We start from the raw sequence: 142,622 nt of genomic DNA, 5'->3' as shown, positions 1-142,622 counted from the left end.
TTTGTGTCTGATGTAGATGAAACTTGTAGGGATGGTGGCCTCTGTTGCGAGCATGAAGTCTGCCAAGTTTCAAGAAGATTGGTGCAGGGGTTTGGGGGGAACTGTACCCCAAATTCTTGAAAGCAAAACTCATGTGACGTGTACGTATTACACCACAGGGGGGGTGAAAACTGCAGGGTTGGTAGCCCCTGGTGAGGCCGTGAAGCCTGCCGTGTTTCAAGAAGATTGGTGCAGGGGTTTGGGAGGAACTGCACCTCAAGCTGAGGACAGGCAAAACTCATGACATGGGTGACACTGTGTGTGTTAAGCTGCAGCAGGGTGAAAGCTGCAAGGATGGTAGCCCCTGCTGAGGCCACAAAACCTGCCAGCTATTGAGGAGGTCAGTGGAGGGGGGTTCTGTGGCCTCACCAGGGGCTACCACCCCTGCAGTTTTCACCGCCCTGCATTGTAACACATAGGTGTGACACAAATTTTCTTTCAAGAATTTGGGGTGCAGTTACTCCTGAACCCCTGCACCAATCTTCTCAAAACTTGGCATGCTTCATTGTCTCAGCAGAGGCTACCATCCCTACAAGTTTAATCTAAATCAGACAAAAAACAACAAAGTTATAGATATTTCATTGATTCCCCATTATACTCTATGGCCGGATCTCTGACGGGGCTCCAAAGCTTTTCCGAAACACTTCGGAAAGCCTAATGAAGCCAGTGCTTCAATCCAGACATGCTACTTCAGACGTCAAAGTGTCCGAAGCTTCTCCAGATCCAAAGCATGGTCCGAAGCCTCACACAGCCCTACTAGATACTGTCATCCTAATGTCATACACTGAAGAGATGTGATGGCAAGATCACACAGGCAGAAATGTGCTGCTCATTGCATATACAAAAAGCCTTTTAATCTTCCCTCCATATGCCATGTAAATCCCACTGACATTAATGGGGGCCATTCAGGTAAACAGAGTATTGAAAAGGGGTAGTGAATAAGTATCTGAATGGAATAAGCAGTAATAATTTACCTACATAGGTACTAGAATTTTTTTGTTTGGGGGGGGTGGGGGGGAGAGGTGGGAGGGTGTTAAAGGCTGGCTACTGGTACTTCTGACTTGAGCCTCAGTCAGAATGGACTAGTAGTTTGTATGAACTGCTACGTGCTTAGAAGCTAGTGTAAGAGGAGTCGGCAGCCTCATACAAATTCTAAGTGAACAAATGTTCAAACACAGTGAATTCTACCTCAGGTTATACTTACTGCCATCCTTCTTGGCCACCTTGCTAAGGAGGCCAAGGAAAACACTAATCTGCCATTTCAGGGAGGCTGCAGGGGAGGAACTGGAAAACTGGAAGGGTGTGGTGTGTTGTACCTGTTTTGTAGGAAATCCTACAACTTCAGTCTGGAGGGACATTCATTTAGTGCCTTTTACCAGCAATAAATTCACTACAACACTTACCTGGTCAGGAGTCCATTCTGTTTGCTGACTAAGTGCAGCAACAGTATCAATAGAGTTCAAATCCAACTCTCGTATCTCACTCTCGTTGAGAGCGAGAGCAATGCACCCAAGGGAAATAATATGATAATTCTTCCAATCTGACAACATGCCCCAAACCTTTAAAATAAAATCATCAACACACAATATCTATTAGTTTATGATGAAGACTCACAGACATGCTCCATTCTCTGATCTGAAAAAAATAATGACCAAAGAGAAACGTTATGGGTCAGACTCTCTGGTCTGCTTATGCTGCTCTGTCTGGCACAAGCAGAGCTTGGATGTTACCAAAAAAATCGAGCACTTCCAGTTCTAGAGGAAGCTGGTTACTATACTGTATTTTGTTACCTTACCTTGTAACTAGGGGTGCCCTGATAAAGATAATTTTGGCTAATTATTAACCAACCATATTGGCCAATGCTGATCCAATAACCAATGTTTAGTAATAATGCAAGGTATTCTAAATTACTGACATAAACAAACCTTTTTTGCTTGTTTTACATTTATAACACACACACATGCATATGAAGGAGCACTGCTATTTCTAAGCGTGGGGACATTTATACAGGAGATGCAGTGGCACTTTAATTAGAGTGGCTCTCAGAGCTGCTCTAATTAAACTGCTGCCCCCCAATTCCCGGAGCACATGTAAAAGTTCCCAAGCCAGTTGCAGCAGGAGGGGCTAAGCCTAGCAGTTCCTGCGACTGGCTGCGTGGAGCCCTTCAGCCCCTGCTCTTCTGCATGATGCCTTTGAACCCCAGGCCAGGGACAGTAAGGCTGAGGGGGAAGATGTGAGCCTTCCTGGCTGCCCAGGATTGGCTGGTCTCTGGGCCAGGCTCCCCACTCTCCTCACTCTGCCCAGGGCAGGGCCATGAGACCATTTTAGGCCTGAAGAAACTGGGCCACTCCTTCCCCACAACTAGGCCCCAGGTCCTGGGAGCTGGACTTCAGCTGGGGAAGGGCTTCTTCTTCTCCTGGTGCTCCCACTGCCAGGGCAGGGCAAGCCCCCATACCCTGTGGGGGAGACTAAATGGACCCAGCCCTAGAAAGGGAAGGACCTGCCTGCACTGAGGGGCTGTGGGAAGGACTCTGCTGCACACTGCAGAGGGGAGTGGCTGCTTCAGCCCCTGCCAGGCTCAGCCCCTGGCCCCTGGGGTGTGCAGCCCTGGGCACTGTGGACAGAGTCATGTCGGGCCAGGGCAGGCAGCTCCACCTGGCCCAGTCATGTCTTTGCAGCATCCAGCGCCTTTTACAGCACCTGCCCCTGCCCCTGCCCCAGCCCTGGCCCCAGCCCAGTCTGTGCCACACCACTGTATGGGACACTGCAGTAGCTGCTGTGTTCCAGTCCAGCCCAGCCTGACCCGACAGTGAGAGGATGGGGGTATATCCGGGGTCACCCCAGCTCATGGGAGGGAACTCAGCCATGTAGGGACCCCAGCCAGAAGGCATAATTATCAGAAAGTATTATCAGCTACAATGGCCAAAAAAAAAAAAAAAAAGCAGATAGCTGATAATGTCATTTCCCTTTTATCAGTGCTGATTCGATAGGCACCTCTACTTGCAACTTACCTTGTAACACATGATGGTTTCTGTGCTCATCTTACTGATGAATTCTGTCTACAGTGCAGTCAGCTGACACATGCTTCCTTCAAACAAAGTAGTTCATGTACTACTTGCAGGGCAGTAACGAAGATTTTGGTTTAGGCTTCAAAATCTACCCTAGAGAGTGGGTTAATACTTGGCACCTAGGCTATATACCATGCCACTATGGTACAATGCTACCAGTTTCCAAGCTAGTAAGGTTAAAGCTAGCTTGGGATGGATCTACCCAAGCTGCCGCTACTTCAGAGTAGACATCTTTTGACTGTTTGTTTGAATAATCAGCAATTGTGTCCACCCAAACAATAAATACACTCATCTCAAAAGAAAAAAAAAGAAAAAAAATCAGACAAGCCTATGTTCTCCACCACGGCCTCTGGAATAGCAGCAACCTCTCATGTCAGTTCCTCCATAATGTGATGTTCAAAAATGAGCCTGGTGCTAATGCTGTGTAGAGAAATAGATCTAGAAGCCCAGCCATGGTCTGAACAAACACCTCATACCATTCTGACACAGGGGAGTTATTTTTCTTGAAGTTCACCTTTGGTTGAAAAAGTGAAAAAGAGGTACATACTGAAGATGAACTCCAGTTCCAATTTCAGATCCCCTGAAGATGACACTACACAAACTAAAGAGAAATAAACTGAAAAAGGACCAAATCACTGGGAACAGGATTTCTGACACCCAGGACAGCTTGGGACCATGCACAAAAATAGTTGTTTTATTACATCCTTGGAAAGTTTTTCTAATATTCAAATGAAACTTGGGGCAGTCTCAGAGCTTTTCTAAATTGCATTGGACGATAGTGGCTTCATGGAGACATTATTACAGTCAAGTATTTGTGGAGCAGAGGTAAGCCAGGTGTAACCCTTTTCTTCAAATATGTCCCCTATAAAAGGGTCTGGGGAGGCAGTTTTGCTTGCTCTGCATCAGTGGTGGGCAATCTCTTTGGCAGGTATACCACAAAATTAGCTGTACACTCTCCCAAAGTGCAACTCTGATCCCCTTTGGATCCCCTTTGGAGCAGCCTAATCTGCTGCTCTGCTTTCTGCTCCCTGTCCTGTGCCCCCTACCTGATCTGCTGCTCTACTTTCTCCTCCCAACCCTCTGCTCTCTGCCTGATCTGCTGCTCTGCTTTTCACTTCCTTCCCTATGCTCCCTGCCCAATTTGCTGTTTTCTGCTTCCTTTTTCCTTCTTGATCTTTTGTGTGCCACATACAGAGGCTTTCTGTACCACTTGTGGCATCTGTGGCACAGGTTGGCTAGCCCTGCTCTACATTAAACACTGATCTTCCTTAGCCTGAGAGCATCTATCTGACCAGTTATGCCTGCATAAAGCAACTATAATGTACAGAGTATAGAACCCAAGACCTTTTAATCTTCTGCAAAGATGATTAAACATGGTAATATGTATAAACCCCAGTATTAAAGATCTTGATTTGCTAGATAAAGAAGTACATGAACCACACATAATTAGATATTTTTTTTGCATTTGTTTAAAACTGTTTGTATCTGATGCAGTTGTGAAATAAAGAGAATTCTGAACTGGTTTATAATTAATGTTCTCAGGCAGTATGGATTCAACAGTGCAGGAGAGGATACATGAAACATTACCCATGCAGATCTGAACATAAGGTAGAATGAAAACTGAAATGGATCTTACCCCATTCAACAAGAGACAAAAAACTCATCTATACATATATCAAAGCACAGAGATTTGGAGATTTCCCAATTACAAGTGGGTTAAGCTTATTTTCATTAGCCCACAATCAGTTAACTGTGAATTCCTTGCATTATTTTGGAAACACAGAATTACAGACTCTTTCTGAGAATTCATTTAGGGGAAATAAAGCCAGTTTCTTCAAGCCTTTCATCAAAGGTGCCCTGTGATTAACAATATACTGTACAGCATCTCATGCATATGATTTCAATCAACTCTAGCAGCCTGGCTTATACTTGTTCATTCCTCATATTTTGTATTCAGTACAACCCTGTAGTATTTCTGACAAATTAGTATACAGAAAGTTCATTGCTTCCTGCCAAACTGCAGTCTTTCTTACAAATGCCTGTGCTGACTGAAAGATTTTTATTCGGTGCATTACAGGCCTACGTACTTTTAACTGAATACAGCTAGGGAATAGGAATATTAATTTCATTGGCAATTTCTCTACCACTCTGCAAGGAAGCCATTCAACTGCACTGTGGTAACATCTTTGTAAATTTCCAAGCTACTCAGATAAATAATGCTCTTTTTTTCCTGAGATATGTTCATTCTTCTTCCTGGTCATGTATCTTCATTTTGGAAGAGGCAGTATCTCCAGAAGGTATTTTTATTATACAACATGTTGACCCATTCTGCCAAATTAGCAGACATGGAATTTTCCATTCTAGGAGGCACCATAAAATTTGGAAATCTAAGTTGAACCATTTCCCACCCCCTAACGCATCATCAGTTTGAAAAGTTAGGCTTGACTGATGATGCTTGAACTTGCACTTTTTGGCCTTATCTTTGTCTTGACTGATGTGAAGTTAGGTCTTTTATAGTGAGATACCAACCAGCAGCAGTTCTCCTGCTGTGCAATACTAAGTGGAAACAAAGCACTTTTAGTATCCACCATGAGGGAGATAGATACATGCCATACTTCTAATCCGTCCATAACTGATGTGGTAGAAAAATTAAGCTGCTTCATCACTTCTCTGCTTTTACAGTTAGGTAACTAATACACATAAGTTATCCCAGGGTAAAAAAAACTGCCAGTGAAGATTCAGCCTACGGGTGCCTATACACAAGCAGTGAGGCTGCTCTGATGCACTGTCTGCTGGAGAGTGGTAATTACTGCACTCCAGAAGCTTCCAGTGTCTTGTGCATCAGTGAACCTGCATTTAAAAAGGGCAGTGGGGGTGCTTTATCTAAAGCGTGTTTGATGAGCTTTAGTTAAAGTGCCCCAGTGACATTTTTAAGTGCGGGGACGCCAATACACAAGATGCTCCAGACATTTTAATTAGAGCAGCGCTCAGAGCCGCTCTAATTAAAGCATCCCCCACCACTCCCAGAGCACGTGTATACACACTCTAAGTGTTTGGGCTTTTTTCCACCTAAAATTTCCCTCACTTGCTGTTGTCATTGCAGTTCCAAAAGAGATAGTGATGGTGAGAATACTAGCCTTGTCCTGAATAGAAAAAGACTTTTCAATCGGGTTAGTTTAACATGTTGTTGAAAACACCAAGATATACCAACACTCTGAACTTGCTTCTCAGCAGGCTGAGTAATAGCCTTTGATGTTGGCTTATGATTTTTCAGTTTTGAAAGAACAGGAATAAGGTAGCTAAAAAAGGGATTCAAAAGCAAAGCATTTAACTCATTCAGCGACCAGCAGCTCAGTCCAATTTAGCCTGTTGACTCTAAACTAATACAAATTTTCCTTTAAGATATCTGATATCATTTGAGATTATTTCTCCAAAAAACTGTAGGTATTACTGAAGCAACAATAATGCTGAAGCAACAGTTACTTTAGAAATGTACACTTCAGCAATAAAATATGGATGTATTTTTCTGTGGAGATGTAATAGTTACCTGCTTAGCTTTCTCCTTCAAAGCAATAAGCTGGGATTTGTTGAAACCTGTCACAGTCCCAAGGAGTTCCACATTTTTGATAAAAGTGTCTGTGCCCATGCACTGCAGTTCTTGAACTGACCAAAAGGCATTTGCTTCTCCTAACTTAATAATCTCATCTGAAGAGGGAGCTCTGATTCCTATGCAACCTGGAAAGAAAACAAAACACAGGTTGAAGAGCTTTCTTCAAGGGAACTGATTTAAGAATTCTGATGCAAAAATCAAAGCAATGAAGCCTTATGCTGTCTTGTTATGATGGTAAAATATCATGATATAACTCTGGCCAGGACTATTTTGATAAGTTAAGCATCCAATATTCTCACAATGAAATAAAAAAAATATATTTTAAAGACTCATATGCAATTGATATTCTTTGTCTAAAACTAGCATTTACCTAATTAGTATGTGCTTTGTTCCTTGAAGACAAAGGAAAGGAGGAGCAGATTAACCAGTGACTATATAAAACATCTTACTAAAACAAAACTTGCTTGCAACATCTAGAATATCAGCTTAAGAGTTTTCAGATGTGTCATTCTAAATTCCTCAGGGCCAGATTTGGAGGTGAAACCTTCTGCTGACTTCAGTGGAATAAAAAGTCAAATTAAGCTCTTGAATCTGACCACGGAAGTTTCCATGTACCTGTATTGTATAATTTATTTACATGAAAATACTGCAGCTGAATAAACTGAACCTGCTTATTCTTGTTCAAACAAGACTTATTAAATCCAACTCACCAGCTAGCCTAACAGCAGGTATGACTGATCTTTCCTCTTTGAAACATTATGCATGTCTGGAAAGATGTCGGGTATTTAAACAAGGCACTGGCCTAGATAATTAAGCATGCCAGAAAATTCCCCTGGCTTATTTTTTGTCAAGCACAAAATGCCAGGAATTAGAAAACCTGAGAGAGATGCTTATTTACAGCACAACTACCAAGCAGCTAAACTATATGATCAAAAATCTGATGCAAGGACAGATTCTGGGTCTCCAAGAACACTGTTGTCACTGTGTGTTTTGACAAATCTGCTTCTTTTTAGGCTTTTTCTGTCTCTTATGTATAGGAGAGCCTAGCATCCTAACATGATCTCTTCCTAGCCCCTCTCCTGTTTCTAGTTTAGGAAACTTGTTCAGCAATTATCAAAAACAAACAATATCTGAATGTTTTCAGATTTGGCCATCACCAGGGAAAAACAAAACTCCATAGATGCTCCTCTGAGCTGAGTTTCCCTACCTAAGCAGACTAAAGCAAGGATATATAAAATAGATTTATTTTTTGAAAGGAAGCAGGGGAAGGAAATCAAAGAAAGCTGGAGCAGTCAGTAAAACATTCAAAAGACCAAATCTGTTGAGCAAATGAAAAAACTGTTTAGCTTCTACTGTACCAGCTGACTTCTCTACTTGCTTTTTAGACAGGTCTCATATAAAGCAGGACTGTTTCACTTTCCTCCCCGGCAAAAGGTCAACTTTTTTTTTTATGTAAATGCTGCCAATGCAGACACAATAGACTTCCATGTCCAAGACACAAAACCTAGTATTTTTTATCCTTGGAAAAACCTTTGATTTCATTACTTGGAACACACCAGATCTGCTGGCAAGAAATGCTCACTACAACTCTGATTGTGTGTCCTGTATCTGATGCTGTTTCATACTTATTGTTGATGTAATCAAATCTACTTTAACCTAGTGTGAATGGGAAAGATTAGTTTAAGTGTTTCCGTTTTAACATATATAATAGCATCTCAGGACTGCTTTCTATTTCTAGCACTGCTGCTGCTTTGCTGTTGGCCTTGGGTAAATCACTTACTACGTGTGCCTTAGATTTCCCATCTATAAAAAAATGGGCTTAAAACAACACACACTTTCAGGGTTTTTATTTTTTAATCATCTGGAAATAGAGATGTAAACTCAGCTCTTAGTGCTATATGATACTGTTGCTGCCAAATTATGAAGATTATTATTAGATCAGCTGTGATCCTAAAAGCATTTCCTGTTTTGGGGAGGTTTTAGAAATAAAAAAAAGTCCCAGATTTTTCCACTCTCAGCTTCCTCACTGGTCAAACTAATCCATACTGGGGAAAACAGTTATGTGCTCCATACCACTCCACAGCCCTTGGTGAGGAGAGGAACTGCATGAGGGGGTCAGTATTGGTTATCTACTGCAGACAGGGGCTCCTTACACCAGCCCTGAATGCAGAGGGGCCCTGGGTGAAGCAAAATAAGGGAAGGCTTCTGGATCTATACCAGTAAGTCTCAGCAAACATGCTGTGGCACCCTGGGGTATCTTGAGATCGTTTCAAAGGTGCTGCAGGGTGCCAAACAAGTTTTAGCATTGTTAGGTGTATAAACACAGTTTGCAAGATAAACCCAGAGTTTTCAAATAGGAATCTATAGTATTGCGATCTTTCTGAGTTATCTGGAACAGAAAAAATCCTCTATTATTCTTCTGTAGTTAAACATTTTCTGAGGGGTGCCTCAAGTTTTTTTTAGACGTGCCTCAAGTCTAAAAAGGTTGAGAATCACTGATCTATGATATTGTGATTACATCCTAAAACACATCCTAAAGGATGCAGAAGGCAAGCTGAAATAGGTGGGTTGAGGTCCTCAGACTTTTGGCACACTCCAGAGTGGAATTAAGCTTGATTTATGATTCCTGAATTTATAGTTTCCCGGTGCAAGAAGGGGTGGATTTCATCCATCCTCCACAGAAACGCTGAAATCACCTAAAGGCACAATTATCCTCTTTGGGTTAGATTCTGCTTTTCTACATCAGCATATATCTGGAATAATACCACGGCTCATTATTTTGTTGAACAGAGGCAAAAACATAGCAGTTTAATTATACAGCCACATTGCATCCTTTTGTACATGAATGCCTCATGATTAGGGCTAAATTCATTCTCCAACTACCATAGCAAATCTGGCATTTCTCCTCTGGGTTTAAGTGGGGCTCTATACAAACTCATCCTTGCACATACATGGATGAGATACTGGGGCAAGAAGACTGCTATGGCATCTGAAGCCTATAGAAATTATAGTTACAGAAACACTAATGTAAAATTGAAGTACATAAGACATACAGAAGATAGACTCCATTTGGCACAAGATCTCCTGTGCAATGAACACTTGAATGTAGTCACTACAGATTAACATACATTTTGGATTACATTTACTCCATGTAGACAGCTAGAATATAGCACCACCTGTCACATTCAGAATAGCTGAGTCAACATATTCTGACATCTGACAAAAGATTAAATGGGTGCAATCTTTTGGCTCAATATCTTGCCCATCTCCGGTATCTGTCTATTCATGGAAGTTTCATTTCTACCAGCAAACCAAACAAAACTAAAATTAACAAAAAATCATTCATCTTTTTCCTCCAAGCACCCCCCACACCTTTCAGTAGATATTTAGCTGCATATTTTTAATGGAACAAAGTGTTTCATTAGCTGGGCAATAATACAAACCAACTGACTGTTCTGAAAGACTGAACCTCTCAAATGCTTGAGGTTGTGCTTTCAGTTGCCATTTCTCAAGGTGGATTTCATGACAAAGTAAACCCAAAAGACCATTCAGACTGCAGAAGCACAACCAAAAATATCAACATTATCAACTTGTCCTTCTGACACAACAAAAATACTCACCAGTCCCATGGTTAGATGCTGCAGTGAGGACGGTAGAGTTGTGAACAGTTTCAAATACAGTAGATAGGAACTCTTCAGGTAGAGGAGCTGCCCCAGCCATCTTTGCTATTTGCAGAACGGTATCTGGAAACTGCAAGATGAGAGATGAAAGAGACATTTTCAGAATTCCCTCCTTTTTGAAACAAAGAAGTGATTAGGATGTGACAAAGGGCAGGACAATGACATGAGTCTCTGTAACCAAGGGGTTAGTTGCAGCTCAGTTCTCCAGTCCTCTCTAGATGTTTTTGGGGGGGGAGGACTGTAAAATGGCTGTTTGGATGACAAGAGGAAGGGAAGAAAGATTATGGGGAGGTGAAGCCCTAACCCCAGGGTCAGAAGGCTGGAATGAGGCCCGCCACCACTTTTTTTTTTGCTGATCTGTAACTCAGTTTGATTTCCAGTTATAAACATGATCTCTTGAGGAAAACACCTTGCTGACGGGAACAATGCTTTATTGCTGTAGTGTGGATTCACAAGTTTACATTGATACACAAAGATCACAAGATTATAAAGAATGATAGGAAAAAGAAAACACAGCCCAACTCTCTGGGAGGGCAAGATATAGTCTTATGACTGAGGATATTAGATGACTGAGGATGTTCATACCAAACTAGCTCTTAAGCAAAACAGTAAATGTACAAGTGATCATCTGACCCTCTCTCTCTCATCGTGTGTTCCCATAGTTAATAATGACAAAAGACACAGTTTTAATTCAACCAAGGTAAGTCTACACGTTGGGTTGACAGGATTGAGAAAGCAGGGAACACTGCTGCATGTAAAGCTTAAAAAATGTGTAGGCCCATCAACTATATTATCCTATGCAACAACATACAACTAACGAAAGCAGTTACATAAATAACTGATTACATTACCATGAGTTCCCAGATTAAACCACGCAAGTTTTGATTGACAAGGGATAAAGGACTGGACAAAAATATATACAAGGTTCCTTTCAAGGGGAATTCAATACACAGTATCCATACTAAGATGATCCATTTTAAATTGAACGATAACATTTGCCATTGCAAAGTTTTAATATTATCTTCTACATTCTAAAAAAATGTAAATGAAAGGATACCTTTTCAGCAAGGACACTTAATTCATCTTTTCTCAAAACAGCTATGAATGGTCCAATATCCAGTGTTGTTTCGGCTGTCCAGTTCCTTGGGGAGCTAAGAAAATGTTTAGGAAAACTATATTAAAAATAAATAATTTCTGCAACATCACAGCTGCCTTATGCTAGTGTTGAAATGCCACATTTTTATACCCTATCCTCTCAGAAAGATCAAGGTCTCTGTGCTAAACTACTATTTTAGATTTGTTAACGTCAGGTCATATTTTTCTTCAACTCCCTTATTTATGGTCCACCTGTAAAGCCAGAGAGAGCTTTCAAATACCCTCTTAGTGCATCCCTCTATTTCAGCACCTATAACAGCTCATTGCCATCATATCTACAGAATAACAAGATTGCCCCATTTTAAATTTCTCTCGTCTTTTCCATGAAAGGGACAATTATTACAATCAGTTAGGAACTTCAACAAAAATAGATTCCATCCCCGCTGTAAAATGCTATATCCAAAGCCTAATCTTGTAGATACTTGTAACTTTGCTCTCATGCTTAAATATTTGCAGGATAAAGGTCAAAGGCCTAGTTTAACCAGTCACATATTCATGTTCCCCAACGGCTGGCCTGTTGCTTAGTTACCAGCCCACCTGGGGAGACTGGTACATCTTGGAGTATAATCAATTCTTCTCCCCTTCCATGAAGCTCCATGCAGGCTTCTGCATGATCACAGCAGCAAAGTCCTATTGGATTTCCAGGATTTTCCCTATTATCACGATGTCTGAGGTAGATGAACATGTTACTAAATGCAGCACAACTTAGCTCCACAGGATGCAATATCTTAGCTTTTATCTGTGTTAAGCTGTGTCAAGTGAGCAGATAGGAAAAAAATACAGTTTAAAAGCTAAAACACAGTTTTCAGTAGAGCTGCTGTTATCCAACTTCTTGGTGTGAAGAGAAAGTTGATTTTTAACCCTTTCTTTAATGTATTCAGTTCTGAGCACTTGGTTACCAGATAAATGCTGACAATTTGGAGGCGATTCAAAGAGAGCAACAAACGATGGGCAGCGTTTAGTGACTGGCTGTGGAGAGAGTGCGTGTACCACAGCTTATTTTAGGATGAGTAGGGGGTAGCAGTTCTGTACTGAGTATCTCAAATTTAAGAGTTTCCCAAAAGGAACAAAAGAGAGGGAAATTGTGCATTCTTCTAATCTGGGGAGCTGGGATCATTTTCTTTGTATAAGCGATACGTGAGTAAGGCTCCGATAGGGCTTTTATCCCGACAGTTGTGAATTAAACCCAGAGGGTTGTATGTTTAATTGTTTCTCTAGGTAAGTGGATTGCATACGCCAGGGGCTCCCCACAACCTCCACAAGCTCCCTGTATGTTACCCTTCCCTGCCTCTGTTTTAGGGACTCACTGAAAATGCCCCAGCTTCTCATGCCAGGAGATCTGTGTGCCCTTCAATCTCTGCCACTAATAGTTCTTTTCTTTCTCCCAGAGCTGTCAGTCAGGGTGTCAGGATGTTTAACTCTATTGAGAGCATGGGCAGTGATAAATTAGGCTCATTACATTACATGAAAACAGAAAATGCCATCAAGATGAATGTGGGCCTTACAGGCTCAGACAATTACAGAGGTTGATTTGATTCGTTTTTACTGCAGTTCTGTCTGGACAAAGCAAATGGTTAGTATTTGTATGGATTAACCCCAACCAAAGCAGTACTGTACATCCAAGATCTTACCCATACAGCTCAATAAGTCTGGATTTGATTTCTGTCTTCTGCTCATGGCTGAGCTGGTGGCAGAATTTGAACCGGTGAAGGGCTACTGCCATTGCCTGCAGGGACATTCCACCACGGATAGCTGCTGGAGGTAACTGGCAGATGAGATTGCCAAGCACATCAACATCATACTCATCATCAATGGAGCCATTCTGAAACAAAGAGGTCCATGCTAATGTGTTTGCCTCATTGGCAAAGCTAGTATCAGTACTATACACTTCAATGGAAATTTGGTAAAGTTAAAGGTGGGGTTATTGCATCTTTAAATGTAAATTTGTACTTTCAATGGTAAAGCAACAAGTACAGCTGTTACTACAGCAAAACCCTTCCCACTTTTACATATCCACCCAACTTGCAAACGAGCAGCTACTATCTCCTGAGATCATGGAGCATAGATTTCTTGAACAGATGTTCCAATGGAGGGTCTGCGGTCTCTGCAGAGTCTTTTTCTGCTTCCCAGTGCACTGGGCTGTGTGGTGCTCAGTAGCAGTGGATGAGAGGAAAGAGCATCTGTAGCTACATGGATCAACCAATCAATTCCCCCTGGGTAGCAGGGATTCAACATCAGCAGGGACCGTTACAGTCTCAAGGTTTACAGCAGCAAAAACAGAACAGCACCAGTAAAAGTGACCACTACGGCAGTTTTCCTAGTCACTGGCGATAACCGCTTTTCTGGCATGGAGTAGTACCCATGGAAGTAATGTATAGTTAACCTCCCATTTGTTGCTTGAGTGGGAAGATCTTAGCTTAATGCCCACTTCATGGAAATGGGAGACTCCTCCCTAGCTTGCTTCTGCAGCCATGTGGCTGAGGGCAAGCAAAACTCAGGGGCATCCAAACCCTAAGACTCTGGGCCTGCATGTAGATCCCTGCCAAATGATTTGGAAACATCTGAAGCCCCAGGTGGGGCTGGATGATGTTTGCCGGTAGTAGGGCCACTTATGGTTCTTGACTGACTCACTGATTTGGAATTTATTTGGCTGATTTGACTTAAAACATGAAAAATTGTCATAAAACAAACAAACAGACAAACAAAAAAACAACTCTGCAGCCTGAGAGGAAATATCTTCCACTTGCCTGCTCTGTGGAGCTTCCTGTGCCAGCTGCTCAGGATCAGCAAAGGCTGGGAGAACAAGATACAGTTTCAAGACAAACACGTCAAGCCTGGGCTGTGGTCACCGCCTGTGTGTGTGTGGCAGTGACTTCTCAGGAGAGTGCTTTGAGCCACAGAAGGAAGTGAATAAGGCTTTAAAGAAATGTTTACTGCTTAGAGTGCAACCAATAAAACTTAATGGGGGACACAGAGAACATATGTAAGAAGTGGAGATGAGAGACCAATATCCTTGTAATGCAGCGCTACAATGCATACAAGGGGACTGTAAGGGAATGAGTGGCAAATACAGGCTTATTGTGCTTTAAATGAGAACAAAGGGATGTTGTGTGCCGAGCTAGATGGCTTTCCTTCAGAAAACAGCCAAAGCAATAATCCCTGTAAGCCATTCCAAAAACAACTCTGCATGACCAGAAGAAAAGTTTGGCCCTTTGCAGCTGTCCAACCTTTGTCCTGAAAAAACTGGCAGGCTGCTCAGCCAGAAAATGTGCTGTGACTTGTATGCACCAGCACACACTTTTACATCTGGTGGGAGCAGAGCTGAAGAGATATGTAAATATAAATATATTTAAATCTGTCTACCTAACACTAACTGTCTTCAGGAACACAGCCCCTCAGTCTCCGATTATGCTTTTCTGGTCCAGAATTTCATGGCTACTTTACAGTATTGTGTGTTGGAGCTTAGAGTGGAGCCCTACATTTTGGTGCCACTGGAATTTCAACCAAAGAATTTAGCTTATTTCTTAAATGTTATTACCTACAAGTGTTTTTTTAAAAAGGCAGTGGACCCAATTCCACGATCCTTACTCAGGTAAGTCAGGAAGACCCCAACTAGCCAATAAAAAACTTCCCCTGTCCCTGTTTAGATACACTGATGCAACAGCTGTTGATAAGCCATGTTAAAATATCTTAGGCTTGCACATGGGGCTGACAAAACAGTATTCTTGTTAATATTTGTAAATGGTGTTACATGTAGAAGCCCCATCATTGATCAGGGTGCCAATATCCTAGAAATTGCACAAACACAACAAAAAGATGGGTCCTACCCCAAACAGCTTATACTCCAAGTAAAAGAAAAGAGACAACAGGGGGATGTAGAGAAACAAATGTGAGGGGATAAGGAAGCACTGAATCTCTGTTATAAACAGTGTACAGAAACCCTGATAGATCACAGAATCATAGGACCAGAAGGGACGTGGAAGACCACCACACCCAGCCCCCTGCCATAGGCAAGAGGTTACTGAGCTCAAACTAGCTCAATGAGGTGCTTGCTTATCCAGCCTTGTCTTGAACACCTCCAGGGATGGTGACTGCACCACCTGTGCCAGGAGTGTGCTCCAGGTTCTAGTTACCCTTATGGAGAAGAAGTTCTTCCTTATATCTAGCCTAAAGCTTCCCTCTATTAGTTTCTGCCCATTGGTCCTTGTCCTTCCAAGGGGTGCCTTCCTGAGGAGTTGCTCCTCCAGAACTTGGTGCTCCCCCGTGACATACTTGTAGGTGGCTATTAGGTCCCCTCTCAGTCTCTTCTTACTCAGGCTGAACAAGCCTAGTTCTCAGTCTCCTCACCTATCCTCCAGGCCCCTGATCATCCGGGTGGCCCTTCTCTGCACCCTCTCGAGCTTATCCACATCCTTCTTGAAGGGCGGTGCCCAAAACTGGGCACAATACTCCAGCTGCAGCCTCACCAACACTGAATAGAGAGGGAGGAGCACCTCTCTGGATTTACTAAGCAACATGTCGGCTGATGCCTGCCACAGTTCCATTTGCCCTGCTGGCAGCTTCATCCTACTCATTTTCTGATCGATTGTCACCTCCAGGTGTTGCGCCAGCAGCGGGCTACCACCTATCCTATAGTTATGGCGAAGGTTCTTTCTACCCAGATGAAGGGCCTGGCACTTGTCCCTGTTGAACCTCATCTGATTCTGATTCACCCATAGAACCAGTCTGTCTAGGTCGTCCTGGATCCTTGCCCTATCCTCTCATGTGCTTGCATTTCCCCACAGTTCCGTGTCATTGCCAAACTTAACCACAAAGCATTCCACCCCCTCATCCAAATCATTAATAAATATGTTAAAAAGCAGGGGTCCAAGCACCAATCCCTGTGGGACACCATTGGAGACATCCCTGGGACCGACCTCTAAGCCAACTATCCATCCATCTCACCATAGATTGGTCCAGGCCTGTACAGTTTAACTGAGATAATTTCATGGAAGACGGAGTCAAAAGCCTTTCTGAAATCAAAGCAGATGATGTCTACCTCATGTTCCTTGTCCAGCTGGTTACTTACCTGGTGGTAAAAGGACACCAGGTTTGTTAAGCATGATCTACCCTTCACAAAGCTGTGATGGCTGTTTCTTAACATCCTGTCTGTTACAAGTTCGTGACTGATGGCCTCCTTAATAATTCTCTCAAAAGTTTTTCCTCAGACTGAAGTCAGACTCACTGGTCTATAGTCTGCAGGGTCATCCCTCCTCCCTTTCTTAAAGTTGGGTGCAATGTTGGCCCTCTTCCAGTTGTCTGGGATCACTCCTGAGTTCCATGACTTTTCAAATATCTTTGCCAAAGGCCCTGCTATGAGTTCAGTCAGTTCTTTTACAACTCTTGGATGTAGGTCGTCTGGCCAAGCACACTTGAAAAAGTCCAGTTGTTCTAAGAGGACCCTCACCTGGTTGGGGCTGATTTCATGTAGTCTGTTGACCTCCCCATATTCCCTGGGCCTCCAGACAGGTGCACAGCTCCTGTTAGCTTTCTGGAATACTGTTGTGAAGTAACGACTTAGGAGCTCAAGTTTTTCATGGGGATCTACTGTGGGCTGCCCCTCCAGATTTAGCAGGGAACCCACAGTCGAACTCGATTTTTTCTTGCTCCCTATGTACCTGTAGAAGGACTTTTTGTTGTCCTTAATTTTGGATGCTAGCTTGATTTCTATGCCTGCTTTAGCTTTCTGTATCTCATACCTGTACACCCTGGTTATATTAGTGAACTCTTCTCTGGTTGCTGATCCTTTTTTCCATTGCTTGTATGTGTCCTTTTGCTTTCTCAAGAGTTCTCTAATAACCCTGTTGGGCCAAGCAGGTCTCTTGGCTCCTTTCCTGCTTTTTTATATCATGGGAATGGCTTCTTTTTGAGCAGAGAGGATTGCTCCCTTGAGGAGGTACCATCGCTCCTGAACTCCCAAATCCTCCAGTTGCTGGTCACAGATGGCCTTTCTAACTAGTCTCCTGAGTTTGTTAAAGTTCATCCTTCTGAAATCTAGGACCTCTGTTCTGCTAACTGAAATTCTAGCTTTCTGGTTAATGGTTAACTTAATCAGTTTGTGGTCACTGTCACACAGAGTACCACCAATCCTCAGGTTGCCTACCATGTCCTCTCCTTTGGTAAACACTAAATCCAGAGTGGCTTCTCCCTGGTTGATCCTTCTACAACCTGTGACAGGAACAGGTCATCAAAAGTTGCCAAGCAATTGGCTGACCTGCTGGAGCTGGCCGAATGGTCCCCACAACAGATGTCAGGGTAGTTGAAGTCACCCATGACAATCAGGTCTTTGGTGCTAGCTGCCTCTGCCAGGTCCCTGGAGAATGCCTGATCATTCTCCTCTTCTTGGGAGGGAGGTCTGTAGTAGACTCCCACCATCATGTCTCTCTCTCTTGAACCCCCCTGTATCTTGACTCAGAGGGTCTTGAGGGAGGTCTCCCTGCTATCAAACCTGACCTGCAGGGAGGGGTACCTCTCTTTCACATAGAGGGCGACTCCTCCTCTCTTCTCCCCAAAGCAAACCTTCCTGTAGAGACTACAGCTGTCAGTATCCATTACCTGATCATACATGTCATCCCACCAGGTCTCCGTCACCTTAATGAGGTCAAAGTCTTTGTCTATCAGAAGGAGAGCCAGTTCCTCCTGTTTGTTGCCCATGCTTCCGGCATTCCCATAAAGGCACCCAAGTTCCCCTCTGGTTAACTCAGGTGTTCTGTCACTGTGCAAGTGTCTCAGGATGGTGGTGCTCATCTGGGTGTCCACTACTTCAATGACCTCTCTCAGGTTATCATGGAAAGAGGATTCATGTAGTGGCTTCATATACAACAATGGAGGCTCCCCCGTCACCCCCAATTGTGCCTAGTTTAAAGCTCTCCTCAGCGAGTCACCAATTCTCATAGAGAAGAGCTTTCTTCCTCTGCCTGTGAGGTGAATACCATCCCTTGTATGTAGCCCACTGGTTTTGAATGGTCTACCTAGGTTGAGGAATCCAAAGCCAATGCAGTGACACCATCTCCGAAGCCTTCAGTTTACCTCCTTAATGCACTCCTCCCTTCATCGGCCTCGGCCCCTGACTGGGAGGATTGAGAAGAACACTTGTGCCCCAAGGGTCCTTGAGCCTCGCCCCCATGGTCTTGTACTCACCCATGATTGTCTCAGGGCTGTTTCTTGCCGTGTCATTGGTGCCCACATGGACAAGAAGCATGGGGTAGTGGTCCATAGGGTGGACCAGCCTAGGGATCCTTTCTGTGACATCTTGGATCCTGGCTCCTTGAAGGCAGCAGACCTCTACCGCAAAGGGGTCTGGACAACAAATGGCTCCTTTTGTGCCTTGTAGCAAGAAGCCTCCCACAACAATTACCCTTCGTTGTCTCCTTGGTGGGGGGTGGCTATTCCTGTCCTGTTTGCAGAGCAGTGGACACAGATGCCCCTCCATGTCAATGATGCGAGGGCTGCAAAGCTGTTGTGCAGGGCTATTGGTGGAACTACTGACTCACCTCATGACTTGGGCCTGATGTGACCAACTTCCTCCCACCATCGGTAGAGGCATCTCGCTCAAGCTTGTTATTTTGCTTGGTTTCCATGGAGTCCTTCCCTGGGTGCAGAGACCGGCAGTACACATCTCTCTGCCTCGTGTTCCCTCATGACTCGTAACCTGCTCACCTCCTCCTGGAGCTCCCTCACCAGGCCCTTCACCAGGGAGCACATCCCATAAGTGGAGGTGCCAGTGGCCCTACTCTTAGTCTCCATCAAATGTGCCAGGCAGTCCTTGCAGCCTGGAATCAAGGGCTCTGTCTGCGTGGAGGCTGGGACCATTGACTCTGTCTGGGTAAAGACCTCTGTAGCACCAAGGGTGGGTTCTCCATCCAGACGTGGAAGCCTAGGGGTATGGCATGTACCCACCACCATGTCTGTGGGGTGGACCCCAGTGACACAGCCTCCTAGGTGCTTATTTAAGTTGAAGACCAGGTGGTGTGATTACCAGGGATCCGGGTTTTCTGTTTCCCATGGAAAAACGTAGAAAACCACAGGTTCCCAGTTTCTAATGGGAGAAAATGCAGATTTCTCTTTTTAGCAGAGAAATCCATGGATTCTCCACTTTTGCAAAGTGCTCTTGTAGGCTGGTGCAGCTCCAGCTTGCCAGAGCCGATTTACAAAAAGGGCAGGAAACCCCCAGCCCTGGCCAGAGGGGCAGGGAGTGGGGGAGAGCAGGGTCTGAGCCTCTGAGGCAGCCAAGGCCGGCTCAGGCTTGCCCTTTGCTCCTGGAGCATGGAGGTAAATGGGGCTTGGGACAGGGCTGGGGAAGATGGTTGGGGACTGAGGGCGTGGGAGGTACTGCCAGCCCTAGGCAGCATGTCGTAGCAGGGAGCAGGGCTGGGGGTGAGGGCAGGGGTGCCCGCCATGTGCGGGCTGCACACGTGCTGCCCGGCCGCCTGTCCAGGGGAGGGGGAAGAGGGAGGCTGGCACGTGGTTGGGGCACGGCTCCATGGCCTGCTCTCCAGCCATGGCAAGGGATGGGGGGGTGCGGCTTGGGCTAGCACGCAGCAACCGCTGCCATTTACTTGGAGGGCCGTGATGGCAGTGACAGCCACTGCCTCCACAACCTCCTGCTGCTGCCAGAGCTGTGCTTGGAGCTGTGCAGCTGGCTGCCAGGCGCCAGCATGGTGGTGGTGGGGCAGCACGCAGCCATCCTCACCACCACCCCGCACTGAGCCGCTGCTGCCAGTCGCACAGCACATGGCAGGCACCACCACACTGCCCCCCATATCACTTGCCTGCAAAGCCCCCTGCAGAGGGGCACCCCTGCCCCTGCCCCCTGCTCCTAGCTGTGGTGTGCCATCTGGGGCCGGCAGCACCCCCTGCTCCCTCAGCTCCCAACCATCTTTCCCAGCCCTGCCCCACTGTCTCCAAGCCCCAATTACCCGTTGCCCCTGGATCCTAGAGGTATGGCTCCATGGTGGCAGCACTTGCCTGCAAAGTCCCCCCAACCTTACATGCAGCCACCACACACCACTGCGGAGCCGTGCAGCCAGTTGCGGGGCATGCTGCTGCGTGCAAGCCCCCCATTCCACCCCCCAGCCGGGGGGCACATATGTGGCCCGCACATGGCGGTTGCCACCGCACTGCTGCTGCTGCGCCCTGCACCACTTGCCCACAAAGCCATTCAGGTGGCCGTGAGATGGAGGCACAGGGCACAGTGGCAATTGCGGTGGTGGCCTCCATGTGCAAACCTCCTGTCAGGCTGGCTGTCATGTGCATTGCCCACATGATGGCACCCCTGCCCTCACCCCCCAGCCCTGCTCCTGTGAGTAGGCACAGGGGCACGCTCTCCACTTTTTGATCTACCCGTCAGTACCTTCCCTTTCCCCTGCCCTGACCCAACCGATCCCCCCAGACACACTTCACCTGCTGGGGTGGGTATCAGTGTCTGTGGGTCTGGTCTGGGGGGCTTTTGTGAGGGGCATCAGGAGGGCTGTTGAGACTGTGGGAGCAAGTGCAGGGCACCAGCAGCACTGGGAAGGGTTGTGGGGGGCCTTTAATTTTTATCACGGATTTTGGGTTTTTAAACGAGAGAGAATTTGCAATTTTTAAAATCACAGAAAACCAGGATCCCTGGTGATTACTCACATGTGGACCCCACTAGCTGCTGTTGTTGCTGCTTAGCAGACAGACTCAAGTGGCTGTCTGCAGTGGGATCCCCTGGCCCTTCAGGCTCCTGAATGGTTGGGGCTTCCCTGGGGATAAAATTTGTTTCTCCGACATGGTAATAACACACATTTTCTACCCACTTAGCATCTAACACTGAGAATTTTCAGAAAAAAAATCACACACCACTGTTCAGGTATAGTAATGGAAGCTCTTGCAGAGCTTCAGTTTTCACCATTGTGCTGTCTAACTTTAAGGCAGAGTTAGAGAGAACTTAATTTACACTAGTTTTACCCCCCATTGCAACCACTGTGAGCACTGGACTTCCTGTAAAGTACAGATAAAGCCACAGAAAAGAAGAAGCCACGTTATAACATGGTTTAAATACTCCATGTTTCCCAGTCGTATCTTAATGTTAACTCAATGCACAGGGGTTATTAAATCAAACACAAATTGATAAATCATAACATATATTTGAAGTGACTGTATTACAGCAAAAGCTACAGACTTAACAAAGCTGTAATGCAAAACTTCCAAAGCAATGTTAAACCAGCACTTCTTTTAGCTGGATGAAACAAAAGTCATTCCAAATTAGCATTCTCCTTCACCCCGCCATTTACTGCATGAAAAAAAGATTTGCTTACCAAACACTCCTGTACTTTTTGTAGGACTGCACTCTTTTTGTGGGAGTCTAGAACTAGAAGATCCAGTTCAGTCTTCCCCAGACTTATCAGGAAAGGTACACACAGAGAGCCTGAAACTGATTCCAAATACTGAGCCCTGGAGAAAGAATAAAAGTGCTTCTGGGTCTGCAAAGATGGACCTCAGTTCTCCATAATACCACAAGTCAAGTGTATGGTGATAGATTCTTCTCTGAGTTTAGCCTAAAGGGGATTGGAAGGATGTAACGTTTGAAGTGCTCCATGTACCTTTAAAATGCTCTAGAAAAATGAGTGTACTGGTGATGCGCAACACTGGAGCACCACAAATTGTCTTATATCATATAAAAAATGACCTTGGATGAAAAAGAAACAACTCTGAAGTGCTTCACTGTGACATGCTAAGAGACGACAGAAAGCATAGCCAGGTAGGTGAAGACATTCTGCTGTGAGCTGGTGAGTGGAATCAGTACCTCATGGTGCCTCTGCAAGAGAGATGAGGGCAAGGAGACGGTATCTGGCTACAGTATTTTCCAGTCCTGATGGGAAGACAAGCCTTCCTGAAGTGAAACTGAACAATCCTACTATGAATAGAAACAGCAAGCAAGAGCCTAGGGGTTAAATACTCACAAGACTCTGCTGCTGTTGTCCTAACTTTAGGTTGGGGATCCAGCTCTGTCCCTAATACTAGGCCACCAATACTATTAACTCCAACCCTAGCCCTTCTGGCTTCAACCCCTGCCCTAGATGGGGCTGAAGGGATGGGAGGTGGCTATTGCCCAGGCCTCCAAACCTACTCCAGGTCTTTCTATAAGCCACAACTTTAGGCCAAGGTTGGAGAACCCTAGCAGACAAAAACCTAACCTGAGCACAGATAGCTCTACGGAGCAGGACTCTACTCTTTTGTTGGGGACCCCATCAACTGAAGTCTTAAGTCTAGATATGGGAGTTCTACCAGCAGGCATTCGACCCCTCTCTTGGGAGGTCTTACCGTTTCTCAACCCTAATTCTAGCCTGGAGGACTCTACTGGCACAACCCTAACCCCAAGCTGGGGGGGGGTCCCACCAGCCCCAGCCCAAACAGTAGCCCAGAGACATCTACCATTCCCAGAGGGAATAAAGCAGTAGGGAAAGACTCCCTGCACCTTCCCCAGACTGGGGTCACTTTGGCCTAGGGAAGTGTGGAGAGCACTGCCCTGCTGCTCCCTTCACTCCCAGAGAGCAGTGACCAAATATAAACTTCCAGGGGACATGAATTTTAACTTAGCATTAGTGACCTACTTGTAAAAACTATCATTTGCTTGAGTTATCAACTCCCCTATTAGTACCTAGTTAAATTAAAGCAAAAACAGATGAAAAAACCCTGAATGTATTGCTTGTATGCAACAAGAGTGACTTACGGAAGAACTGATAAGAGGAAGGGGGGGATAGATGTGTTGGAGTCCATCCAAAATTTCCAAGCCAAACAATTAACCTAAAAAAAGAGAAATATTTACAAATTAGACACTTGTGAATCCTGAGGAAAAATGCACATACGTTTTATCTATTACATCAAATGAATTAACATATACAGGCATACCTCGTTTTATTGCGCTTTGCTTTATTGCGCATCGCAGATATTGCGTTTTTCACAAATTGAGGGTTTGTGGCAACCCCGCATCGAGCAAGTCTATCGGCACCATTTTTCCATGATGGTTAGCATTTTTTAGCAATAAAGTATTTTTTAATTAAAGTATGTACTTTTTTTTTTTCAGACATAATGCTATTGCATACTTAACAGACTACAGTATAGTGTAAACATAACTTTTATATGCACTGGGAAACCAAAAAATTCATGCAACTCGCTTTATTGCGATATTCGCTTTATTGCGGTGGTCTGGGACAGAACCCGCAATATCTCCGAGGTATGCCTGTATAGATTTGTGTGTACTATCTTTGTAGATTGTTTTAATGTACATAGCTCCTACAAAAATGTTTGCAGTTGTCTTTTCTTAGGTACCAGAGATGAAAAGTCCCATGTTGGGAAGCATGTAAGTGTTTGTGTTATACAACAAATTATTCTTGAATTAGCTGCAGTTCAAGAATGAGCTGTAGAAAGTTTTCTGCAACTTACTCTTGAACAACAAATGTTATACAGAAAGACACACACATAAAGCTTGAATTTTATTCATGAATTCATCTGGCTCTGATTTACCTACTATATTACATAATCTGATCCACCACTGGTATATAATCTAATTTATCAGTGGTATATCAGATTATATACTGGGGTTACCAAATTTCCTAATCCTTTTAACCACAAACCTACATCTCACTGGGATGAGAACCACAAGATACAACACTTGAGATGCATGTGCTCTAGAGTCAACTATCAGCAGATAGTGCCCCAACTTCTCATTTATCAGAAGCCATATTTAAACTGTCCAGAAGTTGTGTGTGGCTTCTGAACTGTGGTATGCAAGAAAGTTAAATACATATATTAACCTGTGTTAGACACATACTATAATATTTCCAGTTTTACCTGATATGGAGAAAGCAACTCAAGATGCTTTTCAAAGAGCCAGAAGTGATTTAAAAAAGAGTCTGTGCTCATCCTCTCAATCTGTTGGCAGGTTACTCCTTTCACCAGCTGCCCTGTACTGATAGAAAAAAAACCTCAACAAATTTGGATCTTTGGATTAAGAAAAACTCTCACTAGGAGGGTAATAAAACACTGGATCAAGTTACCCAGACAGGTTGTTGAATCTCCATCCTTGGAGGTTTTTAAGACCCAGCTAGACAAAACCTTAGGTGGGATGATTTGGTTGGGTTTGGACTAGATGGCCTCCTGAGGTCCCTTTGAACCCTCATTTTCTCTGATTTTATAGATTTCATAGACATTAGGGCTGGAAGGGACCTCCGAAGATCATCAAGTCCAGCCCCCCACCTGAAGGGCAGGAAATCAGCTGGGGTCATAGAATCCCAGCAAGAAAAGCATCCAATTTACTCTTGAAGGTATTCAACGTGGGTGCTTGAACCACCTCTGATGGTGGGCTATTCCAGACACTGGGGGCTTGGACAGTAAAGAAATTCTTCCTTATGTCCAGCCTGAAACAGTCTTGCAGTAGTTTATAACTATGCGACTTCATCATCCCTTGGGGTGCTCCTGTGAACAATTGTTCCCCCAGATACTGGCAGTCACCTCTGATAAACTATGATCTCAAGAACACGTTAGTGTATCTAACAGAGACTCTTCAACTTTTCTCATTCCACAGATCAGCTTTCCAGAAAGAACCTCCTCTGGATACCTCTTCATCCCAGCTCCTTCCTTGTGCCATTCTTTGAGAATCCTTTAGGCAGTGGAAAGCAGAGTTAAGCCTACATTTGCAATATTTTGCTTATGAACTCTGAACTACCCAAAGCTTTTTGGGATGTTCTGATCTAGGCACTGGATTTAGGGGCCCCTACAATGAAATGCTTGGGGCCTCAGGGGATGAAAGGTATCATATGAGTGTAGAATCTTATGAGACTAACAGAAGATATTTCACTTTGCTGCAAGAATGATGGCAAACAAGGTGTAAACCATGTTTCACTGGCAATGTAGAGTAGACTAATATCCATACCTTAAAAGGTCAGCAGGAGCTGTTTTCTTAGACAATAATTCGTACAGATACAAGGCCTGAAATTAAAAACACATGAAAGTGGCTCTTGGGTAATAAGTTTGATAGCTGAAGGAACTGCTGAATGTTTCTGGCATATTCATCTTTTTATGAACATTGAATACACTGATGACATCCACTCACTGCACCCTAGAACCCTTATTGGCAGGGGTAAATTTTATCAGTGAGTTAAGGAATGGTGTACTGTGTAGATAGTAGACTTTGTTACATCTGGAATCATGACTAGTCAGACACACAAATGTCAAATATGCAGTATGGGAGGGAGAAGAAATGTGTGACAGAATCATGATGATTTTTGTGCTTGGCCCATTCAAGTTTATCCTTACATAAAGATTGCTTTATAATGCTGCTCAGCTCCAAGGCACACTGGATTGCATTAGTCAAAACATATTTAGACCGATTCCTTCCTTTCACGACATATTCTTTACATGTATGCTTTTCATCCTTACACTCCTATTCATTCTCCAGGGGGCACTGGACATGCATCTGAGAATAAAGACTGGGAAGATAATCTTCAAGGTTTTGTCACTTTTCTTCACTGGTGAAACATGGCCTGTCACTGTAGGCAGTGGAGTGTTCTTAAAGCAAAACGACTAGACTAAGTGTTTCATTGGGTCTCTGAAGAAATCCCCACTGAGTACCACTGGAACTACTCATTACCTGGCTCTTCCTCAATTCTTTTTCTTTCATCATTGAAGAGTTAAAATCTGTTTCCTTCCATAAAGCTGAAAGAGATACTTCTTTAAAAAAAGCTCCTTGTATATCTGTGACTGATGAAGGAAAATCTCTAGGTGCAATCATCTAATAAAAAGGCAAAGAAATTATAGTTCTCAGAGTTTATATCTGAACAAGATGATTTTTTTCACTACAGTGTTGCATTATCTTAAAAGGTTTCAAGGAAAGGCGCATTTCATTATTCAAAGATTTTGAATAATCAAATTAAAGTGAGTTAACAGGAACAGTTAAGAGGGGACAGGGACTGTCTCCCCCTGCTATTAACCTACAGTAAGAAAACAGTGAATCAGGGAAAATATAGCTCTGTTTCATCTAGGGATAAGCTGCTCTGATCTCACTTACCAGTTCAGAGCAGACAAATGGGCTAACAGAGACTCACTGAACATCTGCTGTTCTGCAGTAAGATCCTGACTCCTGTTAACTCATTTTAATTTGATTGTTGATTCATACTCCAAAACTAAATCACGTTATAGCATGATAGAAGGAAGAGTTTATAACCTTTGAAACTTAACTGATGCTTAAGAGAAAACAGAATAGAAATAATGTTCTTACATCAGTTCAGAATATAACCCAAATCCACATGCGAGTGCCAGTTTACATCTTTTTGTGCATGTGTGGTCCTTCCTTGCACATTAGGGCTGGTGGGGATTGGGTCTGAACACACAAGAGATCATAGTTACCTTACTAAGGATGCCATGTTGTTGAGCAGGTGATAAATCAGATGCATACTGAGATAAAGTGCCTCTAATCACCTGAGAGAGTTCCTTTGGGTTCATGCTGTAGAATGACTGGGTGCTAATTCCAGTCACCAAAGCACCCATCTGACTTATGTTATGGAATGATAAAACCTACATGGAGAGCAGAACAAACAAAATGGGAAGTTTTCTTATCCACAAACTGTAAAAGTCCCTAATGTAAAATTACTTTTAATGCTATGAAATACATTTCTAGTTTAAGATGCAGTTTTCAACTTCCTACTCTTTGCAATGTGTAACCTGCAGTAATAATTCTCAAAGTGCAATGTACATGGAAGAATGAGCAAAATAATGGACTGAAAATGTGCCCCAATGCTGCATCAGGTTAAATTTTAGGGGTTATATTTTTTTAACCTAATTTAAACAACATTTTCTAACCATCTCGGTCACAGCATTACCAAAACATTTGGCTATGAATGAACTAGAAAGCAAAACATTTTGTGGCTCCTAACCTGTTTCAAATCAGCAGCTGTGTTTGAGCAATGGCTGTTGCACTTTGGTTGCTTTCATCAAATATGATTGACATCAGAGAAATCCCAAACGTACCTTTTCGTGAGTGAGGTATTTGCTGGATAAAACCATAATTTGGTCTTTAGCCCATCCAGAGACTTGGTTTAATGTTGAAATAGCATTATGCACAGCTGCAGGTGACAAGGATTCCAGCTGACCTGAAGTCAGCCCAACCACTGCATCTGACAGAGACCCAAGGGTATCATTCAAAGTCTGGTTTTGCATGGCAATGTCCAGCAGTTGAGCTTTGAGCTAAAACAAGAAAAGGTAGAGGCAGAGCAGGGAGATTTGCCAAGATCCTGTTTCCACCATCACCCCAAATGCTCAGAGGGCCTTTGGAATAGGCATCAGCACTAGAAGCACACTCTCAGTAAGAACCCATTTTGCGGAAGGACTGTAGTAGAACCACATTTTCCATAAGAATATGAGAAATGAGAAAACAGGCTTAAAAAAAAAAAGATGATCTGGGAAAAGCATCAATGAGCTTCTATCCTCTGCATTACACCATCAAGTATTTGTTCTCGCATTTCCTAGAGGTGAGTGACATTTCACTTTGTTTCTTCTAGAATCCAATCTCCCTGCCTCTTTCCAGGATCAGATTATCCATTAGAGTTTACGGGAGAATAAACAGCATACACACCTTGTGAACCTCGGCCTGGAAGCCTCTCAGGTGATTGCATTTGATCATCTGGTGAAGTAAAACCCGAGCCACAGTGGCTTCCATCTCTCCCGTATCATCATAAAAGCAAACCAACAAGCCTAGCCTGTATAAAAGACCAGCCAAATGTGAGGTAACGCCTGGGGCAGTGAAATACAGCATGAACATCTCTCCTGTGCTCAAACCTTTCCAATCATATCTGCTCATCACCAATATCTTTAATTATAATCTTTAAAATTCTGAAAGTTCTGAGACTTGGTTATGAGAGAGGTACTTATCTTACTACACTGCTCTGAACTCCACTAAGTTGGGAAGTGCTCATTGTGAGAACTTAAATTTAAAAGACCCAGTATGTCATGGGAAGATCCTCTCTGCATAAAGACTCCACTTCTGGAATCTGTTCCCTTTGCAGGATTTTGAGCATAATTCTTAATTTTAAAAGGATGAAGGACAGGGGTGTAGGTGGTTAGACTGATTCTGAACAACTGCCTGGAATGATTTTTGGGTCGCAGCTGAGATTTCAACACATTCTATGAGTAAGTGAAGTATTGGAGCAGGTGCTTAAAGCACCTGTACTTCACTTCAGACCACAGCCAGAGGTTGTTCTACTGGATGTAAACACGTTCACCACCAGCTGTAGGAACATCCAGCTGATCTCCCACAAAACCACAACAGCATGGTTTCTTAGGCTGTGTCTACTCCCCTCCCCAACATAGCTCTTTTCACTGGAAGGGGGAACAATGTTCAACAGACTACATCAAACATGCCTCTATGTCCTGGTGTGAGAAGCATACACAGCTGTGCAGGTACAGCTGGGAATAAATCATCAACTACTCTTCTAGCTTTGTTTGCATTGCGGCCAACCTCCTATATCAGAAGCACAAAAGAATTCAAATACAGTTATTGCGAGTGAGGGTTGCAATATGTTTTCCCTAATTAAAAATAGAGAAGGACTTTTTTTATTAATTGTTGTATAGGGGTCAGCAATCTATGGCCCAGTAGAGGCAGGGGGCTGTGGTGGTATTCAGTGGCAGGGGGCTTTGTCCATGCTGCTTTGCACCACAGCAAATTTCACTCATACCACACCATGATCAGGTAGTGGGGAAGAGTGGCAGCGGCTGGGTCCTAGCATCAGTTGCACCTGAGTTGGGTCATTCTGGCCCATTTCCAGAAAATGTTGCCAGCTTCTGGTATAGAGTGTTGAATTTGGTATCACGTAGGGTTAAGTCTACTGGGGAGTTTCATTAATATAGAAAAAAAACCCTATCCAGTGTTCAGGAACATCATGTTATGAAACAGCCATCTCCAGGCACTTGTTGATTGTATGACTTCAGCTGTATGGTGGACAGGACGTTCTTACGCATGTGCACTGCCCACAGGGGTATATTTGACTTAATGGTTCTATCACAATGGCAAAATATCAGCAACCTGTCTGTGAAGCATTTTCTACCTCTCTCCTTTACTGTCTCAGCACTTGGTCATCAAAAAAATAAAAGCTGATGGCAATACCCTGAGGGATACCCAGCATGGGTTTGTTGCAGGTAGGTTTTGCTTGACCAATCTCATTTCCTTTTACAACCAGGTGATCTATCACCTGGACAAGGGGGAAGAGATTGATGTCATATATCTTGACTTCAAAAAAGCCTTCAATCTGGTATCCCATGATCACCTCTTGGCAAACTGGCTAACTGCAGCCTCGACCTTGCTGGCTGGGGAATTGGCTCCGCGGTAGGACCCAGAGGTTGGTGGCTGATGGAAGTCAATCATCGTGGTGTGCAGTCACCAGTGGGGTCCCTCAAAGCTCTGTCCTAGGGCCTATATTGCTTAACATCTTCATCAATGATGTGGACATTGGTGTCAGAAGCGGACTGGCCAAGTTTGCTGATGACACCAAACTCTGTGGTAAAGCATCTACACCTGAGGACAGGAGGGTGATCCAGGCAGATCTTGACAGGCTCATGAAATGGGCGGATGAGAACCTGATGGTGTTCAACACTGAAAAATGCAAGGTTCTCCACCTTGGGAGGAAAACCCTGCAGCATCCTTATAGGCTTGGCAGTGCTACACTGGTTAGCACTACAGATGAAAGGGACTTGGGGTCACGATTGACCACAAGATGAACATGAGCCTGCAATGTGATGTTGCAGCTAGTAAAGCGAGCAAAACACTGGCTTGCATCCATAGATGCTTCTCAAGCAAATCCTGGGACGTCATTCTCCCCTTGTACTCAGTCTTGGTGAGGCCGCAGCTGCAGTACTGCATCCAGTTTTGGGCTCCACAAATCAAAAAGGATGTGGAGAGGCTTGAGAAAGTACAGAGGAGAGCCATTTACATGATCAGAGGTCAGGAAAACAGACCTTATGATGAAAGGCTGAGAGCCATGGGACTCTTCAGCCTGGAAAAGCACAGGCTCAGGGGTGATCTGATAGCCGCCTATAAGTTTATCAGGGGTGCTCATCAGGATCTGGGGGAACATCTGTTCACCAGAGTGCCCCAAGGGATGACAAGATCAAATGGTCATAAACTCTGCCTCGACTGATTCAGTCTGGACACAAGGAAGAACTTCTTTTCTGTCTGAGCCACCAAGGTTTGGAATAGACTGCCGCCTCAGGCAGTTCAAGCACCCAATCTGAACGCCTTCAAGACACATTTGGATGCTTATCTTGCTGGGATCCTATGATCCCTGCTGACTTCCTGCCCATGGGGCAGGGGGCTGGACTCGATGATCCTCCAGGGTCCCTTCCAGCCCAAATGTCAATGAAATCTATGAAAAGCGAACAACACAAGTGGCCATGATAGCCACTCTCATAGGATGGAAACCATGGAGTGTAACTGTGACATATGGACAGATATATAGCACAGCTGAGTCACAAGCCCGTTAAAAATGTGCATTCCAGATCAGATGAAATAGTCTGCACGTCACTTAACAACAATCTGTGCAGCAGCATAACAAAGTACTGTGTGAGCACCCCACTGGCATTCATAGGACACCATCATATCTGCATACAAATTGGAGAAATATCTACAACCTCACTTTTATAACAAGTAGTTACCATCTACCTGATGCATTACTGCACAGCCACCACAAGCTCCACATCCCCTCTGGGATTGGTAGCACTGTATAACATTACTTCTGAAAAGTAAAAGTGCATTTTAAATTGTCAGTATGGTTAAAATGAGTAAAATAAAATAAGTCTGTTGTAAGAATGGAATATGTTAAGGATAACGGAGCATGACATTCCTCCAGTTTGGATGAAATTGGCCTCTCTTATGAGCAGTAAACCATATGAGCATTTCACCCATCATTTTTGACACAGAAATACAAATTCTCCTTTTGTTTAAACGTATGTACATCACTAATAGCTCCACTGAAATCAGTGAGTTATAGCACTGTAATCAGAGGAGAACTGAAGCCATAAAGAGTATTGTTTATCAATTTGAAAACCCCAAGAAATTCCCCAAAGAGCTGCAACTAACTTCAGATAGTGGTGTCTGGGGAATAAATAGGACCATTTATATGACAAAATGTAATGTAAACGGAAAGGAACAGCATTTTCTTGCAGGTGGTTCATGCTAACCAAGCATTTATGAGGAAGAAAAGTTTATGTTCTCTCTCACTCTTTATTTTATTATTGTTAAAGTGAGTTTAGTGCCAGTTTGACATCCCTGAAGATGGATGTCCTCTGCATACAGAACTGCTGCAGGAAAGGAAACAACAGATCCAAATGCAACTCAACGCATCCAAATGTACTCATAAGGCTCCCTCCTCTAGCAGGGAAGGGAGATCATTTTTTCTGCCTATTCATTCTTTAGTCTCTCTGGTGAGGATGGTAACATGGGTGACAAGTGATGTTCCTGGTTGTGAGGAGATTGAAGGGAAAGTTCCTCCTGAAAGTCTTCTTGTCAAGTAGTCCCCTTGGTAGCACCACTTGCAGTGGTTAGGCAAGTGATGTGACTTACTTTCTGCTAAGCTGCTTTATTTTACTGAGGATCAGTCTCCCAGCTCTTCAACACCATGTTTATCTGTCTTGTCCAACATCTAGATTGCAGCTGTTCGAGAGCAGGGGTGTTGTTGGTTGTTTGTCTGCACAATGACTGGGGTTCCTAGAAATTGCTGTGATGCCACCAATAATCCAGATACCCGTCTACTAGGTAGCTGGAGTGATATCAGTACAACCAGCTCCAAAGTCCATGAGATTCCAATGACTTTCAGTTATTATTAGCCAAAGCTGGATTTTAACCACAAACCCAGGAGTAAAAGACTCTATAGCTTTAGCTGTCTCAGGAGTAATGCAGTCCCCCATTCCCCTCACCAGTTCTTTAACTTCCCTTAAAGACCATTTTCAAAGACAACCAAAAAATAAGTCTTGCCTGTAGATAGTTGAGGTGTTTCTCATATCAAATCCTGATGAGTTTATTCTTTCTAGAAAAGCCTGCGCAAGTTCTGGTGTGATATCATATACTGTATCCAGCTGTTTTGTTGCATTGTCATAGCTAATGAATTGTTTCATCTAATTTGTTCAAACAAAAATATGCATCAGTAATGCAAAGGAATCAAGTGCATTAACATACAAGTTTAATATTATAAATGACCTGCCTCCATGCACATTATGAAGTTAGGGCAAAGAACAATCCAGATAATAAACAGTTTGGGAAGACAATGATGAGCAGTTCTTGCTTGCTCATACATATTTTAATTTAGTGCCCCTCAATCCTAAATAATTTAGTGTCTGCTTAATATGGGGCCTCACCCTGTAATCCTTAATATATGGAACTCCTGGTGTAGTACATTGACATTTGAAAACAGAAAGATCACAAGAAAAAGGCAATGGCAGAGGTACACAAAGAAGTAAGCACCTATGGTGGTATACATTTCTGAATTCTAGGAGAAGGAAGGGGTTGTTTGGTTGACAGCTGATCTGGAATGGCTTTGAATTTACCCAATTTAAGTTATATACACTCATCTTCATTTTTTTGGCTTGCACTGTAATCATTTTCGCTGCAAATTGCATCACTGGAAAACTTATACATTCAAAACTCATTCTGCTACTTACTTCAGTAAGACTAATTTTCATAATTTCTTCTAATGGGAGATGTACCATATATCTTCCCAAAATCCATAGGTTTTCTGCACTGACCCAAGAGGCTGACTCATTTAACTCTGTTTTGTACAAATAAATGCTCATTAAAATATAAATAACACATTTTTAATTTTTGTTATTCGTTATATTCAGTTCTTTCTGTTGTGTAGTCAAAGGAACTCTAAGATCAGAAAACACTACTATAGTTTCCTCTCTAAGAGTAGATACTGTCCATCTGTAATTTCGTTTTTTTATAAAAACAATTTTATAAGCCCTAGTGGAAAAGCACTTGTAAATGTTTTAATTTTCAATATATTATCTTTGTGTGCACCTAGCCGTGCTAGTACCTGAAAACTTAAAGAGTGAAATTGACTGTTTTTATCTTCTAAACCAAACAAAATGCCAACATAAATGAAGAGTGTAATACAATATTTATGACATTCAGTTTTCATAAGCCAATGTGTTATTTGGTAACAGATGTAAAGCAAGAAATATTATACTACATATTTCTCTTTCTCAGCTTATCTTGCTGGGATCCTATGACCCCAGCTGACTTCCTGCCCTTTGGGCAGGGGGCTGGACTCGATGATCTCCCGAGGTCCCTTCCAGCCCTGATGTCTATGAAATTTATGAAATCTATGAAATCTATACACACACATATACACACACACACACCACTAACCTGAAAGTATCCCTTCAAAGGTACAGACTATATTCTAGGAATATATAGAACATTGTCATTGTTTACTGAACTCATATGAATTGTAGGATCATAGGAAAGTAGAGCTGGAAGGGATCTCACAAGGACATCTAGTTCAGCCCCCTGCTCAAGGCAGAGAAAGTACTAGAGAAAGTACAAAATATTTAATACAGAGAAAAATTATAAAGATTCAAAGAACACTTCTCCAGTATACCACTACTAAGTGCAGTTAGACAGAAAATGAAGTCAAGATGTCTAAGTGCTTCACAAACTCAGGCTTCAGAACACTAGGGAGATGGTTATGCCCATTTACTAAGTGGGGAGGACTGAGGCCTGGAAAGTAAGGCCTAAATCATCCCAAAATATCCACTCATTTGGGGTGCCAATGTTCGTATGCTCAACTTGTGGCTGAAAAGCATCTCAGCAACAACTCTACCTGACTTCAATAAATGTCATAAATACATTTAATTTTTCAGTATCTTGAATGAATTAAACTGTAGCTGTCTCAAAACCAAAACAGACAGCATTAATGGAGACTTTTGGAAAAGTAAGTCTAAGTGATTTGCAGTAAGATGCACACCAAGATAATTATAGAGATCAGAATAGATCCAAAGAGTCCTGGTTCCCAGTCCTTTACACTCCATGGAACTACACCCCCTCCTTGTCACCACGCAGAGCAAGAGACAGGCGGAGGGAAGAGATGGAAGAGGAAAAACAGGAGAATTCCTAATGTAATAGCCTGACTGCAGCATTTAACAGAAGCTCAAACTTGCAGTGAGCAGCAGTGGAGACTGTGATCCTTCACATCTCTCTTTGTTCTTTACAAATCAGGTAGAACATGCAAACCGCATAATCACCAGTTTCTGTAGCAACTGCCAGGATGCCTCATTTTTTAATAGCTTGGTATTTGTAACAGGAAACCCATGAGAATAGGTTGAGTTACATAAAGGCACTTCTCTCAAGGTATTATTCTGAGACGCTAAGGCAACCTGTCAACTCATGCTAATCCTGTGACCCCGCTACAGCTGTATGGGTCTGTTTGACACAGCAGGAAAGTATGAAACAGGCCTCTGTAGTTCAACATCAAAAAGGTACAGGTGGGGTAATCTCCGTCACCCAAAGTAGCAAAAATATGGCAAGGCAGCCTTATTAATAACACACATGCATGGTGCATTTCAAGACCCTTGCACTGTGGAGTTACAGAGGAAGGATGTATTAAGTCTCCCTCCTCGCCCATGTTTGTCTTCACAGTGCTGCCAATCTGCAGTGGTCACGAGTGGGCAAGAGACTCTGACAGTCAACTTTTAAGACACACGCGTGTCCTCACTGTGCCAGTATTTGCCACGTCTATTGGACAGGCTTTGTAGCGTGCACTGTGCTCCATGCTGCTATTGCTAGGTTACTACCAGTTACTGAGATAGCAAGTTTAAAACTAGTCTGGATATAGCTGTACTATGCTGCAGCCCTGACAGTGCTTTGCAGTATAAACATACCCTTATTAGATGGGGCACCGTATACCTCAGTTACCCTGATTTTTCTCAGGTGATAATAAGAGTATTATTTAAGGAAGCATTTGTGCTAAAGGTACAAACCCATGTTTCAGGAAATCTGGACTCTTTACCAGTCTCCCACAGACGTGCTCTGTGACCTTAGGCAAGGAACATGCCTCATTGTTGAATGGTGATAATGGCAGTGTTTTAAGGGTCATTTACTAGTGCTTAGGTCAGAAGATGTCACTGGAGCTGCATCTTGCTTCACTGGACATTTTTCTATTGGTTTCAGTGGGAAGAGAATCAAGTCCTAAAAGAACATGATATTACTGGTATACTCCTGGCAGGCAGGGAGTTCACCGATACCTTCCTCCTGCTGCTGTGGAGACCTCTGGTGGAACGTGTGTTACACTGTCCCAGACGCTGGAACAGCTGCTGCCTTTGAGAGACAGAACCTTAATAGCTGTGAAAAAAAACGTGTAAGACTCGAAGCGATGCCTATTTATTTTCCTTTGCTGCTTTTCTGACTGAGCCAGTGCCCCACAGTCAGAACTTGCACAGCCTCCTGTTTTGTTTTGGTTTTTTGGTATGCATTTGGCTAATGCATTTTCAAAGATAACCTATTTTTGTAAACAGGGCTTTGGAGGGAACATCACACCTGTGCAGACATCTTACACAAGGACTATGCACCATGTTAAGTCCTATTTAAGACTTGCAAAAGGACTAAAATGGTGCATAATCCTTGTGCCTAGCCTCATGCAGAAGGGTTGGAGACTACCAGTAGAGAATAAGCACATTGGAGAAGTATACCAGCAGTAGAGAAAGAAATGTTGCTATAAATTGTGGTGATGAAACAGTTGGTCAAAGGGATACCTTTAACCCAACTCTTATCGTAACAGGCAAAAAACGTCATTAATGCAATAGTAACCCTTTTGCTGGCCATTTTTTTTCTGAGAAATAGGGAAAAAAAGATAAGTTTTACTTAGATTCAACATACCACTGGCACTGTACGATTTTTGTAAAATCTGTTTCATCCAGTCATACAGCGCTCTTCGTGCATTTGCTGTTGTTTTGTCATAGAGGTCCTTGAACACGACAGACCTAAATGATACAATGATGTGTGCACATTATTTGATGAATGGAATCTTTTTTAATGGTACAGATATGCAAGAGTACTTTCAAAGCAGCAAAAATGAAAGAAAACTAAACACCTGGAAACCACAACCACTATATTAAACTCATTTAGGAAAAATATATTCATCAGACACCAAAATTAATTATTAATTGTTTTCATCGAGAAATAAATGGCTTACAAGTTTCTGAAAGCATCTTCCTGAAGATCTTTTGGGAGGTTGCCAATGACAGCAGGTTGAAGATAGCTCACTGAAGATACCCGCAAAATCTGGCTTAGTATATCCACACATTCCATAGCACTCAAAGCCACAAAGCATTTTTCCAGTGTAATAAAGAACAATGTCCTGTTTATTCCTGGGCTTTGAAAAACTCTCTCTCTAATCCCATCCAAATCCAGAACAACACTTCCCAATTCCTGCAGGTATCAAAGGGTTAAGAGAATATATTTCTTCTGATAATCAGCTTAATTTAGTATTCATTTCTGAGGCATGACAAGAAGCGCTATAGAAATAACAAGCTACTGTTCTGAAATAGTGTAGCTGTAAAACACTGAGTCGGATTCCATTATTTGAGATTATTCTTTTCTACTATGGACTGAAGGTCTGATTGAGCCTCTCAGCAAAATGAAAAGCAGCATGAAGCACACATGAAAATGTATGTACTTGAGAAATTGTGAAAGTCTTTGGCAACTGTCCTTTTACCCATGTCCTGTCTCAAGAAGCCATTACCAAACAATCTCTCTCCAGAACTGAGTAAAACACAAAGAAGTATGCTGCAGGAACAATCTTATTGCAGCAGAATGATGGTCTAATAGGCCATTTCCCCTCTCAAGAAGTCTATGGTTCTGAGACAGCATGTGAAGGACCAATATTTCAGGGTCAGTTCTAGGGATCGTGACTTTACACCGCAGCAATATCAATCCTGGTAGTCACTTGTCAATATAATGGGAGAAAATGACACTTGCACCTCACCAACAGAGACCTCTTGCTGACTGGTATTAGTTACAGAGCTTCCATGTAGAGTGTGCACAGACTCATGTGCTCTGACAGTATGATCAGAATCACATAGGCCTGAGAGATAAGCAGACTCTTCAGTTATATTTATGCTGGCCACTCATCCAATGGGGAACACCTGTCTTTACTCCAAGTTTGGCCTTCATCCCCAAAGGGAGGAGTGTGTTGTTAGCCTCTCTACCAAATGAGAAAGGCTCTTTTTTTCATATCCAGGTGATGGTCCTGGTCTTGCAATGTGATTTCAAAATTCACATGGAGCCCCACTGACTTTGTTGGGACTTCATGCGGGTGTGAAAAGCCAGAGTATAGATTATACTGCAGTATCAGGCCCTATGTTGGAAGAGATTGCTGTCTCATACTCAGCTACTTGGACACTGTTTCCATCTTTCCACACACTACCAACAAGATATGCAAGACACCAAATGTTAGAGTGTGGGACATTCACTGTGACCCCTAGCTTGGCCTTTTTCCATTTAGCCAAGGCAGCTCTTACTTTTCACATGCGCTCTGTGTAAAGTGACTTACCAAATGATGCTTTTTGCTGCTGAAGAGAAATTTCATTGCAGTTTGAAATTGTTGATGATCAGTCTGTTGAAAATCTGACAGCAGTTGTTTGGGCTGGTATAAAAGATTCTCCAAGTTGTTTTTTATAGAAACCTACAACACAGAGAAACACACACACACACTTATATATCTCGCTCATGGTGTTATTACTAGCTTAATCTTTTACCCCCTGAAAACTTCGTGTAAATAGAAGTAGGGACATATTTCAGCACATCACCTGCAGGGTACAGGACCAGGGTTCATAGTACTTACCAGGTTGTAAGGCATAATTTCTTACATCATTTTGAAAATAAAGAATATGAAGGACTTTGCCTACAAAGGCTAAATTGAAAAAAATACACAACTGGGTATGGGGAAAAGTGTGCGCCAAGGTATTAGGCTAAAAGCCACTTTCTCCCCTTATACTCTGTTTCCAGTTAAAAATCTCAGACCTGTTCTGAAACTCTGAGAAGAAACAGAAAGCATCACAGGACTGATGAGCGCTAGCACTTTGCCTTCACTTTTCACTGGGCTGAAGTAAGAATTTATGCTAATTTTTAACTGAACTCTTTGACAATTAGCTTGAAGTTCAGGTTGTAACTATTTTGTTGTTTTTGTACAGAAAGATATCCATTGCATGCAGGGCACATTTAGTTTTCTTACAGCTCTAAATATCTTCCACTCCAGGAAGACAAGACTGACTAATGCTGCTTTAAAACACTAACAAAACTAATCTGAATAAGCAAATGTTAAAAATCATTAGAAGCAGGGAAGTATATTGCCTTTTTCTTAATGAACATGGCAATATGGGTAGCCTGACTTTTTTGGGTGCACAAGTAGTTCTATCATTTACCAATGATATAGTATGACTATGTATTACTGAAACCATTATTAATGTATGACCTATTGCTGGAATACAACTGGCTCAGAGGGGAGTATAAATCCTTAAACTGCTTTATCCTTATACAAATTGTTTCACGGAATTAAACAACTAGTTATGTTTTCTAATTTATGCTGTAATCTAATAACTAGTAATAAACTGAAGGCTTCACTTTAGGTAAAATTCTAACCAGAACCTCAGCTCCACTGACTTCAAAAGAGCTCTATCATTTTCCATCTGATTAGGATCTGGCCCTTCAGGCTGCCTCCCCTACATCAGTGATTACCTTGTACACTAAATTGTCCCGTGAATTTTATTTCCAAATTCAGGTTATAACCCTTCATTTCTACTTCAGATCAACAAGCCCTATGTACTCAACTATTCACCACAGTCATCAATAAGTACTTTAAGCTCATAACAGAGCTCTTGTGAAAAACCCAAAAATTTAAATTAAAAACAAGACCTTAATATAAGCAACCCTTCAGATTTGGAAAAGCACTGGAACCCTAGGAAACTCTGAACTGCATGGGCACAGGCTTTGCAAGATGGAATTAGACCCCACACTGCACATCACAGATTATTCTTATTTGGGGGAGCAAATTCAGCTCTAGTTTAGGAGGCTGCAACCCTACCAATGCCAATAAAGTTACACCCAATCAAAATTTGGCCACCCACCAATTGTAATGATTGATGGGCGAAAGGTGAAAGTGTCTTCTGTAAGGTACTCTAACGCGTCACATTCCCTCAGAAGCAAGGCAGAGCACAGCTACCTGGGAGGGGAAGTCTTTCATTTTTGGGAAGAAACAGTGTAGCAGCGTTGCTAAGCCATAAATATAGCAGAAAACAGTACATTAAAGCCTTCAGTGCTTTCCTGTATTATTGGTGTCTTAAGGCTTTACAAATTGCTGATGACCACAAAACACAAGTAGTCTATATTGCCCAGCTGTCTCATATAGACTTATTGGCCATCTCTAAGATTCAGTTGCTGAATTTGGACTAAAGATACTAGTTGTTTAATGTGTTTTTCCCTTTTCTTTAATAAGAATGTTTCGGTACATTAAAAAGTACAAACCTGGAGGCTGCCAACTGTAAATATAACTTCCTGATCATGGAAATAGCCCATCATTTTTTTAAGCATATCTGGTGTCCATGCATTAGTGCTGCAATGAAAAAAGGATATAAACTAAACTATATAAAACTACATGAGTTTGTAAGAGAATATAAATAGACAACAGAAAAGCACCATTATGACTTACGCCCATATTAATGGGCCTCTGTTCAACTTTGACACAACAGATTTACAAAAACTGCAACCTGCTGAATGCAGTGAAAAAAAGTTACCTATCAAAAAGCTGTTGAAATAAGGTAGCATTTATTTACAGCCTCATTCTTGTTTAGGCATAAGAAGCGGTAGTATGCCTATTCAAAAGATATAAAACCATTGTCACTGTGGCTCTAAAATCATAATAACTTGATGTACCCATCCCATTCTAACCATAATGTTGTAATTCATATGTAAATTTAATATAGCTTATATTTACAGTGCAGGATGATATTTATATCTGAGTTATTAATTACCTTTGAAAATGGAGTATATCAAGGAAAGCTAAACCAGAAAAAAACAAATATAATGGATTATTATACTGTACTATACTTGAAAATGTTTTAAAAATATAAAAAGGGAAAATTTTGCACATTACCATTAAGATATTTTCCAGCTATTACTTCCTCCTAACAAGCAAAAATGAGAAATATATATATGTAACAATACCAGCATTTTTAGGTTACAGAGTTTTGGTAGATATATTCAATAAAAATACGTACCACAGCCTTGTGTAATAATGGAGGCAAATCTGTAAGAAAGTACTGACATTATACAGCTTTTAATTTTTTTTTAATTAGACAAACATATGTCTATGATAAAGTCAATTGATTTAAATTAATGCAGCTTTGGTCAAATATATTTTCCAAGGTCCCTTTCCAGCCCCAATGTCTATGAAATCTACAAAGAAACAGTACTAATAAAAATAGAGTTGGGGGTTTCCTCAAATAAAAGTCAATACTTCTAAATAAAATATTACGTACAACAAAGTGGGCAAAATCTTGGCTGTCGTAACTCCAGGAAGTTATAACAGAAGGGCTTTGATTCCATTTTGCCAATTGTAGTGTGTCAATTTTACTATATGACTTTTTTCAAAACCCACCAACTATTTCCCCAAACAAGATTTCTGATCTTACCTTCAGAGTTCTGACTAGTTGTCATTTCCACATGATTCATTACTAATAAGAACCATATCCATTGATTTTTGGACATTTCTCCTACTGTTATTAGACCCAGAAGATGTTTGGAGTGCAAAAGAAAATTTAAAAAAATTAAAGTGAAAAGACAATATTTATACAAAACTTTCAGTTCTAAATTAAAGATAACACTGACCTACTAAGTTTAGAGATCAGAATTGCTCTAAGAAGCAAGAGTGGTTTGGATTTCAGATCTCAGCTTAGGCCCTTCTCCATTACATTAAGGGGAAAAGGGTAAATGCATGTTCAGTCTTAGTCATATCATAGTCAGTCCTACCTACCTTGTATTAGGTCGGTCTTTAATTTTACTTTCTATAGAATTTAAGTCATATTCTAGCTAAAGGATGAACCCACTTTAATAAAAAGGAAATATACATCTTTGAAATTGCATATCACTCTGTATAGCTGTGACAAAGCAAAGAGCCAGGGGCCCAACGGATTCTCAAATGAGTAAGAGAACAAATCCTGACCAATCTGAAAAGAAAAACAAAAAGTTTGAAAGCATGTGACAGATAAACCATTCCTGATGATTACTAGAGTATCTCATGCACACATGACCCTTGAGAAACCCCTGTATGAAAGCCCCCACCATATCTGTTGACCTCATACGATTGGGACATACTTCCTGCAGGGCAAGCAATGGAGTAAGAACTTGTGAGAGAGCGCCGCAGGGAAGTATCCAAAAGAAGGGTTCAGCCAGACCCGCACCTGAAGTTTTACACACAGCCGGATTTCAGTCAATGCCTGTCACTCTCAGAATGAAAACCGATCGAGTAAGGAGGCAGAGGCCCATGCACCCTGGACCATGTATGTGCCCCCAGATTTCGAGATCGCAGCATGGCATCCTACCTTCTCACAGAGCAACGCTTTCTTTGCACGCACCTTTAACTATCCCGCCGTCCTTCTGGTGACAGAGCTTGGACCCTTTCTCTCCCCCTGGCAGCTCAGATGCTCCCTCCCAAACAAGAGCTGCTCTTTGTTCCTAAGCTGCCTTCATTTTACATGCCAATTCCCTGCCACCGGGGTCATCGCTCCACTTTTTGCTGACCTTAAACCTTTCCCGTCTGCCCTGGCCAGCAAATGAAAGACAGAGCCAAGCTCCTGCAGGAGAAACCGGCGGCCTCACAGGTCCCAAATCCACCCTGCGCTGCCTGAAAAGCTCAGGGCTCTTCTCTTTCAGCGGCTCCCCCGGGAGGGCTCCAGTACATCCGTCCCATTCAGCCGGATCCAGTTTCCCACACAATGCACTTTCTTGTGTCTGCCTCCCCCGTCCCGCGCCGCTCTGCGCGGGGCTGGCCCGAGGGCTTCCACCCCGGCGCTGAGGGCCGGGGCCGGGGCCGGGGCCGGGGCCGGGCGGGCTCTGGGGCCCGCGCCGCGGGGGCCGCTGGGGCCCGGGAGGGGGCACTGGCCCCCTGGTGGTGGCGGCGGCGGCGGCGGCTCTTCGCGGGCTCCAGGTGCGCGCCAGCATCCAGCCGCCCGGACCCGCCCAACGCGGGGCACCGCACGTGCTGTGTGCATTTGGGCGGGCGTATTTAAAATGAAGCCCGGTGCAGCTATTTTAAAGGAGCTAGCCCAAGTCCCACGGCGTCGTTAGCTCATGGGTTTAGTTAAACTTCACATGACCTTTAGCGTGGTCAACTATTTTAAGAATGGCTTAGCCACATCGGTCAAGACAATCATGTGTCTTGCACTTCTTGTGTTTCCTCTTTTGACACTGCCAGACTAACCCCTAGCGTTTGGGCGTGTGCGGTCACGGCGTCTGTGGCACATCCGCACGTGCCCAGCTGCAGGACGATATGCTGTAGCCAGCCAGCTATAAAAGGATGCTGAACTTCCTGCATTTGAACGGTTGCAACTTCACAACACACTCACTGAGAATAGACTATGGGATGCAATTAAAGGTAGGTCTTTCCCCCTCCAACAGAGCCATTAAAGAAGTCAGTTGACTTTTACACAGGACCAACCTACAATCACAGGGAAGAGATGATCCTGCCACATTGGCCACCTGTTAAGGACACCAGGAGAGGTTACCTGCTCTAATGTGGTAACAGGCTCAGCCCATACAGGGAAAGGCCAAAGCGGCTGCGTGACCTCCAGTTCTGGGGAGGGGCAAGCATTCCCTCCGAAGAGCACTGTGGGAAGTTGAAGTTTCCAGGCCTCTAGGTTTACTTTGGGAGCTGGGAAGCTCTGTGGCAAACCACCAATGAAGCCTTAGAGCCAGGACATGACCCACAAGGTGAACTGGCTGGAAACCATGCAGAGCCCGTGTCTGCACGGCAGTGGAAGTTGGTCAAAACCAACAGTGAACCATTAGGGAAACTGAACACAAAATTCCCCTGCAACCACCTACTCTCTTCTTTCTCACATCCCTCAAAAATGAGGAAAGTTGGATTTTGAACTCCTAAAACCAGGCACGTACAGTCCAATATTTTGGCTCTGCACATCTCAGAATTTGAATCAAACTGTAATTAAAATCTAGCTTTTTAATAATAGCATCTTCTTTTAAATCTGTGAAGTTTCCATTTAACTAAAAATGTTGGCAGAAAGCAGAGTAGCACCTTAAAGATTCTTAACCAGGTTGCTGAAACACCCTTGGCTGCCCTAAGATTTTGTTACTGGTGCTGTTGCATGCCACACAATATTAGCTCTGTTAAGTGTGCAAGCACCTACATCCAATTCAGAAGATAATTCTTATTTGAAATTTTTGGGCTTAAGTGTCAAAGCATTCGGACCTTGTGTGGTCTTTCTGAATTTGTCATAGTAAAAAAGCAAGTGTAAGTTAAAAGTTAGCATTTTCCCAGGGGTGCCTGGAGCCTAAAAAAAAATTGAGAACCACTCCATTAGAGACTAACTGGTTCAAAGAGGCATACAGTTTTGTAGGCAACAGCTTACTTTGTTAGAGCATCTGACAAAGTGGGCTGTCACTTACGAAAGCTTATGCTTCTCTGAATCAGTTAGTTTCTAAGAGTCCTGGCAGACACGTATTGCACAATTAACATGATAATCATGCAATAAACCATAACAAGCCACAGGTCAGCCAATTTATGAAACCATACAATGGCAAGCCACTCACAAAGGTGTTCCATATTCAATGTGAAACATCTTTGTGGCTGGTTTGTAATTGAATGGCTTTAATGGAAATGTATGGCATAGAGCCCAGCCTCAGGCTGCACAGCCTGGCTTTAAATGTCCCCATATGGGAGCTGATGGCCTCTCCCTGTGTGGGAACATTTAAAACCACCCTGTGCAGCCAATACCAGATTTATGGCATAGGCAGCTAGGGACCCAGGAGCTCCCAAATTCCTAGTTGCATGCACTGCAGTGCAGAAGCAGCATATGTGCTGCCAGGAACTGGGAGCTCCTCATCCATAGCTCCTCATAGCTGAGTGTACCCTTACAGCCAGCTGCATACCACAGCATATGAGCAATAGGATGGGAGGAGTTCTGCCCCCCACCCTGTTTCTAACGATCACGTATCCTGCCATGCCAGACCTTGAATGTCAGTCTTGGCAGGATATGGGATTGTTGAGATCTGGGGAAAAAAAATCCTTCGGATCCCATCGCACCATTAATGTCCACCAGAGGCCTAAGGTGATACCCTGCTCTGCCTTCTGCCTGACTTGAGACTAACTCTCTCGCACTAACAATATTTGTCTTTACATGTATTGATACAAAATTTTAATCGGCAGCCTTGGGCAAAAGTATCTTTGGTAAAGTGGCTTTTTTTTTTTAATGGTAGTACTTTTCATGCTTTTAACCTGGTGTGTCCTCTCTTTGGTTATTCAATTCTCCTGTGGCCTTTTGTGAACTTTACCTGAAGTTACACTCCAAAAGTTGCATTTTGTCAATTACACTCATGGAAAATGATATTTTCCCTTAAACTGAACCCGAACACGTGGAGTCAACTTGATCTTTCATATACAACTTACAATTGGAACCATGTGGTTCCAGATAATAGTCACGGATGAGGACAGTAAAAAAAAAAAAAAAAAAAAAGTCTGTAATTATGTAGTAAACTAGTTGAATGATTGGTCTTCTGAATGTATTGTATTGTATTAAAAGGGTAACCAGCACAGGCTCCTAGCAGGTAGATCCTGCTGGACTCATCTTGTTTCTTTTTACAACCAGGTCACAAAATGCTTAGATGCAGGAGTTGAGGTTGATGTCATTTACTTAGATTTTAAAAAAAGCCTTCAATATGGCGTCTCACCCCATTCTCATAAATAAACTAAGTGGCTGTGACATAGATGATTATACGGTTAGGTGGGTGGCGAATTGGCTTAAGGGATGCACCCAGAGAGTGGTTGTGGATGGGGTGGTGTTGACGTGGAAAAAATGTGGGCAGTGGGTTACTGCAGGGTTCAGTCCTCGGACCAGTGCTTGTCAATGTCTTCATCAGTGACGTGGATGAGGGCATGGAGAGCACTTTGTCCAAATTCATGGGCAACACCAAATTATGGGGAAAAGTACACATAGTAGTGGGCAGGGAATGGATTTGAGCAGATTTGGACAGGTTGGAAGTGAGCAGAGCAGAATAGGATGGAGTTTAACAAAGATAAGTGCAAGGTACTACACCTTGGGAGAAGGACTCTCCAATACACTTACAGACTGGGAGATGACTTCCTAAGCAGCACAGCAGCAGAAAGGGATCTCAGAGTCAGTCAACTCCAAGATGAACATGAGTCAATGTAACAAAGGGAACAGTAAAGCTAACCGCACTCTATCGTGCATCACAAACAGATCTAGGGAGGTGATACTTCCCCTCTATGTGGCATTAGTAAGGCCACAGCTGGAGTCTGCATTCAGTTTCAGGTGCCACACTTCACGAGGGATATAGAAAACCTTGAGAAAGTCCAGAGGAAGGCTACTCAGATGGTTAGGGGTCTGCAGGTAAGGTCCTATGAGGAGAGATTGAGGGATCTGGATCTCTTCAGCCTCTGCAAGAGACGGCTGAGAAGGGATCCAATGGCCGTCTGCAAATTCACTGGTGGTGGTGGGGGGAACAGCAAGAAATAGGAGATGCTCTATAGGAGGTGTGTGCAGGGCACCCTTTGGAGTCACTAGAAACAATGGCCACAAACTGACAGAAAGCAGATTTAGATTAAACATCAGGACAAACTTCTTTAAGGTAAGGGTTACCAGAGTCTGGAATGGGCTTCAAAGGGAGGTGGTGCTCTCTCCTACCCTGGAGGTCTTAAAGAGGAGACTGGACAAGCACCCAGACACTAGCACTTTCCTGCTCAGGGCAGGGGGTCGGACTCAGTGATCTACTAAGGTCCCTTCCAACTCTACACATCTAAAATCTATGAAAATTAATAGTAAAAAAGGAACTTAGATGAGACTTGTCAAATAAAGCCAAGATCCCACAAAAGACAGACACACAAAAGGAACTCCATCTACTGCAAGTAGTAGTTAAAAACAATGGGACTATTTACAGTATGTAAAGATGCATTTAAGTCCCCTCAGGGTCAGGCCAAAGTGCAGGCTGGTGTGAGCAGAGGTAAATATAAGAATCTTCTGTTCACATATTTCCTCTTTTGGTTTTCATGATCCAATGTTTTCATTTACTCATTTGAACACAAAGCAAGAAATAAAATGAAAAAGAATAAAGTTTATTTACAGTAGTGTTCCTAGGGATGGGGTATTGGGTGCTAAGGGTAGAGGAGCACCAGAATGGAGGCAGAGGGGTGCCAGAGCGGAGGTAGTGGGGCTTGGGACTCTGGCCAGGAAAAATGAGGTCAAGAGTCTCTGTGTCAGCCTCATACACTCCCCCACACCATGAGAATCATCAGTCATTAATACAACTTGTTTAGCCTTAAACATTACAAATAAAATGGTCAGTCAGTTCTTCCTTACCTGCTAACAACCACATTGAGATTTCTGTTCTCTTTCCCAAGAGCTAGACATGCTGCTTACATTTCAGGTACAGTGAGTCAAACACCTGCCACCTCTCTATTAGGTGTCGGTGATGCTGCTAATTGTTGCTATGAAATGGTAAAAACCCCTAAGTATCTGAATCTGGCTTAATGACCAATTGGCCTTTTTATTTACCTAGTCAGGGCTGTACCAGGTTAGTGAAGTGGCATATTTAATTGCCTACCTGAGATGCCATATTTCTCACAAATGTCAAGATCAAGTTTCTGAGAGTTAGATTCCCTAAACATTTGTAATTACATGCGAATCAGCAACCTTGGATTCAACTGAGCTGTGCAGTACTCCAGTAGTTATTTTAATTGTACACAATATGCTTTAAGTGCTAATTTACTAAGTTGGGACAGAAGAACCAAAACACCGCTCTCCCACAGTCCTCTGCTACATTGCTAACATTTCAAATAAAGACCAGGTAGTTCTCCTCAGAGGAACTATAATGTGACAATTATGTTCTCTAGGTAGCAAACAAGCGCAGCTTGGAAATACAGGCAGATCTGATTATACTGAGGTGTAGCAATCTGAGAGTCAGGAGATGTTCCACATACCTTAAAACAGAAAGTCCTTTCTGAAAGTCATGAATTTTAAGGATAATAATGTGTCAAAATTTATTAGATTAGCTATTTCATGACACAGGCCCAAAATTTCATATGTAAAAGTCTTCCTTTATGTCAGCCAGATTCAAAATGAAAGAGTTGTTAAATAAACAAATGCAATCTATATAATTTATTACACTAATCTTTCCAATGTAACTGCATTAAAGTAGGGATAGACAATTTTTTCCAACAGTGGGCCACTTAACTAGTTTTGGTGAGCTGTTGAGGGTCATGCATGTAAGATATTTCAGAATATATGATTTTGACAAATTATAGGTAAAAAATATATAATGAAAATCAAACATCTACTATAACATTTTAATTTTATTTAAAAAATTTTTTGTCCCAATTTAGGTTTTTTTGAGTAGTATATATGGAGGTGATTGCATAAGAGCTCAAAATAGTTTTACTTTTGTACACTGTGGTATAGGTGTGTGTGTGTGCGCATGGGGAGGGGCTGCCCAGGCGCTAGGGCCTGGGACCCAGCTGGGGGGTGGTGGGAGGGAAGTAGGGAGAGTGGGGTGGGAAGGAGGTGTGTGCAGCAGAGCTTGCCTGGGTGGGGTGCAGGTATAGTTCACCCCCCCCCCCCCGATGCCCTCATGGTGTTCTGCATGGGGCCAAGCCCTGCCCTCACATGGGGCAGCCTGCGCTGTGCTTCCACTCCATGGCTGCCAGTCAGCACTGCCCCAGCCAGTGCGCACAGCTTTCTGGTGGGGCTGCTCCTGGTGCAGCTGTAGCTGCCTGGGTACAGCTCAGCCCCTCCTTCCTTCAGCAGCTCCTCCTTATCTTTCTGCCCCTGCTGCACTGCTCCAGGCAGTGCTCGGAAGCCGTGAGGACGCATTCCAGGCACTACATGCCTAGCCAGGCAGGGTATTGGCTGGGGGAGGGAAGCTGCAGCCAGACAGCCAGCTTGTTCCTGGCTGCCTTCCACCGACTCAGCTGCCCACAGGTGGCTGCTCATTGTGCTGGGCAGGCTGAGTGGGTAGAAGGTGGCTGGGAGCTGGAGTCCTGTGCACTGGGGTAGGAGCCACCTGACTGGGCATCTGCTGCCTGGCATGCATCCCCATAACTTTCCTGTGCTGCCTGAAGTGGTGCAGCAGGGGCAGGAGGAGGAGCTGCTGGAGGCAGGGAGCTGCCACACCAGGAAGGTGTGTACTGGCCGGGGTTAAGGCAAAGCTGTCTGCTGGGCATAGGGCAGGTGTGGGCGGAAGCATGGGATGGGCTGTCCTGGGTGGCAGCAGGTGAGGCTTGGCCCTATGTGGAGCACTGCAGGGACAGCCAGGCCAGATGCAATCAACTGTGGATCTGGCCTGTGGGCAGGCATCCACATCAGTCAGTGGGCCAGATCCAGGCCATGGGCTGTATTTTGCCCACCCCTGCATTAGGGCCATATAACAGTTTTAGGTAGTGAAGGTATTCAGGTAAGACGTCTTTGGAAAAAATGAGGTTCTGCTGCAGATGAGAGATGCAGGCTGTGGCTGTAGGTTGTCTTCAGTCATTTTAAGCTATCTATGGCTGCCACCCTCCAGTTTTAGGCCCAGATGCTCAAAGGTTACTTTGAAGATATGGGCCTTAGTTCTTAAAGCTGTTTTGCTCAACTCCTGGAAATCTCCCATGAATAAATGTTGACATTATTCATCAGAAAAGGCTGTGAAAGCTGATATGCCTTAGCTGGAAGGGAGAAGGATGTAAACAAGTCAAGAAAATGAATGAGATTAAGGACACAGAAGAACATCTTCTTTCTCCCCACAAAGGAGAAATGGTTCCTATTACATCAGTTAATAACAAATTAGTTAAATGCTAATCAAAGAACTAAAGATTGTGCTGCTACTAAGTTCTTACTTGTATATTGAACAATCATGGCTACAGTTACAAAAATGAACACAAAAAATGAAGGCAAAAACATCATCTCAAAAAGTTTATTAGCATGATTAAAAACATGAAGAACGACAGTCAGAGGTCAAGTAACTTCTTAACATGGAAGAATATCCATTCTGACACTTTATAGTCAACAATGTTTTTGAACTGAATGGACAGCCTTATGGCCAGATTTCACTTGATTGCTTTAACAACAATCCACACCTTGTATCAGTTTGCGTATCATCATGACTATTGCTTCTGTCCAATTCTGATTCCTACTGCAATTAATTATAAAAAAATATCTTCCATTACTCTTGGATTGCAGAATGCATTGTTAAGAGTTGGTAAAAAATTCTGAACTGAAGAGTGTTTTAAAAAAACTGTCCTTTCTAACCGTACTACAAAGAAATACATTAGTATTTTGGCCTTTAAAATTCTTACATGGTATTTTTTTAGAATGGCAATCCCAAATTCCTCTCCCTTTAAGTAATCATACATCAAACACCTCTTTCAGAGGCTGCTTCTTGGGTTTGACTCCGAAGATTTACTTCACACATACTTACACTGGCTTGAGGACGAAGACAGCATCATCTAATACATAGTAGTCATTATACATATCACCTTCACATAAGTATGGCAGTCTGGTGAAAGCTTCAATGGCAAAACCAGCTTTCCTGAAAACTTCCGGCAGGCTATTGACCTGTTCTTCCCAAGTGTGCCCCTTGATTTCCAAAACTTCTGAGGGCTTTTCCCACTTGCCACCTACTAAGAGAACAAAGAACTTTATTTAAAAACATTTTTAAAAACCTTTCCTGTCTATGGTATTCTCTTTGCAAAGCTGCTTACTTTCTACTCCAGAGTTTATGACCCATCCCCAGAACACATGGCTGGCAAAGCATCTGTAAAGCTCTACAGAAAGACCATCACACTGAGAGGTTTGGCTGGAGTTCAGAGGCAGGTGCCCCATAAAGCTCATTTTTTGTTAAGTTATTTTCAAAGGGTTTCCAAAGTCCAAGCACAAGTCCACTTAGCCAAGTAATTAACTCCAAATGGAGCGAGGCAGGGATTTGACCTCTGTGGACTGAGAGCATCTAATTAAGGGATTTAACCAAGATCTTATAGTGATCAGGGCCCCAAGTCTCTGTTGTTGAAGTAGGCTCCAGTTCCTTACAACAAATGGCTAACAACCATAAATCGGTCATAAAGTTCTCAATGTGACCACATTTTCCTTAATATCCAGGAAACAAAAACAGAGGCTCACCACAATAATAGGATTTCACATTATTTTATGGAATCTTCAATTTGGGCTTGTGGATCACCATATACAAAGCTTCTATTCATCCAAGGGCCATTTGCCGACAGGTGAGAAGAGGATTGTGTGCTTGTGGCCTTGTTTTTTGTGAAAGAGTAGGTGAAGATTAAATTTATTTATTTATATCTCACCCTTTCCAAAAGGCTTAGAGCAACTTGCAATAATGCCTTTGTTAGGATAAGAAATCACAACATTTTCAATAACCAATGAAGCTATCTGAAACCATATAGCTAGAAGATAGCTGTTTTACAACAGCAGCAATGAATGCCACTGTCAAAGCAAATCTAATCCAATGATTTGGTTTATAATACTGTACCTTTAAGGATGTTACTATCAACCATACTGCGTGCCTCTAAACACATGCAAGCAGGAAGGACCCAAACCACATGATACAGATCACTCTGCAACTCCAAAAGTTTCCTAATGAAAAGTTCCTCTTTCTTTGAGTGGAACAATTTCTGGACAGACGCAGAGAAATGGCATTGTTCAAGTGCAAACTGATTCTAGCAGTGAAATTCACCTGGATTTTACATAATGTTGGTAAGGCATTTTATTTTTTTAAATTTACTGTACTTTTAACCTCCCTTGTATTTATAGCAGATAAATGGCAAGTTTGGCTGTTACAATTCTGAAGAAGTCTGTGAAATGTTGCGTGTCCTTCATACAGGGGAAAGTGCAGCAACAGTGACCAGTGGCTCTGTTGTTCTGTGACACAGAAAAAGGAGGATTCTTTACTCTTTTTCCCATGGAGGCCGATACATTCAAATCTGCCTAGATTTTGCCCACAAGGAATCTGAGTACAACAGTGAAGGACACAAAGTAACCAAACACTTAAGAAGTGATAGTTATGCAGTCACACTTGTACTCTACAGATCTGATTACAATCAATGCATATTCTGCAATAATCCCAGATCTGACCAGTGAAAGGAGTTCATGTTTTCTTGTAATTTTTTTTGGTCCAATACTTTTCTAGAAAAAGTGGGGGCACTTACGTTGGAATGGGGACTTTGCAAACAGATCTCCTAATTCTGTGCATTTAGCCCCTGACTTGAATAAACCAATGTTTGCCTCAGTTATACTACAATTGTAGATTTCAGTAATGTTTTATAACTTATGGAAATGCCCTTTTAATACTAAATTAAAAAACTTTAAAGTTGTTAATGATTCAGTTCCTTAACTGAACTTCTCTGCTCTGCTCACCCTTCTCTTCCTCACTGTACTACTTACATTTTAAAAATGTCAAAATCAACAAGTGAAGCTGCTTGTTCTGCAAAACCCACAGACAAGTGTAACAATCTGGCAAGGCCATTTATGCACAATTTCTGAAGTCTGGTTGATGTTATAAGAACTGCTGCACTGGGAATGTCTCAATGTGCGTGAAAAAAAAAATCACCATTTGCTGTCAAGGCTGTTTCACTCTCTCTCTCAGATCAGAAGTACTAGAGGACAGTTAAACTTTAATGGATATCATGTAAGCCCACAGACAATAGGATGGCTGTCACACAGGAGTAAAAAAGAAGATGAAATCAGCTTTCTCTAACTTCCCTGCAGGTGCTGGGACTTACAACCACAGAATTTTCAGAAGAACAAAGAAACAAAGATGTCTGAGACATTAAGGAGGGGGACCAGAGACACATGAAGGTTAAGCAGAAGGCAGGGGGATACTTTTCTACTGGGGCAGGGGGGGAGGGGACCTTGTTTAATTGTGGAATAAACTAAGGAAGAAGGTAACTGGCTGCACAGGAAAGAGACTATATTTTTTCAGAGAGAATATGTGTAGATGGGAGATCCTGGGTTTCTTGGAGGACACAGGCCAAAGAACATTCAAGACTGGTAAGAAACCTGAGGCAGAAAAATACATATGGTATGTATCACCTAGTCTAGATGGGTATATTGCTGTGCTAGCCAATGTGAATAAGATGCCTGAGAACACTTACAAGGTCTGTGTGCTGGTTCTCTTTTAGTTTGTGGCTACTAGGTTAGAGATCTACAAAGGCTAGGGGTGAGATCTGTTGTAGCAAGGGTAGCTGGACCTCTCAGTCCCACTGCTGGAAAGGGTTAACAAAAGACTGCCCTGCTAGGACATCAGAGGTGTCGAGGCAGAACAGTGTGGTGGCTTACTCAAACCAAAGGAATCTCAAAAGCACATATGAGTCTAACATATTGGGACCCAGATGCTGTAGTCTGGTGAATGTCCAGCTGAGCAAGATCTACTAGGGTGGTAGCATAGTTGATTACACGCCATGCATATTTTGCAATATGTCTATAAATCTTTTGCTGGTACACTCCTTTCAGTGAAGTAGAAGGGCCTACATACAGTCACATAATTAATACCAAACTAAGTTTTTGTTTTTACTCAACAGGTAGTACTATAGATGTCTGCAAAGTTACTGTTACACAACCCTCGTTTAGGGAAGTGAATTATACTCTCAGCACCGTGGACATAACATGCAGTTTCAATGCTTCTGGATGCTCCGGATCCACTCAAGTTCTATGGTTTCGTTTTCTTGCTCTTAAGCATGAGGCTTTATGCACACCTGCGTGCACAAACACTGGCAAATTCAAAGTGACTGGACCATCTGATAATAAAGCTTCACTTCAGATCAGCCATTTGACTGTAAATGACAGTGCTGTTTATTTCTGTGGAGTAGCATTTCCACAATCAGTTTCACCCACCTCTAAGCAAACCGGTGATGGTACGACTCTGGTGGTAAGAGGTCAGTCAACTACTACTTTCTATAGCAATACCTTAAAATCCAAAATATTCTCTTCACTTACGTAAACATTCAGACATGGTCCATGAATTCATTTACTATAAATTAAAAATAATTAAAATCGCAAACAGGGCCATGGTACCACCTAAGCTATTTCAATGAAATATGGTATCAACAAGAGTTCTGTATTTAAAGCCAAGATAGAATATCTCCCTAGTTTTAGTGGTAAGCTAATAATAAGCATTTTTTAACAGTTTACTAACAGGGGACACTCTTACATGTGCTCCAAGTGTGGGCCGCTTTAATTAAAGTGCTACAGTGTCTCATGCATCAGTGTCCTTGCCCTTCAAAATGGTGACAGGAGCACTTGAGTTAAAACTTGTTCAACGAACTTTAGTTTAAGCACCCCCGCCACCATTCTGAAGCGTGGGGGTGCCGATACACTAAACACTGGAGGCCATGAGAGCATGGTAATTACCACTGTAATTACAGCATGTTGGAGGAGCCCCACAGCACATTTACAGGCACCCAGGATACCGTACCCTCATCTAAATGCAAGTGATCCTCAGGAAATATTCTAGGAGTAGACTAGAAGATTTGTGCACTGCATCATACTATTTGTTCAATGTCAAAACTGCACACACCCTGCAACAAACTGCATAAAAGGGCATGGGTTTTGTTTATCAAAAAGGAAGTCATATAACAAGACAGACGCAGACTAAAAAAAGACTTCTGCTGAGAAACAGCCATTCTGGAAAGACTATCTACTGTATCTAGAGAAGGACCCTGGGGCAAGTTCACTATGTGACCAACATTTTCATTTCTGTGCCTCACTTTCCCACTTTTAAAAGAATACTCATGCTTCCAAGTTGTGAACAAAAAGCAAAGCAAAAGCAATCTTCCTCCAAAACCCTACAACACTGCCATCACCAAAAGACCTAATTAAATGGGTCTTGTCCTAAGAGCTATATTTTCTGCGTACACAGATGCTGAGACATACTCCCTGTATTCCAAAATAAAAGTTCAAGTAAACATGGCTTTGTCAGACATTCCTTAATCATATTATAGACCAGAAGGCACAGGGATTCATGGAGGACAAGCTTAAGTTTTGATCAGCTGGGAACTGAAGATGCATCATTAGAAACATTGTAATTTAGATATCAAAAATCAGCACCAGGGGGTATTAATGTATTACTAATGTGTGTACAGCTTTTAGTTCCTCAGATAAATAGGGCTATGGTGCAATGTATTATTTTTACTAAAAATATCATGCAAATAGAAACAGCTATACATCATTCTAACACTTTTTTTTAATGAATAGAAAGGACTGAAAAGGACACTGAAGAATACATCCTCATGATAGTCCTCTCATCCTTACTGTTTCTATACAACACCACAGTATTTGCAGTATTTATAGTCTACTACAAGGTAGGTTTAAATTTGATTTTTCTGATTTTTCTCCCACCTTTTAAATAACTTTCATGTTTTCTATTCAGAAGAGCCAAGGGCAATACTGGTTTGCAGAAGCATTTGCAGATGAGTTTTATATAACATGCAAATGCCCCCAAATCCTCATTATAACGATCCCCGTTATATATGGTTTTTTAAAAAATAAGGAATTAAAAAAAAGGGGGGGGGAACGATAGCATTATTTAGTTTAAACAAAAAAAAATCTAATATAGTTACCACATCAGCCCTATGGACTTATTTCTACTGATAAACTAATAACGGAATTTATATAGACATATGTGCAAGCTGCAGTGAAATAAACACTAATAACAAAATTTAAGATTTCCTTTAAAGCAATTTTTTTTAAGTGCCATCATAATCAGTACTTGGGACTTAAATAACCTCAATAAAAGTTACAGAAGATAATAAATCCTTCAATGTTATCGCAGGGCAATGCATTTAGCATTACTACAGCATTACTTCAGTTCTGAGTTGGAATTTAAAGCTCTGTAAGTAACTATGACATTTTCTTGCAGTCAAAAACTAAATTACTGAAGAAAACTGAGGGAGAAAATGAAAATGGAGAGCAACATGTATGTTAATATTGACTTTACTCATTTGGTGCATCTTCAACTCGTAGATTTGTTTTTTTTCCCTTCTTTCAAATATACATTTTGAATATACATTGAGCATGGATTTAAGTTGGGTGACTGAAGCTTCAAATAAAGGGCAGGGACTCTATAGAGCTAATAAACTCTGTAGGGTTTCATAGATTTCATAGACATTAGGGGTGGAAGGGACCTCAGAAGATCATTGAGTCCAGCCCCCCGCCCAAAGGGCAGGGAGTCAGCTCTAGTCATAGGATTCCAGCACAATACGCATCCAATTTGCTCCTGAAGGTGTTTGATGTGGGAGCTTAAACCACCTCCAACAGCAGGCTATTCCAAACCTTGGGGGCTCGGACACTAAATAAATTCTTTATGTCCAGCCTGAAACAGTCTTGCATCCCTTGGGGCGCTCTGGTGAACAAATGTTCCCCCAGATCCTGATGAGCACCCCTGATAAACTTACAGGTGACCATCAGATCACCCCTGAGCCTGGGCTTTTCCAGGCTAAAGAGCCTCATAGATCTCAGCCTGTCATAAGGTCTGTTTTCCTGACCTCTGATCATGCGTGTGGCTCTTCTCTGGACTCTCTCAAGCTTCTCCGCATCTTTTTTCAATTGTGGGGCTCAAAACTGGATGCAGTACTCCAGCTGCGGCATCACCAAGGCCGAGTACGAGGGGAGAATGATGTCTTGGGATTTGCTTGAGAAGCATCTATGGATGCAAGCAAGCCTTTTGGTCGCTTTACTAGCCGCAGCATCGCATTGCAGGCTCATGTTCATCTTGTGGTCAATGATGACCCCCAAGTCTTTCTTCTGTAGTGCTAGCCAGTGTAGCACTGCCAAGCCTATAAGGATGCTGCAGGTTTTTCCTCCCAAGGTGGAGAACCTTGCATTTTTCAGTGTTAAACACCATCAGGTTCTCGTCTACCCATTTCCTGAGCTTATCCAGGTCAGCCTGGATCGCCCTCCTGTCTTCAGGTGTGGATGCTCTGCCCCAAACTTTGGTGTCATCGGCGAACTTGACCAGTCCACTTCTAACTCCAATGTTCACATCATGAAGATGATGAAGAATATAGGTCCAAGGACAGAGCTTTGGGGGACCCCACTGGTCACAGGACACCATGACGATTGACTTCCGTCAACCACCACCCTCTGGGTCCGACCATGGAGCCAATTTCCAAGCCAGTGGATTGTGGTGGACCCAAGCCCACAACTGGCCAGTTTTGCCAACAGGTGATCATGGGATACCAGATTGAAGGCTTTTTTGAAGTCAAGATATATGACATCAATCTCTTCTCCCTTGCCTAGGTGATAGGTCACCTGGTCATAAAAGGAAATGAGATTGGTCAAGCAAGACCTACCCACAACAAACCTGTGTTGGCTATCCCTCAGGATGTTGGTGTCAGCCAGTCCATTAAGGATGGCCTCTTTAATAAACTTTTCTAAGATCTTCCCCAAGATAGAAGCCAGGCTGATGGGCCTATAGTTTGCTGGATCCACTTTCCTCCCTTTCTTGAAGATAGGCACCACATTGGCCTTCTTCCAGTCTTCAGGCACTGGAGCGCCAGGAATTTTCAAAGATCCGTGCCAGGGGCTGAGCTATGATGCTTGTTAGCTCCTTGAGTACCCCAGGGTGTAGACTGTCAGGCCAGCTGACTTGAAGGTATCCAGCCTCTCAAGGTGTTCCTTCATGAGGTCAGCATTGATGCAGGGCAGGGGATCTCCCTCACCCGGACCTCCCTGTCCCACAGCGGGCATGGGAGTTTTATGGGACTGATGAAAGACCGACGCAAAATACCCATTTAATAGGTTGGCTTTTTCCTGGGCGTCTGTTGTCAGTTGCCCCATCTGGTTCAGCAGGGGTCCGATGTTGCCCTTGCTTTTCCTCCGGCTCCCCACATATCTGAAAAAGGACTTTTTATTGTCCTTGATGCTCGAAGCTAGTTGGAGTTCAGTTGCAGCCTTGGCTTTCCTGGTTTGGTCCCTGCAGGACTGGATTAGTGCAGAATAATCCTCCTTGGAAGTGAATCCCATCCTCCATCCTTTGTAGGCCTTTCTTTTTAGCCTCAGGTGGTCTGCTAGATCCATGGAGAGCCATGGGGCTGCTGTGCCCTCTTTCTGCCTTTCCTCTGAGATGGAATAGAATCAGCTTGTGCATTGAGGATCGCTCCCTTGAAGGGGAACCACTCTTCCTGGACTCCCCTCCCCCTGGGGTCATGGTCCCTTAGGGCCTTACTGACAAGCCTCCTGAGCCAGTCAAGTCAGCTTTTCTGAAGTCAAGGACTTCAGTATTGCTGCTTGACTTGCCAGCTTTATGGCAGATGGTGAAGGTGATCAGCTCACGGTCACTGTCACCCAGCTTCCCATTGATCACTAGATTGCTGATTATGTCATTCCCAGTAGCCAGTACCAGGTCAAGCAGCGCTTTACCTCTTGTTGGCCTGTAGACTTCTTGAGTCAGGTAAAGGTCATCCACGCATGATAGGAAGCTTTGTGACCGCTCAGATGTTGCTGAGTGATTCTCCCATGAAATGTCCGGGTAACTGAAGTTACCCATCACAACCATGGTCCTGGAGCATGTAGCCTCAGCCAGTTCCCAGGAGAACTCCTGGTCAAGCTCTTGACTTTGGGTGGGAGGTCTGTAGTAGACTCCCACTGTTGTATCCCATGCCGTGTTTAGGTACTGATGATTTCTAATCTAAGTTTTGTTTTTTTGTTAAAGTATCTGTTGAATTCAAAGTGTTTTCTGTTCATCTATAGTTTGGGGTAACTCTAGAAAACTAATGCATTTTGCTGTGAGCTCAACACTAAGCATCTCCTCACATGGGCAACTTTCTTTGTTCAGTTTTCAGTAACCTTAATATTACAAGTCAGCAACATGTGAACTACCATTACAAAGCCGATCCCAGCTAGGACACTGATTTTCCCCTCTTTTCCTTTGTCTGGTAGTTTTAGGCTGTATTTAAAAATTGATATATAAAAAAAACAAACTCTTTTTCAGAGTTATCACTTATTGGAAAAATTAATCCCAGTAAGGATTAATCCCCTTTTGACTACAGAATTAGGGTTGCTTGTTTTTTTAGTTTATTTTAAATTATAGTGATGCTCATATTTATACATTTGATAATTTTCAAAAGTCAAGCCACATAAAAATAGATAATTTGGTTGACTTAAATTGGGGAAAAATGCATTTTTCCCCAAATCCTTTCCCAATATTTTAACTTTAACTACACACTTTAATTTACAGAAACATAACAGTAGACGAAGAGTTTTTCAAGCAATTGCACAAGAACTATACAGGAAGAGATATGCCGAAAACCGTCAGACTGTAAGTAACTAGTCCTATAAGAAAGTGTTTACCAAAATCTTCTGTTTATTGCTAGCAAACTGCATAGTAAAAAAACCAGCAACTGAAATGTCAGAATTATTCCCAAAACAGATTTTTCCCCCCAGTTGTTTTGAGTATTCTTCTGAGCAACAGTAAGTGACAGTACAAACAGGCTGCAAACTACAATTACTAGCCTTTTAGATGCTTTTATTTTCATATGAATAAAAGAGTTTACAGCTATATTTCTCCAAGAACATTTATACTAAATGTTTGTGTCCTTGTGTGCATGTACAACCTGCAAATGTAATCTATAATAATAATAGGCTTATTCTGTCTGTCCGCAGCACTCTGATTGGTTGTCTTGGCAGCCAATCACAATACTTACTGAAACAACCAGCATGCACTGAACAGACAGACAGCAGACACTGCCAGGGGGCGGGGGGGAAGGAAAAGCAAAAAAGCAGCAAGGGGCCTTAAGCCCCTCTCTCCTCCCCAGAGTCTGCTTGCCTTTCCCACAGGGTGAGCTACCAGTGGGCCCTGAGCTGTGGGGGGCCCTAGTGCTTCCCTCCACGACAGCGGTGCACCTGGGACCACCCAGGCAAGGTGCCAGAGGATAGGTGTTGCCCGGGGGGCGCCACTGCTGCAGAGGTAAGTACCAGGGTCCCCCACAACTCAGGGCCTGCTAGCAGCTCACTCCCCAGCCACAGAAGATGCGGGCAGGCTCTAGGAAGGAAAAAAGGAGCAGGCCCCTCACCTCCCCCCCAACCCTCAGTGGAGCCTGCTTGCACGAGCTACCACCAGATTGTGGTGCCTGGTGCTTTCCTCTGTGGCAGCAGTGCTCCCTGGTGCCACCAAGGCAGCGTGCTAGCTGCTCAGTGCATCCTCAGCTCGTAGGCAGCATTCACTGGATTCAGTGGTGCATGGGATGCTGGAAGCCCAGCGTGCTCAGGGAAGCTCAGGTTTGGCGAGCCTACAACGCCCCATGCACCGTCCCCGCCGCCTGGGACCAGGCTGGCTGCCCTGGGAAGGCGAGGGGGCAGGAGGGTGGTGGGGATGGTGCCTTCTGAAAGTGGGAAGTTTTGATTCCATTACAGTATCCAGCCAAAGGATATGTGAAAATCCTGTATTTAAAAAGATACTTTTGCAATAAAAATTTAAAATTACAAATGTTTCAGATAGTTTACTATAAAGAGGTTGTAGATGATTATTTTACTGTACGTGCATGTATTTACTACGTGACTACGCAACTTATCGCTTATTTATGACTGCATCCCCTGCCCTGTAATCTCTCCCACCTTGGATTTATTCTAATATGCTGATATCCCAAGCAGAAATATTCATATATGCATATATGAACTCCTAGATAAATGTTTCTTCATCTTCCATGTAGCGTTTTGGGAGAAATTGCTTTCTGTGCATCAGGCAGGAATGAAAGTTTGTGTTCCAGACCAGCATCAGGTGTTCTAAAATCTAACAACATCATGATTTTTGAAGTTTAGTTTTTTTGCATTCCTGAGACACTAGAACTGGCAGCTATATCTTACCTGAGCATTGAGGGTTCTTCTCTTTCCAAAGGTGTATTCATTTCAAATCTTGGAAGACCAGAGACATCAGGCTAGCCATGACATTAATCTTAGCTACTTCTCTGACTCTGAGTATAGCTGGGCCCTTGGTAATGAAAAGCTGTGTGCGTCAAGTGGAGGGATATAAGAAATAGTCCCAATAAAGTTTTGAAAAACTCTAAAAACATTTTTTTTCTTGTAACATATACTTGTAACATTCATGGTACACATGAATGCTTTATGGCACTGCATAAAAGCACTCAAGTTATTTCACACCAATAAAAGCAAAAATGGGCTGTTCCTGTGCCACAAAAGTTACAGAAACACACATGCATATACTTCCAATTGAGAAAAAAAAATCTCCTGAAGTCATAATGCAGAAGCAATAAAACCCCTTTCCTATTCTAACCAAGGATCAAAACATTTAATAGAAAAATACAATGAAACAGCCAAGCAGTGCTGACAGGTCAAATAGTCACCCGTCCCTCCCTCAAAACTGAACTTTATTTGTTTCCAGGCCCTGAACATTTTCTTTTAATAACTGCCTCCCCTTCTCCTTGCCTCCCTCCACCCAGATAAATTGGTGGCTTGTACTTGCTCTGAATGGCAGATACACATAGCTTAAATCAAATATGTACATGTCTCACTATGAGCTCCATGGAGGCTGTATTCATGTCAATCAAAAGTGAATTAAGAAAGGCTGAGAATGCCACAGATGCCATGTACATGAAGACATTTGGATACAAAACACAAAGGGGAAGAAGCACCTTTACAGAGTATCAAAGTTGGGCAGGGGGGACAGCAGGGAAGCTTGCCTCTATGAGGCAGTCTTTTTAAAATGAGCAAAAAACTGTTCCATACAAAACATTGAAGCTTTCTACATTTTTTTTTTCCAGGGGAATCTGGGAACAGATGATGACAACATTTATCAAAACAGATGAGGAAATTTAGCAGGTGTTTGAGATTTCTCAGTCAAAATCCGAGTCTTTCTTTTTTTTAACTTTCCTTCCAAAAAATAGATCCTTACTGAATGATGGTTTTGGGGTTGGATTTGGTTTGTTTGTTTTTCGTAATATTGCTTCTGATTGCGTACTAAGAAAAATAAGCTGATATTATAGTGATAGGAAAGCATGTCTAAGCCTGCTCCTGCAAATGTAAATAAATATATTGCAAAGGGACTTCCATTGAAGAGCTGCTTATATTGCATGGAAATGTTGTGATTCAGAATTTATTTCTGCATATAAAAAACTTTCTGTATTTTTTCATATGAATTTAATGCTAACATTTCAAGAACTTCTAATATAAGAACTGCCAACTCGGACAACACCCAAGGACCATCTAGTCCACTGTCCTGTCCCCAACACAGACCAGCACCAGATATTTCAGAGGAAAGTGGAAACAACTTCCCTTCTCCAAAATCCCCTGTGGACAAAATTAGAGACTAATCCACCAATAAGGCCAAGTTTCTTTTTAATCCCAGGGATTTAAAAACTGGTTTCACTCTTGAAGTATGGCATTTTGTACACCTCTGCAGTCACTCCTATAATAATTATGCAATCCTTTATTTAATTCTAAAAACTATTTGCCTCAAGGTAGTGTAGCTGCAAATTCTACAGGTTAACATTTTTAATTGGATAAACAATTCTTCTATACACACTATACTACACAATACTTAATACAAGCATGGACAAAGTAAAACTTAACTACATAAAAACAAGTTGTGGGCTTTTTTGTAATGCACTATGATTAATTGTTTAGATTCCTTTTTACTTCAAATTTTATGAATTAGCAAGATGCACAAATGTCAAGATAAAATGATGAGATTGTATTGCATGTCTAACATTAAAATAGTGGTGTATTTCTCTCCAAGTGTCTGTGGACATAACTTGTGGAAAAGCACTTTCCAACTCTAGATGTCACTATAATTCCAGAAGTAGCTAGCTAATAAAGCAATGTGAAAAAGGCAATATCAATTTCTTCAGTTTTCTCTGCAGTATAACATTTGTATCAATAGCTGCCGCAACTTTTAATAACAAGGAAACAGAGGCTGTACCAAGTATAGAGCATTATGGTGTTTTTAAAGACTAAATTATTAACAAACACAAATTTATATTTGAATTAAATTCTAATTTCAGGCTAAATCATAAAATACAAATCTATAAGACCTTCTCTAAAGCGGCTCTTAACTTTTTCTAATAATTGGCTAGGAATCATTAAAACATATATTCTTTCTAGATTCCTCTCTATATTTCAAGTCTTTGTTCTAAGTCCTCCTTTGCTCCGTCTTACATATCATCTTACAAAAGAGCGGTGCTCACAGTTTTGGCCCTGTGGGACAGCAGAATGGCATGGGGCTCTCTCTGCACCCCAGTATCAGCCCCTGTACCACCTCCTGAAGCTCCCCACAGGATTCATAGGGAGACCCATGGGCCGGATCATGCAGTTTGAGACCCAGCTAGACAACGCCTTGGCTGGGATGATCTAGTCGGGGATGGTCTTGCTTTGAGCAAGTGGTTGGACTAGATGACCTCCTGAGGTCCCTTCCAACCTTAATTTTCTATGATTCTATGACTGAGTACAACAGGGAGTGTTTTGTCAAAATTAGAATCTCTTTTGTTAGTACTGATCTCCATTGTCTGTAAAATACTGTATCTGGGGCCCCAAGTCTTGTTTATAAAATGAAGTGAAAAGACAACAGACTGAAATGTGGGAAAAGCTACCAACCAGTCTTCCCTAGTGACAACAATGTCTCTAAAACTGAAGTTTTGCACTTCTGAGTGAAGAAAACCGAATAAAGCTTTGCAAAATAAAGTTAATTAAGCAAGTAAGAGTCTTATTCTGTGCCTGAAGTTTTTAACAAATGACATGGCTCATAATACTGATTGAGCTGAAACTGGACAGAGTCTAGATTAATGTTCATGTAAGTATTATAGTTATTTGGCCCTAAATTAGTTAAATTCATATTTAAGTCATAATTGTATTTTATGGACTGTTTTGCAAGAAAAAAACATCAATTTCTCTAGGCTCTAACAGGCGATCTAAGAATCCAAGGTTCCTGCTTTCTTGTCAATTGATAGGCCAAATGGATTAATTTTAAGAAGTTTCTTCTCTCCCCCACCCCTTACATTTATGGGTTTAGGAAAATATCTTTGGGTATTTAACTGTGGGGCATAACTTATTAAAAGTTTCTACCAGATTGGAATAGTTTTTCCCCTCATAAGTTTGCATAATTTAAAGAGTAAATTCCATTTTGGACTTTATGTTCTAAAGCTTAACACAATTGCAATTATGTGCCTTTCACAACAAGATAGGTGCTCTTTACTTAGTGGCTATCTGTTTGCAACTCACCTGTAACATTTCAGAAACGTAAAAACACACAGATCCAGAAACACTCAATTCTTATGTTCACAAAACAGCTTTCTTAAAAAAAAACCAAACGCCCCCCAATATCCAAACGTACATATACATTAAAGGAGAGACCTGACAGGGGACAGAAGGACGTATAAAAATGCTGCTCATGGCCACTTGATGGTGGGTAACAAACTTACTGGAAACCAGGCTGTCTGAAACAAGTATCTATTTTGTCCCAGGTTGCCAGGCCAAACAAAGCTTGTTTCTGACAGCTTTATAGGAATGTTGCTGGGTGTCTGGGGCAAAGCGGAAGCAATGACTTCCAGCTGGTGATTGTACCTGCAAATGCGAACCTGCAGCTGCCAGCAGCAGCCCCTTTTTCTTTGCTTATTCCCCTTCTCCCCCAGTTCCCCCCAACTAGGGGGGAGCAGTTTCCCCTATCAGCCCCCCACTCTCTAGTTATGCCACTGGTTTCTAGTTTACAAGGTGTCAAACAGCAGATTCCTACTTCCAATAAAAATACCTTGAAGTTCTACATTCAGGGAAGAGTTCCACTTCCACTAAATATTAGGGCATGGATGCACAAGGAAGTAAAAATATGCTCTTGCATTTGTCCCTTCTTCAGTATCTCCAGAATTTGCATAAAGTTTTATTGTGCAGTTGCCCAATAGGCTGTAGTCAGAAGAGGCGAATGCAGGAAAGCAGATCCTGGATACCACTGATTGCAAAATACAGAGAAGTTGAATACACATGTACAATTCTAAAAAGGTATATAAACAAACAGAATAATACTCAGTCACTGTTTCAGTCTAGAACATAAGGATACTGGTATAGAGACTGTTCTATGTTTCATTATTCAATGGAATCTTACAGAATTTTTAGGACAGAAAAACAAACCACTTCACCTTAAAGGCCATAAGAAATTGTGTCCAAAACATCAAAATGCATTTAAAATGTTGTATAGGTTTTTACAAGACTAGTTTTGTCCCCTCCCAGAAGAAAGACAACAACAAACAAACAGAAAACAGATTTAAATGTTACTGATTTAAAAAAGGCCACTTTATACACATTACAGGCCTTCATATATTATTTTAATATGCATATGAAACCATGATCTATTTTCAAAACTTCAAGGAAAAGGACATGTAATTAATGTAATAATACTGCAGTCTTGCATTCATTCTTGCATTAAGTCAAAAACCTTTTCTAGTTTTAGTTTTCATACCTTAAACATTACAATGACACCAGAGTATGTTATCCTACAAAAGCAAAAAGGATCTTTTTTGATGCCCTTATGGTCTTCAGGATGCTTGCCACTGACAGCATCTGATCAGAGATGCCTCACAAGTGGCAAAGTAAAAGCAGTGTTCAAACTTACGCACCTGAAAGGATGCCTAAATAGTTTCAGAAGTGCTGAACACCCACAGCCTCTCAGTCAACCCCTGCTGGGTGCCTCACACTGGCACTCAAGAATTGAGACCGAAAACATAAACATAAATAAATAAATAAAAATCTCTAGTCACTTTTGAAAATCTAGGGCACAACATTTACAAACATTGAAAGAAAATCTGGTTACACTTGAAAAAGCTTTCAGTTACTTCTCCAAACTCAAAGATGACTGAAAGGTTACTCTGGACCCCTCTAATATAAAAAAAAGAATAATAATAATTAAAAAAAAAATTCAAACAAACATTAACCACAACTTATACCAGGGGTAGGCAGAAAAGGCCCGCCAAGTGATTCTATCCAGCCTGCAGTGGGGCCCTTGGCCCCATGTGGCACAGGAGCAGGGCAGCCCAGGCCATGGCGCGAGTGGCTGCCCTTGGGCATGGAACACAGCCCACCCAGTGCCTCAGCACAGCTCTCAGGCATACCAGGAACTTGTAATCTGTCGGGCTGGAGCAGTGCAGTGGCTGGACTCGGCTTCCTAGCAGCCCCCGTGGCAGCAGCTCAGTCTTGCCCTCACAGTCTGGCTGCCGCTGCCACTATCTCCGTCATCACTGCCAGACCTGGTCCCACTTCCTGGGAACCCTGGCCCATTCACTGGACAGCACATGTAGGTGGGGTCTTTTTTGACACTGGCCTCGGACCCTCAGCTAGGTGAATGGGATGGGACCACTGGCAAACAGGGAGTAGCATTGTGGCAGGGGGAAGTGCGGAGAGGCATGGCCAGGGCCAGGGCCAGAGCCATGATTAACTCTCTGCATGAACCTGCAATGGATCTGCAGGGAGCAGATCATGGCTCTGCCCTGGGCCCCAGCCTCACACCATCACCGCCCCACAATCTCAGCCCTGGTCGAGTCCCCACCTATCCATCTGGCTCCCAGACACTGTTTCCCACCCTCCCACTGCCACACCCCATCTGCCTGGCTGAGCATGCCCTATCCATAGGGGTTCCAAGCTGGTCTCACTGGGGACCCTACCCACCCATCCACTCTGTCTAGTGTCCTCAGCAGTGGGTGCAGGGCAAACCAGGCTGGATAGAGTCAATTGGCATCTTCCCAGCCTCATCCCACCCAGTAGTGTAAACAGCCGTGATGGGAGGCCAGGTCAGCACACCCCTCCCCACTCAACAATTCACCAAAACTCCTTAAGTGGCCCTCCAGCCCATATAACTGCCCACCAGAATTACAGAAAATGCTAACTGTTTTAGTTGCTGCACACTCTGATGCCAAAATTGCATTACCTTCCTATGCATTTCAAGAAACAAACTCAAAAAACCACTGACACTGACCGATAGCACTTTAAACAGCTTGATTCTAACTGCTCAGAAGTTATTTTCTCACCTTATGTGGTATTGCTCCCTGTGTATGGAGGCTGGGTTCCTAGTATCATGGTCTCAGAAGGAGCACCCTAGAATTGACTACCCTCTTTGTTCTGATTCAGCCTGAGCATGGCAGCCTTCAGGACATGGTGTATGACCCATGTATTTGCTCAAGCTTTGGCTGAGGCTAGTGAATAAGCAGTCAGAAGCTATAGTGATAGATTAATCTTAAGTTGAACACATATTTGTATTTAATATTTTTTTAAATTGTAGCAGCACTTAAGGAACAAAAGACAAGCACATTTAAAAAAATGTAATGCAGAAATGTAAACATAATTATATTAGGAGGCTTTTAATTCAAGACATAACCTGAAAACCCTTCCCCAACCTCCCAAAGTATCTTTGGTCTGTCAACTTACCATTTTCCACATATGGATGAAAGGGCAGAACTAATGCTAGAATGACTCTGCCTCTAGTTGGCTCCAGAACACTTCTAATATCTTTTAAAACAGTCAGTGGCTGATCACAGCGATCGAGTAAATTCAAGCAGCTAATAACATCATACTGGAAACCTGTGTTCTGCCACTCATTTATGCCAAGCACTCTAAAGAGAGAAATACAGAAAGCGTTTTAATAAAAACTGCAAGCTGAACCCATGGTCTCAGAGCTCTTGCTCCCTAGAATGACTGGGAAGAAGAGAATTCCCAACGGATCAGGCTGACCTAGCATGCATCATTGGCATGCTGTCATAAGAGAACATGCAGATAAGAATTTTTTATGCCTTTTAAAAAGACAGTTGAATTTCTCCACAAAAACCATTAGCAGGTCTATACAATCTACAGCACACATTTTAATTTGGATCTTCCTCACAAAGACTGGTTACATCAAATCTGCTTATACTACTGTTTAACAATAGTAGGAACAAAGTAAATGAACAGCGAGTTCTCTCACAAATCTACTTGAATATCTGCCTTATCTAAAGCATAGGTAGTCTTAGCTTGTTCAGATATCCCCACTTTTGGGAACTGGGGTTCAGTCTGTTTCCCCACAGTGCCCTCACATCTCAGAGCTGCCAGTCTTAAATCTGTTTTTATTTCCCTGAGTCTCTTGAACTAAATCAAGCTGGTTTATGCTCGCCATGAAGCTGGAATTATTAAAAATAGGCAAAGTTGTTCTGATATGTGGGGCACGTCAGACTGGAAAGCAAATACACCTTTATGTCCAGGTCAAGCTATTCCCAAACTATCCATTCATATAAGCAAGCTATACAGTGACAGACCAAACAACGTTCTTAAAATACTAGGCAGCTCCCACATTCTTTACACTAAATATTACTAAGTAATATATTTATTATAATACCTGTATTTCTTTTTCTGAAGCTGCCATATCATAGTTTCAGACAACTCAGTGGCATAGATTTCTTCAAAGTGAGGACTCATGACCTTAGTGACCTCTCCATCTCCAGCTCCTAAATCGAGAAGTCTTTGGGATTTCCATTCTGGGTTTATTTTGAGCAGTCTCTGAAACTGTTCTGGTGAAAACACAAACATTGAGCCTCTTCCCAGCAGCCTGAAATGTAAAAGATTGAAGTGTTGGATTTTGCACAAACTTTAAAAGAGAAGACAGATATTGGAATACTTTATGGAGTGCAATAGAAGCATCCAGCATTTAACAATCACATAACAGACAATGATCCCTCCTTGGCAGAATTTACAATTTAATTCAACCTGTCTATTGTACTTGCCTGAAAACTCAAATACATACATACAAGGTGGTATCTGCATACGCTTATGTGGGCTTTAGGGAGGATCTGATGAGGGGAAAGAAGGTTTATGGGAAAGAGGTGCTACTTTAGAAGACTCCACAAGAAAAGAAGGACAAAGCCAAAGATGGGAAGAAAAGATGAAGGACAAATCCAATTTACTGTATTTGAATTAGCAGACCAACTGACCCCAGCATTAAATTAACTCTGTGCCTAAGGTGACCAGAACTTAGCCAAAATGTTCAGATAGGAAAGGAAATAGCAAATGAGAGCAGAACTGTAAACAGGCACAAAGAAGGATGAATATGCTGTGAAAAAGGACTAAAGAGGACTTAAGAGCAAGTAAGGGTGACATTGCTGCAGCAGTAGAAAGACAAAGGGTTCTTTTTTAAAACCATACAAAATAATGATTCAGTTTTGGGGATCCCTGCTAATATCTGATGACTCCCTGTTGGACTGGATAGGGTGTATAATACAAAATGAACAATTCATTAAGGACTTGGCTGCTGGACAGTTGACAGTTGGATTCTTTGTGGTTCATGTCAGTGACCTCCTGCTATTGTTTGCAGGGCATATATTATAAGATTTCAGCTGTTGCAATAGAAGGACTGGGGATGAAAGAGGAGGGAAAACAAGGGAAAAAGAAGAAGAATTAGTCAATAAGAGGTGCAAGGGAGATAAAGAACATTATGCTGGGCTACCTTCAGTCTGAAATACCAAACCTATCTTCTTCAGGTCTGAAGTCAAAATTAAGACAACGATTAGTACAAATAGGCCACAACAGCTATGAAGAGATTTAAAAGAGTGAATAAGGCAAGAATTTATGATCAAGAGTAATGAAGAGAATAAGCAGTGCAGGTGAGAAAGTAGTAATCCAGGGAAATGCCAAATTTTCTGAAAAAAGGATACATACTTAATAAAGTGATACAGAAAAAAAAACCCCATCAGTTAAATTTCTAGCACAGATGCCAAGGGAAGATATTAAATATGGAGTATAGCCCATTTATGTAGAACCCCCTTGCAGCACATTGTGTCAGCCCCACTGCATAATTGGCTTATGGCTATTATTCCTGAAGGCACCAAGAGACATCATTCAAAGCAGTTGAAAGCCTTTGTAAAAAAAAAGACAGATGGAACAGGAAGAAAAAAAGGGGGAAAAGGAGGAACCAAAGTGACCTTTATCTAAAGGTAAAAGTAACTGAAGAACTCGACAGGAAAGCTCAGAGAATCAGCTGGTGGGAAATAAAAAAAAGGCTATTTGCTAGCCATGGTAGCTGGTTACTGTCCTCAAATCAAGGGTGTATATGTGCAAAGGGAAGAGGGGAAAAATATCAAGCATGTAGCTATAATAAATTCATTCTTCACAGACAGTCAGAACTGAGGTGAAGCTGCGCATGTGCCTGAAAGGGATGGATGGGAAGAGAAGAGACTACCTCATTAAAGGAATTGTATATGTTCTGCAAAAGTGAGGGTAGCAAACTACTTCTAGAGTCTGGAATTTGGGTTCACAAGAAGAGCAGTTTTGCATACAGACTAAATTCTGTGCAACTTTAAACCTCCTTGAAGCCCATCCCAACTAATCCAGGAAGAGACCAACAAAATAATCCCACCAATTAAGCCTCAAAGTACCTCAGACAGGAAAAAAAATAGGGTTCCAAAGGGGAAGCAATGGTCTAGGACAACTGGGTAGCACATATTCATTATGCTACACTAAGTCCAACCCATAAATTTTAGGATTCTGTTCAGCTATTCAGAGGCTGCATAAAGATACTCCTGGATATATAACATTTAAAAAAAATCACAAAAGAAAATGAATTTATATGGAAAAGCTGAAGCTCTGGTTTTGCTTTATGTTTTACTAAAAACTGAATGATAAGAAAGCTGCAGGCATATGAAAATAATTATTTGTAAAATAGGTTTTGGAGGCTGACTGTGTGGTAGCTATCCACAATATATTAGATTTGGACCATATTTCTCTATCTACTTTTCTGCATCTAGCAAAACTACAGACACAAGAAACTCAGCCTCCAAAGGACAGTTGCACATAAGGGAATTTTTCAATTGCTCTGAAGCGACCCCCTCCAGCAAATATAAGAGCTACCTGAATGAGCCAGGATGCAGAGATGGTTTTATACAGCCATCTTCAACTAGGAAAACAGTCATCACAGCTCTAACGGAATGGTAAGCAAAGCAAAGGATGAATAAATGGAAGGAGGAGAAATAACTGGTTGAAGAACTAAGAAAGTACCCCCATTCCAATAGGAATTTGAGAAGCAATGGATAATAGCAGTATTTATGTTGGGATAAACTGGGAATCCTATGATCATCTGTTGTTAACTGGTGTATATTTTTCCCCTCTTGAATTTAAAAAGGCATGACAGAATTTCTGATCTGTCAGGCTGTGATAAGAGTAAAAGTGTAAACATTTAAGTGAGGTTAGAAAATCCTGACTGAATGTACAGATCAAATGAGTCGCACAAAAGTGGTTCAGAGGCGATTCAGTTGACAGAATGAAGAAAATCAAGCTAAGCATATCTTGGAAGAAAATCAGCAACTCTGTAGGGCAGGACATCAAAGGACTGAGCACTTGGTGATCTAAACCTGGCGTTTCTGGGCCAATATATGTTTACAAAAAAGGAGACCAAGTACAATCTCTTCACTTACCCATTGATAGAAGTCCTAGACATAAAGAGGCTAAAAATTGAAGACACAAAAGAGTGATAGAGCTGGATAAAGAGCCAGCCTGACTTCTCAATGCTGTTGTTTAAGAAGATCTGTGTTCCTTGGTCAAGGTAACTCTGGACAAAAATAGGCTGAAGGGATTCAGACAACTGCTCTGTGTTGCACACATACCACTAGAAAGAAAGAGAAAGGAACAATTTAAAAGTTGAGCAATACAAAAACGAACAGTAGTTAAAAACAGCTAAATTCATAGAAGACTGATATAAATCTGTTCCGTAACTTTGAACATTTAGATTTCAAGATTAATTTAGGTTTGGGCTGCAATAAAATGCAGGTAGATTAATCCTTAAGAAACAATTATTTTAAACTGTGTTTTAATTATTATTCTTATTAACTTTGAACAGTTATTTACACAAAAGTGTCTTCCATAAAAAAAAATATTGTATCAACAGACTTTTCTATGCAGCTGCCTAGCACTGTAGAAACAACAAGAAACTGAGAAATATTGCTGCCTGTTTACTAATTCTCTCTCTCAACCTTTCATGGAGCCTCCTCTTGGAAGGAGTCCAGGATGTATACCCTCAAGTCTTTCTAGGAAAAGAAAGAATCTAATCAATATAGCCAAGGCAAGCTTCATACACTGAACATCAAAATATGCTGGCTGATCAGGATCAGGCTTAACTTTGAAGACAGCACCTTTGAACCTTCCCAGCCTGATCATTATCCTGGTTACACAAGACTAAGGAGGAATGAGCAGATGGGAGTGAATGAGGAAGGAGACACTGCCAGGGAGAGGAGATTAAATAAAGCAGGAACACCAGGAAGAACAACATACAAACGCTTTGACTCAGATCATTGTCACATCTCAACTTCTTGTCTCAGCCCTTGCCGCACACAATTCCATCCATCAGGAAAAGGAGTAGGGCGAGGGTGTGAAAGTAGTCATACCACTGAAGCACCTGATGGCTCAGAATGGAATGGTGTGTCCAGAAGAAAAATGTTCCAAGATTCTGCATTATACAATCACTCCCATCTGACCAACAGTACAAAGTGAGGCCCCTGCATACTCAGATTTACACCATACCAAAGAGCATCCATGCTGGGCCCAGAGCACCATCAAATCTGCACACTGTATGTACTCCCCTTGTCTAATCCCAAAATGCAGTCCATCCAGTGTATAGCCAAAGAGTCTCATCAAGGACTCAAATTGTTGAGGAACTATTTTTCTCCATGTTTCCCTGAAGGTACTATACAGACACATATGGCACTGCAAGTTATGCTCAAGCTACAAGGCAATCATGTTGTAGAATAATGCTTGCTGTCTGCATGAGGTACAAAACAGCAGCGGTGAATGCCTGTAAAATTAGATACTTTATAAAACTGTTTGTCTGAACTGCACTCAACTGCTATTGCAATAAATAGCCATACAAGAAAAATCTGCCTTGGCTGATTAGATTGTTTTCCTCACAAATGCTGCATGTCCACTACTTTGTCATTGAAGAGTTGTCCTCAGCTGGAGACTAAAACAGTTTTCATGAGTGTCAGTCAGGTCTGACAGTCTCATTAAGAAGCTACTAGTGAATCTGATGAGAACATTTTTTCCAAAAAACTATGCAACTGTGGAAGACAGACAAAATTGTTAACGAGATTCTTTATCACGAATATTCTTGTGAATCTTATTCAATTTTAAAAGGGCTGGATGCAGAGCTGACCTGAATGGCATGCAGGGCCTGGGGCAAATCAGTCCATGCAGGGCCCCGCCTCAGCTCCTATCCCACGGCCCCAACCTAAAGCTGCTGCTGCCACCATCAGCAGCAGTAGTGTGGGGTGGGGGGTAGTAAGCAGCTGGATGCGGAGCCACCACTCTGCCCAGCTCTGCGGGTCCCCACCCCCACAAAACGCAGGGCCCGGGGCGGTCACCCTGATTCACTGCTCCCCCTCCCCCCCAGGACGGCCCTAGCTGGATTAATCTCTCAGCATGTCCTCAAACATAGGAAACTAGTTAAAAATAATACAAGGAAAGACAGTAGAATAATTTAGTGCAACTCCACCCAGGAACCTAGCCAAGCAAATATAGTGATATACCCTAGTGGTGCCCAACTCATCTGGCTCCATAGGCCCGATCCAGTGCATTGAGTCAGTCCGTGGGCTCCAAGGCTCCAGATGGATCCAAATTTGGAAGCAGGATAAGCAGCAGCAGCAGCAGCAGATGATCCCATGCAGATGTTCTGGGAGCAATGGCAACTAATATTGCCACTGCTCCTACACCACCAAAATTCTGGACACATGAGGAGCCCCATGGACCAGATGACATGGCTCTTGTGTGGCCATATCTTTGTCAACCCTGCTATACCCAATAGCCTTGCATTAGTGAGGGAATACAGTTTTTAACTCTCTGGATGCATCCATATGTGCAGGCACGTGTGGTTTGTGACACTGCAAACCTCTCTGTGGTTCCACAAAACACATGCTTGGAATGTTGAAGCATGCTCTGCAAATTTGCAGTGCAGGGGGCAAATCCAGGTAGCAAAAAATTTAAAAAGCGAACAAAAAGCAGCATGGCGCACATGACAGGAGTGTGCGCTGGCAGACACAGAAGCTTGGTCCTTCCGAGAGATGCTCTGGCTGCTGGCTCCACTCCTTCAGTTGTGCCCCAGCTCCTGCAGCATGCTGGAAGCCAGGAGGAGTGAGGAAAGGTCAGTTTGCCAGAAGTGGGGCAATTTACCCCACACCAACGTGCATGTGTACGATAACTTATTTTAAATTTTATTTAAAAAATATTTTTGTCCTGATTTATGTGCCTGTCCCCTCCTTATCTGAGTTTCTGCTCTCAGATGGAAGGAGGGCCAGGGAACAGCCACAGGGTCCCAGGCCAGAAGGCTCTGCTAGGCAGAAGCTTCTGGTTGGAGGGTGGGGGGAGCTGGGGGTGGGGTGGGGCCTGGCAGGTTTTGCTCCTTGCCACTGCTGGGTCCTGCTGCTGGATCCTCCTGTTGCTGGCACCGCGTCAGCTTCAAACAGGCAGCCACCTGCAGGTAATAATTTTATAAAATTTAGAGGGGCCCTGAGGGCCAGACAGAATGGCCTGGTGGGATGGATCCAGCCTGTGGGCCATATTTTGCTCATCCCTGCTCTATCTTCAAATGCTGCAGCAGCAGGAAATATGACTATCTGATAAAATTCTAAAAATTAGCTCATGTGGCTGCCTCCCAGATTTGTTTTAGCAGCTAGATCACATTTTCTGGACCTGAAGACAGTGTTCCCCCCTCGCAAAATGAACTGTTACCTGTATAAGAAAAAAGCCATCTTTCCAGATGCTGGTCCTGACAGGCAAGCTATTTTCCAGGTAACTCTAGAGCAGGGGTGGGCAAAATGCAGCCCATGGGCCAGATGTGGCGCACCAGACCATTGTATCCGGCCCATGGAGCCCCTAAAAAATTTAGAAAATTAATATGCCTCTGCTCCTGGCTGCCTGCCATGCGGCCCTTGATGGCTTGCCAAATCTCAGTAAGCAGCCCTTCGCCCAAAATAACTGTTTGCCCCTGCTCTAGAGCAATTGGATGCACTTTTGCTTCCAACTCTGGAATCAAATGCAGTAAAATTGCCATTATCCTGATGAATAGTTAAAATATATCATAATCAAAATAAATATCTAACATCTATTGTAGCTTATGATAAGCTTCAAGTAAGGAACTTGGGTAAAACAAAGGACTACAGAAAGCCAGTGATGTAGTAAAAAAAAACAACATATGGACTTTTGGTGCAACTGCAGTGGAGGTCTATAAAAATATTTTCTATAGACATAGATCCAAAATGGCAACTCTTGTCCCTCAGCTAGGAGCAATCAATCAGGAATGACAATACTGATTTTATAAACTCCAAAAGTTGCCCTGCTATAGCTGGCAACCTCAATCATAAATCCCATGCAGATGTTATAACAATTTTGCCAAGCTCAAGAATCATGCAATCATCCAGAACACAAGGCCAGTGCTCTCCATTTTTCTGAAAGCTCTATTTCTGTAATTGAGACACCTTGTACCTACAAATTAATACAAAGACATAGTGATAGCCCTGCCTTTAAGAAACTCATACAGCCTACAGTATCTAGTTTGTGATATTAGGCACTGTTGCCTTTAACTAGAACTCTCTTCTGTTAAATCTCCCCTTCAGATGTCCCTATAAATAGTTCAAAGAATAAGCTGTTCATCAGATGAAATTAAGTCACACTGGTCTCCATTTAAAAACAGTTCAAGTCTCTGAAGATAGAGCCACCTTTCTATTAGAGAAGACTTCATACCCGCAGTGAGGCTAATTACTGCTTTACCACTCTCTGTGCATACACCCAAGGAGACAGAGCAAGAATGATCCAGACAGAACCATCCGGCAGCAAAAGCTGGTGATTACACACAAAACAGTAAGTTGCCATGGTGAGCGGCGTCATAAATACTTGTAATTTGAAAACTGAACTTATCACATCTAAGGTAGGAAAAAGTTATAAAATAGGAGCATGTAAACCTGCAGTTTGTCTCAATGGGCAATCCTGACAGGATGCTTCCTGATGTCTCCTGGATTTAGAGTCCAGGCCCCAACACCTGGGATCAAGCCATTAATATAAATGTGCTACATTTATACAGATTGACCTCAAAACTTAGATTTCTTCCTGGTGTTTCCTTTATTTAGAGAAGCACACAGCCTGTCACTCAAAGTTTGAGAGAGACTCACGTATTTTGCACATTTATTTTTTAATTTAAATATTTAAAAAAAACAAGATGTTTTGGCTTTAATGCTATATCAAACTGTATTAAAATAATTTATTTATAGAAAGTATGTCATTGCAGAACCACTGGTCATTATCTTTGAAAACCTGTGGCAATCGGGGGAGGTCCTGGACGATTGGAAAAGGCCAAATATAGTGCCCATCTTTAAGAAAGGGAAGAAAGAATCCAGGGAACTCTAGAGCAGTCTGCCTCACCTCATTCCCTTGAAAAACCACGGAGCAGGTCCTCAAAGAATCCATTCCTAAGCAAATCAGAGGAGAAGGTGATTAGGAAAAGTCAGCATGGATTCAGCAAGGGCAAGTCATGCCTGACCAACCTGATTGCTTTCTACCATGAGATGACTGGCTCAGTGGATGCAGGGAAAGCAATGGACATAATATATTTTGACTTTAGCAAGGCTTTTGATACCATTTCCAACAGCATTTTTGTAAGCAAGCTAAGGAAGTATGGGGTTGGATGAATGGTTTGTAAGGTAGACAGAAAACTAGCTGGATTGTCAGGCTCAACGGGTAGTATTCAATAGCTTAATGTCTAGTTGGCAGCTGATATCAAATGGAGTGCCCCGGGGGCGGTCTTCAATATCTTCATTAACTATCTGGAAGACGGGATGGACTGCAACCTCAGCAAGTTGGTGGATAACACCAAACTGGGGAGTGTAGTAGATATTCTGGAGGGTAGGACTAGGATTCAGAGTGACCCAGGCAAGCTGGAGGATTGGGCCAAAAGAAATCTAATGAGGTTCAGAAATGACAACTGCAAAGTCTTGCACTTAGGATGAAGCAATCCCACGCACTATTACAGCCCGGGGATTCACTGGCTAAGCAACAGCTCTGCAGAAAAGGACCTTGGGGTTATAGCAGAGAAGCTGAATATAAGCCGACTGTGTGCCCTTGTTGCCAAGAAGGCTAATGGCATACTGGGCTGTATTAGCAGGAACATTGCCAGCAGATCGAGGGAACTCATTATTCCCCTTCACTAAGCACTGGTAAGGCCACATCTGGAGTACTGTGTTCATTATTGGGCCCCCCACGACAGAAAGGATGCAGACAAACTGGAGAGAGTCCCAGAGAGCAACAAAGATGGTTCGGGGACTGGGGCACAGCGCGGATGAAGAGAGGCTGAGGGAACTGGGTTTATTTAGTCCGGAGAAGAGAAGACTGAGAGGGGATATGATAGCAGCCTTTAATTGCCTGAAGGGTGGTTCCAAAGAGGATGGAGCTAGACTGTTCTCAAATGGTGATAGAACAAGGAGCAATGTTCTCAAGTTGCAGCAAGGGAAGTCTAGGTTAGATATTAGAAAAAACCTGTCTCACTAGGAAGGTGGTAAAGCACTACAAAGGTTACCCAGAGACATGGTAGAATCTCCATCCTTGAAACTTTTTAAGGCCTGGCTCGACAAAGCCCTAGCTAGGATGATCTAGTTGGGGATGGTCCTACTTTGAGCAGGGGGTTGCACTGGATGACCTCCTAAGGTCCCTTACAACCATAATTTTCTATGATTCTATGAAAAATAAGCTAAAGAACAACAATAAAAATACTCTATTTCAAATTTTTTAAATTGTACACATTAAAAAAAAAATTACAGATTATCATCAACGGTAATCATAAATATGAAGATCCTGATAAAGACCTGGGGAATTACTCAGACATCAGACTGTGAAAACAAGTGTTTTAAGAACCCCCTGGGGTATCAGTCAATTAGCCTTTATAGGCACCTGCCAGGTCCATAGAAGAAAATGCTTCTTAGGTGACTGAAGATATTCAGGATTTTATTTTTATCAGGAAGCTGAATATTTCTGCATTCAGCCTTCTGAGGGTCAGGGTTTGCTTTAATCCCCTGAGTTTGAGGTGATGATAAGAAACACAGTATAACTGTGGGAACTCCCAGAACTAGTTTTGCAAGTTTATACATTATAGACTAAAAGTGATTCAATTGCCTTATTTCTACATCCACCCACTCACTATAAACATGTCTAAATATGTGCAATTTACATAATGAGGAACAAGAATAAGGTGCGTTTTAAGCTTAAAACCTTCCTTACTTCACACATCTCTTTTGTCTTTCTGCATGGAAGCTACCACATCTTAGACTCTACCTGTGCCCAAGTTCAATGGTAACGTAAAAGAGAAGGCAACTACCATTGTAAATACATGCCAATGTAAAGTTCCAATCCTCAAATAAAATCCACATCAGCACAGCAGACACTTGTGTCCACGGAGAACCCCAGTGAAGTCAGTGGGGCTCACTGGAGAAGCTCAAGGGTCCACTAGTACAAGTCTGCTTTCAGGACTAGGACATATGCAAGTCAGAGAACATAAAAATGGCATAAGACATGAAAGTAAATTATACCACTGGAGACTATCTGTGAACCCCTCAGAGCATGGACTCACAGGCACAATATTCTTTACCAAGATCTTTGATAGTGGAGATTGGTGGAAATATGATGGGGAAAGATGCCTTGCAACAACGTATGAATCAGCATAAAATGCAGAGGAAACTCACCAACAGGTAGTAGGCCAGGGCCTATCTGATGGCTTGAAATTAATCCATCCTGTTTTTAGGCTAGTCTACTTCTTTTGAAAGCGACTGAAAGTGGGCCCTCTTACTCAAATTTTTGTGCATTCACATAATTACTTCTTCCTTTAATAACTACACTAAGGTGTGGATACTATGCCTTCTTATGCATCATCCAAAAGAGTTGCTTACTGAGTTCCAGTGTCACATCAGTGCTGTCCCCTGAAGGAAATGATAAAGCACGAAGGTCAGCAAGGGCCTAATTTGAGAACTGTAGAGATAAAGAGGGTAAAGAGGATAACTTGGCACCCAGAAACATTTATTACCGTTGTTAATGCATAAGCAGGAAAGAACTCAGCTTGACTTGTCTGCAGGACTGGTAATTAGAAACACATCTTTTTATTTGTAAATTGAGCACACCCAATACAGAGAACACTGAGAAACCACAAACCATTCTGAGAGACAAAACTACTCTGTGATCACGGGCATGTTAATTCTGTTACACAAGGTTTAGTACAATGGGATGTCTAGGGGTACTACTGTAAAACAAAACAAATAAAAATGGTACAGGATTCTTATTTCAACATCCTGCTGGTTTGCAGTAACAGTGCCAGCGAGCAGAGGGGAGCAGACAGCTGCAGCAAATATTGCAGCTTTTCAAGTAGTCTTCATCAACTACTTACAGCAATGACACATTTTAAGACTTTTTCATACAGGAGCAAATGCCACAAGAGTTAAATCAGTTTTCAGAATGGTTCACAAACTTCTCAAAGAGACTCACAGCTCAAACAAAGCTTTTAGACAGGTTTGTATATAACATGGTTTAATGCTCTACTTCTTGTCCACACTGGACTTTTTCTCCTTAAAATTTCTTCCATCACAGGTGGAATCAACAGTGGAAAGTACAATACAGACAAGCCGCTAGTAACCAACCAACCTTTTTAAAACAGTTGTCACCTAAATTTACCATGAACAGGGTTAGATAACACAAAGGTTAAAACCTCAGTAGCACTAAAGCACTACGACACAATCAGCAGTAATGGAAAAATTGAAAGAACGAAGTCTGGGATAAACAAGTCCAAACTCAATAGCCTCTCCTATGGCAATGTCCATCTCTATTTCCTCAAGGGCATGTGCTTTTACTACTTTCCTCTTTTCTTAAATACTAGATGAACAGTTGGGGATGCTAGGGTCTCATATTAGGACATGGATTGATCCAACACATCACAGACATAAAGCAGAACATTTAACTTTGCAAGGTCCTTCTTATAAGTTTAAAACCTTTTAATATTATTTAAAGAGGTAAGAAGACCATGTGCTATGTGCTTCAATAGAATCCTTAAGTCTCCACTCCACTTGACACCACAAAGGAGCTGACAACTGTGAACAGCTTCAGAGACTATGAACCCAACTATCAGTTAACAAGTGTTTTAATTCTTTTCAAATTTTTGCAAGTAATTTATAAACAACAAAAATAGGGGTTTGTAACAGTATTGTAATGAAACCAGTGAATATCATTACTGAAAAGAAATAGTCTAATCTTTCTACTACTATTATTGCTAAAAGTTTGTTGTCAAATGTTAGCACACAATTCACTTTTTTATTCTGGACGTAAGAACAAAAAAGTCAAACAGCACAACTGAAAAAAACCAGATATTTGGGTCTTATCATGTAGTCTTAATTCATGAGAGTAATCCCATGGAAGTCATTAATCACAGTTTGTTAAGAGATTCTCTAAACACTAGATAAACCATTGCTAGAAGCTCCAGAGACAGATCGCTTTCATCTGTAATTTTTTATCCCTACCCCCCAGTCTCACTGCCTATAATGGAACAATCACCTTTGACGGTACACTTTCTTGATGTAGTTTAGTTTCTTGATGCAGTTTAGTGTTTTAAACATCCCAGACTACAGATCTCCAAGGTTTCCTTTGTTCTACAGTCAGGAAGTTTCCCTTAATATTCAGCCTAAAATTTGCCTCCCTGTCTCCTCACGTACAAGCCAGACCACTGCGCTCCAGTAGAGCCCCAGCGAAGTCCAAGCAGCAACATGCGAGCAGAACCCCCTGCTAGGTAGCTGAGTGTGCAGGGTCATTACTCCCCTTCCTTTGCATCCCTCAGATATTCATAAGTCATGTCTACTTCACTAACCAATTGCCACGTATTTCACATAATTTTTCTCAACTAGTCAAAAGCTCCACAAAAAATTTTTTAAAAAATCCATTAGTGTTTTTCTTCTTCCTGAACTCCCGCCTGGGGTGCGATGCAGGTCTGGTAAGGCAGAGCCCAGGCCTGAGCATACTCTGGATCTAACCACGCCGGCCTGGAGGACACCTAGAAAAGGCACTCCTCCCCAACTCCTCCCTCGCCGGCTGAGGCAGGTGCTTACACAGGCCCCCCCAACCTGCGCGACCCCTCGCCTGTAGATACGTCCCTCCGCACACGCGCGCAGGGCCCGTCCCGCATCACTGGGTCTCTCTACCTTGGTGGGTCTCAGCCTTCCCGGCCCCGAGGCCCCTCCATAACTTTGCAAGCTGGGCAGCACAGGATGGCGAGCACCAGGGCCGCGATGACAGCCGACCGGCCCTGGCAGGGGGGTGGGGGTTTGTCCCAGGCGGGGGCTGCGCCCCCCTTCTCCCGCCCCGCGGTCCCCCGAGGAGACCCGCTACCCTCAGCCGCGTGGCAGCCCCCGGAGCCCTCCCCCGCCCCCCGCCTGTCAGCCGCCGACTCAGGCCTCAGTCCCCCCGCGCTCCCCCCGGGCCGCGGGCGAAGCCGGCCCGCAACAAAGCCCCGGCAGAGCGCCCCCGCACAGTGCGCAGCCCGCCGGCCCGAGCGGGCGGAACCGGCCAGTCCTCCCTTTGTTCCGCCCGCGCCGCCGCCGGCCTGGGCTCCCCCGCGCCCCCGGCCCGGCCCGGCCCGGCCGCTCCCCCGAGGCGAGGCGAGGCGGGGCAGGGCGCTCCCGGGCCGTACCTGGTGAGTCTCCGCAGTGCCCGGGGCCGGCGGGCTGTGGCTGCCCATCATCGTGGCGTGCAGGGACCTGGACAGCGCGCTCCTGAGGGACCTGGCGGGGCCAGCCCGCATCCTCCTCCGCAGTGCCCACAGGAACACGGCGTAGCAGCCCAGCCAGACCAGCCACCGCCTCATCGGGGGGCGGGCCGCGGAGTCATGCCCTCCCGCAGCTCCCGCCTCCCCTCGCCATGGCAGCAGCGGCGGCGGCTCGGCTCGGCCGGCCCCGCTCCGCGCTCCCCGCCGGGGCCCTGCGCACGCACAGGCCGGAACCCGGCAGGGCAAGGCCGCGGGGCCAGCCGGAGCGAATTGCGGGGACACGCCGGGGCCTGGCACGCGCCGGCTCCCTCCCTCTCGCCCGCCAATCACAGAGCGCCCCGGGGCCCTGCGTGCTAGGCCCGCGCCGCGGGGCGCCGCTTTCAAAACGGGCCGGGCGGACAATGGCGGCGCCCACTTCTTTGCTGCCGGAGTGCGGGGGGGGGGGAGAGGGAGGGAGGCGGCCCGGGAGCCCCAGCGCGGGTGGAGCCTGCCTAGCTCCGCCCCTGCGCGTCACGCGCCCGTCGCGGCCCGCCTCTGCCGGGCGGCACGTGCCCTGGTTCGGGGCGTCGGTCCCATCTCCCGCGCCGCGCCCGGGGAAGCGGCTCCTCCCCCGGCAGAGCGGGGACCCCCGCGCTTTCCCAGGCAGCTTCTTGAGAGCTCGGGACAAGGCAGCCCAGGCCTGGGGGCCTGGGAGAGGCAACGATTCTACACCCCCCTCCCCGAAACAGCAAGTTGTTGGGTGCAGAGTGGAAACGGGGAGAAACTTATTTAGAAATCCTCTGTGATTTACCCAGGCAGCCTTCTTCCCTGGGGTACCCTTGCCTCGGGCAGGGAACATCCCAGTGGGGCCACATCCCAAGATGCATCTGTGGAAAACAGCCACCCAAGTTTCCCTTTAAGCTCCTTTTTGCTGCATGATGATGCAACCTTAGATCAGAGAAAAACAACCATAGTAACACAAAGGCAGGCCAGAGTTTTGGGGTAAATCGGATATCTTGTATTAGACCAAATTGTTGGAAAAATTCTTCTTTGCAAGCTTTTGGGTATAAATACACCTTGTCAGGCTGAGGTCGTGTCCGTGGTTGGTGTGTGCTCTTCCTGGGTGGAATGAGTAGTAAGAGAACAGGGGTACAACCCACACCCTGGTAACACAAAGTGATGCTTGAGGCTATGCAAACCTGTAGCACCGTCTCACCCAGCAGATGAGCACATTTGCAGTTCACCAGGACTCCCATCTTGAGTCATAACCCCAGATATTTGGCATATTGATCCCTGATCAGAGAATCTTTAGCTTTGTGCTATAAGGCCCAGCATCCTCACTGGACAGCACAGCAGACAGGCTGCTGTATTTGCTTTTTGCTAAAGCTTCTTTGTTTTAATGATCCTAAGGTGTCACTCAAGACTTGCCCAACAACAGGAGTCAGTGGATCAAAATAGATTAACATCAATGGAGACAAGGAGGTCTTACTGTACTTTACCATCTTGTGTTGCTCTATTCAAGGTCCAGAATTTCAGGACCAAATCATCAACAGTTTCTTCCTGGCTTCAGAAGGAAGCAAGTATTTTGCTTCCACCAAGAACCTTACACTTTACTGCCACCATCCCATCATAGTCTTGCTAGGGGGGTGTTAACAGGGCACTCGCATGGAGTCCTTTGTTCAAATGGCCGGACAGTGGACACAGTCTACGTGTTTGTTAATGTGCAGTGGTTACTGTGCACTTAATATAGTATTTGTACAACCAAGCACTAAATAAATGCATAGTAACCAGAGTTATTGTGTGGTAGTGCTGGTGAACATCTTTTTAGTGATACTACTAGGCAGTAGCCTAATAGTATGCAGTCGTATATTAGCACTGTCTGTGCTGTAATGCACTACGGTGCTGTGTTATTAGCCTACTGCACAGTTAGTGTTTCATGCAGATGCGTCCAGTAGGTCCTCAAGACAGGAACTAATAGTCCAAGGTTAGGGAATGCCCAAGCTACATAGAGGCTTCTCTTTATATCAGTGGGCAAAAAGGCTGCATTGTCAAATAGTTCTTGCATTTGTGCATACCCATCCATTGTAGCAATGAGGGATGTGTCTACAGCTATGGTTCACTACCTTAAAAACTTTCCTCCTTTACTCCACCTTACCTCAGGATAGCAGGGAAGAGTCAACCAGGCAATTTGCATTCAGCAGGAAATCAGAAATGTAGTGATACTTCAGCAGATGGAAATTTACCAACAGACTTTGGTGTGTGAGGCGGAGTGAGGTGTATTACACTCTTAATGCCGGTTTTGTGTTTCTAACATTCAAAAGCATCTGGATGTTAGAGCATCTAAGGTTTCCTCAGACCAAGAGGAAGGAAGGTTATCTGGCATTAGCAGTATTTTAAGAATAAAAAAACTACAGTTATTATTAACAGACCTACAGCCAGAGGATAGCATTTCTAGGATTAAACAATATCTAAATAAAATTTAGATAATCTTATACCCGAAAGTTATTGATGTTCTATCCTTCAGTAGCAGTTCCTTTGGGTGTATTGAGAACTTGACCAGAAGATCAGAGAAAAATATTAATGCATACAAGGCAGCTTATTTGACAAGGAAATTTGCATTAAATTGTCCATAACCCCACAGGAAAGGATGGTTGTGCTTTAAATTCTTTTAAGCTACATATAACCAAAAGTAGGGATGTTAAAGATCTGGGCAGGAGAGCCTCATCATGTGGCCCCCAGTGCTGTCCCTGGATCTGGAGTTGGCCTGCATGCTGCATGCACAGAGCTTGGGACCATCCAGGATGCATACTGCACACTTCTTTCCCTTTCCCTGTTGACTGCTCTGCGGTGGACACCACATGCAGCATATCTCAGACATGCAGTGCACACGTCTTGGAATGGATCTGCCCAGATGCTGTGTGGTGCAGTCCCAAGACTGGGCAGAAATAGTGCCACATGTGCTGGGTGTTTGGACAGAGGTTTGTTCATGGGGCCAGGTGAGTTTGACACCCCCAACCTAAAGGTATGGGATAGAAGACATTGTATTAATTGGGCACTTCCTTGTTTTCTAACATTTGTGCTTTGTTACAGGTATTTTCTGGTTCCAATAGCTGTCAGTTTTCCACTGGTATCCCCTGTGTGCTGGAATGATGGAAGACACTGCCAGGAAACCTTCCATCCCTTTTAATTGTTTTGATCAATAAGCAAACACAAACCTTCAGTCATCTAGGAGGTGACAGAAGGCAAACAAAAGACTACCTTTACCTACCAATATTGTGCTAGATCAAATATTGCTTGTTATAATATTCCAGCCCAGCACAGTGAAGGGTCTGAGCAAGCTTGCTGGAGTTTTTGCGGGGTCAGATCCAGGTTGTAAATGTTTTAGGATGGGGACTGTTTTATGTATTTGGTACAATTAGGCAGAACTATGATGCTGTATACAAATATTACTGGTGACAGTGTAGGCCTGAAAATGAAGAATAATATGAAAACACTTGAAACAGCAAGAACATTTAGGTAGAGCCTGTGCAATTGTTTCAACTAGAATTTGATTGTGGCATCAGGGATAACATCTTCAGTCCTCCAAAAAAGTGCTTGTTAATGACCACAAGCAGTTGGCACCTTTCTTTAAATCACATTTGAAAGCCAGGCTTCCAGCACCTCCTAACTCCATACTAAGAATGACACTCATCAAAGTTAATACACGACTTCATGTGGCATTCTGGGATCCTCCCTGAGGGTATTTTCTCCAAGTACCAATCGAGTCTAACCCTTCTTAGGTTGTGAAATGCTGACAAAACTAGAGCAACAACAAGAATATTGCTAAAGGATCTTTCTGTTAAGTTCACTATCATTTATGTTTAGCTTCCTTAAGGACAGTTTTTGACAGAACAACTTTAGACATTTGCCAGGGGCAGTTTTTTCCAGAGGAAGAATTTTCTCCCTTAGGTAGAAGGGCTAAGATGCCTTTTTTACTCTGTCTGGTTTGAATTAGGAAGCCTTTCTCAGTGTACATTGCTGTTTACAAGTATAGATCAGCCTATTTTCTCAAGGAATGAAATAGCATTACAGTCAAAATGCCAAATGACAAAGCTAAGTTTTCTGCTTTGTAAACAAATGCCTGCTTCCAATGTATAAACTACTAATTAAATGGTTAGTTGCACATAGTTTTAGGTTAGTTGCACATAGCTTTACAGTTTCACAATAGAAGAGATATCAGCTAATTTTTATCATATCTAAACTAGATCATGATCTGCCTATTAATTAAACAAAAAAAGTTACTACATTTAGGTTTTGGGTACATTTCTAATGAGATATTTCAGAGTTTCTATCAAGTGCTATCTAGCCACTAATCATTTATGTGATTAATATTTTGTTGCAAGTATTTGTATGCAAAGCACATTTTCCTCTTCCAAGACTGTAAAATGTGTACTGATCAGGTGAATGGCAAGTAATAATTATGATGCATTCCCAAACTTTTTCCCAAACTCTGATGGAACTATGTCTTGTATCGAATTGCTAGACAACCTAAAAATACTGTATCTTAAAAAAATACACAGTACACATACATATTTAAAAGCAATTAGCTTTAGAGTGATGATTTGTAGATATTCTGGTACAAATTTTTTCTTACTTTCTCTTAATTTTACGGGCTAGCATTTTTCTCTTTCCTCTTTTTCTTTCTGTTGGAAAAAATCATTACAGACTTACCTATTAATTATGGTCCCACAAGAGATCCAAAAATCATCCAAAGGTTTAGATGCTTTGCCCAAAAAGGAGGAATTCCGTTTATTTAACAGTCTGTATTTGTTGTGATTTGCTAATGAGAGTTTTTGTTGCCATTTGTTCAGTCTGCTTTGACTAGACCATTGACCTGTCCTGTATCTCATCATGGCTATATTAGGTTAAGAAAAGATTCTTTAAGATTCTTATCATCCTAGTACCTATCATCCAGTTACATCTAGCATATTAATTTTAAAGTAAGTAACATTAATTTGATACATTAATACATTCTGAGAGTCTATAGAGAGGAGTCTTAAGGAAACTTGTGTAATAGGATTTAGGCTTATAATATTGTTAAACTATTGTAATGTTTCCCAATACTATACTCTATTTTACATATGATGAGCCTAGTTTAGATGTTTTGAAAATAGTAAGATCGATGAGGCATTTTGTCAACCATGTGTCTTCAGGCTCAGGTCCCAGCCTGACAAATAGACAAGTCAGCAGCTGAAACAGATTACACTTTTGCATGATCCACGAATGGCTCATGCCCCCGGTGGCAGTGGGGATAAGTGGTGGAGCTCCCACTGCCGCCGTGGTGGGGCTGCGGGCAACCACTGACCAAGGGTCAGTGATCACCTGCAGCTGCTGCCAGCAGCAGCAGCAGTAGCCAGTAGGGATTGCGGACTGCCCGCAGATGCCGCTGGTGGTGCTGGTGTCGGGGTGGCAAGTGGCTGCCGTCCACAGGTGCCACAGTGTGGGCAATGCTTTTCTGCAGGGGGTGCGCCCGCTACACGTCACCCCTGGCATGGTCATACTGTTAGTCAAAAGGATCTTGTAGGTTCAGCAAAGCATACCAAAAACGTAGCAGATGCTACTTTAGTCTCCATTTCTGTCAAAAAGTCTGGTCCACCTATTGCTAATTTTTGTGATGAGTGACTGCCACTTGAACTTCATCAATTGCCCCAGGTCTCTTTTAATAATGCTTTACATAGCAATAGATGCTTCTGCTCTGTGTTGATGGGAGAGAGAAAAAGGATGAACAAAAAGAAAGCTAAGGAGCCCTGTCCCTCCCTCTTTTAATTTCATAGATTCCATAGACATTTGGGCTGGAAGGGACTTTGGAGGATCATCCAGTCCAGCCCCCAGCCCCAGGGGCAAGAAGTCAGCAGGGATCATAGGGTCCCAGCAAGGTAAACATCCAAGCGTGTCTTGAAGGCGTTCAAAGTGGGTGCTTGAACCACCTCTGGTGACAGTCTATTCCAAATGTTGGGGGCTTGGACACTGAACAAGTTCTTCCTTATGTCCAGCCTGAATTGGTCGCGGAGCAGTTTATGACCGTTCGATCTTGTCATCCCTTGGGGCGTTCTGGTGAACAATCGTTCCCTCAGATCCTGGTGAACATCCCTGATGAATTTATAGGTGGCCATCAGATCACCCTTGAGCCTGTGCTTTTCCAGGCTGAAGAGTCCCATGGCTCTCAGCCTCTCATAGTTTCATAATAGTAGTTTCATGGTAGCTAGGGTCAGGAGGGACCTGAACAGATCATCTAGCCTGACCCCCTGTCACAGGCAGGAATGAATGCTGGGTTCACAAGACCCCAGACAGATGATCATCCAACCTCCTCTTGAATTTGCCCAGGGTAGGGGTGAGGACCACTTCCTTAGGAAGTTGGTTCCAGATTTTGGCCACCCTAACTGTAAAAAAATTGCCTTTTGATCTCTAACGTAAACCTATTTTCCATCAGTTTTTTACCATTGTTCCTTGTCACCCCAGGTGGTGCTGAGGAGATAAGAGCTCTACCTATTTGCTGTTGATCTCCCCGATGAATTTGTAGGCAGCTACCAAGTCCCACCTCAGCCTCCTCTTGCTGAGGCTGAACAGGTTCAGGTCCCTCAGTCTCTCCTCGTAGGACCTGTCCTCCTGCCCTCTCACCAAGTGGGTGGCCCTCCTCTGAACCCTCTCCAGCCTGGCCACATCCATTTTGAAGTGCGGCGCCCAGTACTGGATGCAGTACTCCAACTGCGGCCTAACCGAAGTCAAATCGGGGGGAGGATCACCTCTCTGGACTGGCTTGAGATGCATATTTGAATGCATGACAAGGTATGGCTGGCCTTGCTGGCTGTGGTCTGGCATGGGTGGCTCATGTTCATCTTGGAGTCAATAATGACTCCAAGATCCCTTTCTGCCTCTGTGCTTTCAAGAGGGGAACTCCCCAGCCTGTATGTATGCTGTGGATTCCTTCTCCCAAGGTGCAGCACCCTGCATTTGTCTATGTTGAACCCCATCCTGTTCTCATCTGCCCACTTTTGTAGTCTGTCTAAATCTATTTGCAGCCTCTCTCTCCCTTCAAGTGTGTCCACCTTGCCCCACATCTTAGTGTCATCAGCAAACTTGAACAGTGTGCTTTCTACCCCATTGTCCAAGTCGCTGATGAAGATGTTAAACAGTGCGGGCCCAAGGACTGAGCCCTGGGGTACTCCACTGCTCACATCTTACCAGGTTGAGTACAACCTGTCCACCACTACTCTCTGGGTGCGCCCCATCAGCCAATTTTTTACCCATCCAACTGTGTAGGCATCAATGCCACAGTCACTTAATTTATTGATGAGGATGGAGTGAGAGAGAGTGTCAAAGGCCTTCTTAAAGTCTAAAAAGACTATGTCCATGGTGACACCATCATCCAAGGATTTAGTCACCTGGTCATAAAAGGTAATGAGGTTGGTCAGGCAGGACCTGCCTTTGATGAACCCATGCTGATTGCCCCGAGCATGATCTCCCCTGCTGGCCCCCCACGAATGTGCTCCTTGATGATTCTCTCCAAGATCTTCTCGAGCATCAAGGTGAGGCTTGCAGTACCAGTTACCTGGGTCCTCCCTCCTCCCTTTCTTGAAAATTGGGACTACGTTAGCCAGTTTCCAATCCCCCGGCACCTGGCCAAGATGACCACGAATGCTCATAAAGTCAGGCCAGGGGCTCCATGATTACCCCTGCCAGCTCCCTTAACACCCTTGGGTGGAGGGCATCTGGACCTACAGATTTAAAAATATCTAGCCCTTCCAGCAGATCCCTAACTACATCTGCACTGAAGGAAGGCCTGACAGAGCTATCCCCGAGATTGTCCCTACCTCTTGTAAGTGGGATGTCCCGGTCCCTGTTCAAGAAAACAGAGGCAAAGAAACTGTTAAAAATATAATCTTTCTTGTCTGGCATAGCCACAAGATTACTGTTTGCGTTTTGCAGGGGTCCTACATTGCCTGGTGCCCTCTTCTTGCTCCCAACTGTACTTGAAAAAGGACTTTTGGTTGGCCTTAATCCTGGACACTAGCCTGAGTTCCATCTCTGCCTTGGCCTTCCTAATAGCCCTCCTACACTCACGGGCTGAGGAGGAGTACTCCTTGGCGATAGCTTCTCTCTTCCACTGGTTGTATGCACCCCCTTTTAGTCCTTAGGCATTGCTGAATGCCTTTGCTGAGCCAAGGGGGTTTCTGAGCACTCTTAGCCCCCTTGCTTCTCTCAGGGACTGTTATCCTTTGGGGCTGGAAGATTGTCCCCTTAAGGTATGACCATCCCTCATGGACTCCCGTCTCCTCTACCTTCCGGGACCTCAGTGCCTCCCCCACTAGTGTCCTAAGCTCATTGAAGTTGCCCCTTCTGAAGTCAAGGGCATTAGCCTCGGTGTAAGCCCTTGACACCCTGCATTGGATAGTGAAATCACAGGTGATGATTACTATTGCCCACGTGGTCAAGAACCTGCAGTCCCCTCACCAGGTCTCATCCCCCATGGCCAGGACCAGGTCCAGCAAGGTGTTATCCCTAATGGGGCTGTGCACTTCCTGGATAAGGTGAAGGTACTATAATACAGCCAGGAACCTACGCGAGCATTCAGATCTGGCTGTCTACTCCTCCCAGTGAATGTCTGGGTAGTTTAGGTCACCCATGACAATAACATCCCTTGACTTAACCGCCTCCATAAGCTGACTGGAAATGTCCTGGTCCAGCTCTTCCCCCTGGTTGGGTGGTCTGTAGTAGACACCCACTGTAAGGTCCCTTTCGCCACGCCTCCCTTGTAGTTTGACCCATAGTGTCTCTGCCCAACCCTCCTGTACCCTGAAGGTAATCCTTGATGATGTGAGGTGCTCTTTGACATAGAGCGCATCATAAGGTCTGTTTTCCTGACCTCTGATCATGCGCATGGGTCTTCTCTACCCCCCTCTCAAGCTTCTCCACATCTTTTTTTGAATTGTGGGGTCCAAACTTGGATGCAGTACTTCAGCTGTGGCCTCACAAAGGCCAAATACAATGGGAGAATGATGTCCCGGGATTTGCTTGAGAAGCATCTATGGATGCAAGCCAGCGTTTTGCTCGCTTTACTAGCTGCAGCATCACATTGAAGGCTCATGTTCATCTTGTGGTCAATCATGACCCCAACTCCCTTTCATTTGTAGTGCTAACCATCGTAGCACTGCCAAGCCTATAAGCATGCTGTGGGTTTTTCCTCCCAAGGTGGAGAACCTTGCATTTTTCGGTGTTAAACACCATCAGGTTCTTGTCTGCCCACTTCATGAACCTGTCAAGACCTGCCTGGATCGCTCTCCTGTACTCCGAGCATTCTGTGGATGCTTTACCCCAGAGTTTGGTGTCGTCAGCGAACTCGGTCAGGCTGCTTCTGACACCAATGTCTACATCATTGATGAAGATGTTAAAAGTATACGCCCTAGGACAGAGCCTTGAGGGACCCCACTGGTCACAGGGCACCACGACAATTGACTTCCATCAACCACCACCCTCTGGGTCCTACCACGGAGCCAATTCCCCAGCCAGCGGATCGTGGTGAGGTCAAGGCCACAGTTAGCCAGTTTTGGCAAGAGGTGATTGTGGGATACCAGATCGAAGACTTTTTTGAAGTCAAGATATATGACATCAATCTCTTCTCCCTCGTCCAGGTGATGGGTCACCTGGTCATAAAAGGAAATGAGATTGGTCAAGCAAGACCTACCCGCAACAAACTCGTGCTGGGTATCCCTCAGGATATTGCTGTCAGCTAGTCTGTTAAGGATGGCCTCTTTCATAATCTTTTCTAAGACTTTCCCCAGGACAGAAGTCAGGCTGATGGGCCTGTAGTTTGAGAAACATCTATGGATGTAAGCCAACGCTTTGCTCACATTACTAGCTGCCTCCTGTCCCCCCCCCTTTATTGATATTCCCATTAACAGTTTTACCGTTCAATATTTATCTGGTCTTTTTAGTATAGCTTTTGTAGTATGGCTACATGTGTTCTCTAAGGGATTATTCTACACAGTTAATCAACCAGACTGTAATTAAAGTTAATCTGAAAATTATTTTGTCTACTGTCCTTTGGGTCTACCTACCCTCAGTCTGGACGTGTAACAGTATGAAGTTACTATTTATGTTTAAAGTTGCTATTTATGTTTACTTCAGTCATTTCCACTTGTAATTTTTTTTTTTCACTTTAGCAAGGCAGAATTGTGGTTATACTGAATACTTTTCCTACAGAACTGCCTCTTTTTCCAATTAAATGAGTTCTTGGTAGCGTTTCTGGGGCTTAAAAAGTGTTTATAGTCTTTCTCTTGTACTTAAATGTATCTTAAAGTAGTAATAATCGCTTATTCTGCTGAACTAAGGAATTAATAAAGCTAATTGTCTGAGGAATACTATAGGTATCTTTGAAATGACTGCAATTTAGTTTACCAGAAAGGAAGTGTATATCTTCTATAAAAATAAGGATGAAAATGAGAAAAAATGAAATTACAATAAAAGATTAGAGGGGTGAAATATGACTTTTTATTCCCGAACTGGAAGCAGTGACCAAGAAAAAAACTTATTTTATATAATGAAATACTAAAGGTAATTTAAATTTCATAATTTTTCTCCTTAACTCCCATATTCACACAAAAAATAAGGAATGTACATACTTCCAAATAAGCAAGTCAAGTTATACCATTTGTTTTAAAAAAAATAAACTACTACCAAGATACAGAAAAAGCATTTACATATACAGCACATACAGTAGTGGGTTGGTTTGGGTTTTTTGTTTTTTTGGGGGGAGGGGGGTAATAAAAGACAATATTTAAAATCCAGTCACATGAAAATCCCACTATTCTTTCTGTACTAATATAGAAGACACTGAAAACATATTGACATTAAAGTATACAATGCAGATTAATGATTAGTGTATTTCTCTGGCAAGACTAGTTATAAAAAAAAGCAGTTAAATGTAACTATATTTTAAGACTCTGTTATGCTTTTGATTGCTTGCATTTTAATTTAATCTTAAGATTGCTGAAGTCAACATATATTCTCCAAATAAAACATCTAGCTCTTACATACTGTGCTTAACTAGATTCAAAGGGAGGACAGTATCAACGTTCCCATTTTACAAACAGGGAAACAAAGGCACAAAGAAGATAAACTAGTTTCCCAAGGTCCCACAGTATGTCAGCGATAGTAATGGGAAGCTGGTGTAAAGGCCAGGATACCTAAAGAGAACCTTTGTTGCTTTCCCTCAAACTCCAACAGCAGCTTTGTGTTGTTCTCCCCCAAAATATTCATTGTGATGAACTTAGAGCCTTAGAAATAAGTTGACACGTTTCAATTTTTTTGAATCTGGATATATATACATTACATTTTTTGTGAGTTCATACAGTTGTAATTCCAATAAACAGCCCAGGTGCTAAAGCCTTGAACCAATCAAAACAAAGAGCAAAAACTAGGAGACTGGTTGTTTACTTAAGCAACACCTGAGTGTTGGAGAAAAACAAAATGTCATTACATTACTTGAAAACTGATACAGCTCAAGTTTCAAATAATCATTTTAGTATTCCATCATTAATATACAATGGAAGAAACAGCAGTTACGCACAGGAGTGAAAAAACTGTTTTTGTAAGATGTACAGCATTATGCACATTATATTGGAAGGACTGAATCACCAGCCCCATGCATTTCCAAACTGATATGATGAAGTGTCCTTATTTTTAAATATCATACAGACTATTTAGAAGATTAGGACTGGAACAGCTTTGCTAGGGCTAAATCAAAAACTAACTTTGCTTGTTAGAAAAATCAAGTTTCTGACAAATCCAGCGCTACTAAAATTGGTAGTTTGATTCAATACAGTTTTAAATGTGTCAGCCTTGTCTAGCTAAATCAAACACAAGTCCAGCAGCAGATAAAACCTTATGTGTAAAGTGCTAAAAACATTTATAAAAAGTAATCCAACCTACTGAAACCCTTAAAGCTTTTTTAGTTTAATGGCACCAAGTAACAGACACTTGTGTAGCTAACAAAGTACAAAACTTCTCCCACAGCCCTCAAAACTTAATTCAACAGTATTTAATATGTTCCTAATTTATGTTGATTTTTACAGGCCAATGTGTTACCCCACCTCTTCCTACTGGAGCTCGAAGTATTTGTGTGTATTAATCAGGCAGACTATTGAAAACTCTTTCTTTCTAGCTCCAACAATTCATCCTTTTCTTGGTTAACTTGGTCTAGCTTTTTATAAGGGAAAATAAAATCATTCCACACTCTTTCACTGAATATGCAAGACGACAGTTCCCATGAAAAGGGACCTACTTAACTCATGGCAAGAGAAAGCAATTTTCGCAGCTTGACTGCGGCCTGGAGAGCTGATTCTGTGGTCATTTCCTGCTGGCCTTGCTGCTGATTGGTGGAGAGGCACGAGGGGGCAGCCACCATCTTGGCTACCCCTTGTGTTGCACCTTCCCCATCAGGGAGGGCTGCATGACCAGGCCACAGCAGGAGGAAGGACCATTGGCTCCCATTAGAGAGCCAGCATTTTATTTTTTTTGGTTGATTTCCTGGGAAATTGCAGCCAATGCCATTTTTTGCAGAAATTGTGGAGACTGCTGTTTTTTGCAGTTTCTACAAATATTGTAAAATCACAATTTAAGTAGGCCCCTACTTATGAGGGCCAGATGAAGGGGTGGGTTTCTGACAAATCCATTCCTAACAGACATGAGTAATACCTACACATAGCAGAAAATACCTTATATCTTTAGTGCTTGTGTAAGTTAAAAACATTTTCAGAGTCCACAAGGCGTCACTAAAAACCATACAATTACCATATGTTAATAGCATTTATGGTAACTGAAGTCGAAAAAGAAACTATGAATAAATTGTGTATTAAGGCTGAAGAAGTTCAACAGGATGCTCTGCAGCCACCATAGATACATTCTTAAATTCAATGGCTCAGGTTGCTTTTGGTCTATTAGTCCATTAAAAAGAATTATGCTTACTCGCATTTTAAATGCACTAATTGTAGTCCTGCAGTTCAACAGACAAATCAGACCCTTAATATACGGACTAAGTAGTAAAAATTCAGCGTGTAGTCAACATATGACTGTTCTGGATGGAAAAGTGAGTCCAAGTCAAAATCTGTACAACTGTAATGCCAAGTGGAATGAGACAAATCAAGTAGAACATGGCTTCATGAAGACCTAAAAACAAACTGAAAAACAAAGGGACAGTTTAATGGCATTTAAAAGCAAAAAATAGGTAAAGTACCTTAAAAATACTTTCTTGAGTAAAGATCCCCTTTATTTTCTATATTTTACCAAAAGCACAATATATGAAATTTAATTGTTTGATTCTAAGTAAACAATGCTGATTGAAAGTGACACACAATCATAGAATGTATGAATAAAACCCTTCCACCCACTGTTTTACTGTATCCCCTCCTTCACAATGTGTGCACTCTCTCACTATTCAGCAATATTCAACTATATTTTCCATTTATAAATCAACCATTTCTTAAAAAAAAAAAAACAAAAAACTTATTTGTGCTCTTTGTTCCTCTACACTATGGTAGATTTTAAGAGAATGGAAGAAAGACTAGAAATGATTGATAATATTAATTTTTTAGTATTTGCATAAAAAATCTGATGTTATCTATGCCTTTAGTATATTATCATGGTTAGTATGGGTTATGATTAATGTATGAATCTCAGTTATAGCATTATAGTAATACAAATTTAGTTGTACCATTTTAAAATTAATATTAAAAGACACTTATGCTATGAAGATATTATATGTAAAACTAGCATTTCGATTTTGGTTCACCCTCATAAATGCAAAAGTATTTCCTAGTCCCAATCTTCCCTTAGGAGCAAAACAAAAACATCAACAAATATGAATGTACAAGAATAGTACAAGTTAAAAGCCAAGTTATTTTAATGAACAGGCTGGCTTCTGACAACTCAGAGCACCCATCTAGGAATCTGTCTATCATCCAGGATCATTATCCACTGGCTTTCTGTTAATTATTGAATTCTAGGCTTAAATACCAAGAAACTGCATTTAAGCCGAGAGAGAGTCTCTCAGAGCAATGCCATTACATTTCTGAGCCCTGTGTAAGGTTCACAAAAGATGCTCCTCAACCTCTAACCAATTAGTCTACTAACAAGGCTGTACAGCTTTTGGTTTGTGAGTGAGTGCAGAGCAAGCATGGGGCATTTCTGTACAGTGCTGCCTTGGGCCATATAGACATACCCTAAGGATATGTCTGCATCCCTCAATTATGGTACAAGACAGCAATGTGGAGACACACTAGGTTCGCTCTGTGTGCTCTGGCTCCCAAACTGGAAATATTGCTCCATACACACATAAGCTCATTAGCTCTGCTCTGAGAAAAGTTGCTAATCAGCCTGCATGCAAAATCACATTAATGTAGCTATATTGTCTCCAGTTTGGAAATGAGCACAGTGTGTCTGAGAATGACATGGCCTTCTCATGTTGTATACCCCTAGTGACCTTGCATCCTGGGCAGCTACACCAATCACACAGCCCATGTTATAGCTCTGCAGTCTTCAAATGATCTGTCTCCCAGGATATTATTTGCTGTTTCCCATTAGCGTTCTGCAATAAGATGTGAAAGATGACTGTTACAGGCTTGCTCCAAAGTCAGCTGAAGTCAACAGAAATACTCCTATTGACTTCAGTGGTCTTTGAATCAAACTGTTTTTGTCTAAATCATAAAAATCTAACTGCAAAGTTTCGTTGTGCAGATCAGAAGAATGCCCACTGACTTCTACAAAACCAGAATTTAGTCCTAAATGCATATACACAACAGCATCACTGTTTATTCTAAGCTATGCACATATTAATGCCAAGTGAGAAAGAACAGTTAGAAACTTAAACAGAAAGCAAGAATAGAATTAATTGCTCAGGCAACTGAACACAAAAAATGGGACTGTTACTTTCAGGTCACAGGTTCCTAGCCAGTGTTCACCAGTAGTGACCATAATTAACCATCTGATGACTGCTTACTCTCACCTACATTAAATAGTGTTTTCAGTCTAATGTCAGTAAATGTGCAGCCATGGCATGCATGTTACCAACAGTGGCATAACAAGATGACTGGACAGCCCTGCTGTACATTAATAGAGGACTGTAGTTAAGAAACAAGCATTGTAGAATAAGAAAAGAAACATTTGTCCCAAGCTTTCAAGTTACACTGGTACAGTCCTGGTTTGGTTAGATGTGGTTGAACTGGTTTAAGAAAAGAAATGTGACCTAAGGTTTTAACGCACGATTTTACACTTGTAAAATTATGAAAACTAAAATGGCTGGATTCTATTGCAACAACAATTAGGAAATATAGCTCTTAAAGAAGACCAAGAGCAAAACTCAGATTATATCAAAATTCTGAAGTAAAAAAGTAGCCTTACAAATCCCCATGTTCATAATTATCTGTGCATGAAGAAAGTATGCAGACACAAACACATACAGCTACCCTGCTTAAATATTTGTTATATTTTCTATTTAGAACATTACATTTACACTGGAACGTCATGTTATACTCTCAACTGTTACAAATGTATTGATAACTCAAGAGTGCCTACAATCTCAATGCATTGATGATAAAGTGCTTGATAATACATTGTTCATCTGTTTACAGTCTGGCAAACATAAGGAAATAGTAATAATAAAGAGGGTAAAGAGTTACTGTCAAACATTTAAAGAATGAGCAATGCAGTATGTTTTCAGAGTGCATTTTCTAGTAGGACTGTAGTTGCAGTAGTTCTCCAGAAGAGGGAGGTTTAAAAAATGCATTTTTCGTATAGCAAGTAAAAGGGACAAGTACAAGGGACATAGTGGTAATAGGCACACAACTTTCTAGTAAGTATGACTAAAATAAGAACAAAAACACCCTCCCCCTAGTCTGTAAATTATTCCTGTAGATTCCACTAGGGGTGCATCAAGGGAGAATTTTTGGGCTGATACGGATGGCCGATTTTTAGTGAGCCACATTAGCCGATACTGACCCGATTCCAATATGTGGCCGGGCAGCTTGGAGAGTGGTGTCTGGTTGTTAAGTCTACTGTGAGGGAAGGGGTGTGTGGGAGGTGGGGGGCAGATGGAGGCCTCCACAATGAGGGAGGGAGTGGGGCTGGGGCAGGGGCAGGTGCTGCACAGCTGGGGTGGAGCTGCGAGCAGCTCATCCAGGGGATGGGGGGCAGCTCCTGCCACCTCTGGGGGGCATAGGGGACATGTGCCCCTGGATCTCCATGTGGGATGAGGGTGGGCTGCTGCTGCAGGCTAGAGCTGCACTGAGCTCTTCCCAGCGGAGGGTTGAGCCAGGGTACATTCAGGGCAGGCTGTGGCAGTGCTGGGAGGGGGCTATGGGGGGGGGGGGGGCTGCAGCCACCCCAAAATTCACTGTAGTCCTCACAAGCCTCCCTTACAGTGCTGTCATCGCCCTCCCCAAGTGCAGCCCGGCTGAACCTCCACTGGGAAGAACCTGCCCTCACCTTGCACGCGGATCCGGGGACATGTCCCCCATTCCCTCCCTGGGTGTAGGTAGCAGCAGGAGTGCACCACCCCCGCCCCCGGATGAACCAATTGCAGCTCCATCCTGTCCTGGGAGCACAGCTGGGGTGGAGCTGCGACCAGGGAGCAAACCAGGAAAGCCAAGGCTGCAACTGAACTCCAACTAGCTTCAAGCATCAAGGACAACAAAAAGTCCTTTTTCAGATATGTGGGGAGCTGGAGGAAAAGCAAGGGCAACGTTGGACCCCTGCTAAACCAGGTGGGGCAACTGGCAACTGACGCCCAGGAAAAAGCCAACCTATTAAATAGGTACTTTGCGTCAGTCTTTCATCAGTCCCACGGGACGCCCATGCCTGCTACGGGACAGGGAGATCCGGGTGATGGGGATCCCCTACCCTCCATCAATGCTGACCTCGTGAAGGAACACCTTGAGAAGCTGGATGCCTTCAGGTCAGCCGGCCCTGACAATCTGCACCCCAGGGTACTCAAGGAGCTGGCGAGCGTCATAGCCCAGCCCCTGGCACGGATCTTTGAAAACTCCTGGCGCTCTGGTGTAGTGCCCGAAGACTGGCAGAAGGCCAATGTGGTGCCAATCTTCAAGAAAGGGAGGAGAGTGGATCCGGCTAACTACAGGCCCATTAGCCTGACTTCTATCCTGGGGAAGATCTTAGAAAAGTTTATTAAGGAGGCCATCCTTGAGGGACTGGCCCAGGCTAACATCCTAAGGGATAGCCAGCATGGGTTTGTTGCGGGTAGGTCTTGTTTGACCAATCTCATTTCCTTCTATGACCAGGTGACCTATCACATGGACGAGGGAGAAGAGATTGATGTCATATATCTTGACTTCAAAAAAGCTTTTGATCTGGTATCCCATGATCACCTCTTGGCCAAACTGGCCAGTTGTGGCCTTGGCTCCACCACGATCCGCTGGCTGGGAAACTGGCTCCATGGTTGGACCCAGAGGGTTGTAATTGATGGCAGTCACTCATTGTGGTGCCCTGTGACCAGTGGGGTCCCTCAAGGCTCTGTCCTTAGACCCATACTGTTCAACATCTTCATTAACAATGTGGACACTGGAGTCAGGAGTGGCCTGGCCAAGTTCGTCAATGACACCAAACTTTGGGGCAAAGCATCCATGCCAGAAGATAGGTGGGTGATCCAGGCTGACCTAGACAAGCTCAGCAAATGGGCGGACAAGAACCTGATGGTGTTTAACACCGAAAAATGCAAGGTTCTCCACCTTGGGAGGAAAAACCTGCAGCATCCTTATAGGCTCGGCAGTGCTACGTTGGATAGCACTACAGAAGAAAGAGACTTGGGGGTCATCAATGACCACAAGATGAACATGAGCCTGCAATGCAATGCTGCGGCTAGTAAAGCAACCAAAACACTGGCTTGCATCCATAGATGCTTCTTGAGCAAATCCCGGGACGTCATTCTCCCCTTGTACTCGGCCTTGGTGAGGCCGCAACTGGAGTACTGCGTCCAGTTTTGGGCTCCACAATTCAAAAAGGATGTGGAGAAGCTTGAGAGAGTCCAGAGAAGAGCCATGCGCATGATCAGAGGTCAGGAAAACAGATCTTACGATGACAGGCTGAGAGCCACGGGACTCTTTAGCCTGGAAAAACGTAGGCTCAGGGGTGATCTGATGGCCACCTATAAGTTTATCAGGGGTGACCACCAGGATCTGGGGGAACGTTTGTTCACCAGAACGCCCCAAGGGATGACGAGGTCGAATGGTCACAAACTCCTGCAAGACCGTTTCAGGCTGGACATAAGGAAGAATTTCTTTACTGTCCGAGCCCCCAAGGTCTGGAACAGTCTGCCAGCGGAGGTGGTTCAAGCACCTACATTGAACACCTTCAAGAGTAAATTGGATGCTTATCTTGCTGGGATCCTATGACCCTAGCTGACTTCCTGCCCTTTGGGCAGGGGGCTGGACTCAATGATCTCCCGAGGTCCCTTCCAGCCCTAATGTCTATGAAATCTATGAAATCCTGCACCATGGCTGTACAGTGCCTGCCCCTACCCCAGCCCCACTCCTTTCCTCACCAAAGAGGCCGTGATCTGCGGCCCCCAATGCCCCTTCCCTCACAACAGACTTACCAGCTACACCCAGCTGCTCTTTACACTGCTGGGCTGTACCCCTGGCCACCCACATGCTGTGCTGCAACTGCGCATGTACGGGGCATTTATTGTGGCCGTTACTGGCCACATCAGCCAAAAAATGCTGATTACTGATACAGTCAATTTTCCTTATATTGGTACCAATTTGATATGGGACCGATGTATTGGTGCACCTCTAGTTATTAGAGGTGCAACCCTGCAACATGGTGATGTACATGCGCCACACCCCTTGGCTCCATGATCTGGATGGACCACCCCCACTTGGTACCTCAGAGGTCTTTACCCAGACAAAGCCTATGGTCCCAGCTTCCACACAGACAGAACTCGTCTCCAGGGATCTGGGGTTCAAGTTCTCCCTCTTGTGGGATGTGCTCGCTGGTGGAGACTCTGGAGGGCTGGGCGAGGGAACTCCAGGAGGTGGTAAGCAGACTGCGAACCATTACAGAACACAAGGTGGATATCAACGTTTACTGCCAGGCCCTACACCTGGAGACCACGCAGAAAAGCAGCCTTGGGCAAGATGCCCCAACCAACGGCACATGGAAACTGGTCACATCAGACCCAAAGCCACAACATGCATCAGGTGCTCCACCAATAGCCCTGTGCAACAACTGTGCAGCCTTTGCACCATTGATGGATGAGACGTCTACATCCTCCACCCCGAAGAAAGGACAGGAACAGCCGCCCCCACCAAGGAAGCAATGAAGAGTGATTGTTGTGGGAAACTCCTTGCTGCAGGGAACAGAAGGTGGAATTTGTCATCCAGACCCCTTCACTCAAGAGGTCTATTGCCTTCCAGGAGCGAGGAACCAAGATGTAATGGTGAGGATACCGAAGCTAGTCCGTCCTATTGACCACTACCCCCATGCTCCTTGTCCACATTTGCACCAACAACACAGTGAGAAACAACCCCAGGAGAATCATGAGTGACTACAAGTCCATGGGGGTGAAACTCAAGGAACTAGTATCACAAGTGGTTTTCTTCTCAATCCTCCCAGTTAGAGGCTGCAGTCGTCTGAGGGAGGAATGCATAGAGGAAGTCAACCAAAGACTTCAGAGATGATGTCGCCACATTGGTTTTGGATTCCTCGACCTTGGCATGCAGTTCAACGGCACTGGTCTACATGCTATAGATGGTATTCACCTCATGGGCAGACGGAAGAAGCTCTTCTCTACAAGAATCGCTGACTTGCTAAGGAGGGCTTTAGGTTAGACATGTCCAGGGGAGAGAGGGTAGATTCCACTGCTGTACACAAATCTTCTGCCCAAGATTACCCAAGAGAGGACTTTCAAGTAGGAGACATCCAGATGAGTACCAATGACCTGAGGCACTTGAAGTGGAACAGAAACCTGAGGCGACTAAGGGTGAATTCAGGTGTCTTTATGGGAACGCCAGAAGCATGGGCAATAAACAGGACAAACTGGCACTCCTTCTGCCAGAGGAGGAATTTGACTCACTGGGCTGACAGAGACCCGGTCGGATGATACATATGACTGAGCAGTGGACATTGAGGGCTATAGGCTCTATAGGAAGGATTGGGTTGGGAAGAAGGGAGCCCTTCTATGTGAAAGAGCAGTATCCCTCCCTGCAGGTCACATTTGATTGCAGGGAAAGGTGCCCTGAGACCCTCCGGGTCAAGATACAAGGGGGCTCAAGAGAGGGGGACCTGATGGAAGGACTATACTATAGGCCTCCCTACCAAGAAGAGGAAAGTGATCACGCATTCTCCAGGGAACTGACTGAGGCAGCCAGCACTGAAGACCTGATTGTCATGGGTGACTTCAACTACCCTGACATCTGTTGGGAAGACCATTCAGCTGGCTCCAGCAGGTCAACCAACTTCCTGGCAGCTACGACCTGTTCTTGACACTGGCTGTAGGAAGACTGATTAGGGGTGTGAGATTATATACACTTTTGGCAGGAGTTATATCTATACTTATATAGATAGATATATCTATAGATGTGTATAATATATATATCACAGCCCAGTACTAGCCTCTCCACAATCTTTACATAAAATCTAAGTTTCTCATTTGCACTTGTGGAACTCTGTATAGCATCTCTCCTAACTCAATGATTATATTCTTAATTCAGCTCCCTACCCAAAACACACATTCCTACAACTTACCAAATGGTAACAGTACACTGTAGCTAGTAATATGCAACTACATTAAAGTGATATTTCACAGTGTTTGGGGCTCCATTATACTGTGTGTTTGGGCTGTTCTCTTTATGTAACCCACTGGAAGTTTCTTGGGGCAGATACTGTGTCTCTCAATGCTCTTATTATGTTCAGTCTTACAACCACTGACTGACTTGAACAATCACTTATGTATAGAATTCAATAAGCTAATTAATGGACAAGCAGAGGGATACAGATATTAAATTTGAAGTGTAAATCTGGCCTGCTTTTAGGTAGAGAGATAAATCTAATACCTAGCAAAGGAGGGAGGGAGGTATACTATACCAATGTAGAGTATTTCCTCTTAGTCTTCCTTACAGATTCAGGTGGTCTATATTGATAGTATTTAGGCTGTTTCAGGTATGTCTGTGGTGTAAAATTCCCATACTTTCATACTAGCATGTAGACACCAAAGTATCAGTTTCCTTCAAAGTCTCTTTGTGCATGGCATGCTGGCATCTTCTACAAACACCTGGACAGAATCCAACACAACACTGTAGATTGAAATCACTACACGACCTGGCACTGAGGTATGAAAATGTATAATACATTGTATTACCTATCCTTAACCTTTGTAATAGCAATTCCCAAAGCTGTAGCTGCTCTTCTAAAGTTTTGGAACATTCTCTAAGTTGGAGTGGCCAACCTGTGGCACATATTCCATATGGGCAGACCATGGAGGGGAGAGGCAGCACAGTAGCAAACAGTAAATAACAGAAAGCAAAGCAGCAGATCGGGCAGGGAAAACACATCAGGGAGTAGAAAGTAGAGCAGCCAATCAGGCAAAGGGAGGGGATTAGAATGATATTTGGGAAGGGTGTGTGGTACACAGAATAAATCCAGATCATGCTGAGACACGAAATGTAAAACCTGACAACACATCTCTACCACTCCTACAATAACTATGCCCCACAACAGAACCATCATCATTCCTGGATCTTACACCTGCACCTCCAGAAATGTAATATCTAGTGCACTGAATGCCCTGATGGAAAACATGTAGGAGAAACCAAATGACAACTGCGTACCAAAATGAACGCATGCCGAAAATCTATTGAAGGCAAAAATACCCAATTACTTGTGGGTGCATATTTCTCACAAGACAACCACTTTCTCTCCAATCTCTCAGTTCGAAACCTCAAAGAGAACCTATAAAACACCTTTTGTAGATAAGCCTACCAACTTCACTTCAAAAATCTACTGGATACAAAAAATCATAGACTAAATACAGACATTGGCTTTATGGCACATTATAACCTTCCTGTTACCCAATAACCCCAGGTATCCTCTCTACATTTTACCAGCTACATTTTATCACCACACCTACCTGTCTCACACTAATTAACTCCCATCTCCTATGATCTTCTCTGCCACATAGTTGCGTTTTCACAGACCTGCATTTTACATACTGGCTTAAGCTTCTATTTGACCCAACAGAGAATACAAATACCAGCAGACTCTCCCTATGCCTGAAGAAGGGTGCCGAAAAGCTTGTAAAGAACAATTTTTCTAACTACTCAGTTGGTCTAATAAAAGATACACATTTACCCAAAGAACCTTGTTTGGCTAACTTTTGGCATACTTAGTAAAAAGGGTGGCCCCCGCTGTTATAAATCTTCCTGAAGTAAAGAGAGGTCAGTATCACTGTCACCTGGAGAAAAAGAAATGTTGGCTGGGACTAATTGAACTTTCTGAGGTGGTGGGGAGAACCTGTTACTAGATTGTCATCTGCAAGATGGAGATATTTATTCTCTGCTGACTGATCTAAGAAATCAGTAAGTCCAATTTTCTACAGCAGTTTTGATGCTAAGAAGCTACAAAATTCCACAGGTGTTTGGAAGTACTAGATATTTTAATGTCAAGAAAATACTTTGGCATACACCTCTATTAATATAATCTTAGATTTTTCATGTAAAGATGTAAAAAATAACTTAACTAAATAAGCCACCTAACTAAACAGCTCATAATATGTGATGTATGAACAAATTTATACAAGAACTTACAGGACCAGACTCTTGGTAAGCAACACATAGGGAAAGGGAAATAAGGTGACAAAAAGTCACATGAAATATCCAAGTGAATAAACAGGGAAGTTAGCTTACACAATTTGTTTGTATTTGATCACAACTGTGAACTCTTTAGGCATGTCCAGAGGAGTGCAGACATGTTATGTAGTGCTGCAGACCTGTCTATGCAGCCACACACGCACCACACAATCAGGCATTCCTCCACATTGCTACCTTCATAGATTTCATAGACATTAGGGCTGAAAGGGACCTCGGGAGATCAGAGTCCAGCCCCCTGCCCAAAGGGCAGGAAGTCAGCTGGGGTCATAGGATCCCAGCAAGATAAGCATCCAATTTACTCTTGAAGGTGTTCAATGTAGGTGCTTGAACCACCTCCGCTGGCAGACTGTTCCAGACCCTGGGGGCTTGGACAGTAAAGAAATTCTTCCTTATGTCTAGCCTGAAGGAGTTTGTGACCGTTCAACCTAATCATCCCTTGGGGCGCTCTGGTGAACAAACATTCCCCCAGATCCTGGTGGTCACCCCTGATAAACTTATAGGTGGCCATCAGATCACCCGAGCCTACGCTTTTCCAGGCTAAAGAGTCCCATGTCTCTCAGCCTGTCATCGTAAGATCTGTTTTCCTGACCTCTGATCATGCGCATGGCTCTTCTCTGGACTCTCTCAAGCTTCTCCACATCCTTTTTGAATTGTGGAGCCCAAAACTGGACGCAGTAAAGGCCGTACAAGGGGAGAATGACGTCCCGGGATTTGCTCGAGAAGCATCTATGGATGCAAGCCAGCGTTTTGGTCGCTTTATTAGCTGCAGCATCGCATTGGAGGCTCATGTTCATCTTGTGGTCAATGATGACCCCCAAGTCTCTTTCTTCTGTAGTGCTATCCAACGTAGCACTGCCGAGCCTATAAGGATGCTGCAGGTTTTTCCTCCCAAGGTGGAGAACCTTGCATTTTTCGGTGTTAAACACCATCAGGTTCTCGTCTGCCCATTTGCTGAGCTTGTCCAGGTCAGCCTGGATCACCCGCCTATCTTCTGGTGTGGCGCTTGTATTGTGGGTTTTTTTTCTGACCCAGGGAGATCGTGTGCCAAAACAAAACATACCTAAAAAAAGCGAGGTGGCGCATATGGTGGCAATGCACGTCACCCAAAACTGGAGCCTGGTCAACCAGAGCAAGGATCCGGCTGCCAGCCAGACTCCCTGCTGCAGGAGTGCTGCAGCTGCAGCTCTTGGAGGACCCCAGGTAAGGCTGCTGGGGCCAGCCCAGGTGCTGGCCCCAGCCTCCCCTACCCCACCTGGGGCAACATGCCACACACCAGAGTGTGTGTGGCATGGGCAGTCCCCAGGGACAAGCAACAGTGGCATAAGGTGTGCCACTGCTACGTGTCTCTGGGGAAACACGTGTGCCTGCTCATGGGGATGTGCCCTTTGAGGTTTGCTGAAGAAGTGCATTTAACTGAGGGAAAGTATAATGGCACCATAGAATAGTAAAAAACACTGCTAATAGTTTTTTGACTTAGCATACAAAAAAGAATATACAAAAAGTATAACTGTGAAAGTAGTATACATAAGGTAGAACTGTGACATACAAATGCTATCATTAAGTAATGGAATGTTTTGTTGCCATGGTTTGATTTCAATTCAAGGTAAAACTAATAATTTAAACTTCAGGAAATACTTTATGGTTTTGTTTTTATTTTTCCCCCAATTAATAGCAGTGTTGGAAACATTTATTCATGGACAAAAAATTTAGTTAAAGCACATTTAGGGTTGCCCTGATGCATCTTATGCCCTTCCAGAATGCTGAGTTCACAACACTCAAAGCTCTGAAAACCCAGAAGTGGAATGTTAAGATCCAGGCCAGCACAACCATAACTCTAATTTCCATGGAACTGGAAGTGGGAACTGAGAATGATGCGCATAAACTTCAGCTGCATTCACTGTGTTTAATGTAGTTGTCCTGAGTGGTGAAGTGATTAGTTGGAATAGAGGGGCAGAGGGTTCATGTCAGCAATGAATTCTAACCACTGTATCAGTAACAAGGCATGGGGTTGTTTCTTGCAAAGGGGATAATGAGGAGCAAGGCGGGACAGAAGAGTGGTCTGTGGATTTAATAATGGGTAAATGAAAGCATAGTTTTATATGGCATCTGTTCCCAAAAGTTAAAGAGTTCTAAAAAGGACTAACTTTACAATTCTTTCAAGCAAACATGGGGCTGCTCCTGAAAAGTAAGCTTACTGTTTGAATGCATGGCAGGTGAAGGTATTTCCTGTTCAGCAGTACTTGCAAGCACTAAGTCTTTTTACTGTCACATGCTCTTCCCTCCCATGTGTACTTGCTATGGTGGTACTGGAACAATGGTCATGTTCTGAAGTATCTGAAATGTGTAGTTGCTCCAAGGGCCAGTGAGAATAATCACAAACATGGTGTATCCCCCAAAATCTTGACTGCTACATTATATAATGATTGCAGTAACTTTAAATAAATGAGATAAGACCCTCTCTCTAACCTCTCCCTTATCATTGTCTGAAAAATGTATTCCTCTGCCAACATTTCTAGGTCCTCTCTCCCACCTACCTTATTAAAACATTGGCATAAAGAGCTAGTTCTTACTCTCTGGTGCCCTCTCCTGCTGCACATCACACAGAAATGTGTATTTTGTATCACTGTACACACATCTGCTTATGTTTCTGTGACTTAAAGGTTAATTTTTTCCACTCACCTTGAATCAGGCTGAATAACTTTATTATTCAGGTGCTCATATCCAAACTGATTTAATATCATAACCACAAGCATAGGAGCCAAAGACTGGGCAGGCTTGGTAAATAAAGCATTGGTACCAAAAACCATGGAGGAAAGTGGTGATCTGAAATATTTAAGATGAGTGTTAACCCACATGACACAACATATAAGAATATATAATCACTTATAGTACTTTCTGTTCACAATTTAAGTACTGTTCATACTAAAATGCTAGTCATCATGACACAGACATATGTATTTATCAGCTATGGTTCTGAAACAGTTGCACATTCCAGTATAGATAAATTACAGGTTTTTTAAAACTATACACACAGATGTATAATCTTTTACAGTATTTTAGGTGCCTGCAATTAGTTTTACTCCACTGCAGATGAAATCAGTGGCCATGTCCAAATGAGAACCCATGCGATATGTGGCACAGCAGACCCACCTGTGGCACCACACACTGCATATTCGGGTGCTTCCCGCATTGCTACCTTGCAGCGTGCGGGTGGTTTTTGACCCTGGGAGATCCTGGGGTCAAAAAAAAATATTTATACAGAAAAAAAAAAGCAGGGTAGTGCGTGTGGCAGCAGCATGCATTGCCTAAAACTGGAGCCTGGCCTGCTGAAGCCAAGCTCTGGTTGCCAGCCAGGCTCCAAGCTGCAGAAACACTGCAACTGCAGCTTCCCTGGCCCCCAGCTAAGGCTGCTGGGGCCAGCATAGTTGCTGGCCCTAGCCTCCCCTATCCAACCTGGGGTAACCTGGCGTATGCCAGAGGGCATGTGGCATGGGTTTTCCCCAGGGACAAGAAGCAGTCAGAGGAGCTAATGGAAATATGCCACAAGGTGTTATCCAAAGCCTACGACAAGTAACAGACTTCACTGGGCTTTGGACAAGGATTCAAATAGTCTACTGATTCTCAAGCTGCTAGTATACATTATTAACAAAGAGGAGAAACCAGGATAGAGTTACAATAGTTTGTGAGAGCTGTGTGACCTGGTTCTAGAACTTGAGAAAATACCCTTGTTATATAGCAAGTTGTTCCTCAGCAAACATAACACTGAAGTTATTCAGAATAACTTCAAGAGATGTGCTATCAAGAATATTCTGAAATTGCAATTTCCCCCCATTTTTCAAAGAAAATTCTTGGGCTCAGATTTGCACAGAGATTGGCTTAAATCCTATAAATATTTATGTGTTCAGCTTTATGTAATTTAATGGTCATAATGCAGTGAACAGGGCTACTTATTTTTGGGTAGTTAATTATAATTTTAAGTCTTTTTAGGATGAAGGTTTGAGAGCGAGTCTGATATTTTTTCCCCAAATAACACAAAGTATTCACTTTAAACAAATGATTTCTTACAAGATAGTGACAAAAACCTGAAACTGCACTAACATAAATATTAGCATGTTCATGAAAGTAAGAGGAAGTTATTTATAGTTTGATGCAAATCCAAAAGCTACATGAATCACAGTACAGTAGGTTTGTACTATAGGTATAGTACAGTAGGTCACAGTAAATTTAATCAATTTTTGTTTTAAAAAGATAACCTCAATGGCATAAGGTTTGAATTTTGCACTCCAAACAGTATAGGTCAAGCATTCAAAATGCCTCCTCAATGTTAGTATAGCTTCATCCTGCAAAGTGCACAAGTAATGCTACTCACATGCTTAAGTAATACTTGTAGTTAAGTCAACAGGACTTATATGAATGAAAGTGTGTTGGATTCAGTGCTTGCAAATAAAGTACAGTTCACAATGGAAACAACCTATGACCTGCTTACACTGCTTTTTGAAATAATAAAAAGGACTCATGCAAGAAACTCCTATGCAAGTGCTTTTACTCATATTTAAAGTTGCACTTAAACAAGTTTTGCAGGACAAGGGCCAAAGAATGTTGCAACTTCTGCTGCACTTATCTGGATATAATCTAGCAAAAACGTATTAAAAAACACTGGCTAAAATGTTAAAAGGTTTAAAAACAAAGATACAGTAATAATTTCTTACTACTCATTTCTCATGTAAAGTAAATAAGTGAAACTTCTGAAAAAATAATAGTTATTACTTTTTTTAAAAAAGAAAAGCCTTTCCCTACCCAATTATAACATTAGGAATCCTGTTAATGTGTTTGCTGACAATACATTTTTATACAATAAACATGTTAAGGAGAATGTGATGGCACTTCATATAATAAATATTAGAGCACTAGTATGTTTAACATACCTCCGTTTATGCTTTATTAAGTCTGCATCAACAATATCTGCCAAGGGCAGATTAAACAAACTGAATGAAGCTTGAACAATTACCCTAAAGAGAGACAAAACATTAAAAATGTTCATAAGCATTAAACCAACTTTTCCCAGTAAAAATATTTTAATAGATAGCTCCATGTGGCATTTTATATACAAGCATATGCACCCAAAATATACATTAAGAAAATATATTTACTACAGAAAAGGAAAAGTTACGAGGTCTGTTTCAAGAACAGTTCTCTGGAGTAAAGCTCTTATTTTCTCTCAGAATTAGAAACTCTATAAAACCTAAAACATTTTCACAACTCCTTCTGGAATGTCAAGGTGACACCAGCTTTGTGCAAAGTATAAAGTGAAAGATGTTTGGTTGAGATTACTAGAACCAAAGGAACATCTTGGAAGAAAGAGCAGAAACACTTCCCTTTGAAATGTGAAAGATATGCAAAAGACTGGTTGAGAAAGACAGGATACAAACTTAAAACAATTTCAAAAGTGACGAATGAAAAAAAAATTAGAAAAGCACCTTGGTTAACACATAACCAATTGAACCCAATGCAAGAATAAATAGGAAAGACTGAGATTTAATTGTACTGCTTACCTTTGGGATAATGAGATGCTAATTATAACTGGCTTTTTGGGTCTTTTAGCTAGTACTAAATCAAACAGTCTTCACATACCTTAGAGATTTTTCTAAGGAAACATGTTCCTCATTTTAAATATGAGATAATATCATTCAGATTGGAAGTCATGTGATCCTTGATTATAATAGCTCATGATGAAATACTGAAAGATGAAAAGAAAAAGGGGGAAAGAAAAGGAGAATAATGGAAAAAAGGGGGTGGGGAGGTAAGAAAGGAAGAGAAAGATGAACTGAATTGTAGTAACAGTGTTCAAACTCCAAAAGCTGTTTTAAAAATATTTAATGAGAACCCCCTTTGAGAGTTTTCCACACCTCATAATATACCTTCCTCTATAATACTGCTTTAATGTTTAGCCAGTCACCTGATTTGCCAATATCTACATGAGAGGAGGGTTCTTAAAATTTTCCGGCAGTGCCACAGAAAGGTGTGATTTTACCTTGGAAACAGCCTTGAGCCATTACTTTGGAGGAATACCTCACTGAGTGGATAAGTAGAAAGTCTGCTTCACTGGACTCTGCATGTAACTATCTTTAAAAGTGATGCATGGCTGGAGGTGGTGCTGTACATTAATTATTAACCCCACTGTCCATTTTAGGAGGTAAAATGTAAAACAAATAAGATACTGAAACACTGAAACAGAAGCTGCTGTTGTATTGCTGCTGCATTTTCAGACTGGTGAATTAGAATAAAGGAATCTTGTAGCCAGGAATTATTCAAGTTATCAAGATGGTATATATTAAAAAGAGAGAGAGAGAGAGAATGCACGCTGACAGGCTCCTTATGCTTTCAGTGACTAACCTATTAAAAACTTTAGAGAATATCCTTTCAAGCATATATTTACTTACATGTTTGCTATGAGATAAAATGCCAGGAAATAATAGTGTTCAGGCCCTACAGCAAACATAGCAGCTGCAGCTATTACTTCTAAGTAAAAAGAAAACAAGATGATCCTATAATAACCAAACTTCTTCAACAAACTCTGGCTGAGAAGTACGAGACACTGAAAAGAAAATAGAAATAATATATTTAAAAATATATATACTTCAGTGTGTTATATATAGTACTGTAAATATTTTACTGCTTCATGGTCTGTAAATAATATTGACTGGAAAAAAGCACATTTTCTAAAAGAAGAAACTCAATGATAAACATTTTTCAAGTACCTCTCACAATTTTAAAAAGTAACAAGTTTACAGACAGTGATGACTGATCCATCCTGTTTGACCTGTAGTAATGGCTTAAAAGAGACATTGCAGAGTAGAATGCTTTTTTCCACCCAAAATAATTCATCAAGCTGACTGGTCATGACTATACCCTGGGGAAAATATTCTTTTCTACTTGAGCCAGCAAGCTGCTTGTGTCCTAGAACGTGGTGACTGATACCCTTACACAATGTATTTTGTAGTATGTTTAGTTAAAAGAGCTTCTTGCTATTTGAACTTTGGCTGCTGGGCTGAACAAAACGGTTACAGATTTCTTTTAAAGCTATTTTTTCATTAACATTGAAATGGCTCTGATATCAGTGGAACTTCTACTGACATGACATTACTCAGCATGACATCTGTAGTTGATAAAACAGTTTCACTGAGACGTTCTATTATAGCATGATACCAACTTGGCTAGTGGGAAAGGTGGATACTGATAACTAGTAGGACTGCTGCTTTTTAAACAGATCTTAAACAATGGTTGATGCAAAGGGACATACAAATTTTTGGATCTGTGACATTCAGTAACTCACTCTAGATTACTGCAGTACAATAAAAGTCATGAAGTTACTCAAGTGCTCACGAAGTTCATTTGTTATATTAGCTTTCTCTGTAAAACACTGGTGTTTGGGTCAGAGATGTTTTAAATTTAAAGCATGTTTCTGTGTGAAAATGGCAAGTAAATTGTTAGCTGGATTTACAGGAATTAGAAAAGAATCAAACCCATGAATATAGCATTGCAAATTATTGTATACTCCAATGTTAATAATTTTCAGTTTGCAGCAACAGAAATAGCCATAAACAGTATGTCACAAAAGCCTGGATTACTTAAGTCAATGTCGGGGGAGGGGGGGCAACCATTTTGGCAGGCATGCCACAGATTAACCCTTTACTGTCTCCATTTGCTGCTCCAATCCCTTTCTCTTACCTCATCTGCTGCTCAGCTTTCTGTTCGCTGCCCTATCTGCAACTCTGTTGCTTTCCCTCTCCCCAATCAGTTGCCTGCCAACACAGAAGTTGCCTATGCCATCTGTCCTACAGGTTGGGCACACCTGACATAATTCATTTAAAAATAAAAACAGCTCAAAAACTGTTTCATTGTGGAGCCTTAAGACAGAATTTCAAATGGAGGGTACTATCAAGTAACATAATAGTAGCTAATGCCACCTCTTGCAGGCAAAACCCTCTAAAAGCTTGATGAGTGCCCTTGATCTTGAGGCACCAAGGTGTGAGGAGGTTGAGAAGAGTAAAGAAATGAAGAACAGACATTATCTTGAGGTAAAAATCTCTCTAATTTTTGGAACTGCAGGGCCATTTACAATCAGATTCTAATCTTTTTCATGAGCGAGACTATCAATACAATTCTGGAAGTTGATTAATTATTAATAAAGCACATCTCAATTTTCAGATACCAGGTATTTGCAGATACCAATGCTGGTTCACAAGAAAACTTTTACCACCTCAACATAAATGAAGTTAACTACACTGCTGGTACTAATACTTGTTACGAGTCATTGATAAATAAGATTTGTAGTTAGCAAATGTCAATACAGAAGAGTTTTGAACAGTGCCTGACAAATAGAAAGATTTGCACTTTGGTAAAAAGTCTTCATACTTAGAAGTCTATATTATTTTAATAAACTGGATCTCAACTTCCTGTGATTAAGAAAAACCACTTGGTTCCAGAAACTCTGATAAGAGACTTGCTACCTTCCAAAAAAGGGTTTCTACTTTCAAGAAAAAAATATTATTGGCTCAGTGATGTTTTCAACTTCAGTTTAAGTCCTGTCTCCTTTCAAAACCAGGGAATCTGCTAGGGAATACTGCAAACCATACAAGCAGTATTCTAGTCCCTTTACGGGTTATTGAGGCACAATCCACAAGGAGACTTTATTTCAAGTAGATTGGATGCTTTACAAATAAGCAAAGTTCAGGACACTACCATCAGAAAATTCACTTACTATATTTTGAATTCAAAATGACAACACATCAGGGGAAAAAAGGACACACCAAACTCTATATGGTTCACTGACCTTCTAGACAATGAGTTTTTGGGGAGCAGAGAGAAATGCCTTTTCTAAAAGATTGTTCACTTCTAACGATCACTATATATTGAGTGTAAAGTTATTAAAGTAGTCCCTATTTCTGTAGTTTCTTTCATACATGTTCCTAAGGAGTGTTATATCAGTTAGAAACTACTGAAAAGGCCTGTACAATCTGTGGCAGATTTTGAATGGCAGATGTTTGTGAATTACTTAGCATAGAAAATAAATTAAGTATTGCCTGTAAAAAATGCTATATTTTTTCTGGCATATCAGCAAAATCTTCCTTTTGCCTTTTTCTTATTTTTTTTAAATTATCTTTAAGAACTTAAGAGCCTGATTTTCAAAGTGCTGAACTTAAAAAGTGCTCTGTACTTATGAACAGTCAACAATCATTTTCTAAAGTAAACTCGTTTAGATTTTGAAAACCTGATGTAAGGTTTTAGAAAGCAATGAGTGGGGGCGTTATTTTTTTTTAAAGAGCTTAGTCATGTTCTGAACTAATCACTCACTCATTCTCACTCCACTTCTAACCACTTTGGTATGTTTTCTTTCCGTTACATCCGTATTTGGGTCTCTTGGGGTACGTCTACACATGCTGCTATGGAACTGTTGTTACTGTGTCATCATTTAGTACTTGCTTTTGGAAGTACTACAATATGGTGCAGTAATAGTTGGTAGTGTGCCGCATGTGCTGTGCATGGTTATTTTTAGGCACTACATTATCATAGTTATGTGCTATGATGGGGGACCATATCATTATGGTGATGTAGCTGTGGAGTCACAGGTTTTTCCCCACGGAGGCTATATCACTACGGCAATGTAGCATCATGTGTAGACGCACCTTTGGAATGGGATCTCATGAACCCTCTAAATGCAGGCAGCCAACTAAGTACACACACATTCCTGCCCACCCCACTTAGCTGTCACTCCCACAAATACAAATGTAATTCCAGACCTCTACTCTGTTAGGTCATTTAGACCATTCATCAATTCCTATGCTGAAGCGGAGGTAGTGTGGGTTTTTTTGCAGTATTTTTATACATAGTATTTAGTTTTCAATGCTTTAAATTTCCCAAAGGAATAGGGGTATTCTCATCTCATATCCACATGCATAAAAAAGAAAAACAAAATCCACACTTAAATAGATTTTGTTTCTGGGTATTCTTCCATGACAGGTATTTTTTGTCTTTGTTCTTTACTATAAACCACTGTAGACCTACCAAACACTTACTTTTTCTTCTTGGCATATGCACTTTCTGAATTCTCATAGATTGTTATTCTATCTGCCTGCTCTCGCTCGCCCCTCTGTCCTTTGGTTGGTGTTGACTACATTATACACACAGGTATTAAGTTCTTTTACAATGTTGGTCCACAACATTTGTGTGTACTCGGGTTGCTAAAAGGCTTCTGCCAGATACAGCATTTTCTCAACAAAGCAGTGTAAACAGATACTTTAATTTACTGAGAACTAGCACAAAATTCAACAGTGTTTTCCTTGCAAATGAAAGATTAAAAGCATTACTGCATACCTGAGGACAAATAAAGCCTGCCCCGTACATGATGCTTCTTATAAAGGAGGAAAGGACATCCTTAGGGATGAGATTATCCGCAAAGATCATCATGAAATTGTTGCAGAAAGCTAGGTGGAACACTTGAAAGAAGTTCATAGTCACAAAAAGCACAAAGTTTCTCTCCGTCATGATCTGTTTGGTCAATGAAATTACAGAAGACCAGGAAAGATTTCTATCATCATTTCCGAAGCTAGTGTCTTCCATGAGAGATTCTCTCTGTTCATACTGACTAGTGCTATACATGCCAGTGTAACACATACATGCAGTCGCTAATACTGCAACTAAAACAGTAAAGCCTTGAAAGTAGGTAAAATTTTCCATGTTATCTGATATTAGTCCACAAAAGAGAATGCTGGTTGATCCAACTAACGATGCCACTTGGCTATATTTAATGAGCTGAAGTCTACTTTCATGTCTACTTGAAATCTCTGCAAAAAGTGCACACTGTGCTAGCAAAACAAATGTAAGCAAGCCATCAAAAGCACATAAAGCAACAATAAGGTGAAGACCACTTAGCCAGTCACCTTCCTGATAATGTTTCCAAGGAAACCATGGAAGCAAAAAGGCTAAGGCATACAATGGAGCTCCATATAAAATGGAAAACTGACGTCTTGAACAGCATGGGAGTTTGGAATTGTCTTGAATATACCCAAAGAGAGGGTCATTAATGGCATTCCATATCATAAAAACCACCTAAGATGAAAAAATAAAGAATTTATTATTAGTAACATGTGTGTTCAATTGGAGTCTTAAGAAACATAGTATCTGGAACAACAGCAAAAACAAAAAAGCTGGCCTACATAAAAGAGAAGTTAAAAATATATATATTGTAAAATTAAAACAAAGACACAACATGTTTACTGCAGAGAAGACTAATTAGCTCCACAGTGAACACATGCATCTCTACTAGGCAACAAGAAACTAATTAACTCCGCAGCAGTGCATGTCTAGATGCTGACCCAGCTGGCCGGAGCATGAAGGTTTTTCAGTGCAGGAACTGCCTTCCAGCTGGCCCAATGCTGAAGCACCCTTGTGCCCAGCCAGCCCCTCCACAGCATGTTAAGTCAGGTCAGAGCAGCCCCAGGCTGGCAGGCTGACCCTCTGGGCTCCCCAGCCAGGGCTGCTCTGATCTAGTTTAACATGGTGCAGTCCCAGGTGCACTTGTAAATGTGGCACCTAGGAACAATAAACTCCAGCGCGATATGTGCTAGAGTTTATTGCATCGCATTAATATGCACATATAGCTGGCACTCTGTATGTAGAAGCAGTGAAGTCAGGGGTGGGCAAAATATGGCCCGCAGGCTGGATCTGACCCATCAAGGCATTCTATCTGGTACATGGTAGGTTCCTTTGCCCCACCCAGCCCAGGTGCCATGGTATGTGTAGCTAATCCTGCCTCCCCTGGGTGCAGCAGCAGCTAAACTCTGCTGCCTGGCAGCCCCCACAGCAGCGGCTCCTTCCAATTGCCACCGTTACTGTCTCTGCCACTGCAGGCCATGGCCCTGCTGCCTAGGCACCCTGGCCTGCCTGCCCCACACCCACTGTTGGGGATGCTGGACAGAGTAGGTGGGCAGGTGGGAGGGGTCTCCATGGAGACTGGCCTGGGACCCCCATGAGCAGGGCATGCTTGAATGGGCAGATGGGATGGGGCCACAGACAGGCAGGGAGCAGCATCCAGGAGGGGAGCAGATTGCAGGTCTGCCCCGTGCTGTCACCACCCCACAATCCTGGCCCTTGCCCACTCATGGCCCCATCTTATCTGTGCAGCCAAGTGCAACCTGCCCACCAGGGATCTCAGCCAGTTTCCATACAAACCCCAGGAACCCATTCTGTCCAGCGGCCCCAGCGGTGGGTGTGCAGTAGATGGGCCTGGGCCGGTAGGGTTGACTGCCCTCCGCCCTGCTAAGCCAGTACCCTCAACCCAGCAACAGCTCACCAAAGTGGTCCTCCAGCCAAACTAACTACCCACCCCCAAGTTAAGTGAAACTATTTCTCAACTCTTCTAGCAGACAATGTTGATATATAAATACAGAAGTTCACAATATTGTGCTTAATTTTCCACTGAAAACATTCTTCCAGTACCATAAAGGCTTTTTGTATTTGTTTTTTTAAACTAAAAGCTATAAACAATGTACATTTAGTGCATCTTTAATTTATGATAAATCAAATATTTCAGTAGAGCAACAATAAATTCATAAGCAAAGCAGAATTATTTCAGTGCCATATAAAGGTTATACAACACTAATAAAATCAATGTTTCAACATACTGTACCTGAGCTTGATGAAAGGCAATTTCTGAAATCTTGTATTGGTTTAAGAAAAGCTTAACATAGTAGAAATTAAAGATACTGTTCATCATTCCAGCACCTAATGTGGTCATGGAATATGCCAGTGCATTGGGATGAATTCCTAAAACAATCTTCATTTTCCAAATTGTGATAGTTTCTTCTTCTGCTTCTAATTTTAAAAAAAGTTAACAATTAGACAAGTATCATTACCTGATATTTATAAACTTGCTAACAGTACAACATGAAGTTCTGTGTTACAATATGCCATGTTGCTGGGGACAACCAAGGGAGATTTGCCCACGTCAGGGTTGTAGGCTGGGGTCCCAGAAATCTGTATTTAAGGATTTCCTCAGTCTCAGTCTCTTTTCTACTTCTAAATATATAACAAAACATATAACATTATTGGACCATGAGCACAAGCCTAAACAGCTACAGTATTAATACCATTTCTTAATACATCTGCAATGCTTAAATGCCAATAGACCATGTCTAACAAAAATAAAGGGAACTTTTATCATACCCCAGTCCTACATCTATGTTAGTGCAAATCCTGCCCCCAAAACCACAAATATTTTACAGATCACTCTTTCTTTCATTAGTTTAAAAACTGTTAAGTGAAAAACAGACTAAATAAATTTAATTCATATTAATGGATTACCTTGAGGTACCAATATCTAATAAGCTGTAAATTTAGTTCAGTAATGTTTTTAAAACCCATTCTTTTAAACCAATTCAAGATGATCATTTTTAGTTTAATGTTAATAATAAAAAGCAACCTGGAAGCAAAATTTCAGTTGACAAACTAATAAAAGACAAAACAGAAGCTATTACTTCTGACTAGGAATCTTCTTCATCTCTGTTTTCTCCCTTACCAGTTTTATTTTACAAAACTAGAAATTTAAATAAAGCATCCTGAAGCTAAACATTATGCTCTGTAGTCACACAGCATGTGAAACATACCTATGGGGTTCAGCCAAGGACATATGAAGTTCTTAGCTCAGCACTCTCTAACTTAAGCAGTGTACTGGTGATCCCATCACACTGCGGGGGTGAGGTGGGAAGGTTCAGAAACTGGCCCTGTATGGGTGCTATGTGAAGTGCTGGTGCTGGAGTAGGTGCCGTGTGCTTTGGGTGTGGGCCCATTCGGCATGTGCTCCATGTGGCATGTGGGTAAATTTAAAACCCAGGGCCAGCAGCTAGATGATGGGGCTCCATAGGTCAGATGCAGCCCACAGGCCAGATTTTTGACATCCCTGATTTAGCATAACACTTTATTATTCTTTTCTAATTCAAGTTAGAAACAAAGGAACAGTTGGGATGAGGGGGAAAATGGGAAGAAGCAAGCCTCCATGGCCCTTTGAAGCTGCTTATATTATTAAATGAAAAGATGACTGAAGGTAGCAATAGTGAGAAGACTCAACTTTAAATTTAAGCTTGTTACATGTTCCAAATAAATTCTGTATAATGGCTTTACACTGTTCACTTTATCTGACTTTTCACATACAAATGTGAACAGCTAGATTACTTTTCTCTTCTGAAAATCAATTGGTATTAATAGCTCATTCTAATCCACCTAACCATATGTATATCCTCAGCAACACAACTTCAGATTTCTTCCTAAGAAAGCTGTGCAATCCCTCAATATTTCATAGCACACCAATTCTCAAAAAATATATATTTTAAAGAATATTTGATAATTTCTGATTTATCCCTTCAGTCACTAGAAATTCTGTCTGTAAACATTCATTTCCATTCATTCTCAATAAACTAAAGTCACGGGCTGTCCTCAGCAAGATTTCCACATCCTTTTAAACTAAAGGAGGCTGCCATCAGCAAAAACAATCACTTTTCATTGTTCCCGGCATGGCTGAAGGTAGGCATTTCTGGGGAAGATGATGACCCTTAGTTACCACACAAAGTCTAGAAAACCTGCATAGACTGTGAGCAGACAGCTGCCTAGCTTGTCTACAGATGGTACTCCAGAAGCAGTAAGTTACCAATGTTTCTAGCCTTGACACAAAGCGGAGTGTAGCTGCATGGTAGGTGGTGCTCCAGATACATTCATGGCACCACATACTGTCCATTCAATTGTTCTCCTCCCTGCAGAGCAGTGCAGAGGGTTTTTTTGGACCCCTGGATATGCAGGGGGCCAAAAAACCCACTGAAAAAAGAAGTGGAGTGGTACACACAGTGGCAATGTGCACCACCTAAAGCTGGAGCTGCGGTCTGCTGCCAGCCAGGCTCTGCATGGCAGAAACAACACGGCTACAGCTCCTGCAGGTCCCCAGCTTCCTCTACCCTACCATGGGTAACTTGGTGCCAGAGTGCATATGACAGCTAGCAACTGCACACAATATCGCGCTGCTAGTTGTTCCTGGGGAACCACACATCCACACACATCTGGACGTGGCCAAAATATGTTAATGCTGCTTTATTTTATATTGGTTTTGTACACTGGTGTGAATTAGCCTGGAGTAGTTGCTGTTACAACACCTAATCACTAGGTGGGAAGATGAGCACATAATAACCTGCGTGCATTGAGCAGTCTACCATGCAAAATACTTTACTTCCACAAGCCTGTTTTTATTGATTTTTTTCCCTGGGGTAGCTTTATACCACATTCTAGTAAGCTGCACTGCTACAGGGGTTTCCAGTGTACCCGCTCCTTTTTTTTTTTGCACCAGTAAGAGGCAATTTATACTTGTGCAATCATGTTGGGCATCCAACCTTGGGGGCAGATGCTCCCCACTCAAAGTGAAAAAAAAACATCAGCTAGGCACAAAGTTAACCTGAGCCAAAGAAATAAATACAAGTATCTGTAAGCCACTGCTGGTTTTTGTGCATACTTTTTTTTTTTTTTTTTAAAGAGCCTGGCTCATGATTTCCAGATGTTTGGATAGGCAACATTGCATGTTTTTTGCAGTCTTTAAAAAACCAACAACATACTAGGTTTTGCAATCTTAGATTGTCTGTAAACTGCATAGTAAGTAGCCTTTGCCTTAAGGCATGAGCTTTGAAGACTATTTACGGGAATTCCTTCTCACGTTACACTCGACTCTCATCACATCGGACCCACAGGCTGCCCTTGATCCTCCTCCAGAACAGGAAAGCGACTGGGTTGGACGATCCTGGGGAATCTCAGAATCTCCTTCGCTCCTGCACAAACCCTTCCCGCTTCCTGCAAGCGGGTGCTGCCACCGCACTGCCTCGCGAACAGGCCGGCAGCAGCGCAGGGTCCGGAAGAGCCGTTCGGTCCTCCTCTCAGGGTCGGCCTCCCTTGGCCCCCGCACCCCCACGGGGTCAGCTCGGACGGCCTCGCCTGGCCCTGCCGACGCCCTCTCTCCCCAGCGGGAGGCGGCCGCGGGCCATGGAGGAAGCGAGGGGGAGAGTGGGGCGCCCAGGTAAACAAAGCCCCGGGAGCCGCCTGCGCAGCGCGGGGCGTCCTCGCCTCGCCTACAACACGCCGGAGCCCCCGGACACCGCCTCACCCCGCCGCCATGGCAACCGCACCCGCCCCCCCAGCCACACTGACCGCGCACCTCCTCCCTCAGCCTGGAGCCTGCGCAACAACCGCGGGGGCGGGGACGATGTGCGCCCCACCCCGCAGCCTATTGGCGACGCGGAAGATTCCGGCGCTTGATTGGCCCGCTTTCCCCTCGGTCTGCGAGCTGCGGCGAGCGATTGGCTGCGAGTCGCGGGGTGGGCGAGCCGGGTTTGAATCGCTCTCGGGAGGGAGGGCGGTTACCGCTGCCACGTTGCCGCCGCTGGCGGCCCTGCCCAGCTCGGGCTGCGCTCGGTAGCATCCGGAATCGCTCGGCAGCGTCCGGAGGCGGCTCTGAAGGGAGCGTTGGGGCTGCTGGGTCGGGGCGCGATGCTGGCCGACAGCTTGGTGGAGGAGTTCGAGCTCCGCGAGGATGAGCCGTGGTACGACCAGCACGACCTGCAGCAAGGTGAGGCCGCCGCTTCCCCCCCCGAGCAGCTGCCTCCTCCCGCACTTGCGAGGGCCGCCGGGGTGGAGGAGACCGGCTCTGCGCTTCCCCAGCCTGCTCTTGCCGCGCGGACCGCCCCGCCGTCCTGGGCATGAACAGAGCACCTGCGCTCCGGGGCTTTCTTCAGAAACTTCCATGCGGGGCATTAACTACGAGCCCGCCCCGGAGAAACACGCCGGGAAACAACCACGAGAAGCTGATGCTGCGGGACCGGGCATCTGGCGTTGAGCCTTCCCTTGTCCCCAGTGCTCGGGGCACTTGGAAGTATCCCCTCCTTACTTGACAATTTGGCAGAATAACGTCTGTGTATTGAATAGAAGCGCGTTATTTAGTTTCCGTTCTAATATGCCATTAGGTGTCACAGAGGCTGACCGGCATCAACACTGGGAATGGGAGAGGTTCAACCAAGTGTTGCCAACTCTCGTGATTTTTGGCATTGTTCTTCAAGTCCTCGTTCTGGGAACATGAAAAACGTAGCTCTTTCTTTTATTCATATTTATTTACTTATAAGAAAGGGCTGTTTTTTTCGCATTCCCAAAGCGTGGTCTTTAACAGCAATGCCAACAATCACGAGAGCAACTTTTTAAAAGATTAATTCTTACAACCTGAAAACCCGCCCAAACCATCTAATTTCAGAGTCTACAATCTTTGATTCTTATGCCCAAAAAGAAAACAAAATTTTGGCTGGGGTGTTATGACCCTGCACTTGTTCCTGCCCGGGGCAGGGGGTCGGACCTGATGATCTGTTTAGGTCCCTTCCAACCCTAACAACTATGAAAATTTAACTGGGGGAAACGGAATTTAATATCTAGTCCCTTTTTATTAAGAAAAAAGTATGGAAGTGACTTTTCTGTGTGCTGGGATGGTAAAAAGCAACTTCCTACATTGGTTATATGTTTTAGTGCCCTGCTGAAAAAAATTCATGCATGCTAAGAAAATGGCCACCGCTTCAACAAAGTGTTGACTAGATCACAACCTAAAATGAAAAATAAATGCACAATTCAGAGACTCTTCTAAGACTTGTTTAAAAGTAAGGCTCATGAACTAAATATTCACAAGGGCTAATCAGTGTATACCATATTGCTTAATAGTCTCTTATTGAAAGGAATGGGGACAACTTACTGCACAATTATCTTGCGTGGATTTTTAAAACATAGGAGCAGGACACTGGTGACATTATCTTGATGTTTGGTTGCCCAGTTATAATAACACCTTCAGCAAGGTTTGTGCAAGTGTCACAAAGAGATGATTGCTTAGGGAGAACAGGACTTCCAAGTCTGGAGTTTCCAGACATAACAGTTAAACCTAATGAGTCTAGACCGATCTGCCAAAATCTTGCTTGTGTATTGTACTTTCAGGGACAAGGTGTAAATTGACTAAACTTGTACTGGCCATTCATGACTGCTCAGGGACTATTCTCATGGTGAAAAGGGAACTTCTTAAATATCTGATTGAGCTATTAACCAGCATATTGCCAAAATGTATTCAAGATCACAAAATAAAATGGAATGCAGAAAGATAAGCTTCTGTACTACACTGACGGTTCAGATGGTCTTTCATTGTTTTTTATCCTTATTCAGCTGGTTAGCTATATTCTATTGTTTACTTGCACACTTGCTTTTATTGCACCTTGAACTCTGAAGGACTGTATCAGGCTGCATAGTTATGTCACCAGCCAAACTCTAAAACTCTGCAAGTGAGGTTAGGCCCATGAAAGCTCACGCTGTTTTTCTGGTTTAGTTTGTCTATAGGGTGTAAATCTACCCTGCCTTCTGCTTGACTTCAGACTAACATGGTTAACCTACCTCTCCAAATTCCCTTAGACGTTAACAAAAGCAGTGTCTGAATATGTCATGTTAAACGGATTTAAAAAATGAACACCCTTTAATTCATGCACTAGTAGCCTAACCATCTTTGAAAAAATTGAACACTTTCAGCTCTTCTTGAAACCAACACTTATCAGTGCCTTAATATAATTCAAATCAGCACATTGGAAAGCAGATTCTTTCTGCAGTACTTAATGCTCTGAGTTTTAGATGAGACCAAAGTTTCACTTTAAGACAAGGTTTGCTTTTTCATGTTTGTGTGATTGCCTATCATAAAGAAACCAATTTCTTCTCTGTCAAGAATACCAAATTTTTCACATAAGGAAAACATGAATGCTGCTTTGGAACTGTGCCAAAATAACAGACTACATTTAAGTCTGTAGCATGAGCATCTAAATAAAAGATGGAATAGTACTGTACTCCTTTTGTATTGCTTCATGGGCAAAGTGCTTTGTAAACATAAATATCACACGACCAATACTCAAGTTACACACTAACAGGAAATTACATGCACAGTTTCATTCCTTCCAGTTTTCTAAATACTTTCTTCTCAATTGGTTAGATCTTTTAAGCACATTTTAAATACTTGGTTTTGGCTCTTAAGTCATTTTACAAGTTATGTATGCAGTTGCTTGTCTTTAATAGAATCCAATGCTTGCTTGAAGCATTGAGCTTAAGTAAGCCTTGTTAAGCTTAGCAACATTTAAGGCAACACAAATAGCATGAGTTATTGAACGGCTTTAATAATGATGGCTGATGACCAGCTAAATTTAGTACCTTGTGTGGAATTAGAAAGTCTAAGTTGGATTGTAATTATGTAAAGGATTACAGAATCACTGAAGCTGTGGACAGCAATAGGTACTGCAGAGCGAGATGTGAAAAAACATGGTTTGGTTTAGGACTTCTTAGTAGACAGGCAAAAAGCTCATACTTGCTGCTTTCTGATACGACTAAGTAGGTAAGAGAACATGTAGCAACAAGAGGTCTTAGACAGAATTGGCAGAGTGGAAGACTTGTAGAAAGCCTAGGAAAGAAAATGGAGCTACATTTGCACTTAAGTAGATGCAAGACCAAAACTAAATGCATTTGCGGGGAGGGGGAGGAATACCAAAGCAAGAATGTTTAAGTCTCTTTCTTTACATTATGATGTACAGGATGCCTTTGTGCCTAAACGCAGCTAACTCACAGATAGCTTTTGTTGGGATAGAGGACAACTGATTTTCTTAAATAAACAGCCATTTAAATAATGTAAAAATGAGGAATTTGTTTCATGCTGCTGAAACCTTCAATGCAAGACCTCTTTTTCTCAGGTGTCTAAATCACATTGGAAGGAACACTACATTTTCCTTGGCTTGTCCTTCCTTGTATTCTGGGTAGCTGCCATTTGTGGGGATAATTCTATATATCTAAAAATTAGCAAGATTGTATTACCAGTGGGCATGCTTGAGACAACTTGGTCATGGTCTACGTGATGTGAAAGAGGTGGAAAATTTCAGAAGTTAAACAATGCGTCTCTTACACTCCATGCTTCTCTTGATATTAAATAACACCGTCTTTAGATGGTTTACTGTTCCAGCAATAACCTCAAGATTTAGTTTCCACTGTTGTGTTTTTAGTTTAGGACCAAAATATATGTAAAACCCTCACATGCTAATTATTGTTCACAAATCTTCCATAATGCAGATTCGTGAATGCCAAGCTCACCTTTCAAAGGAAGGTTTCTGATTCTAGACATGGTCCCTATAAAATGGCTTTGCCTTTCTCAACAACAGCTGTATTCATGAGAACTCTGAAGGTGGCTGAGGGGGATTGTGCTGAAAGAGAGCCTAAATATCTCTGAGAATAAATGACCTTTACAATAGCTTTGGGGAAGAAAAGAAACCAACTATTGTATTGCACTGATTATAAATCAAGATACCCTACATATCTGAGTGCACACTTTGCATCTGTGTGAGCTCAGTGTTTGTCAGTCTTCCTATTTCACCAGGGGAAAACTTGTAAAAAATATAGCTGCTTGATCCCCTGTAAGCTAGGTTGGTGGTGGTGGTTACAACTGAGGTGGGTAGCTTGAGAGATGAGGACATCTAGTCCCCCATCATTCCCCTCAGGCCTTGTCTAAACAGAACTTAAGAGGCTTTTTGAATTTGTCTCCTCCACCTTCCAGCTCCCCTCACCCCACATATGCCTGAGCCCCGACTAGTCAAAGATATGTCATTTTAAGGTGGTATCACCCTCTAGCTGACTGCAGGATCTGGGGTAAGAACCACTCAGAGCAGGTGATCTAGTTTATACAGTTCTCCCTTCTCATGATGGGAAAGATGGCTTTCATTCATAATAATCTGCAGGGAGGGAAAAATGAGAAGATGGAGGTAGCTCGGGGGGTGGGGGAAGAAGGACAGAGAAAAATCCTGGAAGATGAGTGAAAGGGAAAAGGGAGTGTGAAGGTAGGAGGAAGAGCCAAAGGAAAGGGTGAGGACGAAACATAAAAGAAGGGAGATTTTTTACATTTCAGATCAATTCCAAAATTTTCATTACAGCCCAAATGAATGCTGTATTCAGAGTTAGCATCTTTCACAAAGAATTTGTAGTGGAGTGAAATGTCTCAACAAAAACAGTTGTGATATAACCACAACACTTTCTCAAGGGCATAACTGAAACATGCTAAAATGTGATAATTTTCAGCACACACAATTGTACATAAACTGTATGACCCTTTTTGTGTCTTTTAGATCTACATCTTGCTGCTGAGCTTGGGAAGACATTACTAGATCGGAACACTGAGCTGGAAGAATCTTTACAACAAATGTATGCAACCAATCAAGAGCAACTACAGGAAATAGAGGTAAATATTTCAGGGTGTTATCAGTTCAAATACTTTTGCCAGATGCAAATTAAAACGATTTGGATACCAGGGAACTGTGGTATTGAGATTTTCAAAACTTCATCTCAAGAAGATACCATGCTACTTCTGGCAGCCAATTAAGGCTATTTTCAAATTCTGAAAACTTGAGACCTCATGTAGACGTCATCAAAACATACTTTTCTCTGATTAGCAAAAGGTTTGGAGCCAGACTTACACAAGTAAAAAAAAAAAAAAAAAAAATTATTTCCATCAAGAACAGATTTCTTGTGTAGAAACTACTTAGTTCAGTAATTTGTTTATTTGCTAAATCTTCCTGTACTTGTCACTTGAAGTGTGAAATTTGTCACTTCTGTTAAACATTTCAGTGGCTGTTATACAAGCTTAACTTGAGACATTCAGGATGGAGAAACTCTTAACAAATAAATCAAATTCTGAGATACTGATTTAAAAAAAGCTGGGGTAATTGAGCAGGTATATGTTTATCCCCTAGAAGGAAGAGCAAAGACACAAGATCAGGAATTCCAGACTGCAAGTAGTTTAGCTTTTTTCCCAGATTTGTCAAAACTTTTTATGGATTATCATGCACATATGTATCTCACTTTTCAATTAAAAGACTTCTAAGGATGATCTGATAAACAGTTTAGAAGCTATGGATATAAAAGAAGTTTAAAGCGGTTTGAAAGGCATCATTGTTTGAAATATAGTGCATAGCATGGCTGGTTTTTCCCATGAAACCTATGAGCATTAGAATTATGTTTTGCTTAAAGGGATTCCTTTACATGGTAGGGAGCAATGTGATGCGGTTATTGTTTAGTCTGAACAACAAGCATTAAAGTAAAACCAATTCAAAATAAACTTACTCTGTTTACAAAGTGCAGTCACTACTTCAGTCACCCATTGATAGAAGCTTTAAATTCTTTAGCTGGGGGAAAGGAGCTGTGCCTGGTATTTACTAAAGAAATCAGGTGACTGAAAAGTCTGTATGGTGCAAGTAGTATTTTCAAGCAGTAATCATTTTAAAGCAGTAACTAAACTGCTCTTGCAATTATAGAGAATGTTTAAATGTTCTTTGTACATCAATGGCAGACACCACAGCCTTAACACACACTTGCTACTGATATGCATATAAATGTAAACTAGTGCTGTGATTGAGAAAGGTATGACTTGGTAAATACCAGCCTATTCACAGATTTCAAGCCTTGTTTGTTTGTTCCTTTTTATGTAAAAATCATATCAACTGGGTCAAAAACCTGGGACTCCCATTCAATTTACTTTTTTTTCCTCCCACATTTAAGTTCTTGTAGATATTCTCTTAATAGTCTGGTCATTCTGTAGTATGAAACACAACAAAAAAATCAAAACAGTGGATTTGCAAATTACAGCAAAGAACCTATCTGTGTGTGTGTACACACGTTTCCCTCGCTTTACATGGGTTCTGTATGTGTGGATTTGTTTTTATGCAATGACCTTTTTTTATACCAAAAATTCATTATATGTGAGGTAAATTCATTCTTACGCGATCAGCGTGGTGGATGCCCACAGTTAGCTGCTCTGTGCGGTGTATTGTGGGAGTGACATGCACCAAAACATAGTCTCAAAATATAGTGAGGATCTGTGCTCCTTGCTCATTGTTTGCGACACGTGTTTCTGTAGTTGCCGTCCCTGTTATGATAGTACACTGTGCTTGTGTGCACTGTCTGCTGTTGGCAAGTACCAAAATTGTCTTGTAAAAGTGGTAGAAATGGGTCTGGGGGTCAGTACAGTGGAGGTATTGGAACATATCCCTATTTGTTACATTGTAAAGTGGGTTCCCTTTATGCAAATTCAAGTTATGCGCTGTTTTCCAGGAACGCATGTACAGCGTAAAGCAAGGGAAACATGTATGTAAAAAGCTGAAATGACTCCCTCAGGCATACATGGTTCACAAACAAGATTTATTACGAGAATCTAAAGTGTTAGACTGCTATACGAACATTACTAGGTCTCAAATTCTGACTTACTTCTACACTGTCCTTATTAGGGGAATGCTTACATTTTGCCAAATGGGTAAATGAAAGTTGTCCCTTCTACAGATGTTCCCTGGAACATAGAACTAACCCAGGGGTCGGCCACCCCCGGCACGTGTGCTGAGCATGGCACGCAAGCCCATTTTCCTCAGCACGCATTGGGGCTGGGGAGGCAGCAGCTGTTTGCAGCCTCCCAGCTGCAGTTAACCCCAGCTCTGGGTAGCTGTTGCCAGCTGGGAGCCCAGGCTGCTCCCAGCAGGCAGCTGGGATTCTGCAAGCCCTGTTGGGAGCAGCCTGGGCTCCGTGGCTGTCAGTAGCTACCTAGAGCTGGGGCCAGCTGCAGCCGGGAGGCTACAAACAGCTGCTGCCTCCCAACCCCTATGGGCACAGTGCCGGCACCTGCTGCCTTCTCTGGGCTGGAGGGCAGCAGCTGTTTGTAGCGTCCTGGCTGCAGCCGGCCCTGGGTCTGGGTAGCTGCTGATAGCCACAGAACCTGGGCTGCTCCCATGGAAGCCCTGCTGCAAGCAGCCCAGGTTCTGTGGCTATCAGTAGCTACTCAGAACCTGGGCCAACTGCAAACATCTGCTGCCTCTCTGTCCTGGCCCTGCCCCCAGCTGTCCCCAGCCCCAGGCTCTAGGGAGGCAGCACATACCAGCAGTGCTTCCTGTTGTGCTGCCCTTGCAGCTTCTGCAAAGCAGCATTGGAACCTGGGGGCAGGGGCTTTGGATAGGGGGCAAGGGGCATAAGCATGGTGCATCCTGCCATGTACCCCCAGCCCTCATTTTGTTTTTCTGGCCTGCCAACACTCTGGCAAAAAGACATTGCCTACCCCTGAATTAAGCAGACCATGGTTACATTTGCTTCATTGAGTTAAAAGAAAAAAAACTAGAAATGACTAATACAGATCAAATTCAGTTAGCTGCACATAACAGAATTTGTGCATCTTTAAAAATACTAGGAAGTGTGTATATATCCAAAAATGTTATGTTGTTGAAAGTTAGGCACATAATTTAAAGTTGCCTTGACAAATGACAATTCAGCTTTCTTGTGCATATGCACTAGGACATTAGTTAAAGATCAATCCTCAACTCATTGTCTTTGTACCAACTTTTGAATGTTGCTGCAGATTACAAATTTTGGGGGAAATTTCTAGGCATCAGTAGGCAAAACTAATTTTTAGTTTGTCAGATCTTCAGCAAAAGAATGAAATGGGGAACATGCAGACTGATACTTGGCTAGCAGTCAGTGATTTCAACAATCCAAAATTGTGCCAATGGAATTTGTTTGTATCTGGTGACATAACAATATTCCTAAACCTAGCTCTGTTCATCCTCCCATACAGTTTAAAGTGTTAGCACCTTGAAAGACTTCTGTGAGAGGAGAAGTGAGACCTGTGAGGACATACAAGAACTCCTGACATGGAATGGAAAACAGAGGAAAGACCAAGGCCCTCAAAGGAGGTCCTTGACATTGGAGATTAGAAGATGCACACAACCCCAGGATGGGGAGGGGAAAGTGCCCATGCCTGGAGAATCATTGCACAGAGTCCCTGAAATAAAGGGAGAAAACAGGATGGCAGGAGACACTTGTGGGAATAGACTAATGTGAAGAGTTGGTGGGTGGTGTGTGCAAACTACTTAGCCTAAAGATACAACAATGTGAGGTCCTTTAAATGATAACACACATGTTCATATTCCCTCCATTCTCCCCTCACAGGAAGCCTATCTAGTGATTTAAGATGAGATGAACGTGCAAGGTCCATATTTTTAATTGTACAGGCAGGTCTTAAATCTGACACGTGTAATGTGTAGGTGGGGCTTTACTTGCCACTGTAAAGAAATTTATGTTTATACTCTTAATTTTTTTTCAGAATATCAGTTCTTTTTATACAGTGAACTGGACTACCAAATGTTTTGCTGTTACTTTCTATAACTTGCTTTTAGTAGCTCTCTCTCCCTCTCATAGCTGCCAGCTTCTTGCAACAAAGCTTTAAGACTAACTGCAAGGGGAAATGTAGTGCACTCTGCTGCATGGAAAGGATGAAGGAAGTCAAGAAGTGCATGTAGGTCTGATCAAAGTTATTCCTTTGAAGGTTAAAACTAGCAAACGTTGACACCCTGAGGTACAGTTTGATTGTTGCTGCAGACCTTTGCACTGACACGTATACAATAACTAATCATGATAAATGTAATAAATACAGCAACGGTACATTAGAAGGAAAGCGAGAGGGACTGCCTGACCCTGTCTGAGTACTGGCAGCTCCTAAATCCAAATTTAGAAGCTGTATTACTCCCTTTTCATAATAATATGGTAGAGTACAAGCCTGCTAGACAGTTTTATCATCTGCAGACATATATTAAGTTGTTCTACTTGCTTTGCAACTGATGTAGATGCTGCTGTGAATTACAAAATTATTAAGAAGCCTATTTAACCTTTTAATGGTATTTGAGGGTGGGAACTCATCTGCAGTAGTATTTCAAGCTACCCTGGTAAAGGCAAAGTGAGGTGATCAAGCAGTTTTTGCTTTTCCTTCCTGTTTCCCATGTTGCTCTGATTTCACTCTACCTAAAGTACAGTCTCTTTGGATAGAGCAATAAGGACTTGTGGTAGAGGTGATATCTTTTATTAGACCAGCTAGATTTTTGCAAAAAAAAAAAAAATTCTTTAATTTCAAGCTTTTGAGCAATTAAAGACTTTTTTTTTTGCAAAAATCTAGTTGGTCTAATCAAAAAATATCACCTCTACCACGAGTCCCGATTGCTTTTTCCTCTAAACCAATATGACTACAACCTGGATCTGTTTGGATAGGTTTTCTTGATTTATAACAACTGAAGGCATCTCAATTCTATTTCTAATCTGTATGCTCTCACTCTTGTACTGCTAAAGAAACCATGAACAACTCCTATTCTGAAACCAGAGGACAAGGAAAGTTAATCTGAGGCTGCTGTATTGAGATTCTGTTGGCTAATCTATGTGCTATTCTTGTATAAATCCTGTCATACTTGCAAGCTGCAAAAAGCTCTAGCCAACAGCTATCCAGTTGATCTAGTAGTTATTATCTGTGTCCGCGGTCCTAGATTAACTTGTAATCCTTTCTTAGATTGCCTAAAATGTGAACTAACTTTGAATGAGGTAAAAGGTTAAGTAGAATAAATATTAGAAGCTGTTATAATTACTGGGCAGCTTACAAAGGTATTGGCTCTTATCTAGGAATCTTTCAGGCAGCTTAGATGTGGCTTGGTGACTGAACACTTGGCATCTAACTGTATGTAACACAACTCTAAAACTATTATATTCTAAATTTAGTGTTCATCTTTACATTTTGAATGCTAATTATCTTTGTCTTTAATTCCATGGTATTTCTGCTTCATAGGGTTTTTCATATTTGTATTCAGAGTCCCTGGAATTTTAAACACTTACGTGAATTTTAGAACACACTTAAATACTTTTCAGTGTTGAATAGCTCAAGATGTTTGTAATGCCAAGAGGCTTTAGAGATTGGCAGTTTAGTACTCTTACAGTGGAAAGCTTTATTTGGGCTTTCCAAAGATTCACAATAGAAAAATAATGTGACAGGATTTCATATAAAAATTAATCACTGGCATTATACACAGGGAGATATTCTAGTTATTGTAATTAAAGTCTGTCCCAACTGCTTGCCTACAGATCACTTGCAAAATATCAACTTTTTAGCTTAAGACTAAACTAAACTTTGCATTCTTACATTCTTAGCGCTGCTTCATGCTGAAAATGTATGATCCTGGTATTACAATTGTTTAAATTGCATAGTTACAATTGGAAGTTGTAACTTGCGTCACAACCTGTTTGTTCTCTCCATAAGATGGAATCCACTAAGCTTTTCTATCATCTCTCGATATACCTCTCTCTATTGTGACTGCAGAAGGAAAAAAATGGCAATACTTAGATAAATTTAAGTTTAGAAATTGAATGAGAAGCCGAAAAGGCCTTTAGCAGTATAAAGTGTAAAGCAGAGTAATTATCTTGCAGTACCTTACAAAGCAAGTGGAACTCTTACGTCAGATGAATGACCAGCATGCAAAGGTCTATGAACAACTGGATGTTACAGCAAGAGAACTGGAAGATGCAAATCAAAAACTAGTTGCTGATAGTAGATCCTCACAACAGAAGATACTGAGGTAATGTGGCTGTTTTTGTGTTTGGTGAGCTTTATTTGGTTTTTATAGTAAGGGAGTGGCAGGAAAGTATGAGTACATTACTTTGTTTGGGTGGCTGGGTTTGTCTACAATTGTCTAATATTTGAAGTAGTGGTTTTGTTTTGAAGATTACTTGGCAGTCAAGGATGTTTGAGAGAAATTGCAGCTTTAGTGTGTAGTGGTTTATCATGCCTATGACTTAGCATTTCCTGGCTTTAACAGTTTAATCTATTTGTTAATTTGTAGCCTGACTGAGACTATTGAAAGTCTGCAAACCCACATTGATGACCTCCAGAAACAAGTGGAAGAGTTGAAGAAATCTGGACGAGGCCGTTTGAACCATGACAGAGCTGAGCAGCCAAGATCCATGCATAGCTTCTCATGTTTGAAGGAGCTGTATGACCTTCGCCAGTAAGAGACCGTCACAGTGACATGTCACTTTACTATACCAGCAGGCATCTGAATCTTTCACTGACTTTGCTTGCAACAGAGCAGAAAATTTAGTCTCACTTAAGACAAATGGGTTAGACACAGAAACAGGTTCTACAAGTCTGCTTTATCCAGCGTTTCATTTTTTTTTATATAGGGGTGGCCATCTGGCAGCACGTGCATCATAAATAACATAGACAGCTGTGTGGCATGCAGCAAGTTGGGGAGGGGACAGGTAGTATCATGGCAGATGGGGCAGAGAGGAGAAAGCAGAGCAGGAGAGCACAGGACAAAGCAAAGCAGCAGCTGAGTCGGGGGAAGAGGATGAGAGTGGCACTCAAAAGGTTTGGGGCCAATTTGTGGCAAAAGGGTTGGTCCACACTAGTTTAAACTAATATTCTATGTATAACTTAAGTGCTTTTTAGTTTGCCTGCTCCCTCTGCTACTTTTAGGATTATTCCATGGAATATTCTATCAGATTTCATTCCTTCTATTTCAGTCTGCAGATACAATAGTTGTCTGCCTTGAACAAATAGAGTGAAATTTCATAGATTTCATAGACATCAGAGCTGGAAGGGACCTCGGGAGATCGAGTCCAGCCCCCTGCCCAAAGGGCAGGGAGTCAGCTGGGGTCATAGGATCCCAGCAAGATAAGCATCCAATTTACTCCTGAAGGTGTTAAATGTAGGTGCTTGAACCACCTCCGCTGGCAGACTGTTCCGGACCTTGGGGGCTCGGACAGTAAAGAAATTCTTCCTTATGTCCAGCCTGAAATGGTCTTGCAGGAGTTTATGACCGTTCGACCTAGTCATCCCTTGGGGCGCTCTGGTGAACAAACGTTGTTCCCCCAGATCCTGGTGGTCACCCTTGATAAACTTTATAGGTGGCCATCAGATCACCCCTGAGCCTACATTTTTCCAGGCTAAAGATTCCCATGCCTCTCAGCCTATCATTGTAAGATCCGTTTTCCTGACCTCTGATCATGCGCGTGGCTCTCCTCTGGACTCTCTCAAGCTTCTCCACATGCTTTTTGAATTGTGGACCCCAAAACTGGACGCAGTACTCCAGCTGCGGCCTCACCAAGGCCAAGTACAAGGGGAGAATGACGTCCCGGGATTTGCTCGAGAAGCATCTATGGATGCAAGCCAGCGTTTTGATCGCTTTACTAGCCGCAGCATCACATTGCAGGCTCATGTTCATCTTGTGGTCAATGATGATCCCCAAGTCTCTTTCTTCTGTAGTGCTATCCAACGTAGCACTGCCGAGCCTATAAGGATGCTGCAGGTTTTTCCTCCCAAGGAGGAGAACCTTGCATTTTTCAGTGTTAAACCATCAGGTTCTCGTCTGCTTATATGCTGAGCTTGTCCAGGTCAGCCTGGATCACCCACCTATCTTCTGGCGTGGATGCTTTGCCCCAAAGTTTGGTGTCATTGGCGAATTTGGCCAGTCCATTCCTGACTCCAATGTCCACATCATTAATGAAGATGTTGAACAGTATGGGTCCAGGGACAGAGCCTTGAGGGACCCCACTGGTTACAGGGCACCACGATGAGTGACTGCCATCAATTACAACCCTCTGGGTCCGACCACGGAGCCAATTTCCCAGCCAGCGGATCGTGGTGGAGCCAAGGCCACAACTGGCCAGTTTGGCCAAGAGGTGATCATGGGATACCAGATCAAAGGCTTTTTTGAAGTCAAGATATATGACATCAATCTCTTCTCCCTCGTCCATGTGATAGGTCACCTGGTTGTAGAAGGAAATGAGATTGGTCAAACAAGACCTACCCGCAACAAACCCGTGCTGGCTATCCCTTAGGATGTTAGCCTGGGCCAGTCCCTCAAGGATGGCCTCCTTAATAAACTTTTCTAAGATCTTCCCCAGGATAGAAGTCAGGCTAATGGGCCTGTAGTTAGCCGGATCCACTCTCCTCCCTTTCTTGAAGATAGGCACCACATTGGCCTTCTTCCAGTCTTCTGGCACTACACCAGAGCGCCAGGAGTTTTCAAAGACCCGTGCCAGGGGCTGGGCTATGACGCTCGCCAGCTCCTTGAGTACCCTGGGGTGCAGATTGTCAGGGCCGGCTGACCTGAAGGCATCCAGCTTCTCAAGGTGTTCCTTCACGAGGTCAGCATTTATGGAGGGTAGGGGATCCCCATCACCCGGATCTCCCTGTCCCGTAGCAGGCATGGGCGTCCCATGGGACTGATGAAAGACTGACGCAAAGTACCTATTTAATAGGTTGGCTTTTTCCTGGGCGTCAGTTGTCAGTTGCCCCATCTGGTTTAGCAGGGGTCCAGCGTTGCCCTTGCTTTTCCTCCGGCTCCCCACATATCTGAAAAAGGACTTTTTGTTGTCCTTGATGCTTGAAGCTAGTTGGAGTTCAGTTGCAGCCTTGGCTTTCCTGGTTTGCTCCCTGCAGGACCGGACCAGGGCAGAATAATCCTCCTTGGAGGTGAATCCCATCTTCCATCCTTTGTAGGCTTTCCTTTTTAACCGTAGGAGGTCCGCTAGGTCCCTGGAGAGCCAAGAGGGCTGCTCTGCCTTCTTGCTGCCTTTCCTCCATGTTGGGATAGATTTAGCTTGTGCACTGAGGATCGCTTCCTTGAGAAGCAACCACTCTTCTTGAACTCCCATCTCCCTGGGGTCATGGTCCCTAAGGGCCTGACCGACTAGCCTCTTGAGCTTGTCAAAGTCGGCTTTTCTGAAGTCAAGGACTTCTGTGTTGCTGACTGACTTGCCAGCTTTACGGCGGATGGTGAAGGTGATCAGCTCGTGGTCGCTGTCACCCAGCTTCCCATCAATCACTAGGTCACTGATTAGGTCGTCCCCCATAGCCAGTACCAGGTCAAGCAGCGCTTTGCCTCTCGTTGGCCCATAGACTTCTTGAGTCAGGTAGAGGTCATCCATGCACGAGAGAAAGCTTTGCGACCGCTCGGATTTTGCTGAGTGATCTTCCCAGGAGATGTCCGGGTAATTGAAGTCACCCATGACAACCAAGGTCCTGGAGCAAGTGGCCTCGGTCAGTTCCCGGGCAAACTCCTGGTCAAGCTCAGGACTTTGAGTGGGAGGTCTGTAGTAGACTCCCACTGTTGTGTCCTCTGTGCCGTATTCCCCACGAATTTTTACCCAGAGGGTCTCTAGCTGTCCATGCCGGTCGCCAACATCAGCTTGCAGGGACATGTAGCTTTCCTTCACATAGAGCTACACCCCCGCCCCTTTTGTCAACACGATCCCTCCTGTACAGGGTATAGCCCTCTATACCTGTGGTCCAGTCATGGGTGGAGTCCCACCAGGTCTCCGTTATCCCAATGACATCATATTTCTTTGCACTGAGCAGGAGGACGAGCTCGTCCTGCTTGTTGCCCAGGCTCCTGGCATTAGTGTACAGGCAGGCAAGTGTGTCCTTGGGGGCTCTTGCCTTGCCCACAGATTGTGCCAGGGGTGGGCTCCCTTAAGTGCCTTGGTCTGCTGGCTTTGCAAGGGTTACTCAGCGGGCCAGCAGTGGCAGTAGTCCCCCCAACCCCCAGTGGGCTTAGTTTAAAGCCTGGTGGAGCAGGTCAGCCAGCCTGGCTGAGAAGAGCCTCCTCCCCAGGGGGGGGAGGTGGAGGCCATCTCTTCCCAGCAGCTCGCTGCCTCTCTCTCCAAAGAGCAGGCTGTGGTCATGGAAGCCAAAGCCTTCCCGATGACAACAGCGCTGCAGTCTTTGGTTGACTGCGTGGATCCTCCTCTTCCTCCTCAGCCCATAGCCCGAGACTGGGAGGATCGATGAAAACACCACCTGAGCTCCCAGACCCCTAAGCCCTGCTCCCAAATCCCTGTAGCGCCTCATGACCTGGGTGGGGGTGCTCCAAGCCGTGTCATTGGTGCCCACATGAATCAGGAGCATGGGGTAGTGGTCTGTGGGCCGGAGGAGCTGCGGGATCCTCTCCGCAGTGTCTCGGATGTGGGCCCCCGGGAAGCAGCAGACTTCCCGGGCTAAGGGGTCGGGGCGGCAGATTGCCCCCTCAGTGCTCCGCAGGATGGAGTCTCCCACAACAAACACCTTACGCTTTGTCTTGGGGAGAGCGGGGACGGTAGCTGCGGTCGAGCCTGGGTTGCCTGCGGGAGCCGGCAACTGAGCAGGCTCTGCTGGGGCTGCAAGAGGTGCGAACCTGTTGCTAAGCTGTGGTGAGGGAGGGGCCTTGGTGCGGCGGGCCTTAGGGCCCTTGACCACCTTGGTCCATGCCCCTGACTGGGCAGAGCGGGAGGTCCCAGAGTCCTCCTTAGTCGCGGAGGGAGATGGTGCTCTACCCTGCGGCTCCCGGGGGAGAAGGGCCTGGCAGTAGGAGTCTATCTCCTGCTCACAGTCCCTGATGGCACGCAGTCTCTGGACTGTGGCCTGGAGCTCCTCCAGCTGGCGCGCCAGAGACCCCAGTTGGGAGCAGACCCTGCAAGGGGAGGTGGCCATGCTCCCGGGCCCCAGAGCCTGAAAAAGGGACAGGCAGCCCCCGCAGCCGAGAGCCAGGGGCTCCGTCTGGGTGGAGCCTGGGACCCTGGGCTGTGTCTGGGTGGCCGTGTCTGAGGTGCCCAATGGGGGGGCCACAGAGCCCGAGGGGACCCTCGGGGTGCAGCGCGTGTCCATCCGTGTCATGCCTCTGGTAGGCTGGCTATGGCTGGGGCTGACTACTCTGGCGGGGTCACAGGCAGGGTCTCGTGCCTTCCCACGCCCTCTTCTGCATAATAGGTTTTTAGGTTCATTGCTGAAAGTGTCTATTTCCTCCATCAGTTTATTGCACAGGATTAAAATTTATCCAGGGTAGTCTGTTTAAATTGGGTAGAAATATAAAACCATGGAGCCCTAACTTCTAATGTCTCTCTTGTTTCTGCAGGTATTTTGTTTATGATCATGTTTTTGCAGAAAAAATTGCCTCCATGGATAGTCAGTTAAGTCCCATGGAAGAAGAAAATGAGAACTTGAAAAAGGCAATGACCGTACTGCAGGCTCAACTTAACCTGGAAAAGGAAAAGAGAGTGACAATGGAAGAAGAGTATAGCCTTGTGATAAAGGAAAACTGTGACCTTGAACAGAAGCTGGTTGATATAGATTTATATCGGGCTCGGGCACAGGAGCTTGAAATGGAAGTTGCTGAAATGAAGCAGATACTTCAGTCTGAAAATGTACTGAATAGTGTAGAGAAACTGGTTCCAGAATCATTTTTTATCTCATTTAGAGAGCCTTTAGAAAGGGAACTCAGTCAGAGCCTTTTAGAGGGTATAACTCTGGCTGTCCCAGAACTTGACAAGGTAGCCCTAAAAAGAAGCAACAGTGAAACCTTTCTAAGCAGTGCTGCGAGCGGAGACATTCTAAGGGGCCATGAAGAAACCTGTATCAGGAGAGCAGAAGCTGTGAAGCAGCGAGGTATCTCTGTGCTTAATGAAGTTGATGCTCAGTATAATGCTCTAAGGGTAAAGTATGAGGAACTTCTGAAGAAATGTCAAATGGATGAAGATTCCTTGAAGCACAAGGCTGTACAGACATCAAAACAGTATTCAAAAGACACTAATTTGGAGAACTCCCAGTTTGATCTCTCAGTTAGTGATAGAGAGCCTGCAAATGTGGAACTGACAGGCTCCCCCACAAATGCTCTTCCTGAATATAAAGCTCTTTTCAAGGAGATTTTTAGCTGTATCAAGAAAACCAAGCAAGAAATAGATGAACACAGAGCTAAATATAAATCTCTGTCTTCTCAGCACTAACACTTTACACATTATCAGTGCTTATGATCCAATGATCAGTTATCTGTATTCCAGAAAGCAGGGCAGGGGGGTTTTAAAAGGGCCTTCAAGAGTTTTATACATACCTTGATATGTGTCATGTGTAGTTCCTGAAATTGACCCAGTGTTCAAAGTTGACTTGTAAATATATATGATGTTAACTGGTTAGTCCATTGTATTTGGTGTGCATAATACCCTTGCGTAGCAAAGGATTTAGTGTTAATTGGTAGTCATTAGCAGTTTTAAAGCAGGAAATGTAGCTTAATTTTCTTACTAGGTTTGCCCTCTTCTGAGCAGTCATTGACAATCTAGTTCACCCTGCCTAACTTGCTACAGAAGCCAGAGACCAAAGCAGCATTTACTGCATTGTTATACTTTTCTATTGGAAACCTAGAGGTAAGCTTTCCCTGGGGGTCACAAGTGAGAGGTTCTGGACTGGACGTAACCTTGTAGTTGTGTTTTTGGGGTGTGCTTTTCTTGACAAAAAAACCCCATACTGTTGTGGACAGTTGCTGTTTGAGTCTTGATACTGAAGTTAGCAGTCGAGATGCGTTTTCCCAAAGGAGTGAGAAATCTGGCACAGCAGCCAATTCTTCTCCTTGTTTAGGTTGGTACCAAGCTTTCACATGCACTAAACTCACAGATTACCACAAGAATGTTTATATTTAAGGGATTACACGTAAAGGTGGTTGGTTTTGTGTTTTTTGTTTTGTTTTGTTTTTTCTAGAGGGACAGTTTATTTTTTAGGGCACTTTTGTCTTAAGCTAAGATACTGTGAAGCATGCACACTGCCTAAGACCTTACTGTTCCTTTACAATTGTACACTCACTAAATCCATTTTTGTGTGGTTTTTTTAAACTATTTGATCAGATGGAATGTTGCAATTTTGTTTAATCTTTGTGATAACATTGGTTTATAGACCTCACTCTTCGACTTTCTAAGAGACAGGCTGGGTAAATTGTTAGACACTTGCCTGTTACCTCTGATATCACTTTAGCTTGAGCTTGTGTAAACCTGTATGTTAACAGCAGTAAAAAAAAAATACAACTTTTTTTAGAAGATCTGAATATAATCACTAAGAACCAGGGCCAAGAAACAGTTATCATCTTCTTATAACTTTTTCCTCTTTCCATTTGATAAATTACTTCAAAATAAGCTTTTTCAGCTTCTGAAAATACAGAATATGGATGAATGCTTCTAGAGCTGCATCAGGGAATTAGAAGAGGAAATGCAGAAAATGAGCTGAGGATTGGCAACTAGATAAATATTTTTTTATCATCTTTCAGCATGGGTTGAGTACTGTCAGCTGTTGGCATGCAGGTCAAATTTGTGATCATCTATCCACTTGAATTGCCTATGTAAACCAAACTATTGCAAGGTGTTGACACTAATTTTATAGCTTTAGAAGTTTTAATAGGAGCAGCACTTATAACTGTCTGCCTTTATACCACAGGTTGGTGGGGTTTTGTTTGTTTTTAAATATATATGTGTGTGTCCATTGGTTATGGTATTTAAATTTCCACAACCCTAAAAGCTTGTAAGTTTGTATTATAAACACCTATTTAAAAAATGTGGAACTTACAACTTTTTCTAAAATGCAAATAAATCCATCTTGGTGAAGTTAATGGGGTTCATACTTTTAGTTGTACCTAACGATATAAAGCTGCTATTCTCAAATACAGAGCAGGAGTTAACTGGCTGGAAGGTACTACTAATATCTTTAGAGTCACCTGTGCTCTCATCTGTAACTCAATGAAATTCTTGTGCATTTTCACTAAAATATATATAAAATATAAATATATTGAGGGGCTTTTTGAGAGGAACCAAACAGTATTAATTGCTCTTGCTCCTCATTGTAATATGCAGGTTACATAATTCTTGCAGGGGACACATGAGGACATATCCTTCTTCTTGGGCATACCTCTCCTCATGTGTTTGCCTTAAGCAGAGGATGCTAAACTGGCTCCTTGCTTCCAAGTCACAGGCTGAAAGCCTCTCCATCCAGATCTCTTTTGAAATAAATGTTTGTGTCTGTATGATACTTCATCCGAAAGGACTATGTCATCAGGCAAAAAATGGACTAGTGTGTTAAGAGTTAGGCTCCTGGGGCCACTGCAAAAGGGAAGTGAAGATGAGGTAATTTTGATGTCTTCAGGAAGCTTATTTTAAGCTTGAGAACATCAAGGTATCTGTTTGACAATTTCAGTAGATAACAAAAAGCAGTAGAAGAGCTAAAGAGAACACTGCTGGACTGGAGGGATCCGTTCTCTAGTGGATAATTTTGAACAAAACAGTTTTAGCCTCTAGCATGAGCAAAAGCTTTCATTCTTGTACATCACATTATTGGCTCTTGTCCTGGAAGTTACAAACGAAGGTGAATGTTTGTATGGAGATTCCCATAATCTAATATGCAAAACTCAGGAAAACCTTAGAATTAAAAGATCATGCATGATTTAACTGTGACAATGTTGACACCTGAAAGCAAGCTGAAAGCCCCACAGGACGGGGTTTACTTCAAATCAAACACAGGGTGCCTGCAGATGCACTGTAATTACAGCACATAAGAGTAGATTATTGAGTTTGTTGGAGCATAATTACCATGCTCCAGCCAGCCTCTGTCTCATGTCAGCGTCCACACCCTGCAAAATGGTGGCGGGGCGCTTGTACTACAAGCTTTAGTTCAAGTGCCCCTGCCACCATTTTGCAGTGCAAGGATGCTAATACATGAGATGCTGTGGCACTTTAGAGGCAAGGAAATCTGGTAATGGAAGTTTTGCTTTCCCCAGTAAGGAATTATGCTACAGAAAATAACACTGCACTGTGCTGCTCTGCAGGGAGCAGCCCAATGACTATACTGGGCTCCCTAGCTGCTGCTACTTACCAGAATTTTCAAGGAAACTTTCCTTCATTCTGTCTTTAAAAAACATAAGGTGAATATCTGACTTGGGACCATGCTGTATGTGAAAAAATATGATACTTTAACCATCCCAATTTATGGTGTCGTCAGTGAACTGATTCCAAAATGCTTGCCTAGCTTTTACGTTCTAGTAATTAATAATCCACTTTCCTCATTCACCAGCTAAACGAAGCTAATAAAATTACTTTATCCAACTTCACATACCAGCTGGTTGATGGATTTGCAAGAGGACATGCCAGCACAGCAACTGTACAGCTTTCTCAAAGAAAAAGGTTTTGTCCTGCAAGGACAGACCTATCCACTTGCAGCACAATGGAAGTATAAAAGCAGATTGTGCTCTTGCCTTTTAATTGCCATGAGGCTGAAGTGGGCAATATTCTTCGTTTTGTTGTTTGTTGTGTATCATTTAAGTCTTTGATCCAAGGATGCACATATTGGGTGCAATAATGTATCAATCTGGTGATCTCAAAGTTTGACTAGTTTTCAGGGTACATTTCCTAGTAGCTGATGTTTAAATAGTGTTAACAGTTTCTACTATTTTTAGAAGTCTTAATTCTGTCACAAAACCTGCACAATCTAGATCTATTCATGAGTACTACCAAGACAGAAATGTTATGCACTGTTTTATGAATAATATCACAACACACCTGCTGGTTAGGGACACAAATTACACAAACTGATATACACGATCAGAAACCAGTTCAGATCTGTACTGCAACAGAAGTTCAGTACACATCAACCACTTTCATAATGACTGAAACTGGTTTAAGGTAAGTCTGGATGTAGTAGCAGACTTAAATGATTTAGGTTAAACCAGTTTACTGAACTTCTGTCCCAGATCCCCTCCAGACTCAAAGTTAACTCAGTCCTCCAGCATCCTAGGATACTTTGTACCTCTCCCACAATACCCCACCATCACCCTTGTAGGGTGGCAGCCTAACTTTGGCCTAAGCTGTCTGACCCAGCTGAGGAGGGAGGCATGCTCTACTGCCCCTTGGATTCTGGCCTGAGCCACTGCAGGCACGTGGCTGCATTTCTGGAATCAAAAGTGAATGTCTGTTCTCTTGCTTATCAGTTCAACCTACACAGCCTAGACTAACCTGCAAAGATTGAATCAATTCAGTCTCAGGCTTTCTTACTGTACTTAAATGCTCCGGGGAATGATCCCTAGGAGGCAGGCTTGCCATTTTATCTTTAGCAGTCATGTTCAGGTAAGTTTTTCACTTTATATACTGGATGTGGTAGAAGGGCTTATAGAAATAAAGCAACAATCTAAAGATTGCATAAGACTTACGCAACAATAATCAGTGCAAAGGCAGTTTTTTCTGTGTTGGAAATCAGTATCTCCTGCACTAGTAATGAAAAAGGGGTTTAGTTCATTCACGAAAGGATTACTATGGTGTCTCGAAACCAAATGCTCTATATTAACATGGTATAAGTTATTTAATCAACCGGTGAAGTTAACCATATTT

General features: G+C 42.9%; 5 protein-coding genes across 18 annotated transcripts in view; 2 read left to right on the top strand and 3 right to left on the bottom strand.

The window, feature by feature from the left end:
- The window catches only part of OTOA (otoancorin), a 52,717-nt gene extending 9,880 nt beyond the window's left edge, over positions 1 to 42,837 (bottom strand). Inside the window, exons 1-24 of one of the 5 annotated variants that reach the window (XM_090023716.1) lie at positions 41,630 to 42,837; positions 41,289 to 41,372; positions 40,875 to 40,903; positions 40,751 to 40,781; positions 40,629 to 40,656; positions 40,123 to 40,210; positions 38,153 to 38,284; positions 36,794 to 37,029; positions 36,478 to 36,581; positions 33,264 to 33,370; positions 32,581 to 32,720; positions 28,192 to 28,315; positions 27,588 to 27,803; positions 26,967 to 27,134; positions 26,212 to 26,352; positions 25,495 to 25,550; positions 24,414 to 24,531; positions 23,293 to 23,366; positions 21,878 to 22,013; positions 13,184 to 13,374; positions 11,455 to 11,548; positions 10,338 to 10,467; positions 6,655 to 6,842; positions 1,443 to 1,598 (exon numbers count right to left, since the gene is read on the bottom strand). In XM_090023716.1, the coding sequence (XP_089879842.1) occupies positions 1,443 to 1,598; positions 6,655 to 6,842; positions 10,338 to 10,467; positions 11,455 to 11,548; positions 13,184 to 13,374; positions 21,878 to 22,013; positions 23,293 to 23,366; positions 24,414 to 24,531; positions 25,495 to 25,550; positions 26,212 to 26,352; positions 26,967 to 27,134; positions 27,588 to 27,803; positions 28,192 to 28,315; positions 32,581 to 32,720; positions 33,264 to 33,370; positions 36,478 to 36,581; positions 36,794 to 37,029; positions 38,153 to 38,284; positions 40,123 to 40,210; positions 40,629 to 40,656; positions 40,751 to 40,781; positions 40,875 to 40,903; positions 41,289 to 41,364 (2,763 nt within the window). In that variant the 5' untranslated portion in view covers positions 41,365 to 41,372; positions 41,630 to 42,837. Of the gene's footprint in view, positions 1 to 1,442; positions 1,599 to 6,654; positions 6,843 to 10,337; positions 10,468 to 11,454; positions 11,549 to 13,183; positions 13,375 to 21,877; positions 22,014 to 23,292; positions 23,367 to 24,413; positions 24,532 to 25,494; positions 25,551 to 26,211; positions 26,353 to 26,966; positions 27,135 to 27,587; positions 27,804 to 28,191; positions 28,316 to 32,580; positions 32,721 to 33,263; positions 33,371 to 36,477; positions 36,582 to 36,793; positions 37,030 to 38,152; positions 38,285 to 40,122; positions 40,211 to 40,628; positions 40,657 to 40,750; positions 40,782 to 40,874; positions 40,904 to 41,288 lie in introns of all 5 variants that reach the window. The other 4 variants (XM_090023719.1, XM_090023717.1, XM_090023718.1 and 1 more) reach the window with 4 other exon arrangements.
- A 6,940-nt stretch (positions 42,838 to 49,777) lies between these two features.
- METTL9 (methyltransferase 9, His-X-His N1(pi)-histidine) lies at positions 49,778 to 82,002 on the bottom strand. 3 transcript variants are annotated; one of them, XM_090023534.1, is made up of 6 exons: positions 81,523 to 81,639; positions 76,233 to 76,279; positions 71,246 to 71,436; positions 68,179 to 68,388; positions 67,239 to 67,423; positions 49,778 to 50,497 (listed from the first exon to the last, which is right to left on the bottom strand). In XM_090023534.1, the coding sequence occupies exons 2-6, from the start codon at positions 76,275 to 76,277 to the stop codon at positions 50,292 to 50,294; spliced, it is 837 nt and encodes a 278-aa protein (XP_089879660.1). In that variant the 5' UTR covers positions 76,278 to 76,279; positions 81,523 to 81,639; the 3' UTR covers positions 49,778 to 50,291. The 3 variants fall into 3 exon arrangements, with proteins under 3 accessions (XP_089879660.1, XP_089879661.1, XP_089879662.1); XM_090023535.1 differs by lacking the exon at positions 81,523 to 81,639 and adding an exon at positions 78,746 to 78,760; XM_090023536.1 differs by lacking the exon at positions 76,233 to 76,279 and having other exon boundaries at positions 81,523 to 82,002.
- Positions 50,504 to 67,228, top strand: IGSF6 (immunoglobulin superfamily member 6). 2 transcript variants are annotated; one of them, XR_016438646.1, is made up of 6 exons: positions 50,504 to 51,584; positions 53,408 to 53,761; positions 55,080 to 55,186; positions 55,744 to 55,800; positions 59,062 to 59,790; positions 61,601 to 67,228. XR_016438646.1 is itself a non-coding variant. In XM_090023537.1 (6 exons), the coding sequence occupies exons 1-6, from the start codon at positions 51,521 to 51,523 to the stop codon at positions 61,643 to 61,645; spliced, it is 708 nt and encodes a 235-aa protein (XP_089879663.1). In that variant the 5' UTR covers positions 50,504 to 51,520; the 3' UTR covers positions 61,646 to 67,228. The 2 variants fall into 2 exon arrangements, 1 of the variants encoding a protein (XP_089879663.1); XM_090023537.1 differs by having other exon boundaries at positions 59,062 to 59,142.
- Positions 82,003 to 92,086: 10,084 nt separating the features above from the next.
- LOC149854945 (solute carrier family 68 member 1-like) lies at positions 92,087 to 120,782 on the bottom strand. 6 transcript variants are annotated; one of them, XM_090023545.1, is made up of 7 exons: positions 120,730 to 120,782; positions 117,175 to 117,359; positions 114,861 to 115,595; positions 110,927 to 111,081; positions 109,412 to 109,495; positions 107,166 to 107,309; positions 92,087 to 94,790 (listed from the first exon to the last, which is right to left on the bottom strand). In XM_090023545.1, exons 2-7 carry the CDS (start codon positions 117,325 to 117,327, stop codon positions 94,661 to 94,663), a joined length of 1,401 nt encoding a protein of 466 aa, XP_089879671.1. In that variant the 5' UTR covers positions 117,328 to 117,359; positions 120,730 to 120,782; the 3' UTR covers positions 92,087 to 94,660. The 6 variants fall into 6 exon arrangements, with proteins under 6 accessions (XP_089879671.1, XP_089879667.1, XP_089879666.1 ...); XM_090023541.1 differs by having other exon boundaries at positions 120,723 to 120,760; XM_090023540.1 differs by lacking the exon at positions 120,730 to 120,782 and adding an exon at positions 120,219 to 120,712.
- A 110-nt stretch (positions 120,783 to 120,892) lies between these two features.
- On the top strand, positions 120,893 to 139,853 carry CDR2 (cerebellar degeneration related protein 2). 2 transcript variants are annotated; one of them, XM_090023547.1, is made up of 6 exons: positions 121,124 to 121,140; positions 125,735 to 125,847; positions 129,217 to 129,936; positions 131,883 to 132,031; positions 132,296 to 132,460; positions 137,348 to 139,853. In XM_090023547.1, exons 4-6 carry the CDS (start codon positions 131,916 to 131,918, stop codon positions 138,213 to 138,215), a joined length of 1,149 nt encoding a protein of 382 aa, XP_089879673.1. In that variant the 5' UTR covers positions 121,124 to 121,140; positions 125,735 to 125,847; positions 129,217 to 129,936; positions 131,883 to 131,915; the 3' UTR covers positions 138,216 to 139,853. The 2 variants fall into 2 exon arrangements, with proteins under 2 accessions (XP_089879672.1, XP_089879673.1); XM_090023546.1 differs by lacking the exon at positions 129,217 to 129,936 and having other exon boundaries at positions 120,893 to 121,140.
- The last annotated feature ends 2,769 nt before the right edge of the window (positions 139,854 to 142,622 follow it).

Source organism: Crocodylus siamensis, chromosome 12, assembly GCF_052110815.1.
Source record: "Crocodylus siamensis isolate JL-2025a chromosome 12, ASM5211081v1, whole genome shotgun sequence".
Taxonomy (NCBI): domain Eukaryota; kingdom Metazoa; phylum Chordata; order Crocodylia; family Crocodylidae; genus Crocodylus; species Crocodylus siamensis.
This window is presented reverse-complemented; position numbering and strand designations above follow the sequence as displayed.

What these genes read in the sequence shown, in the direction of transcription:
- LOC149854945 (XM_090023540.1), bottom strand. Translation starts at nt 120,252, where the DNA reads ATGAGAGTCGAGTGTAACGTGAGAAGGAATTCCC. An exon ending in TTGCCTTTCATCAAGCTCAG is followed by an intron (nt 115,596 to 117,174) that starts GTACAGTATGTT and finishes TTTTCATCTTAG; the next exon opens with GTGGTTTTTATGATATGGAA. An exon ending in GTTATTCAGCCTGATTCAAG is followed by an intron (nt 94,791 to 107,165) that starts GTGAGTGGAAAA and finishes TTTGTTTTTCAG; the next exon opens with TTTGTTTTTAGGTCTTCATG.
- IGSF6 (XM_090023537.1), top strand. Translation starts at nt 51,521, where the DNA reads ATGGCATTGTTCAAGTGCAAACTGATTCTAGCAGTGAAATTCACCTGG. An exon ending in ATGAAAATGGAGAGCAACAT is followed by an intron (nt 55,801 to 59,061) that starts GTATGTTAATAT and finishes TTTAATTTACAG; the next exon opens with AAACATAACAGTAGACGAAG. An exon ending in ATGCCGAAAACCGTCAGACT is followed by an intron (nt 59,143 to 61,600) that starts GTAAGTAACTAG and finishes TTTTTTTTCCAG; the next exon opens with GGGAATCTGGGAACAGATGA.
- CDR2 (XM_090023546.1), top strand. Translation starts at nt 121,062, where the DNA reads ATGCTGGCCGACAGCTTGGTGGAGGAGTTCGAGCTCCGCGAGGATGAG. An exon ending in AGCAACTACAGGAAATAGAG is followed by an intron (nt 125,848 to 131,882) that starts GTAAATATTTCA and finishes ATTATCTTGCAG; the next exon opens with TACCTTACAAAGCAAGTGGA. An exon ending in TCACAACAGAAGATACTGAG is followed by an intron (nt 132,032 to 132,295) that starts GTAATGTGGCTG and finishes GTTAATTTGTAG; the next exon opens with CCTGACTGAGACTATTGAAA.
- METTL9 (XM_090023536.1), bottom strand. Translation starts at nt 81,696, where the DNA reads ATGAGGCGGTGGCTGGTCTGGCTGGGCTGCTACGCCGTGTTCCTGTGG. An exon ending in GCACTGCGGAGACTCACCAG is followed by an intron (nt 71,437 to 81,522) that starts GTACGGCCCGGG and finishes CTTTCTTTCTAG; the next exon opens with TGGTATGTGTGCAACACAGA. An exon ending in CTTCAGAAAAAGAAATACAG is followed by an intron (nt 67,424 to 68,178) that starts GTATTATAATAA and finishes TTCTCTCTTTAG; the next exon opens with AGTGCTTGGCATAAATGAGT.